Consider the following 115,736-nt stretch of genomic DNA (forward strand, 5'->3'; position numbering starts at 1 on the left):
GAATAACTTTTTAGTTTTCTATAAAATCTTGAATTTTTTTTTTAAATTATAGAACGAAATGTAGGCTTTTAGAGAAAAAAAGAATTGTTAAATTTAGTCTTATAGATATTTAAAGGCAAGGAATTCAGATATCGCTTACTAAAGATCGCTTACTAAAATTTACTCGATAGCCCTAATCAAAAAAACGATTATAAATTTAACTTATAGATCTTTACTCGTTAATATATAATATTTTTATACTATTAAGATAGCTAAAATAATATCGAAATTTATATATTTAGATTAAGAAATTAAGATTATAATTATAATTAATATTTATTAATATTTATATATAGTATTAAATTCAAAAAACGAAACGTCTTTATTTTAAGATTATTAAATATATAATAAGAGTATTATTAATTAACGAATTAAGTTATAATAAATATAGCTTTATAATAAAGTAGTTAATCGCTAGATTAGATTCTTTAATAGAATAAATATTAATAACTCTTTTAATAAAAATAATAAGACTTCTAAAATCGCGCTATTAATTATCTATATATCTATTATTTATAAAGAGATATTTAAATAGCGAGATATCTAAAATAATTATAAGATTTATAAATAGAAAGGCGATTATATCGTAGTCGATTAGCTATAAAATCTATATATTAATCTAAAAGAGTTTAAAATTAAAGAGAAAAATAAATAATCTAATTAATATATATATATATATATATTAAAGTAATTATTTTATAATCTTAATAAATATTTAATATTAGCTATAATAGAGTTTTATAATTAGAAGATTATTAATATAAATTATAATTTTTATACTCTAAACGCGTTAAATATTAATAAGAATAAAAACTCTTAATATAATATAATCTATAATACTCTACGCGAGTAGATTTATTAATATATACTTAGAATCGAAAACTTTAACTCTACTCTTACTATTTTATTAAAATTTTAAAATACTTATTATTAAATTATATATTAGAATATAATAAATATTTAAATATAAGAGATTATAGAGTAAAAAGAGAAGAAGATAGCTAAATCGATAAGATATTTTAATATTAAACTCTTATCTTATAATATTAATATAGTAAATAAGAATATATCTAATAATAAGATTAAAGGTTATTAATTAATATATTTATCTTCTTATATTAATAATAAAAATATAATAAAGAAATAAGATTAATAAGTATATATATTATTTAATATAAGTATTTATTAAATTATATATATTTAGCTAAGATAATTAGACTAGTATATAATATAATAAACTTTAAACTTTATATTTTTAAATAAATTAAATTTATTTAAAGTCTTCTAAATATATAATAAGACTTTATTTTTTTATATTTATAACTTAATTACTTAGCGATTTAATACTTAATAATAACGTCTTATAAGATTTATCGAATATATAGCCCTTACTTATATACTCGATAACTACTTTCGAAACTATATTACATTATCTTAAGCCTCGCTATTATTATTTAAAATCTCGATATAATTTTATAAATTTAGTATTTCACTAAGAAAGCTATTTAATATTAATTTAAGTTTTAATATATACGATTTAAGAGTAATTTAACAATATCTAATTAATTAGAAGTCTTTATTTTAACTTATCTTCTTTATCTAAAAATATAATATTTAATAATTATTTTATAGTAAAATACTTATTTAATTAATATTTAATTACTTCTTTATATATTTTCTTTAAAATTAAAGTCTCGAGATATTACTACGATATTTTATTAATAAGATATCTATTAAATATACTAGAAAGCGTATTATTATTACTATCGCTGCTAAAAATAAATACTCTCGAAGTTATTAAAAGCCTTAAAATTTTATTAAATTTTCTATAGATATATATTTATAGCGATCTTAATATTACTAATAAGAAGAAAAACTTATATCGATCTATATCGCTAAGAAAGTTGATATTTTAGAGAGACGAGTAGTATTACGAGCGTAGTCTTAATATATTATTAATAATATTAAATTTTTTAATAGCGAAAGCACCCGCTATTAGCTCGTAGATTATTATTATTAATTATATTATCTTTATATTAATTAAATATTATATTAAAGTAATTTAACTAATCTTTAGAGTATATTTTAAATTATTTATAAATCTTTTTTTAATATAATATAATAAAGAAATTAAAAAGTTATAATAATCTTAGCGTTAAGACGCTAAGTAATATTAATCTATAACTCTAACTCTAATTCTAGATATTAAATACTATATATTATTTTAGATACTATATTTTTTAATAAGTAATTCTTAAAACTATATAAATTTATAGATAATATCTAATAATTCTATTTTAGAAAAAAAAATAAAGGAATTTAAGTAAATATAGCTCTTATAATAATTATTTCTAATTAATATATTTATTTTATAATCTTTCAAGATCGAGATATTATTAATTTCTTTTTATATCTATAATATTTTATTATAATAATAAAATATCTAGATATAAAGTATATATATAATAAAATATATATTAAAGTTTAATTATAAATTTTCTTTTATAGAAAAAGAGTAATAATTAAATATAAATATCGAATTTTAATTAATTATTAATTTATTTAGATATTATTGCTTCGAAGCTTAAGTAATACTTAATATCTTTAAAAATACTTATTTAATTATAATTTCTTTTTATTATAATTAATTTTTATAATTTAAACGATATTAGAATTATCTTAAAGAGCTTTATTATAATATAAAAAAAATTATTATTAAGTAGATAAGCTAAGACTTTAAATATATTTAATCTTTATAAAGATAAGAACTAGTTCTTAATAATCAATTTATTTCTCTAATAATTAAAATAAGTCTATAATATTATATAATAAATATATTATAATTATAAAAGAAAGAATAGTTATAAATAATTATTTAATATTTAGAAGTTTAATTTATAATAAAAGAGAAGAAAGTTAATAATTAGCTAAAAGAAGATATAATAAAAAAAGACGACTTAATAAAATATAAATAGATAAAAGAATAATCTTAATAATAGCTATATTCGAATATTAGTCGGATTATATTTTATAATAAATATTTAAGTATAATAGATATATTTTTAATAGTAATAGAGCTAATAGAGAAAAGGATTTTTATCTATAGCTATTATATTAATAGCTATATTAATTTAATAATTATATTATTAAGACGTCTAGCGAAAAGAAATCCGAGCTATTTAAAGTCTTTATTATTCTTTTAAATTTATTTAATATCGTCGTAAGATTTATAGCCTCCTTTAAGATTATTTAGCGCTTATAAAATAAATTAAAGATTATTTTATTTTTAATTAAGATCTAGCTTTATTTATTTTTATTTACTTTATTATATTTATATTAATCTTTATATTAATTAGCGTATTAACTTCTAAATATATCTTTTAAACTCTATTTTAATTATTAAATTCGTTTATTAAGAAGATATAGACTTTTTATTATAATACTTAAATCTTATATTTATAAAGTATTTATAAATCCATTACTCGAGATAAATTTATTTAGAAAGCTTTTAAAGACTTAAAGCTCTTTTTATAACTTCGAGATCTTCTTTTTTATTTATCTTTTATTAGATATTTTATATAGCTAATATAAATAAAGCGCCTTAATAATAGTATAAGATTTTTAATATTAATATTAATTATCTATCTTTAAGTATCGCTTATAATAAATATAATTATCTATTAAAATAAGTAGATAGATTCTCGAGTAACTTAATATCTATTACTTATACCCTCTCTTAATTAATTATTAATATATTTTAAATTTCGAATACTTAATTTACTTTATAAAAAAGAGTTTTATTAACTTAGTCTAATATTAACTTAATAAATAAATCTTCTATCTTATAATTTTAGAAAACTATATCTATAATAACTATTTAAAGAATTACTTTTATTAAATATAAGCTAAATCTATATAGTAAGGGCGAGGCCGAAGCCTTTATTAACGAGTACTTTTATTAACGATCTATTTTTAAAACTTAAGAAATAGATAAATCTATTTCTTATATCGATATTAATACTCTTATTATACGCCCTTATTTTCTAATAATAATAGTATTATCTCGATTTAATACTAGATTTTATCTTATTAATTTAAAGCTTAATAATATATATAAACTTATATATTATTTTATAATAGATATATATATATATATTAATAAATAAGCTTCTCTTATATTTAATATAAAAGAGTATTTAAAAGCGAGATTCTTTTAGATCGATAAGTTAATTATCTTCTCTAATTAATATATACTAATATTTATAATAGAGGTAATTAATATCGCAGTAAAATAATAAGTACTTTAAAAGAATTACGAGCTATAAGACTTTATCGACGAACTTCTTATAAGCGAAAAGAGATAATTAAGACTTACTAATAAAATTTAATATATTAATAAATAAATTATCTAGAGTTTGATAATTCTTTTTACGAGTAGACTTAAAGTTAAAACTCTCTCTATATTTATTTTTATATTTAACGATATAATTAATATCTAGAATAATCTAATTATTAAAAACTTCGAAAGAAGTAATATAATATAAACTTTCTTAATTCTAAATATCGTTTATATACTATTATTTAAGAAAGAATTAGAAGATAATATAAAATTTAAAAAGTTAAAGTTTATATCTTCTCGTAAAAGCTAATTAAAAGTTAAGAAAGAGAAAAAATTTATTAAAATTAAGACGAAATCTAAATAAAAAGAATAGAAGACTAAAGAAGAAAATAAGATTAATTCTAACTCTAAAATAAAGTCTCGATATTAATTATTTCGTATATCGCTAAATCTATAACTTAAGTTAGATAAACTTAATAAGTATAAAATTATTATAATCTCGAATGACGATAAAAATAACTTTAAATATATTTTGGAGGAGATTTTTTATAGCGATAGCTTTATTAAAGAAGAAGAAGATTTTATTAAATAAGAAGAAGAAGAAGAAGAGTAAGCGGGATTAAAAGATATTCTTAATAAGAGTATAGATAAGAGTAAGAATAAGAATATATAGAATGTATTATAAGACGATAATTTCGATTTTATAAGTAACTTATTCTATTTCTTAAGGATTCTTATATTAAATCTAATAAATTTAAAGTCTTACTATAAACGATAGTTTTTCTTCTCTTAAGATTGTTATTATTTAAATTAATTAATAAGAAGTATATAAGAAAAAAGAGAGCGTTTTAAAAGAGTAGAGAAATAAATAATAGAAGATTAGCACGAAGAATAGTCGTAAGCGAACGGCCTCTATTATTTATAAATAATTATCTAAAAAGTAGATTAAGCTATTATCTAGAAAGACTTATAAATATAGCTCTACGCTATCGATTTAATTCTAAATTAATTTATTAATATAAACTAATTATATAATTAATATATCGATATATAAAGATAATATTATAATTTTCGAAGTATATATATATAGCCCTTAATAATTTAATTTTCTATCTCGCTTAATTTCCTTTTAAAGAGATCTTCTACTTCGCTTTTACTTATAATTAGAAGCTCTATAATAAGTTAATAATTTCGATATTACTAATATATTATTAAGTGTATATTAGAAGAGACTTATTAAAGTATACTACTTTTATAATAAATAAGACCTCTATTTTCTTAGTAAATTAATAGATAACTCTGAAAAACCTCGAATAACGTATTTTTAAACGAATTAAATTTATCCGAAGTTCAGAAATTACGCTTATACCTCACTTTTTAATATTTAAAAATCGATTACTTAGACTCTTATTATTTAATAACTACTTTATATAGAATCTATCGAGTACGCTCCCCTTATAATTCTATTTATAAAGATCTTTTAAGATAATATCGCGTTATCTATCGATCTCGCTATCGCTATTAATAATCTTAATTAATATCGACTATTTAATATTTTATAAAGAAAATTATTAATAATTATTTATTATTAATTTAAAGTTTAGTAGTTACGATTTAAGAGCGATTTAAGAGATCTCGATTAATTAAATCATATTATTTTAATACTTTCTATCTTATAAAAATTATGAAATATTAAAATTAGAATAATTATTTCTATTATTTTAGAGTAAAATATCTCTTTAATTATTACTTTCTTATTTAATAATAATTCTATTTTAAATTAAAGCCTCTTAACGCTTTAATAATATACTCGAAAAGAGTATTATAGCGAATCTAGAAAGTATAATATTACTATTATTATCGCTAATATAAAAACTTCTTCTTCTCTATATAATAAAAATATATATTATTAAATTACTTTATAATTATATAATTAATCTTATAGCGAACTTTAAAGCGCTCGAAAGAGTAATATTTAAAGTATTTATTATCTTTATAGCGCTTTAATTAATTAAGAGATAAGTATACTAGATAACTATAAAGAAATTATATTATTTATATATTTAATTACTTATAGTACTTACTTACTTATAATACTTACTTACTTATAGTACTTACTTATAATACTTATAATACTTATAATACTTACTTATAGTATTTACTTACTTATAATACTTACTTATAATACTTACTTATAATACTTACTTATAGTACTTACTTATAATACTTACGTTATTATAATAATATCTTAATATCTATAACTCGATATCGAGTTATTACTCTTAGAGGCCTATAGTTTAAATTCAGCTATAGTTAAAAAACTCTTATAAAAAAAATGTAGGCTTTATTCTAAAGAACTATATTAATTATATAATATATCTTAATTAATAAAATTATTTTTCTACGACTATTCTAATATATATATATTATAAAATATAAATATATATGCGATTTAATAGTCGATTTTTTTATAAGTAATATTCTTAATTATTAGACTATATAGACTAATTATTATTTCGAAGACTACTTTACTATATAAACTACGAATAGAAATTTAATCTCTTAATATATCTATTTATATCGACGTATATTCTATAATCTATATATATATATAACTTTATTTATAAGTTATATTTATTATAATAAGTAGATTAATTATTATAGAGTAAGTATAAGTATTAAATAGAGTATTTATATACTAGTAGTTAAACGAGCTTCTTTATTTCTAATTAATCTAATATCTCTAATTTAAGATTACTTAATTTTAAACTTAAGCGATAGATAATAATATATATAAATACCGAGGTCTATAAGTATAAAGCTTTTATAATTATTATAAAGTTATTATTATTAATTAAAAAGTAGACTATAGTTAAAATAAATAATTTTAAAATCTTTAATTAAATATTACTTCGCTAATATTAAATTAATTCATATAATTTCGAATTCTAAACTATATTATAGAATACGCGTTATAATTTACTCTCTTTAGAATCTAAATTAATTGCCTTAGTGTAAAGTAATATTATAAGATAAGCGAATATTAGAAAATGGAAAATGGAAAAATGAAAAATAGATTTTCGGTGGTTGACCCTCTGGTCGAAATAGGTTGCCGTAACTAGCTGAAAGCCAACGGAGTGGGGTGAGGAAATATATGAAAGAAATCGTCAAATCACAGGGGCAGCGGCGAGGTCTTTATGTACGAAAGAACCCCCAATTGAAAGACTCAACCTCGGCCACAAGTAGAGGCCGAAAATCAACTCGATTCTTGGACTAACTCGGCAAGGATATACAGACTTAACGTGATAATGATACAGTCTAAAAGAGATCATTTTACTGGGATAATTCGGTTATAATATAGCCCGGGCACCGATAAGTCGGTTATAAAGAAAGGTTAAAAGAGGCTGATTAGATTATAGACACAGCGGAAAGAGATTTAGTGGATATAGCCTCAGATAGTGCTGAAGCGATGTGGCGACAGCATGGGATGTATACGCGATTTTCGATTCCGATGAACAAGATGTTGTATCCATGGGCGACGGCGAGGTCCATGGGAATGAACATGCGATTGATGGCTGTTTGCCCATGAGATGGACGATACGCCCCTATGGGTAAGTATAATCCCCATGGATAACCATGGGGTTCAGGTATCGATAAATGAAATGCCTTCGCTCCTTCGCTCCTTGTCCCAATCAACACTGGAACTGCCGAAGAACAGCCGGCTCCGACGCTCAAAAGAAAGCTCCGAAGCCCCACCCCCTCAGATAAAGAAAATCGCTTCTGTCTTCATTACAACTCGATTCCTCATCTAGCTCTGCTCCATTGATCACGGATCATCCAACCAATCGATCGAATATCAATTAACGCCAAAGATTCTCACAACATGGGTGTCGAAGAAGTCCTCGAGCGCAAGACTGGCGTAATTGTCGGTGACGACGTCTACAATCTCTGTATGGTCGCTGTGCATTCCCAACAGCCTCGAGACTAGCAAAAAGCTAACACACCACAGTCAAGTATGCCCAGAAGCACGAATTTGCCATCCCAGCTATCAATGTCACCTCGTCCTCAACAGTCGTAGCAGCTCTCGAAGCCGCCCGTGATGAGAAGTCTCCCATCATTCTACAAATGTCTCAAGGTGGCGCGGCCTACTTCTGTGGGAAGGGTGTAGACAACAAGGCCCAGAAGGCTTCGATCATGGGCGCTGTTGCCGGTGCACACTACATTAGGAGCGTTGCTCCGGCTTACGACATCCCTGTCATCCTCCACACAGATCATTGTGCCAAGAAGTTGTTGCCATGGTTAGATGGCATGCTCGAGGTGTGCTTCCACTCGAAGTCGAGGTCTGAAAGGGAACTGACATTGGTGTCCGCAGCATGATGAAAAGCATTTCAAAGCGCATGGCGAACCTCTCTTCAGCTCTCATATGATTGATCTTTCGGAAGAGCCGGTAGACTGGAACATTGAAACAACTGCCAAGTACTTGAAAAGGGCAGCACCCATGAAGCAATTTCTCGAGATGGAGATCGGAATTACTGGTGGTGAAGAAGATGGCGTGAACAATGAAGATGTGGACAACAACTCCCTCTACACTCAACCCGAGGACATCCACAACATATACAAGACACTATCTGCTATCAGTCCCTACTTTTCCATTGCCGCAGGTTTCGGAAATGTTCATGGTGTCTACAAGCCTGGAAATGTGCGCCTGCACCCTGAGTTGTTGAAGAAGCACCAAACCTACGTTAAAGAGAAGGAAACAACCAAGGATGATAAGCCTGTATTCCTAGTGTTCCACGGTGGATCTGGAAGCTCGAAGGAAGAGTACAAGGAGGCCATTAGCTATGGCGTTGTGAAAGTGGTATGTCATGCGATCAAAAACAAGGAGAGAAAGCGCCGGGCTGACGCACTGCAGAACCTCGACACGGATCTCCAGTACGCATACCTGACAGGTATCCGTGACTACGTTCTCAAGCACAAGGATTATCTCCTGCACCAAATCGGAAACCCCGAAGGAGCTGTACGTGCCCTTTCTTGCTTGCCGAGACCCACGCTGACACCACCACACAGGACAAGCCAAACAAAAAGTACTACGATCCCAGAATCTGGGTCCGTGAGGGCGAGAAAACGATGACGAAGAGAGTGGAGGAGGGTTTGAAGGACTTCAACACTGCCGGCCAGGTCTAGGTACATGCCTTCTCCTTGAGGGGAGGATCTCAGGCTGTGTAAATACGCTCCCGTGCAGCTCCAAGATACTCTAAGAAAGCACTTGATTACCAGACGCGTTACTTTTCTTCATGTCATCATCGCGCATTTTCATCTCGTCCCTCGTTGAATCGCGAAATGCAGCTTCTCCGTTGCCGTGGACTGCACATCTCATGGGACTACCCATGTCTCAGATTCCTTTCCAGCCGCTTGTGCGAAGCCAAAGCTGGCCACGGATGAACTCTCATGTGACAGACAGGGTATGGCAGAGCTGGGTGGCTATGGGTGAGAGATCGTGCAGAGAGTCGAAGAGATCGGTAGCCGATGTGCCTATCAGCCGAGGTCACTGCGGAGAAGTGCGTGGCTGACTCGTCGTCTAGATTCGTGGACTCCATCTGGGAAGTCGTCCCTTACTGCTCAGAAGTCTCGTTAGGGTTACGGAAAGAGGGCGAATGAGCGAGAAGTGGGTTTCCTCTTTGACGTTGCTGGTAGTAGCAATGTAGTGCTGCAAGACCTCGGCGGAAGAAGCCGTGAGAGTGCTGACTGAAGGGCCGAAAGAACCGCCATGCTTGACCGAGCGGACACTTGAAATCGATAGCGCCGACACGCACTGTTCACAGACGACCCCGCGGGTGGTAGGCGCGCTCGGGCACTCGGATACCAAGATCCCCGTCATCGTCGCTGCCGAAGTCCAGCTCCAGACTCGCTTGACTGACAGAGGCGGTTTCGTCTAGATCGAGACCGATGTTCTCTTCTGCAACAGCTATGTGATGGAGAATAGTACGTCAGCTTGACGGTATCGTGACTGAAAGCGGCATGCGAGCGGGAGAGGGAGGGAGGGTTTACCATTGGGTCTGTTAAGAGAGGAACGATGTGAGAGCAGTGGCCACATCATGAGTTGATAGAGGGCTTTGAGCAGGTATGAGAAGCCCACGGCTGCGAGGACTCGGGTTGTGGTGAAGAGGTACTGATTGGTATCCGCATTGGAGGGCTGACATAGCGTATTGGTTGCCATGGAGGATATGTGGTGGGGTAGGATTGGTGAGGTAGTCGGAATGCTTCGACGAGATGGCAGGGGTCTGAGGCAAGTGGGGACAAGCAAGGGTTTGAGATGGAAGGATTGATGAGGCAAGTGGAGCACTTTGACAGGTATCTGTGGCAAGCGGGAGCAGAATGAGTGTAGGTTGGAAGGCATGGGAGTCTGGGTGTAAGAGCCAGCGGAACGAATCTTATATACATATAGCCATGAGGGATTGTCTTGAATCTGCTCGCTGATTGAGGATTCAGGGAACATCACTAGCCGCTGCTAAAGCAGCGAGGAGACATGCGTACTTCAAAACACATCATGCCTGCCGAGAGTGGCGGCTGAAAACGTGGGGCTATGATTCAACTTTTCTGCCCGAAGAGGAATTAAAAGAACTTGATGCACTATCCGTCATCATCCTGTCCGTCTTGTCTGTTGAGAAGGAAGTTCAAAGAACGACAGTCGACCAAGAATGTCGGACGCGCGCGTTCGAAGGTGTGCGGTAGTGGTCACACAAACCTTAACTTATCTGCCAGAAAAGGAAGTGAAAGGACTCGACCAGGATCTGAACGTTGCGAGGCATTTACCGTCGAGTAGTTTTTCTGCCAAAAGAGGCACTCAAGGGACTTGACCTCGATGTGAAGGCTGTCAGGCGTGGGGACCTGTCGCCAATCAGTTGTCTTCCAAGAGAAGCAACCAAAGGATCAGACCGCGGTTTGAACATTTTGAGGGTCTGATTGTTATGCACTTTGTCTGCCAAAAGAGGCATTCAAGAGACAGGACCTCAACTCGAAGGCTGTGGGCGTAGGATTTGTGGTCAACCCGCATTCTGTTTTCCGAAAGAAGCACTTAAAGGACCTGACTGCGATTTGAAAAGTTGTGCCCCCCAGCCAGTAATGCAAAGCCCAGTCTTTGCGCGGATCCGGAGGGGTGTGCAATTCGGCCAATCAAGCGCTGCGGATGTACAGTTGAGTACGTTTGACTTCCCAACGTGGCAATAAAGGGACGATCGGGTAGCCGCAGGACCAAGGGGGTGTCAGCATGCAGGGCCTACCGGGACGTCGGGCGGAGCTGACGTGAGATGTCTGAGCCACCCAAATGCCGCACGAAACAATTAGCTACTATTCCCCTAAAGGAAGTCAACGGACTTCGGCTCGCCAGACTGCTTGTTTCCTTACCACTTCATCCCAAGATTTACAACTACACATCATCTGCAACCTTATATAAATTCTCAAATCTATTACGCGAGAACTCTTTTGCTGATTTGAAGAGCCTAGCACGTTCGCATCTCGCGACGAGAGACATCCTTTGACAAACAACGAGTTGAAGTTCTTCAAAGTCTAGCAGTCCGGACAAGGCTGCCATGTCTCAGCAGTTGCTACTCGATATTTCGAGTGCCACAGCGAGATCCAAAGGTCAGGCTCGACGTCGAAACCAGCCTACTGAGTCTGAAGAGGCCCGTAAAGCCCAGCGTAACCTCGCACGTCGTGAGCGGGCGAGATGCAAGAAGACTGCGAGAACAGAGCAGCTTCTTCTGTGAGCCGACGCGAACTTACCGATCTGTACTATCACGCCCGCTAATTTCGCAAGATCCTCAGCGCAACCCTCCCTCTACGCAGATCGACCTCAGTACGGCGGCCCGGTATCGATCAACGACAAAGTGCCCCACAACTTGCCGGAAATACATTTGCAACCGCACCGCCCGGCATTCACAGTTTTGCCAGCTCACGCAAACGAGTTCAACCTGCGAGCTCTAGCACAGTCTAGCCGATACATTGCTGCTCAGTCGAAGGCCCAAGAAGCAAAAGACGTTGTGCGAGACAATTTACAACAAGTTGGGGGCGTCAGCGTTATACAGGCACGTGATGGATCGCAAACTCGGATCACTCCCGAGGAGCAGGACCGGGACGTCGCCGAAATCCTCGTTGAAGTCGCTAGGGAGCAGCATCCGGCATCAACCGTGATGGACACTGAGACTAACTCGGTCAACACTGGCGGTGAGCCGGAGGCGGATGCTAGTATTGAATACTCACGAAAGTGTCCAGTCACAACTTGCGAATTTCACCGTAAAGGTTTTCCGCGGAAAGCGGAAAGGGACAAGCACACAATGACACATTTTGATGGCCCTTTCAAGTGTGGCAGCGAACTATGCGGCAGGTCTTATATTTTCGAGATTTTTGACAACGTCGAGGACCTCAGACATCATGTACGCGGCTCAACTCACCTTTCCTCTTTTCGTGAGCTCGAACGCTTCAAGTGCTATGTGTGTACTCGCGTCTTCGACCGGTCGGGCTATCAGGAACACCTGGATGACTGCATGGTTCATATGGTAGAACTCGAGGCTGCAGGAATGGCTCGACCGTGTCCAGTGTCCGACTGCGATCATCATCTCATGGACTTTCCTTCGAAATACCTCAGAGGTCAGCATTTGATTCGGCACTATTCAGAAACGCTGGTATACCGTTGGAGAGAGCTGAGGTACCCTTGCTGTGACGACCTACAGAGATATTGCTCCTCAGTAGATGAATTCAGAAGCCATGTGGCAAGGGTGCACGAGCCCTTTCTTGGGCGGAGATCATGCCCTATTTGCTGGCATGGTTGTGCCGACAATACAGAGTTCTTTGAGCATTTAGACCGCTGTATCATTCACCAAGTGGAGCTAGAAGCATTTGAAGCCGACTTTTTATGAGATCCCTGTCATTGAAAAAATGCTGTGTGGACAGCTTGTCGGCGCGAAAGTCTTCAGAGATAAGGCTGTGTCTGGAAGTACAGCAGGCTTCAGGATCCTAGGTGGGCTATCGATGAGAGGTGTTGGGTAAAGCCAACGGCATATCTATCTTGGAGATAAGATACCACGAACTTGTAAGCCGCCAGAGAAGAGCCTTCTGAACTCCTTGACCAACATCAGACGGCTTATGGATTTCCGCTTTGGAAGTGGCTTTCATGTACGGCGCGTTTCGCATGTACATTTGCGAATTGAGGAACGCCTTATTCGACAACAGACAAACCAGAGATACTCATGCCAAGTCTGAAGACAGGATAAATACAGCAAATTCATCCTAAATTGCCAGACATTCCTACGCTCTTGCTTTTCCTTCTGAACGACCTACTGTAAGGTTTCTTCGACCATCTAGTACTTGCCTTGTTGCTTTTGCAGTTGCTACTCATCGTCTTCTTCTTCCTATCCTCCTCTTTCGCGTCGATCTTACAGCACCTATGAAGCATCTTGCATGAGGTGGGAAAGATCTAAATGCTTAACAAGCTGATTCCTAATTTCCCCAAAAACTCGCCACTGTCTCGCCTTTCCTTACCAACGTCTCCTTTGGCTATCACCCAGCTGTCTCGGCACCCACCTTGCCGAATGCTGTCTTCCGGCCCCACTGTCGATTCATATCTCGTGATCTGCTCCCTCAATGTCTCGCTACGAAAGATCCTCCAAACATCTTGCTGGACATGTCTAGCGCTTTCTTACTCTTTCCATACACGCCATCATTGTCGTGCTATATTTCTTTATCTCCTTTGTTCTCTCAAACCTATATCACCTAGCCATCCCGTCCCGCACAGCTGTCCATCTTTCACCCTCTACAACAACATCCCAAACCCCGAATGTCAAATCAAGCCAACATGAGCCACCCAACTTTCTACCATCATCATCATCATTGCACCCCAGTGCACCAAACCGTCTTCGTCCTCACCTTTAACGCCTCCCACTGGAACGAGGCCCATATCCCGCCGCTGACCGAAACCGCAGGCACCACCCTCTGCGGCAGCCCCGATTCGCCATTCGGTGTCCTGGGCGTCTACCACTCGAAGAGCTTGGCGGAGCGCGTCGGCGAGGATTGGGCGGGTCGACAACTCGACAACTTCCTGGACGACTGCAATCCTGCCCTCGAGACCGAAGAGGAGAGACAAGAGGCGCGGAGTCACTGGTGCGCAGGTGTGGATCCACGTGATGATGGGGTTTGGCAGTACAGCATCTGTGGTGAGCAGTGTGATGAGTTGGTGGTGGAGGTGAGTGAGCGGAGGGTGGTGGGGCGTGTTGAGGGATGTGAGGATGGAGAGGAGGATGAGGACGACGATGACGATGACGATGAAGAGGGAGGGGAAGAGGAAGAGGAAGGACAGGAAAGTGAGGAAGAGAAAGAAGGAGGAGATGGAGGAGGATGACTGCAATGAGTGCGACGAGCGGACGCCAGGGCGGCCGCGGACAATTCGGGAAATGATATTGAGAAGGGGAAATAGGAAGGTGGCAAGCACTGACGACCTGAGATGAGCTCAGCATATCTTTTCGGCCTTTAGACAGTGCGGCATGGTTCTTAGACAGATTTGCTCAAGGCGATATAGTACAGGTAGCAATCTTTCACCACCAGTGAGTTTTCTAGATGCGTACAGTGATGGGGAGGCAGCTTTGAAGAAGTTGCTGCTTCGCACCTTTGTGTCCGGTCTCCGCCCCTTCACGGCGTGGACTCTACGGGCATCCCCCAGACTGCGAGAGCAGATGTCACCGTAGATCTTGACAATTTGAACGCTGGGTACCGGATGCTGAGACCCCAGTGTAGGCGATTCTTGAAGTTTGTCACTTGAACAGCTCGCGCCATGGCATACTGCTGGCAGAGAATTCCTATCGACTAACAAGATGAACAACTGGAAATGAATGAATTCGTGGGGATAAGCTTAGGAATGTACACGTTCTTCTGAAGGAAAGACGGTATTGTGACGACGATACCTTCTAACCGTGTTTTGATAGGGAAGGTTCAAAGGCGAGGTCAATGGGACCACGTTGACATCATCAATGACAAGCGACCGACCTATCTATTTCCATAGACTTGCAAAACGAGATCTACAGCTGGCGTAGGCCTCGAGGATCGGCAGAGACCCGCGCCTGCACGGTCGAGGTGACCTTGGCATGGGGGCTAGAGCCGGACCTCGTTGTCAGCTCCTCCACGTTGCGTGGAGCGTGTTCCACCCTACGGCTTGAACCTTGTACATCATGTACGTGCTTCGTCTCGCGCGCATCCGGCCGTGCATAATGTACCAGGTTCGAAGGGGAGCTTGAGTCGGTTTCGATCTAACGTCTGACTTGTGGCTAATGTGGCGGAGCAGGGCAAGTTTTCTGCTGCAGTGAGTGGACAAAATCCCCCGAAGAGATGTCGGATGCCTGACGCTAGATGAAATTGTGCTAGAGTACCCTCTGTGAATTGGTCAGAGCTCACTCTCCGTCATACTTTGAATGTATCCTTTCTTCATGCGCACGAGCCGAGGGAGCACTTTCTTCTTCCCGTACTATTGTGAGAGAAGAAGAGCAAGTGAAGACGATCTCCCTGCTAAAAAAGTCTACACGACTCATAGCAATAAGGACACACAAAGTATCCTCCTCTTTGGAAATCCCTTGGGGCACGAGGCATCATCAATCTCTCGCTATTCGATGCTGAAGAGGGCCAGGTGGATTGTGAAGCCATCTCATCATCATCAGTAGCCACGTTGAATTCGGCAAGGTCTGTAGTGACTGCTCCAGGACAAGGAATGGATTCGGCCGTCGAGAGATCGATACTGTGTGAGTCTCTTGTCCGCAACATCTGATCCTGTGTCCTCGGATCCACCGGGACGGCTGAAGAGACATTTAACTGCGTATCCGGAAACGTATGGTCAACAGTGTCTTGGTCTTTCATCACTACGTCCTCGACTATTTGTGACGTTTTCTCCGCTTGTTGCTTCTTGTACTCAAGGTATTGGCGACTTTTGATGGAGACATTTCCGACCCGAAGTGCTGGCCATTGTTCCGCTTGTGGAAACTTGTCTCTATGATGCTGCAAGTCGATGCTTTCCCATTGGGCAACACTTATTCAGGAAGACATAAGATCTCTGTTGTATGATAGCAGCTTATCACGAATGATGACAGACAAGGCGTAAAGGTTATCCACGTCGCTCTCAAGGCCATACAAAAGCTTTTGCAGTTGTGTCTCCCTTGGCATCGCCGATCGGATATCGAGCGATCTAGAACCTTCGTTTTCGGAAGAATCGCTGTCCGGAGGAAGCTCATGAAAGGGAATGCATGTCCCGTTCATTATCGAGGCGGCTGAGATGAGTTAGTGCATTGTCAGGATGGGTATTGACATATTGTTAGAGATTCCACTCACAGTCGCCAAGGGTCTCGCACAGACCGCTCTGAATTTCCATCACAAGGTCTTTTGTAGAGGTAGTGTCCTCCACAAGACGGTAGTCTAAAGACTTGCGCCCGACTTGATTTGCTCCGACGTCGCGCCCATACTTTGTATCGCCCGTAGGGATCTTCCACTTTCGAGACAGGTATCTGGTCACAGTGAACCTGGCGCGCTGTCGGGTACAATGTACAAAGTGTTTCGAACGAGGATATGCAGCTAGCATAATATTGGCGAACTGTATGCGCCATGATGCTAAGGATGTCGAGTGGGTGCACCGTTAGGAATAGGAAGACTGCTGCTGCTCCAGAGATGTTGATAATTCTTTGGGGATTTAGCAGGAGTCAAAGAAGAATTCAGTCTTGATGTGATCGTTTGCTAACGAACGTCCCTAACACTGGACGCAACGCTTAAAAGCTCACAATTGATAAGGACAGTCATTCTTCAGTCGGTGAAGTGTAGAGTACTTGTGCTAAGCCGCTGGCCGGGTAGATAAGACCTTCCGATCGTTCTGCGTCTGAAAGAGGAGAGCGCTAGGAAATGTTGGTAGGCACTGTTAATCTAATCGGAGGCTTTCTTTGTTCCTGTCGATGAGCACACGCACCGTGCCGCGCTGTGATCAGTACATGAAAGCAATGTCAAGATGCCCCGTGTGACTTATAGGCACTGCGCCTACGACACGGATCTCAATGAAACAAGTCAATGCGCTAGAAGGACCACAATTGCGACAGCCTTCCAGAGATTGGGCATGGAGCGGCAGCAGCTGGCCTTACATGGTACTTGAAGATCTCTGGGATGTTCCTCTCCCTGGTTCTGTCTCGACTACACGATAAACTTCCCTTCATCTGTCTACATTTCATACCTTTCAATCCACCCTATTCCGATACCCCTCTCCTTGTCCTCCAACTCCAAATCCTTTTGGAAACTCTGTCTCCGTCTCCATCTCCAGTTTTTCTTGGATCGTCCTCTCCGTCATCGCCGCGTGCTGCTTTCGATATTTATACCACAAAATCAATCCGGGTAATACTAAGGCCAGAACAACGACTGAGACCACAAGGCCAATGGCAGCCTTGTCTCTTGTGCTTAGACCGTTCGAGGCCGGCTTCGAGAGTGGAGATTCTGTGGCTACCAAGGCTGCTGTATTGGATGAAGACAGCAAGGACGTTGGGGACGCTGCTCCCGAGATCGTCGAAACTGCAACATTGACGAATGCAGTGGTATCTGTGTTTGCCATGTGTACGGCTAATGACCCGTTCTCGCCACAGACACCCCAATCAGGCACCTTGAGAAATTGGACGAACGAGGTTGCTGCGGCAGATTGGTATTGGGCAGGGTTGGCATTGGTAGATAGTTGGGCGACCGAGTAGGGCGTTTGTAATGGGGTTGAGGCACCTGAAACTGTGACGCAGAGTCCATTTTGAGCGAAGGCGGACGTCATGGAATAGGCTGTAAACAGCAAGTACTCTTCATGAGAAGAAGACACGTCCGTAAATCCTGGCGCTAGAAAACAATGGTTGCAAGATGCTGGCACAATTAGATTTCGTCATGTACTGCCGGCCTGACCTGGGATCAAAACGTACAAGTCGGCGCCGGAGTTGTAGACTGCCCCATACACAGTTCTGCTATAGAGCAAGCTCCCAGTAATAATAGAAATAAAGACATCGTGAAGGATAATGGAGCTTTTGCAATGGTGAGAATGGTGAAGATTGTTTCAGTTGACTTCAGAACCAGCGATGGAGAGGAAATTAAAAGGTTCTGGGTGAAGAAAAAGGCTTTAATATATGGCATGGCTGCTGTAGGCTGACTGCGCCAGCGGGCCTAGGTACTCTTTGCTAGGCTAGGAAAATCCTTTGTTGATCATCGAAGATAGGGGCTGCACCGGGCATCCAGCAGTAGTCCTCAAGGATATCAGCCGGGTTGAGCGAGCTCGAAGAGACCTGGGGTTTCGGGCGCGAGATTCATCCGCTCACTAACGGCACCAACGGCTAAAGATTCAGTCATTTTTATGCAGGTGACACAATCTTGCCCAGGATGCTTGAATCCTTCGGTTTGAACGCGTCAGTGTCGCAACTGTCACCCTATGAAATTGGAGGGCTGTACATATAATCCAACAGCCACCGAACATTCAACGTTCCGTGGGTAGGAACAACCCTCGTGATATGTCGTCTCAGCCCGTTCACATGGGCATTGCGGGATTATTCATCCCGTTCATCCGAGCCTTGCTTTAGCATCATATTTGTGACTGGCACTTTGGGAATCAACCTGCTGAGGGGCTCTGCGATAATCAGCCTGGTGAGAGGCTCAGGGTAGACCGCTTCTTCCTGGACTGTTCGGGAACGAAGACGATGTATGGCATAAATGGATGTAAGAGACTGGTGAAAGATCGAGCAAATGACTCCGAACATCCACAGTACAACAAAGCTGCGCTAAACGCGAAATTCCCATTACTTGGACATGTCCTCTGTTTGGACACAATGAAATGTCAGATTCTCGTGCACTGAAGCTGCCAGCGGGCAAAGATCTACAATGTGCCGAAGCATCGACGTCACGCTCTTCGAAGGCAGCGCGATTTCTGCATCTTTTTCGTAAGCGACCAATCCATCTCGGGTCCAATTTTTCCCCCACCTTGCAATTTTCACGTGACTGGACTCGAAGAAAACACTGCCTACTCCAGCCCTTCATTTCCCTCAGCTGTGTTTGGAGTTCAATTCCTTCATGACTCAGCAACTTGAAGGTGCTGTGATCCTTTAGAACAATGCTACGTTCCCGGCTGTCGGTCGTTTGGTCGCATCTGCGAAGGAGCGCAGCTTGAACGTGAGTTCCACTGTCTATGAATGATGGCAGACCACCCCCCAATGATTGTGCTTATAGGTCTCCATAAGTGGCGCCACAATGCTGTGGATATACCTTAGCAGCTACGTCTAACACGACCCTACTTGCTGTCCTTAATTTGGGCTAATTTAACGCAAGGGACGCAGAGTTTGGTCCTCTTGACGCTCTCGCCATGCCAAAAATAGAATTCAATGTGGGCGCTAAATAATCCCCCACCAAAAATTTCATATTTTCTATCTTTCCACCACATAACAGCGACCACATTGGGACGAAAACTCGCTGAAGGAGCTTCTACAAGAAGAATGGGATGCTATTAGTTAAAAGTTCATTAATAAGTAAATAGATTCTATGCCCCCAAGACTACGGGATGTGCAGGCCCTGAGGGGACGATTAACAGCATAGTAGTTGAGCTTAGGCATGGCAATTGGGCTTACCATTAAGCGATTTTTATATAGCTTCATTTTCTAGAAGCTTCTGATAGCTATTCAAACTATTCTCCCTAAATTGTAATACAAAATCATGTGTAATGGTCCCGAGATTTGGTGGTTGATTTTCCCCCACATTGAATTCCATTTTTGGCTTGGCGAGTGACGCTCGAGACGCTGCCGCCAAGCGACGTCACCGAGGATCGCCAGCATGGATCTTTTCGTTCCAAACTGCCTCTTGGAATTGCAGATGCACGTGTTTGGGTTCATTGGCCATTCCACAATCAGCCTCCCATTCGATCCGCCATCAACTCCACACTGAGCTCTTCGCCAATCTCTAAGAGGAAGCTGCCAACATCAGATACGCAATGCATCCATACCTGCGCAAGTATGAGCTGGGCATGATGCCATGGGCCCGCACAATGTCCTTGGCTCAAAACCCCTCAGTAGGACGTGCACCATCTGTCTCCTGTCATAATTCTTTATATACATCAAAATGCGCACTTCTACCATCTTCTCCGCTCTCGCAGCAGCCCCGTATGCCCTGGCAGTTGCACCAGACGTGTCCACGGCTCTGCAGCAAATCCTGAACCAAGCCCATCAAGGACCTCTATATACCTACCCGACGAGCTTGACCCAAGGTATCGTACCAAAACTTATCCACAGCCACAATGACTACTGGAGAGATGTGCCCTTCTACAGTGCCATCTCAGTCGGCGCAGTGTCAGTCGAAGCAGACGTCTGGCTTTACAATGGGACTTTGCATATTGGGCATGAAGAAGGTGCATTGACCAATGCGCGGACATTTGAGTCGCTATACATCAACCCGATCCTAGATACGTTGCAACGCCAGAATCCGACAAACAGCTCCTTCCTAACAGCTCCAACCCACAATGGAGTGTTTGATACCAATGGCGCTCAGACTCTATACCTCTTTGTCGATGTCAAGACTCCTGGGAACACAACTTGGCCATACGTTGTCAAGGCTCTCGAGCCACTGTACGGCACCCATCTCTCTCCTTTCTCCGATTCCGGAAGGCCTTCCTTGCTGATAGAATCCAGACAATCCGGCGGCTGGCTCTCCACCGTCAACTCCTCCAACCAATTCACCCTCGGCGCCGTAACCGTGATTGGCACCGGCAACACCCCCCTCAACCAAGTCCAGCCCGTCACACCCCGCTACTATTTCTACGACGCCCCGATCCCCACCCTCAACAGCACCTTCTCCAACATAACTTCCCTCGTCTCTCCCATCGCATCTACAGACTTCGAGGCCAATTTCGGGCCTGTGCCCGGCACATCGCTCAATGACACACAGCTGGCGCTGTTGAGAGCCCAGGTCGCGACGGCACATGCAAAAGGGATAATGTTGAGATATTGGGATCAGCCGGGCTGGCCAATTAGTACACGGAATGGGATTTGGAGGCAACTGAAGAGCGAAGGGGTGGATCTCATCAACGTCGATGATTTGGAGGGTGGAGCTGGGTTCAGTGATGAGAGTAACTACTGGTGAAGAGAAGAGAAACATTTATGTTCAAGAGAAATTTGATTAAGTGGTACTGTATCTTGTAAGAAAACGTCACAGAGGTCTACATAACCATACACAATCAATGGCTGGTTGCACCACTGATAGTGCGATCCTCATCTACCAAAGCACAGTTTCACGACAAGGCGTATCTCAAAATCTGTTTTCGCTTCCTATCTTCGATTACAATCAAAAATCTCCTGACCAATCCTTGTATGGTCTTGCTATTGTCTATCGATGTGAAAACTGACAGGTTTATTGAGATGTATGGTTCGAATATCGGCGAAACGCTATATAATTAGTAACAAGACGATCCGCCTGACATGTGGCAATAACCGCTGATGCCTTGTGACCTTAGGCGTGAGCTCGTCTGCGTTTATCGAAGAGGATGGTGTCTGGACAGGTTGAGGTTTCTGACGACGACGATGAGTTCTCAATAGAGCCTGTTCAGAATACTGGACCTCGGGTAGTAAAGAGAGGAGGAGTAACACTCTTGATTGGGGAGCGTAATCTACTGATCTGTATGCTTCTTTGGTACGAAGGAATACTAGGGATCTGGCTTTATCTATATTGGAGGAGAGAGATATTGTATCTAGAGGTTGAAGTCTGATGAGTATGATCCGGTCTGGCTACCAGAAAGGGATATGGATCACCTCCTCAGCTGCTTAGCAACAGTCGAAGAATTCATATTGGAAATGGTGTGCATTCAATGGTCTCATATCATGTGGAATAGTTATTCATTGTCATGTTCTATGAAGAAGTATGTAGGAAGGATGGAGGTGCTACCTATCTATGGTGTGAAGCCACGCTAAGGCTATTTGCCACCATAAGGCGTAGTCACAACACCTACTCGTATTTGGAACTTAGTAGTGCTGGCCTCCTATTGGCTGATTCCAACAGTTCACAGCAGCCTCCTGGCTGAACTGCTCCACGACGTTGCTGTAGCTGACAGAAAAGGTCCTAGCAAAGGAGGCGATATTCACAATGATTGTATAGGTAATTCGTGATCAGTACACCATGGAAATCCCTCAAGCCCCGCCTTCGGCTCCAGATGAAGAATTTATACTTGGGGTGTGTGAAGATGTCCATCCTTCTTGCTACGATTTACTCTATGTACAAGAAAATCTAATAGGGCTTCGACGCCCAATCGAAATAGTCCGTATATTAATTAAATAACACTAAAATGAGGCGTAATATAGAGTATGGGTATCTTGGTAAAAACAACAGGCTTTTTTAATTTGGGCTGTATTATACACATTTCTGTATATGGAATATGGCTATCTCTTTCCTGAAGATATTATCTTAATTTAATATAAAAGGCTTTTTCTGTTACGTGTAAGAGGTATACACTTGCTGTAGCAGAACCAATCTATTATTATTCCTAATAATAATACTAATCATGCTCAAGCACTTGCTCTCTATCATATATGGCAAGAGCCACATCGTAAACGCTCAACCTTGCTAACTATAAGCATAGCGAAGCATCTACCTCTGGTGGGGATGCGGACTACTTCTCGTACTTCACCCAGGTCATATAAGCCAAAGCCATACACGAGTCTAGCTTATCGGCTGGTACACTGGTCGTCGGGAACCGCTCTCTGAAAGCGAGAACTTCCCTTAACCACACAATATCCTCTCCTACCACTTCGATCTCGGTATCCGGGCAGTGATATGTGATTTTCTGTGTCCCATTCCGGTGCCTGACGACTTTGGCGTAGACTGCCCCGCTACTAAAGACTGTCCCAACACGCACGCGCCCCTCTTCAGACTGTCTCATCTTGTGGTCGTCTTGACCGTCTGCATTAGGCGTTCCCCCACTTGCACTTGAGCTTGGGCCACCCATGACTGGAGTGGAGGTGGGGGTCTGAAATGACAGCTGTGGCCTTTGGCTACTACTTTTTAAATCTGTTAGCTTCTCTCTTATGTCCCCCATCTCCGCAATGTCTCTGCCAACTCACCTGCCTTCCGCGTTTCCTAGACCCGTGCTTCTTCCCACATGTCCGAAGTTCATGCCTCTGGTGGTATCCGCGACCGGAACATACTGGTGGATAGAATCAAGTCTCCCAGATTCTGGCTCCGGTTGGCTATCCAGAAGACCTTCAAGGTCTCGGTCATCGCACTTCCTTTCGCCTAGGATGGTGAAGGGGGGTGAGCGTGATATATATTTGTATTGTGCAAGAGAACGCGATCGTGATCAAAAAGAGAGACGATGTGAAGAAAATGGAACAAGGGGTCAAAGGAGGTCATCAGGCTTTACAGGAACTCATCGCTCTTGTCAACGAGACGATGGTATCTTTCCAAAGGGATTTTCCAGCGTTGGCACAGAGAACCCTAACTCATAGAAAAGATGGCAGTGTCACGAAGGAACTCCGTGCATGGCAAGAGCGAGAACCTGACAAATTTGACAAGCTATACGATGATGGAGATGAGAGACCCGAGTCCAAGAAGGATCGTCTCGAGGAAAAGGAACAGGTTCTCCAGGAGAACATAAAGGAATTGGTGGATGCGATAAAGCATTCCTCTATCTTCGGAGACGGCTCAACGATCAACGAGACCGATTGACTCTCTACTCCATTCCCCCCTGACGCTTCGGAATCTCATACTCCGCCACAATCTTCGATATAGTAAGGAAGGTGATTGTTCGCAGATGATTTGTGTAGTGAGGACGGTAATCGTTGGGAGGAGGAGAAGAAGATTGAAGTCTGTGCACGGGAAGCCTTCATTCGCATCGCCAAACGAATTTGCTACTCATGGCAAGTCTGTGACGTGTTCCATGCACAATGTAACTGGAGACATAATAAAGAAAAGAAACATGGCGACTCTTGGGAGCATTCCAAGTAAACCTACAGGAGGGATGAGAAGATAGGAGAATGTATGAAAAGATGGTCTTGTCCACGGGCTATATCTGTTGCCTTCACTGAAACAGGTCCAGCAATGTCGGCGGCAGTGGTTGTATTACTTGTGCTGTCTTCTTCTTGGTTTGAGGTAGATCATGAGCCTCAGTTCCAGCATACTCTTTCTTCTCCCTTGCGCCATGTTTGATTTGTTCCTTCTAGATCTTTGCGCACTTTGGGCAGCCATGGCCCTTCCACTACGATTTGCAACATCAAGCGTCGCTTTTTGGCTTGTCCTTGTCGTCCTTCTTTTCACGCTTCGCTTTCTCTTTGTCTATGCTGAAGCATCTTGGATATCCAACTGCCTGCTCAATTTGGGCACGTTTGAGACAGCCAATAGTGCTTTCGACAGGTTTTTTTGGGTTCAGTCCCATCATTGAGGTCATGGTTGCCATGTAACAGATGTTTTCGTTCACCGCACAACCGTTGGAGCTCGAAGTGTTTCGAGCGACTGAGGACATATTTACTTTGCTCGATGTAGAGCACGAACACGGGCGCAACGAAGGCGAAGAGCATCGTTTATGTCGCGGACGTTGCCTTACGTAGATCTCGCTGCCGGTCTCATGGTCGTCGTTAATGCAAACGGGGGATTTAACGGACTCGCTTACTGATCGAAGCCAGATTGGGAGCTGGATCATCTCGAGAGAACCCGAGAACCCCAAATGGATCGAAGTTACCGAGCTGATCAATTCCAAGTGCCTTCATTCGTAGGTAGGGCTGTGTTGCCTTCGGAGGTGCCATCTCAAGAGTCAATTTGATGTCGAAGGGTCATATTGACGGTGAAGTAGGTGTGCAGAGAAGATAGACACTGTGTAATAGAGCGTCAGAGGCTGAGTCCGATGTGTTCGTATGATCGCGAGACTTAAGGATGTGGAGTTTGAGATCACGAAAATTAGGGTAAAGAGATTGAGGTTTGGGAAAGAGACAAAATCCTGGAAAACGCGAAAAGAACTATGGAAAAACATTCCAACAATGACTATTGATACGTTGTCCAAATCCTCCTTCCGGGGTTGGGGATCCCAATGAGTAACGCGAATGAAGGATCATCATTGGCTGTCGCCGACTTTTCCAATCCAGGCTCGCCCCATTGATAGTCAAAGAAGGACACCCTTTTTTTCTAAAATAAGATAGACTTCGAATGGGAATTTCTTAGTCTCCAACGTCTCATCTCCGCGCGCCATACACCATCCGTATTGGCGGTGTTGCTTGGCTATTTGCTCGGTGGCTCTGACCCATGACCTACACGCGGCTTGTATCATCATTCAAAAAGATGACAGAAACGTCGTGGCTAAGGCAAGGTAGTCGTTTGCAGAGAACAACTGAAAGAGGGTGTGAAGGAAGGTCTGAAGTGGACAAGGACTTCAGAGTTCTTCAAAACTAGCGCCATATAGCTCCCACACCTTTCATCCTCCGGTTGGCCGTCGGAATGGTACCAGTGAAGATAATGACGTTCTGGATATTTAGATCTTAATATCACGTGCTTGTGAACGTTACCTCGAATTTGAAGACGGGCTCTAATCTCTCTATTTTGACCAGCAGGCATTTCAGAGCACCAATAGCGTTCTGTCTACTTGAAGTCCAATGTGGATCCTTTTGACTTCAGATTTGCAGGAATGAGGACGGATCATGCGCTCGCATCCTCGCAGGTACATGATAAGGGTGAGCGTGTATATCGGCGTAAAGCTGTGAGATGCATAGGAACAATCATTGATGCTCCACCAAAGTAGAAAGAAGGTCTCAGAGGCCGTGGAAAGCCGTGTATGACAGCGTTTGTTGGGTCGTAGATCCATTCAGGATATCGAATTGCAGCTTAGACGAGAATTTCATTAGGCAACTTTGAGGATTCACCCATCGTCTGGACGGCTGGCTAGAGTTATTTCACGGGGTGATCGTGGTCTGCGGCATGCTCTGTGGCCTTGGGAGGTACCATATTGGCAATCAAATTGATGCTGAAGGGTCTTTCGAATGGAAAGGTAGGAGTTCAAGAAATACGGACACCGTGTAGAAAAGTGTCAGGTATGAGTCTGGTGGAATCGTGCGATGGTGAGGTTCGACGAATGGGTTCCGAAGACGCTGGTCTCTGTTCCATCCCCGCGCAATCTCATAACCGCTTTCTGTAAATAAGTTGTGAGTAATACTCTATCAACAAACTCCGAGTCGACACCTCGTGACGAGCCTTGATTGAGGGGAAGGATAGGAGGTATTTACTTGCATGTGTATTTTCCGAGAGGCAGAATTACCCTTCCACCACTTCTGGACATCACGATCTGTTTGTTGGATCCACCGATTGTTGTGGTCTTGTGTGAATCCACCGAAAGCGGCAAGGTCCGAGGCATATCCAATCTTCAGCAGACATGATAAGCAGGACTCCACAGATGCACACGCCGTTATGATAGTGATTGTTAACCCAAGACCATTTTCTCGAGCTGCTTCTCAGATTGGATACGTGACATATTGAGAGGCAAGATCCGGGCCTCTCTTCTTTGGTCCCAGTTTATGCACTTCGCAGATCTTCTTGACGTAATTGACTACTTCAGTATTACGATTATCGTTCAAGGTCTCCTCGAGCTCTACCATGAGCGAAGCAAGTTTCGCTAAGTCATACAACTTGCTATACTCGACGCACGCAGCCTGTGCGGGTTCGCTAAAGATGATACGGCACTGCTGGACGATCTTCTCTAACTCGGCCGACGTTTCGTCAGGAGCGGGTACGTAATAGGAGGGAGCGCTCTGTATTGAGCGGAGAGTTTGCTGGACGCGAACGAGATTATTTTTGGATGATGTTATCTTGAAATAGGTGAGAACCTCAATTTGTGGCTGGGATAGCGTGAGTTTTTGGACGAGTAAAGTATCTAGAATACCGTGGAAGTGGGAGCTGATATAGGCTCGTTTGGATGGGGTCATTGGTACGAGCGCAGTAATCGGCTTACGCTTCTTGGGCGTGACCTGAACACGTGTACGTTAGCCGGGATCTATATAGAGCAGGAGACAACAAATAGAGATACCGGGATTGTTTCGTTATCAGACACGCGTTTCTCAGACACGCGTTTCTCTGATTTATGGTCGCTGGCAACCATGCGTTCTGACTCGGAGCCGAGTTTCCATGTCTCGCGGCCGGTGTCAGATTGAGCGACTTTGAAATCCGCTGTCGTTTGGCTAGCCGTCTCGCTTGACAGGTTGAAGCTCTCATCGCTTTCGCCATCACCATGGGGCTTCTAACTGGGAGCCCCGTCTTTCCCACTAGATTCAGGATTTTGAGCAGAGGGGGACGTGTTGGTGTCATTGTTGACAGCTGGCTCCGACTCTTCAGTGGCCTTCTTAGCCTCTGCCTTTGCTTTCTTCAGGTTTTCGATGATTTTTCGAATGAACGACAGGATGCGATAAGCCCGGTGCTCGATATCTGGGTCGGATAATCCCTCCTCATCGACGCAGTCATAGATGGCTCGCAGAGCCTAAATCGTGTTAGTTTGAGCCAGGTCAACGACAGGTGCAAACTCACACGATCGAGACCTGTAGCCAAGATTCACATGGAGGGAAGGCAAGCTCTGTTACTTTACCAAGGAAGTTTTCGTCCTATACTGCGTTAGTGGATGCTGGCAAACGTTCTGTACGTACTCACCTTGGGTTGTCCTCCGCTCCTTCTCACTTTGGCGCCGGTAGACATCTTCCGAGTCAGTCCCATGCGCTCCCCCACATCACCGTGTAGTTGATAGGCGTTCCAGATCACGAAATCTCTCTTGCCGTCCTTGTCTTTTCGGACGGCAGGTGCTCCATGTGGCATAAAATTCCCAGCTAACCACCCTTCTGAGTTAAGATCTAGTTTCCAGAACTCAGATCGGTTCTCAAATCTCAATGCCTAGATCAAATATTAAGATTACAGGTATGAGAAGTAAGTATGTTCTCCGGGAAAGCAGTTTCACGAAGAAGAACGGTGTTTCTTTGTATGGTTCTGATTGATTGATTGTTCCGTGCTCGAAAGCTATGAAGAAACGAAGAAAGTAGTTACACGCCAAGTCACGCTAGGCTAAGCTACGCCAAGTCACGGAAACGTAACAAGTTCCCCCCTTCTTGTAAAAAGCCATCCCGTCCTCGGGCTTTTCCTCAAGCTAGGTCGGACCTGAGATAGATATCGGACTGGGGAAAGGGAAGGTATGAAGGTCTAGGAAAGGCGACTGAGGTAGACACTGGACTGAAAAGAGGGGAAAGGGAAGGCATGAAGGTCCAGAGCGACTTTCGGACAGACTTCGAGTGCTTTCCTTAGTCGTAGCATCCTTCCACTCCTCGCTCGGGCTTTTCCTCAAGCTAAGCCGGACCTGAGGCAGACACCCCAGAAATCCGGTAGGACTGTGAAAGTTTCACAGTGATCAAGGAATTGCTCCTTGGTGACGTCGCCGGCAGGGTCGATAGCAATGTGTTCAGGGAATGCGAATTCGATAGTGTCGTCATCCATTCCTGCGTCTTCCAGCGTCCAGATATTCTTGATCTTGTCCATAGATAACACCGCCCCATCGTCAGTCCCTGCGCGCGAGTCTTGCGGATCGTAGTAGTCGACTCCCTGCGCAGCATTGCCTTGTGCCTTAGATGTCCCCTCGCTTTGCTCGGTCTTTCGCGCTGTTGTCTGCTTCCGCCAATACCAACGAAGCACCGTGTAGACGCGATACCAATCTTCTAAATGGAAGTTGTGCACCTTGTTCACTGGGTCGACCTGATCTCACACGCATTCATGGACGAAATCCGGGTTCTATTCCAGAATGACTTTCATGGTAACCAACCGTGAGTAGAAATCGCGGAGAGGACTATCAAAGGTGGCGGGTAAGGGGAGAGAAGGGTGCTCGGTCTTATCCTTAGATTTAGGACCCTTGAGCGTGAGCTTAGGCATCTTTGATGGTGGTGGCTTCCCGGTCTGATCGCCTGCTGGCTTTCGTGTAGGGGTCTCAACACTGCCGGAAGACGGGGGAAACGAGGAAGATGCAGGCGAGGACGTTCCTGATGCTGGAAGGTCAAAGGAGGGATCTTCATCTTGAAAGAGATCTGGCACTGAATACTTCCCAAAACCGGAAGTCGGGGAAGGCGCAGGCGCCAATACTGGCAAATCTGGCGATTTCCGCCGCTGGTGTGACTGTCGCGTGACGCTCTCATCAAGGCCGGAACCCGCGGGAGACGCAGGCGTAGACGGAGGCGAAGGCGAAGACCCTAGTAGATCCGGAGAGTACCGCGGCGGCCGGTCGGAGCGCGCCTTTTGCACAGGCGCAGACGGAAGTGTTGTTGACTTTGGAGAAGTCCGCTTAGGGGCCCGACCGGCTGGTCCCCCCAAGGCTGCTCCGGGCTGCCCAGAGGGTGTCGATGGCCGAGTCTCGGTCGTTGGCTGCTGGGGTTCTTTTGGTGTCAACTGCGACTGCTTAGCTGTTGGTGACTGCGGTTGGTCGACCGGTGCGATCGCCGTCTGCAGCGCCGTCGCCGCCGAACTCAAAACCTTCTTCTCTTGCACTGGTGTCTTCTTCTTGGCTGGTATAGCAGCTGCCTGCTCTTTGGCTGGTGGAGCTACATATTGATTAGTAAATTATCTTTTCTGCATCGAGCACAAAAACATCTCGCGCGTTTTTCGTTATTGCGTACTGTCGTTTATGAGACTTCTGGCCTAGGGTTTCCTTTACTCTATTCTTCCTCCCGCGGCTTGGGAGGGCAAGTTTTGGGTACTTTGTCGGAGTGATAGGGGCTGCGGTTCCCTTTTCCTTACCTTTACTACCTTTCGCTACTTTGAGGTAGTTCCTGGTGTACTGAGGCCGATGGAGAATGACAGTGGATATCGTCTATGAACAAAGTCGCGTCAACCAAAATTTTCACTCGGATTTGGCAACTGAGTGTGAACTCGCCTGGATTTGACCTTCTACCGCACGGGTTTCGCTCGGACGCGTGGAGCAATGAAGCAGGGTATCGAATGGAATACTTAATGAGTGTTAATCTGCCCGTAGCTGAGATGCAGCGTTCTTGAATATTTCTCCTTTGAGAGTAGTCTGTTTCGACCGCGGAAAAGACGTAGACGATTCTCTTCCAGGTAGTAAGTATTCTTAGAGAAGTACGAGAAGTTCTATGCTTCAATTAGCTGTAAGAGAGCTATCGAAGTCGGTAAGTCGTCTTATCTCACTGCGAATCTTGATAGAAGCTTACCTTCACCCCATCGCGTATCACCCACAAAATCCGCATCCTTAGTCTTCATCACTGATTGGATATCCATCTACCGCAAAGATATCCAGATCAGCAAGTCACACCGTTGCGACCTGCGCTTCACCGAAACAGCGCTGACTTTGACGCTCGTAATGGGGGTTTGAACGGGCGAAACGAGGCTGACCACGAGCTTGCAGCCTGTTGGGTTCTGTTGGAGCAAGAACGAAGAAGCTTCGGAACAGAGGAGAAATGCTTCGAAAGTATTCGAAAATTCGAATTAGTGATTTTTCAAAATTCTCGAATAATTTGAATGAATGTTGTAGCTATTTTTTTTTTGACCCTCCAGGCCAAACCCTCAACCTCCCACCCATGGGTTTGACCCGCAATCTAAGCGACAGCGCCGTCCTAGTATTCGAAAATTCGAATTAGTGATTTTTCATATAAAAGTTCGAAAAAAACGAACCTTCGGAATGTCAGATTCAAAAATTTGCTGACAAAACATGTCTCGAGGTCCGATATGTTCCATCTAAGATTCGTTACTTCGAATTATTCGAATTCTTAAAAGGTTCGAAAAATACGTACCACGGCATAATCGAGATTACCGCCAAAGGCGGCGAGGACGAGTTCGCCTTCGAAAAATTCGAATTAGCAATAAGTTCGAAAAAGTCGTAGTTTCAAAAAACATACCAACTACCTTATTCGTACGGCCCAGACCACCAGGGAACTAAATTTCGAAAATTCGAATTAGCAAATATTAATGATTTTGATATTTCGATTTTTTTGAGATATAGAACCTCGAAAAATACGAACCTCTGCAAGCCTTATCGTTCACGAGAGTGCACGTTGTATATCCTCAGGGAAATGTCTTGGCGGCCTTCCCTCTGCGCTGATGGGAGTACTGTAAAATGAAGATCTCAAGAAGACACTATCAGAATTCCGAAAGTGAACAGGAATATGTATCTCAAGACTTAGCAACATGGTTTGCAGCACCATCAGTAGGACAAAGGGCTTGGGAACTGAAAGGAAGAGCCAGAGGGCTACTTTCATAATCTCAGATGGGTGAGAGCTCGTGTATGTAATGGCGGTAGAGTGATACATAGAGTTGTCACTTCGTTGGGGGTAGTTCATCTCCTTCATATCCCATGTTTTAGTCGGCTCCCCCCCATTCACGGCCTTGATCCAGTCACGCACTGCAAATTGTTGGCCTGTCTTACCAGTCCTCATGGAACCGTAGAGCTGCAGGGAGCGCGTTTTGAGGAATGCAGCGATGAGCATCCAGTGGCTTGCTCACGTGTGTGGAAAAGAATCAGGCCGATTTCGGGCAGAGTAGAAGCATCAAGACTAGCTTACTTTGCACTGGCTTTGAGATTCGTTGCAGTGAGCCGATCCATCACAAAGACGTTGATAACCACGATCTCTTTTTACCGTTCAGCGTGCGATCCCGCCTGTTCCTGGCAGTAGCGGTGATCTCTAGAAAGGTGTCTATAACGCTACCGTTGAGTGAGCCCTTCGGGCTACTCGGTGTCGCAGTTGCCAGAGCGTCAGTAAATACAATAGTGGCGATGTCTGCCCTGGTGATCTGGACTTGTTCGTAGTTGGCTACACTCTCCAAAAAGCTGGTCTTAAAGAAGAATTGGGTTCAGCTTTTGCAGCCATGGGCTCGGCAGAGGGTCGATACGAGATGTTGAACACCTCTTAAACACTCCGGACTTCCGGATGCTTTCCAACCTCTGTACGACTGTATGTTGAAGGAAACGAGGGGAGTGTCGAAGAAGAAGAAGGTGGGGTACAAGCTCGGAAGAGACTTCGATGCTATCGTATAATTGACGGTGCATTTGGATCTGAAGGTTGTGGCGTCTGGTGTGTAGAAACTTTTTCAGGCTGGACTAGGATTGCGAGACGTATTTCTTTTGAAAAGTAATATGGGTAAGAGATTCAAGTAGAGATAATGTACTACCGCGGAGCTGCCTCCTGACTGTATCGAGCCTTGATGTAAGCTTCGTGTTCTGCTAAAGCAATGGCTGTTTGGAACGCATTGCGAACCTCAAAAGTGCGATATTGCGTTGTTTGAACTGCGAAAACTGGGGTTTGTAAAAGTCCAGGTTCTGATCTCGCACAAGTTTATCGTATACCTTGCCAATGACTTCCCAAAGCCAAGTACGCATTGCTCTAGCATTGGCTTAATCGGATCTTGGGAGTTACAATCAGGGGTAAGCATCACTGCACGCGCCACAAAACAGCCTGTCCAACAACTAATACAGATAAAACAGATGAAACCATCCTGTCCAAGCCTTCTGCAAGCCTCAAAACAGGCTGCAAGGCAGTTTTGTAGGTGATAATGTTTTGCTGATGATGTTTTGCTGATGAGATTTTGCAAATGATACTGTAACTATGCTTGCAAGATGGGTGGCTGTGCAAATGAAATAAGTGAGGACGACAATGGAATCCCAAGAGACTGGGATGTCCTGGGGAGCCTTCCACCAAACAAACGACAGAGACTCGAGAACTCGGCACAATCCGGGCCAGCTCAACATCTTAACCAAACACCAGCCACAATCCTAAACCCCCTTGGAGTAACGAAGGTCATGTTGGGTGAGTGATCCGGGACTTGCGGCGTTGATGCTGGCGGATCAGGGGTTGGTGAGTGACTCGGCGTTGATGCTGGCGGATGTGAGGAACTCGGCGTTGATGGGGTTGGTGAGTAGTATGGTACTTGCGGCGCTGGTGCTGCCGGATCAGGGGTTGGTGAAGAATGTAGTTGGAAGTCACTTTGCTCCTGACTCCAGTCGATGTCCGGTAGTTCCCCTGGACCGTGATGGACGTGCCAGAGTGCTCCGTCCGCGTTTTCCCAAACAATAACAAATATCGGGTGAACCGTCCAAAATTGTTGAGTCTTCGTCGTCGTCAACAGAGTCAGTCAAACAATCGGAGTTGCCCGAGCTGTCTTGCTTGACCGGGCTCACAAATTCATCCTCAATATCCGGTAGAGCTATGCGGTAGCAGATGTCTCACCTTGGATTGGCTCTCGTCGATGGCATATCTTGCGCTACTTTGAGGACACTGACGAGTTCTCTAAGCATTGGAGCTATGAGCTTCTCAGGGTTCGCTAAATCGCCTCCACGGCAATGTCTTGCTCTCTTTCACCATGCTTTGTCGGTGATTATTCGTTTTCAGCAGTATCCACATCATTGGGAATTCAAAACATGCTTCTGCCACCCGGTGTGAATACCTGAAAACTTAGGCACAGCGCTCAGTTCTACGTTGGTATGGGTAGAATTTTCGGATTCCCACTCTTGGGATAAGTCTAAGAGACTCACAGGCCTATGTTTCAACCCTAGATCCAGATGTCGATGAGAGCTTTAGGTCACTTCGCCTGACATGAGCAATGACAGTCACATGGGACTTGGGATTCTTACCTTGAGCATACTGGATGTGTCTACCTCCTCCTTTGACTACCATCTTGTATGTGATGCCAAAAATAGCCTCGCGTTCGGCTTTTTCTGGCCGACAGAGATAGATCCATCAATCTCGACCTTTACCTCATGCTGGGGAGGTTTTCAGTGTAAAGAGTTTGTTGGTCTCAAGGAGTGGACTTGAGGGCGACGACTTTGATAGAAACTTACAATTCGAGGTGAGTTGCAGATCTGAGACAGAATGAATGGGGAAGGAGAGCAGTGACAACAGTATTGGTTTTCTGACAAACTTCTGATCGGTCGTTAAATATCTTCCAGCCTAGATCTCGTCGCAGTCTGGCTTGAATTTCTCTGGCCCCTGTTCCTTCATGATTTGAATCCAAGCAGGCTGGAATACGACACAAGAGAAAATGGACAGTGACATTAGTTTCTTGGAGAAGACCGTGGAAGAAGAGACGGTTGAACGATTGAGACTGAGATGGTCACGTCTTGTTCCCAAGGCACAAAAGCCACAGGTGGTTGGCAATCAAGCAGCTTCCATGATCTGGTCTCTTACCTTCCATCTTCGAATCCTGATGTGGGTGTAAAGATTATCAGTGAGTTAGTGCGAGAACATACCGGGATCTCCCATGACTCATCGACCTCTAAGAATGCTTCAGGAGCGCCCTCAGTCGCACAGCGTAGGTCCGTAGGGCGTAAGGATGATAGTACATCTTCTTTATCTTGTATCTAGCTCCCTTTGCGTTCTTCACCTTCTGTGCCTCGTCCATTGTTCGTCGAAGAAAGTATTGCTAGACGGCGTATCAGTCGGGCTCACAGACTCAAAGTACACCAGACCGATCCTACTCACCGCTGCAACAAAAGATTAATCAAGGTTCTCAAGATTATGCTGATGCAAGTGTGCGCAGATCCGATGATGAGCTCATCTTGAGACATTGCAGGAATCCTGTGCTTTTACAATGGAATTGGTCTCCCTTGAGTAATGTTATATTGATGGTAGAGAAGGCTATAAGCATCGGTGTGAATTGGAAAATAGATCTGCCTACCTTGAAGAAACATTGACTGCCGCCCTGAATGATCTGCCCGTCTATGATTCTGCTCTTTCTTTCACCAGAACTTGGTTCGCCGCTGTAGAGACCTCACTGTTCCACGTTTTTTTGGTGGCTAACAAGTGTTGCCACGAACGTGATTGGGAAGCCTAGGACGATTTGGACAGGATTGGCTGGTGGCACGATCATACTGGAGATCGTGGTAGCCAAGTATGTCATGATGGATTTCACATCTTCTTTGTCCACATTTCCAGGTGCTTCGGACCTAAGATATCTCGTTGAAAGGCCCACAGAGGCAGAAAGGTGCCAACTCATACTGACAAGTAACGGGAGGGAAGTTGATCAGAACCCTGACCTGTGGGTCCAATTGGCCCAGAACATCATTGTCAGATTCGTCAGAGAGACAATTAACCTGCTCGTAGATTTCGTTTATCAGTCGAGGAATATCCACTATATCGAAGCTCAGCCTTTGAGGCACAAGACATCAGGGAGACGGGCTTACCTTTGGATACATTCTCTGAACTCTTCTGGAAGAGACCAGATGCTGGTGTGTGAGCAGCAAAGTTGAACAGTGTCAGTGAAGCAAAAGGAGTTTAGTGAAGCAAAGGAACCTTACCTTGATTATGGCGAGTCTCTCATAGAACAGGTGCGAATCAAAAGAGAGATGATCATTTCCAGAATAACGGGCCACCCTGCGATATTGACGGGTAGTGCGAATCACACATTTAGTCCAGTACATGTTTAATGGCTTGAATAACGTCAGCTTCCAACTCGACTTCTCTATTGACAAGTCCCAGGTTGCGCAACAGGCTGTGCGCATTGATCTGGCGGTCTCCGAAGGGCCTTGAGCCAGTGCTGTTTGAGTGATGAAAACGCTTGAAATGGTAGGCCGTTCGCTTCAGTCCCAAAGTGAGGCACGAGCTCCTCGCCCGCGATACTTGCAAACCTTCCAAGCTAGGACTGGAAGTTCCGTGACAATGCTACCGACTCCGTGATAGGGAAATATTGCAATGAAGGGCAGAGATACCCTCGCCACGGCCTAAATGAGCAATGACTCCGGCTTCGTGCTCATGAAGAAGTCCTCGTATAACCAACATAGAGCCCTGGAACAATCATTCGTACCTTCTTCAATATCTCTAATGTACGCCAGATGTATCCAATGTTAGCATCAAGGATAAGATAGCAGGGTTTCGGTTCAAGATGAAATATATATGTAACTAGATTGCGTTCTCATGCAGGGTCCGTCGAGTCAGCATTGTCAAGTCATACGTGAACAGGAAAGAAGTAGAAGAGACACATATTCAAGCACGAAAATAATGATTCATGCCACAGGTACAAAATAAAGGTATCTTTGAAGGTATACTATGCCTCTGGATGTTTTGATGGTCGGAACCCGTTCTGAAGGTGGAGAGAAAGTATGTAGGAGAGACGTTTTTGCGGCAGCTGAGAAGTATAAATACCCACAGATGCCAGTCATTCACCGATAGCCGGCTTCACCTGCGTGACGAATGTTCTAGTTCAAAGTCTACCAGTGAAGCCCATCCCGCAAAAGCCTGTGAATACACCTTTACCTCAGAAATCCAGCTCACCATTTAGCAAGACTCAGACGCTGGTGAAAATAGATCCATGATCTGACTTTTCCACCAGCCATCGATTTAATGAACGTTCTTTCGGAGCCTGTCGTCGTTTCATTTCATCAGTGCTTGCAACGCCTGCCTGACACATTGCGTAATAGGATCGTCGTCTTTGTAATCAATCATAAGGTCGTTCAATGTCTCGACACCAGCAAGTTCCTTCACCTTGTTTTTGGCCTTCTTTCCTGTATCTGATTCCTGGCAGACAGCGTTCATCACGCAAACACAAGCTCGATGAACGATTCCTCTATCACCGCTTTCATCATCTGCCAGAGCAAGTATGATCTCCATGGCCCTATTTCTCGCCAGGATCGCTTTCACGGCTCCCTCGAACTCTGTAACTACAGCCAATGCCCCAGCTGCAGCACATCTAGTAGCTACATCTTCGACGTCAGCCATCGCAAGCAATATGTGCATACGTCTAGCGGCAGCTGGGGACTCATCCGCGAACAACTCAACGCCCAGGGGACAATTGGCAAGATTGCATACGAGTTGAGTCGCTGCACGCTGGACCAGGGTATTGTTACTAAGCAAAAGGTCTTCAATCGTAGGGTAAGCTTGGCGTATGATACTTTCGGCTGCGCCACTTGAAGGAACAGTTGCTAGGTTTGCGAGAGCTATGAGTGCTTCGAAAGTTGGCAAGAGGTCTCGGGGACCTTGAGTCATTGGACCAGAGTCTTCACGAAGAAGTGAGAGGATTGGTCGGATGACAGAAGTCAATGGCATGGAGCCTGATGAAGGGAAAACGAGAGATGGATCGATCGATATCAAAATGCGAGCTAAAGCATGAGCTGCAGTACGGCGGACTTCCATGTCCGAGTCGGAGGATCCAATGATGAGGGTGTAACCCTGTAGCAGTAGCCTTACTCCGCCTTGTTGAGCAATAATGCCTCGGAGAGATGATGTCCGTGAAAGCGACAGTAGAATCCTGATAACGATATTCATTGAGTTGGGAGACAGATTCTTGCGCATGCCAACAAGGACCGAGATAGCTCCAGCGTTTACGATAGCTTTGCAACGCTCTGTGACAGCAGCATCTTCGTCAAGAGGATCTGCTTGAGGAGCGTTCTTGGATGCATTAGCATATGCTTTGAGCTGAGCCATCCGTCTCTGCTCCTCCGAAAGGTTTGGTAGGTAGCGAGTAAGATTGTCGATGAGCGCCAGGCCGCCGAAGCTTGTTGGAGATCCGGGCGGACTATGCCTCAAGTTTCTCAGGAGCTTTTTGAGGAACTCATCGTCTCTTGCGAGCTCCTCTTTGATCTTAGGCTGGACAGATGCGTACGCCAGACCCTCAATAGAGCTCTGGTTGGAATCTAATGGATCTTCAACCATCATGCTCTTAAGTCTAGGTACAAGATCATCCGCGACACTCTTCTCTTCGGCTGCCATTTGAACCTTTGAACTGGTTCCTTGGCTAGACGGGCCTTGGATCTTGGCCAAGATCACTGCTGCAAGACCGGGTCTCTCATCTTTGCCCGTAGCTAGGATATGCTGCAGCCATGTTGTACAGTGCTTCTTGATGGCTTCACGGCATGCACTATCAATGCAAGCCGCACTCAACATGTCCAAAGCAGCAAGTTCCACCTTTTCTGATTTCGCCTTTTTCTTCAACAACGGTACCAGCGCCTGGACGAAACCCTCTGTGAGGAACAACGTCGAGGCCGGTGATGATGCAACAGGGAATACACCTGCAGCAGCGGAGAAAGCCTGGACTAGATCTTCGTTTCTCTGCCGTGTAAGTCGAGAACTGACGAATTGTGTTAGAGTCTTTTGGCCGTTGTCTCCGGAAGCTTCCAGGTATTTCGCAGTCACTAGGGTTGCTTGACTGCGTACTTCGACCGTATTGCGATTGTCCAACGAAGACAGAACCACATCAAATGTTTCTTCGTCGATGAGTGTACGGAGACGTTCCGTGTCTGCTGCCAGGAGCCTAGCAATGCCTTTCAGGGCTCTGAAGTTCTCTTCGTCTCCAACCTGGATCAGCTTTGCAAGGTACAATTGGAAGACATCTTTTTCGCATTCCTCCCGTATTGACTCGGTTGACCAAGCTGCCGGATCCAACACCACATCGGTCATGCCATTGGAAGATCCGTCACCCAACCTGAATATCTTCTCGAATGCAACCATAGTCGTGTCGTCATGTAGCTTCTTTGCCAGCGCGATTTTTGCAGCTGGAGCTTCCCTCAGAAGGCCTGCTACAATCCCATCTTGTACTTCCCCATCTTTGTAAATCTCAGGCCTCACAACGAGTTCCAAACATGCCTTGGCTACATCTCCAGGCACTTCTGCCGATCTGTTGAGATAAGAGAGAGCTTCCTTGCCCGCACCTTCGTCATGCTCCAAAATAAATTCGCTGCAAAGCTTCTGTAGGCGGTGTTGTAAGTCATCTGACCGTATCTTATCGAAGGCGGCCTTGACATGAGGATTGCTCGGGGCAAGTGAGGCTGCTTCCTGCAGAGCTCGAGAGCCATCCTGTGGTAGCCGAGTCAGCGAAGGTAGCACGCACTATAGGGCCACCGTCGAACCTCATCTCTTCCAGAGGCTACAAGCTCCAGCGCTTGAGAAGCCAGCGCAGCAGCTCTTGCTTCCCTTTCCTCGTCAGCCATGTTGGCTGAGGATGGACTCGATAGAATAGAGAACGGATGGTCTTGGCATCTCGGCGAAAGCCCAAATTGGCCGCCGACATTGCGACTTTGATGCCAGCGCCTCCAAGCCTCAACATTATATCTAGCAAGCTTTCTTCCCCTCATTGTCTATACTCAACTCCAGCATGATACAGTCCACAGTCAGGTCTAGACTGTGAATATCGTCCCACGTCAATATCGTCACCATGAACGCAGTCGATGGTTCAGATCACTACAACAAGACCTCCGACGGCAAGTGGCACACCCACCACAGTCTCTTGCTACAACACACACACAGAGATGCTGATTCACTTCTTCAGAGCCCCCTCCATCCCTGCTGACCATTATCCTCGACACGAACGCCCACGCCTGGGCCCTCCTCGCCCCCACCCTGCCACTCTCCGCCGCCATCGCCAACCTCCTGGTCTTCATCAACGCCCACCTCGCCTTCAACAACAGCAACAAAGTAGCAATCATAGCCTCGCACACACAGCGCGCCGAGTTTCTATATCCAATACCATCAGAAGATGACTCCAGACAAGCGAACGGATCTACCCACAATGGCGCACAGAACGGCTTGGACGGCGACATGAACATGACAGACGGCAATGAAGCCAACTATGCAGCTACAGCGGACGACGCAAACCACTACCGCCCCTTCCGGCACATTCAAACAACCCTCCTTTCCGCCATGTCCAAGCTCTACAAAACCACCTCCCCCGAATCCCTCACCCCCACGACCTCCATAGCCGGCGCCCTCACCCTGGCCCTAACCTACATAAACAAACAATCCATCGCCTTCTCCACAACCACATCCTCAAAAACCAACGCCGATCCGCTCCTCGCGCCCTCTGATCCAAATTCAATCCAGCCGGCAACGTTGAACCCGCGAATCCTCATCCTCTCCGTCTCCGGCGACCTCGCGCACCAATACATCCCGATCATGAACACTATCTTCGCTTGTAAGTTTCACATCGTTCTTAGAGCCACCGCTCTCCAATACGAAATCTACTTGCTCGAATGCTAAAACCCACAATCCACCAGGCCAACGCCTCACCATCCCCATCGACATCTGCAAAATAGCCGGCGACTCCGTATTCCTCCAACAAGCCTCCGACGCCACCCACGGCACCTACATCGCCCTCACGCACCCGCGCGGGCTGCTTCAGTATCTCATGCTCGGCTTCCTGCCTGATCAGAGCAGCCGAAAATATCTGGTACCACCAACGGCCGTAGGAGTGGATTTCCGCGCGGCGTGTTTCTGCCATAGGAAGGTGGTGGATGTGGGGTTTGTTTGTAGCATTTGTTTGAGCAGTAAGTCTGCTCTCTGCTGGGTTGTTGGAGAGTAAAATGATGTAAAGGCTAATGATCACGCAGTTTTTTGTTCACCGCCAGAAGGAGCTGTGTGTCTGACTTGTGGGACGTATTTGCAGCTAGGGGAGTATGGAGGCAAACCGGCTGTTGTGGCGAAGAGGAAGAAGAAGCGGAAGAAGGGGGCGGATGAGTAAACGTGAGAAGCTGTGCGAGATGGAAGTCGTGACCTAGGAATATTGATGAAATGATACAAATCACAGCAATTCCAATTTCCCTATGCCTTCAGGGTGCACTCAAGTTGGTGTATGAATTGGTACTAATCTCAGCCCAGGGATATCGTGCAACCTTCTAATAAACACGCTTGAGCACCTCGCTAAAGTTAAGCTCTATTGACTGAGTTTCTCGAGTACAGCGGCTACGCTTGAATCACCTTCTGTAGCCTGTTGCAATCTAGCACTCTGGTGAAAAAACGGCACCCTTAAGAGCCTCGACTCCGGATCCTATTGTAACATTGCCGCATGGGTCATTGATCAAGCTGGGTTTTGTATCTTTTGTGTTCTCCCGACTCGCTCTTTCGAGGCACGTTTCGTTTTCCGGCGCTTAGCCGTGGGGTCCAGTTCAGTATCAGGTTCTAGAAAATCTTCTAGCTTTGCGTCTGCAGGCCATGTGCCACGGGATCCGGAAGTCCATCGGTGATGCTTAATGAGGCGAGCACCATGAACTACTTGGCTATCGCCTTTGCCACGAGACATCACAGATCTGGGGTCTTTGTCGTTCGTGCCCATCGATGCTACAGCCTAGATTCTGTCAGCTTGCTTGGACATCTCCTGGATCTTGAGCGCGCTCACAAACGAGTCAGTGTTGTGGGCGAAGTACAAGTACGCCCCATCCACTGTCTTTTTGACACCCAAGATGCCAATGGCACCAGCGGAATGGCTTTGCTTCACACTAGGATGTCCTGAGATTGGGCGACGTTAGCTGACAAAAATACTCGTTGAGATCGGCAGATTGTAAATACCCATGAAGTCCCTCTCGACGAAAGCTCGCATAGCATTGTCATCATCTGTCGACTCGGAGCCACCTTTCCTACCCCTCTTTGAGGAAGAATAAAGCCGACTGGCACACGTCCCCGCAGCCATTGTGGTAGCCATGTGCTCACCCGTACCACTGGTGACGGTTGCAACGCTCGTTTTATCTTTGTCTTCCGGTTCGACCGGTATCACAGCAGTACCAATGCCGACTAACGCTGCGGGGCCAACACGACCCTTATGCTTCATGCCAATTCCTCCAGATGAGGATCCGGCAGCTATGTGTCCATGACAGTCTATAGCAATGGCGCCGACAGTATCAGTGATATCGTCTGGCCTTGAGGTCATGCTCGCCGTTCTCTCCATCATCTCGTCATGGTCCTCAGACTTAGTATTATCGTAGAACCGTGGTGAGTGGCTCCTCGTAGGGGGAGGCGGCGTCGGCGTTACAGGAAGCCTGCGGCTACCATCATCGGTCGATTCATCGACTTCTGCGGCCATACTGGACGAGGTACGGGGTTTGGGGGAACGTTTGCCTTGAGACTGTAGCCAGTAAGGATTTTCATCAATAAAACTGTCACCACTGTCATTATCGTCAACGTGAGTCTTGATCGAGAATTGTCCATCATTGCCTGGCTCGTTAGAACTCCAAACGTGACGTTTCTTTGCTGGTTGAGCCATCGAATCTAATGTGTAGCTGGCTTCGGAGTAAGGTGGAACAGTCGCACCTAATCGCGGCGAGTAAGGCTGGCTCTCGTTCCAGCAGGGAGCCAAATCCATGTTGTGGCTGTCATGCTCGTGTCCGACCTTGCGGCTCTCATCCTTTGATATTGGTGCATCGGACTCAAAGTCGCTCTCGCTCTCTCCGGTCCTCCGCGATTTTCTTAAATCTATCTTCCATCTTGCATAGCGTTCTGCAGCAGCTGCAGACACAAGGTAATCAGCATTGACTACCGGCATGCCCAGGTCATAGGCAAAGTCTGTAGCTCCTTGACCGACCAGCAGATTTGGAGGAACCCGGCGAAGAGATAGTGGCTTTGTTGAATGTTCCAGGATGAGTCGTGCAAGATGGATGGGATTTCGGATGCCTTACAGGGTCAGTCCTGACTGTATGCATATGAGTGCGACGAACAGATGGAAGTCCACGTACATCCTGCAGCGCCAACCGCGCCACTTCGACCATAGTGATCAACGATGGTGGCATCACATTCGACAGTGCCATCCATTGATAGATTGCTACCGAAACCTGCGTTCGTGATCTCCTTGTCTTCAAGGACTCTGATAGCCATTTCGACAGCTTCCACGGCGCTTGCACCGTTGTTCAAGAAGGTCATGGCGGACTTAGCGGAACTGGATGAGTATCAGAGGGGTTTATCTTTTAATCGACGATGGGAGGCTTGTATTTTAGAAGCCCCGCCAATAGCCTTTCGGTATTGGGAAAGTAAACACTCACTCCTCACAAGCGGCCAAGTGAACCTTTTCATTTTGAAAGCTGTGATAGCCTGCACCAGCATGAACGAATATAGCACAGACATCTCCAGAGCGCCGGCGGCGTTGCGGCATGTCCGCAATTGCAAGGTCGATAGGCCCGTCGACTTGAGCGTCAGTCAAACTCTCTGAGCTGGATATGCTTCCAGCGCTAGATAGGCGAATTGGTGAATTCATTTTCGTCAAATGAAAGCGCTTATGGATCCACAGGAGAAGTGGAGGAGCCAGTTCTTTGGCTCAATAAAGAAAGAACCTGCGATGGCGTGACAGTTGGCATTCGGTAGACCTCTCTGATCGCTACTCTTTCACAGTGATCAGTGCGTTTGTCAAAAAGCGACCTTGATCGGAGTAGTGGGCGTTCCGGTGAGGTGAGATGAGGTTCTGGATTTTGCTTAGGCAACAGTCTTATAGGTTGATGACCGCGAAGAAAGCATCAACCCGAGGCACGGAAGAACAGGGAAGCTGACGTTTGGGGTATTAGAGAACGAAGTGGAATGTTTGTGGGCTTTATAGGTGGTTTTTGAGAGTAAGGAGCTCTGGTCGAGACGCGACCTGATTTAAATGAATGTAGGCGACGAGCGGCCCGCGCTCAGTCTATGATTACAGCAGCGTTGATTTCCAACGGTGAGGAGACGCACACAGAGCGTTGAAGTTCTGTTGATAGAGATGTGATGCTAGGGATGTGGTGACGCCAAAGCAGGGACGAGGATATTCTTGAGCACACTGACAGTGACGCTGCTACCTTTCTTGGTGCCAACTCCAGTAATTCCTCCCATTTTTAATTTAGTGACTATCCAAGTGTTACTGCAACCTTTGCACATGGTCTACATGATGGACGTTGCTTCCTGTTGACGAGCTGACCGAGCTCACCTCAATTCTCATAGGGCTGAAAGCGCGCTGTCCATTCTTCTGTTCCAACAAAGCTCTTCCCCTGTCAGTTTCTCCAACGCATGGCCTGAAGTCTACATGTTGATGCTTGGGCAATGTACACATCCTCACTGATTGCAGGTGTGTCCATGTCAGGAACATCATAGGATCCCTTTTCATCTTGTAACCGTTGGCCGTTCTCTACCAGTCATGAACCTTGTGCTAAATGCTAATTAAATCTTAGTGCATTTCATGCTCTTCTAATCTCCCATTTCATATCCTTGATACTGACTTCCTCGCCAGCCTTCTCGTCATAGTCGAACCATTCACCCTCCTGCAAATCGATCCCCGAGAACTTGGTTGGCGACTCCAGCCCTTTGGCCTGCCATTCTCCCTGCTACATGGTCAACAAAACAACATGGACTATGGAAACATCTTAACATACATCTGGTTTAAATTCTGTGAATTCTAGGCCTCGACAGTCAAACTCGATAATGTTTTGCTTCTTGGGTGGAGAAAAATATGTGTATACGTGAGGCGGATTTTTGATCGTCGCTGTTGACTCTCTCTGGACTTAAGTCAGCAAATGGAAGATATGCTTGATTTGAGATGGTCACCAACTTTGCATGATTTGCATCGCCATACGAAGTTGGCTTCTCCCTTGCTTCCAGAGACTTCGCTTTGTTCCTGAACGTTTTCAGCCTTCCCAATCGAAAGTTGAGACACGATAGATACACACGTAACGACTCACACTCACCCAGTTTGGATGTGTCTCTCTACATGAAGTGCACTGCACTTTGAAGGTGTAAAAATAAGGCTCGTCGGGCGTATCTAGAGGAAGAAGGTCCGTGACACTGTGATTATCAGCACAACAAGAGTTGAATCTCAGATATATCCTACCCCGTAAGATCTGCTGTCAAGGCCAGCGCCAACATCGTAAAGATATTTTAATTCGATATCCAATGCTGTTGCTATTCGGAAGCTAACCCTGTCATTCACCGCAGAGCGCTTGCCGAGAGATTATCACGTGACTCAGCCTTAATTCTTGGCCGAGGGGCTACCAGAGTCTTGTAAGCAATTACGAATTGTCGATGCTTCCAATAGTTCCGCACGCTGACCGGTATCACCCAAGTGGTTGAAGTCTCATGCAGGACCAGCGTGCGTGACAGCGGCACGGTCCGTTGTATGCACCCAGTCTGACATGTTGCTCGGATGCTCGATTCAGCTCGGTCGCTCTCGAGTGGCCTACAAAAGCTCAAGCTAGCCCCCCATGGCTCACTGTTAGGAAGACGTGCTCATCTTCAGAGACTCACTCTTCGCTCAAGCCTCCTATTACCTGACCCGCACAATCCACCTCTCCACCTCCACATCACCCCTGCCTGAGGCGGCCAGCCTTTCCTTCAACAACCCCTCCAAAACCCATGCGACATTCCGTGTTGGCTCAACCTTTACAACAGGCCGCCACTGGCACAATGATCTTGCGGAACACTTCAAAGGGCTTTCGGGGGGCATAGTCGTCACGGTCAATAACAACAGCTTTGTCGTGACAGGTGCATCTCCTGCCGTCACAATTCCTTGCAAGGCGCGGCACGAATTGATGCGGTGGGATTGTCCCGGGCGGAAGGATTACTAAAGTTAGTGAAGGGACAGTTAAAGGAGTTTGAGAAGCTGAGGGTACAGGAAGTTGAGGTAGAAGAATGGACAACGCCTGCAGATGGCGAGAAGGAGGTCTTCTTCCGAAATATGCTGAGCGCGGTTTCACAACCTCGAACGGGCATTGTGGGAGAGATTCTGAGACTCATCCATATGTTGATTATATGTCAAGGCTTGGATACCAGGATGGTGATCTTAGACATGGGGGCTGAGGGTGGTAATGGGTGGAGAGGGTTGGTTGAGGAAACAACATTGTGGGTAGTTTTTGGAATAGCGAGTCTGGTTGGTGGTGTATTCGGTCTAAAGCCTGTGAGCGAAGCGTACACACCAGGTCGATTGATTTCAGAATGGGAGAAGGATCGAAAGTAGTGGGGAGTTGTCAAGTTCAGTTGAGGCTCGATGCTAAGGAAAGGGAACAGTATAGGGAATAAATCTAATACTATTGTCAATTAAGTCAAAGAAAACGGCCTTGGCTTGGCCGAGTGCAGAGTGCAAACCGCTGATTTTCAATCGACAGTCCATTCTTTTGCGCTATTACCCACATATGTGCGTGCCAAAGTCAGAGAAAGGGAGCTCTCAGGACAAACATTTGGCACTCGATTGGCCGAAGTTATGCCGTGGAGCGCTAATTGACTTCATCATCCCGCTCGAACAAGTACAATTATACATCGGAGCAGCGTCGTCTGGCTGGACCGCTATGCAGACCGTGTGGTCAAGAGTTGCGCAAGCACAATGTGTTTGTAATTGTCCCTCCTGTCTATTGACCACCAGTGGCATTGCTCGACGGGCAACAACGGCTACAGCCCGACGAACAATCCGTGTCGGCGATGTCTTCACATTCTCTGTTTCCTCGCTAGCAGCCGGGCTTGCCTTCGCAGATTCCCGCAAAAAAGATGACAGGAGAAAGCAATGGGACAGAGTGATTGGAGAAGCAAGAGCAACGGTAGAAGCTACGGAGATCCAGCAACAGAGCCGGCTTGCAGCTTTGTCAGATGACGCCAGAGTGGAAGCATTGGACAAAACCGGGGCAGCTGAATATCGTTCTACGACAGAAAGAGCACTCAAGGAAGTGGAGGCTTGGGATGTCCAGGAAAGCGAAGATCGGGATCGGCGGGTTCCCACACTCGACGATAGATTTGATACTTGGCTTGATGTCTTCGACTGGGCTCGGGAACAGCAAAAACTACGAGAAGCCTCTGGATTTCAGGATTGGAAAGGCCCACCGCTGAGTCTGCTTCAGACTCTGTCCAGGGTTCAGCTCGATGAGCTCTTGTCAAATGAGCGGCTTCTTCGACGTTTCTATGGAGGGCCGGATTGCAGTAGCTTGGTGGATGAACAGCCCAGGTATCCTTTTTCGATGAAGAAGATAAGAACGTTGGAATGGTCAGTTGCCAAGATGGTCTTAAAGCTGCTCATGTACTGTTCCAAGAACTCTTTGGAACCTCGGGAAGGTTCAGGTCGTCCTACCAACTCTTTGCTGCGCGAATTAGCCAAAGACGAAGAGATCTTACAAAGCAAGCTTGATCACGCAAGTGAACGTCTACGCACTCTACACGCCGAGCGCAGGAGTCGCCCTTATTACGAAGAATTCGAATCCCCACAACTTCCCAACTACGATGACACAACAATCGAAGAATATGAACAAACAACGGACATGAACACATCTTTGCAAAATTTACTGGAGCTCATGAAGCAGGAAACAGATTTGGGTAGTCTAATGTCAAAAATATGCTACAATCTATTAACAGCTCGGACACCACCAAATACCCAAACCTACAACATGCTCCTCGTTCGCTTCTGTGTACTTGAAAGGGAAGACCTAGTCCAGGCGGTACTGGCCTCCATGCGCGCATCTCATATACGGCCAAATGAAATCACCCATGCTACTCTTCTGCGACACTTCACCGCAACAGGGAACGGAGTTGGATTTTTGGAGTACTGGAGGCGTATGGAAGGATACCGTGGGGGACTAGCTTTGGCAAACCCCGAGCTGAACATTCATCCGGGTGTGAAGGAACGATACCTGGTTTTTGGACGACAACACCACAAAGCTGCTGAAAAGGGACGCATGAACGGTCAAGTATACGAGTCGCTGATCGTAGGCGCACTACAATTTCTTGGTCGCCAGACCGCAATGCACTACTACCGCAACATGATCAGCGAAGGCTGGAGCCCCGGTCTCGCGATCTCGCTGGCTATTCTCCAGGATTGCTGCCATAGGTCGGACTGGACAGTGGGGACAGTGGTTTTGGAACAACTGGAAGAGACCGCGGAGATGATCAGTACTGTCACATACGAGTGGATGCTGCGTCTTTGCCAGTGCTGTGGACAGCAGCAGTATTTCGACCAGATACTGCGCAATGGAGTACATTGCGGCGCTTTACCGGCATCCATGTTGGACCTTCCTGATCATGCCAAAGCTGAAGATGTTGCCTTCCTCATCGAGCGTGCTAAAGATATTCAACCACGCAAAGCGATCGGTACGTTGGAGAAGGCAAGAATAAGCCACCATCTAGGCGACAAGAGTCCTTTCCTTTTAGAGAACGTCCTCCATGCTTGCGAGGACGAAGATACGCTGCGTCGCACGATCAACCGAACACATAACAGGTGGGAGGCGAGGCTTGCCCTTCAAAAGAGGCTGGATGTTATTTCCTCAGAAGTTGACCACACCGTCCTCCAAGCCAACCACGTGCTGTATGCTTTGAAGCACTTATCTTCTGTAAAGTTCTGGCTATCCGAGGGAGTCAAGCGTCTGGAAAAGGAATTCGAGCAGAATGCCAGTAGTGTTGTGTATGCCTCCTATAGTGACGTGGTGAGGGATACGAAGATTCAGAGAACCCAGGCAAGAAGAACTGAAGGCGGAGATGGCGAGAGTGGCAACTTGGTGGACTTGGTGATCACAGCTGGCTTTCCCGAAAATGAAGCTGAGTGTGTGTCTCATCTACCGCCAGGAGATCAACGACGCGACCTGGCCCAATGGAGTCAGCCTAGCTCACCGCAAATGACGAATTCACCAAATGGTTCATTCTGGAAAGAGCCTGAGGAGAAAATGGCTGCTACGGCATAGCACTCGCTTTGTTACAGTAGCCATTAATCCCCAAGTAGCCAACAACCGACACCACGCAGGATACACTTCCCGTCACAGGTTCTAGGAAGGCTTCCCTGGGTACAGGAGTTGACAAGGAGGGACAGAATCACGGATCTTGCGTAGTGCGATACGAATGACGTCATCGAATGTGTGGACGTCGCGGCCGGTGGAGGGTGGATGATGTGTATGTGGTGCACACTATACATACAGAAGCATTTGTTTACGATGTGTAAATATGGTGGACACTGTACATACGGAATTATTCATTTCTAACTCTATAGCTCTATACAGACTCATCGTCTCACATAGGCTATCCTTCCAACATCGAATCTGTTGGGAACCACCTCTGCTATCTCTCGAATCAGACAAACGCTACTGTAATATCCTTATGTCTGATGGCCTTTCAACAATGTGTCATTGCACAAGGTTCGAAAAAGGCATATTAATGATCAATGGATATGCATCTAATGTATGCATCTAACGTACCAGACAAGACAGTCTGATCTCCAACCCAACCGCAAGTCGCCCAAGTCTTTCCATGCACGCAACAATCACCAAATGAAAACCCCCCCATCAGCACTGATCCCATCCCCATCCTCAATCGCCGACAACCGTCAAATCAATCGGCTTCGCCGGCCAAAAAGTCGTCACGAAGCTCGGATTATGATGACTGAAATCATCAAACCTCATCCGGAACTTGTCCGTGCAGACCGGCTCGCACACATCCCGCACGACCTGCTGGATCTCGGACCAAGTATGCACGCCGTGGCGGTCGTAGTTCCGCACGTGGTCGTGGAACTTCAAGGACCGCTGGCCGTCGTGCCACGGCTTGACGCACAGTTCCTCGTTGCGGTCGCACCACCAGTCATGCATCGGCAGGGATTGGTGATCATCCGGGTCGCCGCCGGCCATGCTCCAGCAGTGTTCGGCTCGGCCCTTGGCGCTCGTGATGCGCTCGCCGATGTTCATGTGCGATGGGGCGGGACCGCATTCCCAGTCGAAGTTGTAGATGTTGTCGAGTCTTTGGGAATAGTATTCGAAGTTCATGTAGGCGGCGACTTGGGCTTGCGGGTTGGTGTTGTAGTCTTCGGCGGAGCAGATGCAGGAGATTTGGCGGAGGGAGTCGAGGTTTGTGGACCACCAGACCGGGTCCCATATTTGGAGGTATTTGGCCCAGTCGCCGTCTTTGATGGGGCCGGGGTAGGAAGTGTTCCAGGGTTGGTAAAGTTGGGAGTGTTCGGCGTCGGCGAGGATGGGAGTGGTTTCTTTGATGGTGTCGTTGAGGATTCTGGTGGGGATGCCGTTGAGGATACCAACGGAGCCGGGCGTGGGTGCTGGGACTTTGTGGTCGTAGATGACGGAGAGGGTTGGGCTGGTGGTGGGCCCTGGGTACACAAAAACTTCGACGAGAGACTCGTTGGCAACAGGGTTTGCAGACATCATGGTAACCATGGTGGTGGGCGTGGGAGAAGTGATTGCGGCGGTCTCCATGAGTGACGCCATGACTTGAGGGGCTGCAAGGCCTAAGACTAGGAGGAGATGAGTCCAAGTGTCCTGCATATTGTATTGTTGTGAGGTTGAAGAAGGAAGAAGAGAAGGTCAGATCTGGAGAGTTTATGCGATCTGAAAATTGGAATATCTGGGAAATTCGAATATCCACAGATAATAATTCATCCATGCGGTTCAATTGGAACCTAATAGGCTTAGCTTCTAGGTGAGGTGGCCTTTTATAGCGGGTTTGAGGGAATATGAGGAATTTCACGCCGAGAAATAGATGGCCAAGCCTTTGGGTAAGGGTTCATTGCCAACAGAGCCTGACAGACAGCAGTGGGCGGATACCAAGTCTGTTCTGTAAAGGAGGCGAATATAGTAGATAATCACGTGGTATCCTGCCTTCCGCTGAGCTCTTGAATTGGAAAGTAATCCTAGCTTGCCTAGAAGCGATGAATACTCACATGCAAGCACGTAACGAAAGGCATCCTACAGGGAGGCATTTCACTCAATGAACCAGTGATAAAATAACCAGCCATCATCACATTGGGTTGTGAGCGGTAGTCCGAGCAAGGATAGCAACACCTTCGACATGACCGGTCTGTGGGAAGAAGTCGAATCCCTGAAGACTCTCAATCTCGTACCTGCAGTCTCCCACACCTTCGACCAGAGCTCCAACATCCCTGGCTTGTGTATGTACATTACAGCTGACATAGACGATTCTGCGAGGGCCAAATTTGAGCAGCTGTTGTATGAAAGGGTCGTCACAGCCTTTCCTCGGCGGGTCAATTATCACAACGGTCTTTTCAGGTGGGTATGTCACTTGCTCAAAGAGCTTTGATGCATCTGCGGTCATGAATGATGCGTTAGACACTTTGTTGGCGGCGGCATTTTCTCTGGCGGAGACAATTGAGGCTCCAGCAATGTCGATACCCATCGATGAGGAAAACAGTGATGAAAGAGTAACGGTGAAGAGCCCAGAGCCGCAGTAAGCATCGATCAAGTACTTGATGGGTTTCTCATTCTCTTCCGATGATCCTGGAATTATGCGCTGCCGGATGTAGTCGGTAAATTTCGAGAGAATTGAATTATTATTTTGAAAGAAAGCACCAGCTGTATTGCGGAATTCGAAGTCGTCAATGTACTCTGTCGAGATAGCTCTTTGGTCTGTTATGCAGGTCTTCTTTTCTGTACGTGTTGAAGGTTCATGATAGCTACCGTTTACGTTGGCTTCGTTTGCAGTCTTTGACGGAGGTTCCGTCTCCAATGAAGCACCCATGTTGTCAGCCTGGCCAAGATCTAAGTCTGATTCTTCTTGCTCTGGTTGTGGTTTTGGCTTCCTCCAGGTGCTCTCTCGGAGTAGAATGGTTGCTCCCTTCGTGTAATTCGCGATCTCTTCACTAATTCGCTTCCGCTCAGTCCTCATGCCTTCTCTGACTGCATCCGTGCCAATTGGACAGTCCTCTATATCAATTGTCTTGCGGGTACCCTTCAGCTGGAAGCCTATTGGTGGGACTTCCCCAAACCTTTTTCGCTCTGATGGATCGCTCCGCTTGGCTTTCCTCGTCATGCTCCCTGGCGGTCCATCGAAATGCGGCGTCAACTTCGTGCGATAACCATACTGCAGAGGCGATCCGATTGTCTCGTCAACAGCAGGGATGACATTTGGCGTCAAGCCGGAGAAGCTGCGGTATGCCTTCTCAACAACTGTTTTCTTGTGCTGTAATTGCAGATTGTATGGCAGCATCTGAATCTGACAGCCCGCACATGTGGCAAAATACGGGCATTTAGCAAGACTATCATCGCGCTGAGGCGCAGGTGTAATGACTTTGACGAAATCTGTCAGTGTATAATGCGCCTGAGGAAATTGATTGATGACTTTCGCTTGTACGAGATCCCCAGGCACTGTAAATGGTACGACGTAGATATGATCAGACGTGGATGAAAGACCCAGGCCGTCACCAGTAGAAGATAATTCAGAAATCTTCACCTCGACGTCCGTGAAACGCTCTGGCGGAGAGTATGAAAGGGTTTCTGTGGGTTTCCCGTCACCAGTGCTCTCGTCTGTTTGCTCAGCTTGCTCCAGTGCTCTATGTTGTGACAGCAGAGATTTTATGTCCGCTAAGAGCACCACTTCATTTGATCCGTCATTGACGGGCTTCGATGCAAGTTTCTGGCGCTTCGCAGCTTTGCCTTGGTGATACTGCTTCTTTGTCATCGCAACGATCCCACTAACCCTCGGGGACCTGTTTTCAATCTTGAGATATGTACATACTACTGCTAGAAAAGTCTTCGACTGCCACATAGCATTTTCAATCGACGCGCTCGGAAAGATGAGAATGTAATGTTAAAATTCATCTTTCGGCAAACTTTCCTAAGCGCTAAAGCGCGCGTATTTTCCTTTTAGGGAAGAGTAAAGTAAGGTGCTTTAGTCTTGCTTGATCTGTATCCAGCGGCATCAACGACTTTGAGAAGGATTGGAGACGGGATCGGTGGCGAAAGTCCTAATTTTTCAAAGCAGACATGAGTGGCCCTGCACCCCTGCGCTGCCTCTTCTCCAAGTCTGCCGCGCCCTATCGATGTCTACGACGGAATCTCCACTCATCAAAGCAACTCCACCAACGCCCCGATTTTCCAAAGATACCCACCAAAGCCCCAAGGGGCGCTCCACGTAAGGATGTTGCCAGAACGGTAACTACCGCCGATGACTTCAAAGCCTACTCAGAGGAGGACAAAAGAAAGCTTACTACGCACTTCAAATACACCCCAGCCCAGCTCGCCGCAATTGAAGCCGGAGAAGCTGCCATAGACCCAAAAGACTTGGCTGAGCAGGCTATGATGCGAGATGACCCGTTTGCCTTCGAATACTATGATGATTTCGCTACCATCCACCCTGTCGTTGACAAGCCTATCCGAGCACCCGAGGAGAACTACGACCCGAAGCTACGGTACAAGAATGAAGACGAGATAGCCGAAGACTTTGTGAAATTTATCGAAGAGATGCCTGAGGATGCTACGAGGTTGGACTACATGAAGTTCATGGATAACATGCGGTTGACAGTGGGCAAAGAGGAGGCAGAGCGGAAGCCGGTCAGCTCGCTGGCACCAGAGATACCCAAGGGACTTGAATCATTGAAACAGCCCGGAATTGGCAAGCCAGGCGAAGTTGAGATTGATCCTGCGATGAAGAGATTGATGCGGCAAACGGGTTTCTCTCTAGATGACATCAAGAGATTCAGGGTAAAGAACTTGGTCGTACACAGGGTGGTCAATCAGACGAAGATGGGAAAGATACAGAGCATGTATTTCCTGACTGTTGCAGGAAACGGGAGGGGATTGTTGGGAATCGGGGAGGGCAAATCTGCAGAGGCGGAGGACGCAAGGAGGCAGGCGCATTATGCTGCGATACGGAATGTGCAGCCTATACCTCGGTATGAGGATCGGACGATCTATGGAGATGTGAAGGTGAAGATGGGGGCTGTGGAGTTAGAGTTGATGACGAGACCGCCAGGTATGTACCATCATGAACGGTGTATAGGGTCGCGCTGAGTTTATTCACAGGGTTCGGAATTCGATGTCAGGACAAAATCTTCGAAATGTGCCGGTGCGCAGGAATATCGGATCTAGCAGCACGTGTCACGCGGTCACGGAATCCTATGAACACCATCAAAGCGACGTTTCAGGCGCTACTGAGCCAAAAGATACCGGACGAGGTGGCAAGAGGGTTGGGAAAGAAATTAGTAGATGTACGCAAGGTGTATTATGGTGGGAATTTATAGCATTGTATCGTAAGAGCTTGTACATAATGCATCGTGGCAAGGCGTCAAGGATGTTCGAGAGCTTCTGTCATTCTCATGACGTCCAACACACTGCTTCTCATCTAGCCGTAGATCTTGGGAGCTCCTTCAGTCGACATGGTCACTCATTCAATGGGTATCCCTCCACGCAGTCCTCCTTTTATAACGCCCACCAACCAACCCTAAACGCCCTGTCATCCCTCGTTGTCTCTCTATCCCTGCCCCTCTCCCTCCTCCCCGCCATAGATCTGCTGCTGCAACACAATACTGTACACACTCGCCTTCAGCAACGTGCACACCAGACTCGTCTTCCTCTCCAGCATTCGTAGGCCATCCAAAACCTCTGCAGTCGGCCGCTCGGCGAGAGAGGAGAGGACATTGGAGAGCTAGAAAGTCGCCTAAGTCAGCAATCAGGCTCGAGATGCTATGACTGTGCGAAGGCAGCAGAGCGGGATGTACTTTGTTTAGATTGTCAAGGAGGAGCGCATATTCGTCTAGGACTTCTTGCTCAAGGGGACTACACGCGGTGGGTTGATCAGAGGAGTTTAGAGTATCTGCCATTGGATTTGGGCATCCATTGATTTAGTCAAGTCTTCGGGTCTTGGGTCAGAGAATCAGTGGATGAAGAAGCTGGTTACTAAAGTAAAGTACCTTACGCGTCTGTGAGGCAGGCGCGGTCTAGCGCGCCTGTCTGAATTGGTCTTCGGATGGACCGATTTATTCTACTTTAGGCGTCTTGCACCCAGGGCGACCCACATGTGTTCCCGCCCAATGAACATACACAAGAGTACGGCAAGGTCTTTACTCCCAAGTGCCTTACGGTATCGATGGTTCCCAACCACTCATGCGGCTTGGTCGCTGTGACCAATGACAGGTTAATGAACTTGCCAAGAAGTGAAGAAATTTTAGGAACACATTCAAAGGATTTGCAGGAACCCTCTTACGCCCACGATGTAGAGGGGATACAATTCCTATGTCGTCTCCACTCATTCGTTTTCACAGTAGCTTCGTCAATATCAGAGCCCAGAGATGCTTCATAGGTCTTCTTGTCAGCTTTCATATCTAATAAGCCTGCCCTCACTAGATCTATCGCTCTCGAATCAAAGCAAGCATAATGTTTTTATCCGCCCAATCCGTTGCCGCTTGTTTGGGCATCTCTGATTGTACACTGCCGCCCCTCGATCAATCAGTAGCTTAGCAATTTCATCCTGTCTCCAATGCTTCGCGGCCTCCAGGGCTGTACTAAGACGTGCGCTTCGAGTGTCGATGTTCGCGCCTCGGTCAAGCAGAAGTTGGAATGCCTTGTAATGGCCCCATCGAGACGCTGTTTGCAAGGCAGTCCCGTAATTGTCAACCTGAAGAATCCGACCGGCCATATTCTCCAGCAGAATTTTGACGGATTTCTTGATTCCCATCGGCAAGCCTCCTGCAAAGCTGTGCCGAAGTCTCCAGCTGGAGCATCCACTGCGGCGTCTCGCTTTACTAAAATTTCTACAACGACCGCGTGGTTGTGCGAAGAGGCCAATTGTAGCGCCGTACTAGAGTCTTTAGCTCTAGCATCGATGTCCGCACCGTGATCGAGGATGAATGCTACTGTCTTATCTTGGCCCCACCAGGCAGCCTCCTGAAGAGCGGTGTGAAACTTGGAACCCTGAAAGTTGATGTCGGACTGTGATGGGTGCTGGTAGCAAAATTGCGAGCACCGGGAAAACTTACGGAACGCCACTGGGAGTAGAGGAGGTTAAAAGGGTCAAAGAGACGTATGGATATGATCTGATGAAATTCCATATACCGGACGAGGTCATCAATCACTTAATGATATTAGCCCATGCGGAGATGCTGAAGTCCTGAAATAGCATCATTTACTGGCGAATTATAATCTGGAGTATCCCATTGTAGGCGCAGACTTGGACCGACGGATTGTAGGAGATCTTCCTCCGGCGTGGCAGAGCTTAACCACAGACCAATTCCATCCTATTCCCATGTCTACAACTCAGAGCGCGGGCCTCGGCATTCATGGAGTCGTGGAGCAGATCAACTCCTTCATCGTTGGAACCGCGGATTTGGACTCAAGCGTCAATATGATATGGAATCAGAAGACGGACTTTCAGGCATACGTGTTTGCGAGACCATATTGTTGCTATTTCTAGCCTGCAGTGTCACTCAAATCCGGCACGCACGGTGACTATGGTGGACGCTACATCCATTGGGGTGTCTACGAGCACCCTATGACGGCAACATCCAATGGGATCGCGGCATTCAATCCTGGCACAACCATACCGGTGACCTCGACTTTCCTCAGGTTTGTCCTTTACGGCGCCTCTGCCATCCGAATGGGAGCACTTCAACAGCTTCGAGTCATCCCCGTCGCTACTCACGATTCGATTGGGATGGGTGAAGACGGGCCAACACATCAGCCCATAGAAGTTGCTGCATTGTTCAGAGTCATGCCCAATATGATGTGTATAAGGCTGACCGACAGCAACGAGCCAGCCGGAGCTTGGAAAGTGCCCATCGAAGCCAAGCAGACCCCAACCATCATCAGTCTGTCGGCACAAGATTTGCCCCAGTATCCCGACATGACAGGGCAAGAAGAAGTCGCCAATGGGGCATAGGTGTTGATAGAGGACGAGGGGGCGGATCTCACCCTGATAGGCGTAGGCGTCTTTCTCTTGCTGTCACTACGAAAGCTCTCCTGGCAGAGGTAGGGATCAGGGCTAGACTTGTCAGCTTTCCTTGCCACAGACTCTTTGAGCAGCAACCACAACAGTATTGACGGAATGTTCTACGGAGACACAGCGGAATACCTGCCGTTGCCATTGAAGCCTACGCGACGACCGGATAAGGGAGGTATGCGGTCACGAGCGTCACCATGGCTTCTTTTGGAAAGTCCCTACCACCCGGTGATGTTTACTCATTTTTTTGGCCTTGAAAAACGTCAGATCACGGGCAAGATTGAAGCATTCATAGGAAGATGGCGAAGTGTAGAAATACTTCGAGGAGATTGTGAGACTCTCCAAGACCAACTTCCCAGTGGCCTTTAGGATCAGTGTGCATGAAACTGGAGCACATTCTACCCCAGCCATATAAAGCATAGAGTGAGTGCCAAATAGAATCGATAAAAAGATTTTAATTAGCTGACAGACCTGCTAAACGGTTCTCGCCAAATAACTACTAGAAGACGAGGAGCATCTAGTAAGATAGCTGGATGATGAGTGTTCTCGAGGTTTACCCCCCCACCTTGATGGGTATATTCTCGAGGCCGACCAACCGCCAGTCAAATTGTAAAAAACTCTAGTCAACGCGGAAAAATAGAAAAAGAAAAAGAAAAAGTGAAAGTGAAAGAAAAAGTGAGCAAGCCTTCCTTTCCCTTTAATCGCTCCAGCGCCTCTTGAAGAGTTCCTCTTTTTGTGCCGAAGGCATTGATATAAATAAAGCATTCTGAGGAAAATTGACGCATATCGACCAGCTGAACGACAAGAGGGTAGGCGCGCGTTCGAACTTCACGTGCATACAGCCGCTGAGGCGAAAAAATTCAACCGACAACGGTCGACGCGCATCACAGTTTGTTTGTCAAAATTCTTTCAGAGGTACTCACACTAGTTACATTCACCAAGTGCTGTGTCAAAAATCGAAGAGCACACAACATCCGTCGAAAGAAGCGCGGGACCGCCAACGTAGCAATCATGAGACACCCTTTCTTCTTATACTCCACAATCGCAGCATCCCTCTGTACCGCCAGCCCAACCATCCAGCAAAGGCAAAGTGTGTCCCAACTCCCTTCCTCGCCCCAATTATCTGACCCGACTCAGCCTCCGGCGACGTCGTAATGAGCGGCCTCTACTCCATCCAAGGCTGCGGCACCAATGCATCGCGAATAGCAACAATTCTCTCATCGCTTTCACCATTCCTCCAACCTGCCATCACCGACAGCGAAAAAACCTTTACAAGCGGCGCCTACAATACCTTCTTCAAAGACGTGCACAACACCCCCTTCGTCCGCAAGATACTCCAAAATATCGCCTTCGGCACCCCCGTCCTCCCCGGCCTCGCCCAGTCCGGCTTTGGCAGAGTGACAAGCCCAGTCATCGCGTGCATACCTGATCCCCCTATCGTAAATCCTGACCCAAAGCTTGTGGGATTGACGCCCTGGGTGCAAGCCTTCGCCAAGCAGGACTGCCACGACAGAGGCGACCGAGTCTATGGCATCTTCGTTGGCGGCACGAACATAGTAGCCCTGTGTCCCGGCTGGTTCATCTTCAACCGACCAGACGAGCCAAAGGAAAAGAGACCGTGCATCGCCGTGGACCGAGCGACGAATCGATTTAGAGGGTTGGGAAATCCTCTCGCGCAAAATTCAAGGGCGTGGCTATTGCACGAGCTCGCGCACGTCTACCTTGTAGCGGCGACGAACAAGAGGGTGCCGTATATTGAAGTGTACAGTATCAACGACTGTTTCCGTTTGAACGCGGGGTCGCAGAAATATATGCCGAATAACTACGTATATTATGCTGGCAGTATGTCCGCCCGTCCCTTCATACTTTTCCATCACGCGTTCCACGCAAAGAGTTCTTCTGCTTTCAAGTCCACGAGTAAACGGAGTCATGGTGTCTAGATTGCTGGGCTAATCCTGCGACTCAAAGGCGTCTTTTACACATGCACCAATTTCCCTACCGTGTCCTTCCGCGACCGGGAGCTTTCGACCTCGTCATCAAATGCGACGGACGATGTGGTGTGGGTGAATAGTTCTTTAACCGTAACGGACTTACCTTGATGGATATGAAGGACGAGTAAGAGAGTGGCGAAAGGGAACGTTGCTCTTGTTGCAAGCTTGTGCCGATTCAGCTTCTTGGTAAGGAAATCGAGTTGAGGAAGGCGACGCCAACGGCTCTCACTGGATGATCTCGGCTTCAATTCTCACACGTCAACGAAGATGGCAAAGTCAAAGTTCATACGTCTAGAGCCCGAATATCTTATACTAAGATCTTAGAAATCGAAGATATTTTAATTTAATATTAACTTTCTTAATTCTCGCTTAATTTTTATAAACTTTTAAGTTAAATTTAGAAAATATAATTAAATTAGATTTTTTTTTCTAGAATAAAATAATCTCGAATATAAAGTTTAGAAATTTAAAAGAAATTAAGTTAAAGAATTAATTTTATACGTAAGATAATTTAGCTTAATATTAAACTAATTAAATTTAAACTAAATTTTAATTTTTTTAAATCGAGATTTAGAAATAAATATTAATTTAAGATTTCTTTTTCTAAAATAAAAAAATCTCGATTATAAATATAAAAAGATTAAAAGAAATAAATTTTAATAATAAATTTTATATATAAGATAATATAATTTAATATTAAATTAATAAATATTAGATTAAATTAAAAAATTCTTAAAAATATCTATAATAATTTAACTTTATAAATTTAACTAATATTTAAACTATAGAATATCTTAATATCTTATTAATTTTTTTCTTATGATTTCCTCCGCGTTGACGTTCTGGGCTGGCGATCCATCGACGGGATTTTCCGCGATCTGGAATCTGGCCAAAGCGACTATGATCGCGAGGAGAGACGAGAAATCCAGGGTGACAAGTCAGAAGCGCGCGACACAGCTTTTAAGCTATTGTATCTAATACTTCTGAGGGATTTCAAGGATGAGATGCAGGATAGCGCTACAGTCTTTAACGCAGTGCTATACCTTGTCTCATGCGGCGACTTTCAAATGGAGGACGAGGAGCGTAGTTCGGGCTGCGTACGAGGAGCGATTCGTAATCTCAACAAAGCAGACAGCAGGGTTGGACAAGTGGAGAAGGACACTGCTGAGCTAACAGTAGAAGACGCAGGCGATGTGACCACCGAGGAGGAAAAGTCAGATTGTTACTATACCTCTGATCATTCGGATTACATTGCGAAGCGATCTTGGATGATAGGTCTTCGAAAGTGATACTAATAGTTGCAACATTGTTTAACAACCCATCCAAACCCTGATTCCACAACTCTCCAGATCAGCCACTTCTTGAGCTTCCCAATCAGTGAGATCCGGCATCAGGCGCTGGTGCCGCTGAAATTGAATCAGTCACTCTATACAATATTGGGCGCGAAATGAGTTTGCGGGGATCCGTTGGTAAGGCGTCATACATCTGCTCTGAATTTCACATCAAGACTCACTAGGTGGCAGCCTCCCTTGACAAGTCCATTCTCGTTCCTTCCACACAATAACCCTTCATATTTCCCAGTTACCTTTGTTTCACGATATACCACCAATAATTTCGATAGACGACCTCGTTCGGCTTGTCCCCACAGACTGTAAGCGAAGGAGACATCCCCTTCCACTTATTTACTTCAGCGTTCTTCACAAATTCAGCCCCCAGATTCTTCCAAACTCCCATTTCTCCCTGAATCTCAAAGTATCTGGCCGCAGTAAGGAGTGTTGGATGTGGAGCATGTGCAAGATACTTGATGGTTGGATACCAGTCCTCTTCTTCGTCTACCGAAAACCCTGAGCGGAAGGCTGCTGCTAGATCTGGCGTCTTGTAGAATTCGGTATCGACGTATGCGTGATATGGACCTCTCCAGGTGGTAATGGAAATTGTCCGTCCCATCTTGGTACACGTGGTGCAGCACTGAAGTGTGTGTGGATTCTGGGTTTCTGTGTCGTGTTTAAGGTCCTCGAGCACATTCAGACCCACGAAAGATAACTGAAGGGCAGTCAGCGATGGTAGAAAGTGCAATAGCTCCTCGAATGCAGGAACAGAGTTAAATTCAGCTCCAGCTGCGCCTATAATGTGAATGTTGATCGAACCCCGAGTGCTGATATTGGGTATCACCGCCTCCAAGGCAGCGATTAAGGTAAGTTGAATTGTTGTCGTGTTAGTACCGCATCTCATATATTCGACGAGTTTTCGTTCTTCGGGGTCGTTTGCGAGGTACTTCAGATCTCGGTTCATTTTGGACCTGAAGCCACCCATGTCTGAGAGCCTCGTGTAGTAGTCATACCAGTCCTTTGCGGAAGAGAGTAAAAAATGTTGTTTTCTGGGAAATTTGGTGGGAGAAAAGGTCGAGCTCTTTCCCGTTCGCCGGCGGAGATCTACAATAATCTTGTCGTCGGCCGCAATATCTTGCAAGGTGGAGCACTCCGCTGATGGATGTGTTTGCTGGCAGGAGGGGCAGAATGAGGTGAGAAGGCAGTATTGGCAGGCGTTCAACTTCGCCCCATCTTCAAGTTGAGACTCTCTTCTGTAGCAGTGATAGCAATATGGTTCGTAGCTAACTGTAAGTGTCAGCTTAAGAATTTCTCCGACATGAATATAACATGGTAATAGTGCCCAGGCTTGTTGGCGATCGGTTTTCATCGGTGACGGGAGAATGGACATACCCAACGAATATTCTAAGTTCACTAGGATTCCGATTACCAGATCCTAAGTCTAGCTCCTGTAAAGTGTCTCAGAATCTGCTCGCTCGTCTTGCCAAATAATGTACCTGCTCGTCATAGTAGTCATTCCACTGCCTGCCAGCTGAGGGTACATATCCCTTCTGCTTGTTTAAAGCAACAAGTTTCTTGCAGATTTTCTTGTGATTCCTGTTCCAGTCTTGCTTTTGGCACTTCGCTGAGCAGTATGAGACCCGTTTGCAAGCGCTGCATCGATTGAGATTGGAGGATACGTCCCAGCAGGAAAAGCATAGAGCTTGTTTCAATGCCAAAGTTGGGGCTTGATGCGGATCTGAGTCCGAATCGGGGTTAGGATCTTCGGATGCCATTTCTGAGTTGAGATGGAATATTTGGAGATGTGAGTTTGGCAGAAGTCCAATTGTCTCACCTGACACATCAGAGATATCGCCGATGGCCGACGACGTGACTAGATCCTGAGGCAGAAAGTGTTCATATTTGAACAATAGCAAGCTAGCCAGCTGCTTATGTAATCGGAGTGAGGTCGCTAGGCAAACCAAACCAGACACGTGGCTGCTCATGGAAATTTCTAGAAGAACGCCACACTTTGAAAATTTTCGGTATACCTTAAGGTATATAAGTTATTCGGTAATACAATCTACCTAGACTATAACGATATATCATTTCATAGAGATAGTATCGTTACAACCAAATTATCATTAAGCCTAGATTTGCACTAATTACTACTAAAATACGTCTAAATCGATATCTACTTTTACGCAGAAGCCTTATAAGCCCTAATCTCTCTCTTATATCGATTCAGACGTATAATTAGTATATTATCGCCGTCGTTTTATTATTTCTTATATAATTATAGATATTTCAATAGCTTTAAAGCCTCTAAATTCTTCTCTAAGAACTAGGCCTAAAGCGCCTCTATCTTATATTTATTATTTAATCTAATTACATTATATAGATATATATCTCGTCGTTTAGCGTTAATAACTACTCGGCGTTATTTTCGAGTAGAATTAGATAATAGAGGGGAGATAGATACTCTAAGATTATTAAAATTCTATTTTAATAACGGCGATGATGGCGAGGATATATTATTTAGAGCTATTAAATATAACGATATTATTAAATTTACTAAGTAAATACTAACGATATTGTAGTAGACAAGTTATCGTTATTCTATATCAAAAATAATCATTATATGGCTGTGCAATCGTTATAACTAGAATATCGTTATATAGCGAATCGTTATAGCTTAGATAGACTGTATAACTAGAGTAATTATCAATACGTTATTACGTAGCGTATTAAGTCCTCGTTAAGATTCTTGGCATTCTGTGTGCTTACCCCTTTGTTCGGATAAACTCGGCATACAGTACAGTTTTCCTTACGCTCTATGTCTTGAAAGTCTGGAGCCATATTCTTTCTTAATAGAACCTTTATACTATAGCCCCGAAATTCGGTGAAAGGCCGATAGTCGTGATGGAGTAGGGGGGAATTAGTCTTAGTAATTCAGACTCCATCTGCAAATCTAAAAAATTAATTTTCGTATAATTTTCGTCGGATCCGTACGATCAGCACGATTTAGCCTATTTAGCAGACTTTATCTATATTTAAATTCTTTTCGCTAGTTCTACTAGTTTAATAACTTTAAAAAATTTTAATAACTTTAAAATTTTTACGTAATATACTTTAATATACTCTAAGTACTATTCTATATATATATAATATTAATATATATTATTATTAATATATATATTATTATACGCTATATTAGAGTATTACTTACGCGACTAATTTTATTAAATTATTTAATTTCGTAGTTAAATTTAAATTAGCGTTAATACTTATTACTATAAAATCTTATTATCGTAACGTTAATTATTAGAACTTTTCTTTTTTTATATATATTACTATTAAACTAATAAAACTAATAAAAAAGATTAAGATAGTTATTAAATCGACGGAATTTAGATAAATTCTAATCAGATTTACTAATTCGACGGATTTTATAATTTCCGCGATACACGCGCGATTAGCAATTTCAAATTTTACAGAAACTTTTCAGATTTGCAGATGTCACGGCTAGCCGGGGTACCTATGGCCAGCCCTACACTCGTACCTCGCTTCGGGAGCCAATCATATCGCAAGCTTATTACGGTATACCTCTCTCTTAGAGTCTAAGTAGAAAACTTCTAAATCGCTATATAGATCGTTAATTTATATAGGCCTATCGTAATAATCACTCCGTTATCGGGAAATCGCGATTTTCTTCATTTTTCTAACTATTATTATATAGTCTTTTAATATTAATTAAGAGAATAATAAGTCTTTCGAGGTCGCTAAATAAGTATATAAACTTTTTATTATAATTAAATAGCTCGTTATTATCATATAAGCTTATTCGAATATATATTCTCCGCTAACGATTATAGCATCTACTTTTAGCTAATTATTCTTCGATAATTAAATTTTAGACGATAGCGTATTATATTTAATATTATTAAAAGATTATATAACGAGTCGAGTATAATAATTAAATTATAAGTTTAATTATATTACTATTTAATAAAAATCGAGTATTAAAGCTATCTCCTTTATATATATATTTATTAACTCGAAGATATATTACTTAGAAGTTAAAGAGAGTATAAAATATATATCTTAAATAATTTTAATACGCTTAACGCGTTTAAAATGAATTAAAGCGAATAAAGAGATTATAAAAAACGCTTAGATATATAATTTTCTCTTTAACGACGATAGCGAAATATTTTTAAATTATATATATTAACCTCTTTATAGCTTATAGAAATATTCTTTCTTCTAATAAATATAAAGTTTTAAAATATTTAGCGGACTAGTTTTAAAGTAAAGAAAAAAAGTTATATATTTAATTTCCGGGTAATAGAAAGAAGAATACTAAGTAATATTCGATTAGCTCGTTTATAACGATAACGTAGACCTTCCTACATTCAAAGACGTCTTTTTCTACATTTTATATATCTATAAGAGACTTCGACGTTATACGAGATATTCTTATTTATCGATATCGCCGCTATTAATATCTAACTTTATATTAAAAGAATAAATTATCTCCGCTTCGCTCTTCGCTCTACTCTTCGCTCTACTCTCCACTTTACTCTCCACTCTACTCTTCGCAATTTTGATTAAAAAATGAAAGGAGACTACGACGTCTAATCGAAGTAATAAACTAACTAGCGAGGCTACGACATTTTTTTCAATACGCTATATCGTCGATTCGACGAGTACTATAGCGGTTACCCCGAGGATTATATACTATAAGAGAATTTCTATATAGTACTACGCGTCTATTAAGATGTATAGCGTTTTTAAATATTAATATCGCTGCTATAATAGCTGAATTAGCTAAGTTTTTTAGTAAAATAAAATTGAAAGTCTACTTTTTAACTATTATACTATAACTTCTAATTTAACGAAAGCCTATTTAACTATTTATTCGACTTTTTTCAAAAATTTCAAAAAAGGCTATATCACGTAGTTGCGTATTTTTGTTAAGGATCGTATGTACGCAGGGTGTGAATATTACATATCGGGCGATATACCAAAAAATTAAGTCTTAGCAGGGTTTCCTACTTAGACCCACCTCAAGGCCGGTGGGGCTAAGCTGAGACTAGGGGAAATAGCTAAAGCCGCTTTCGACGCCATGGACGGGACGGTCGACGGCATAACCAAGACCACGATGTATTCTCGTTGCAAACCGAATCCTTGCGGAGAAACGGCTAAAGAATAATGGCACACTAACCATAACTTCACATACTTGCGAGGAAGAGACTTGGGACCCTTAAACAGTGAATTCGTCTCGGCACGGTGGGTTTCTCTCTACTACACAGGGCTAAATGTCAGAATACTTTAAATTTATCTACGCGTAGGCTAACGCTCACATAAGGGATGCCATATTGACAAAACGGTTTTTACCTTTTTTTTTTTTTGTTTTTTTGGCCCCACCAAATCTACCCCACTACAACTGAATATTCGACTCACTAGAGGGTCGCCATCTCGGTATCGAGATTTTGGGGGGCCGTTTAGAGGGTTCGTCTCAGGGCCCGGGTACCTCATACTAAGATCTTTGGGCCCGATGATCACTAGACCTCCGCGGGCTCAGAGATCGAAAATATCTTAGTTTGATACTAATTTCTTTAATCTTAAATCGAATCTTCTTTAGTATTATCTTAAATTATTTTATACTTAGAATTAATTCTTATACTTAATCTCTTTTAGTTTCTTAAACTCTATATTATAAATTTTTTAATTTAACTTAAAAAATCTTTAAAATAAGATATAATTCTATTACTAGTTTTAAAAATTCCGAAATTCGATTTAAGATTAAGAAAGTAAGTATTAAATTAAAATATTTTTAATCTCTGGGCCCGTGGGAGCCTAAGGATTAAAGGACCCAAGGGCCTTAGTATGAGGTATCCGGGCCCTGGGACGAACCCCCTAAACGGCCCCTCTAAATTCAGATGTGGTGGGGTAGATTTGGTAGGGCAAAAAAACCCCCCCCCCCTTTTGTCAATATGGCACACCGTACTCGAGAGATTTTTCTCATTTTGGGTCTACATCGCAGATCTTAGCAATCACGAAGCCATGTTGGTGATGGAAACAGTTGCTTAGTTTTATCTTCTTAGGCAATCATAGCACGAAATCGACCGTGAAATACTCGCAAGAGGCCTCCAAGGCTGTCGAGAATCTGAAGCGGAAGGCCTCCCCTAGACTGCGACGGGTTAGTTCGTATTTAACCCGTATGCACAAGAGACATCGTCTGGAGAGGCTGGGATTGAGGGTCTCTTCTAAGCCTCTTTCTTCAATTGGCCAATCGCACAAGTTCCGGGCCCACCCTTCATACAGAGGCCAGAAACTTGTGAGCCGCATCGGCGCGCACCTGTCCTGTTCAACTTATCTTCGGACAGTCCCCCTCCGACAGTCCCCCGTCCACACTAATGTGGCTACCGGCTATACCCGCAGCCACCCGGCTTGGCATAGGCCTTGGCATAGTGGATATCTGACTGGTGGGTGCATTGTCGATATTTCTTTCATTCCACGGTATAAATATCCAAATAGGACGTTACACCTTAACGAGTGAGGGAGGCCTCATAGTGTAGATTTCCAGCGATGACTTTTACCACAATTCCAGGAAGGCTGTGAGTTCTAACGCTATAACCAGTCACTGCAGCAAATCCTTACGTACAAGACCAGTCCTTAAGACCTCGCCACTGATAGGGGCACGCTTATGGGCAGCTGGGAAGGTGGCGAAAACACGCCTCTTCTTATCTGCAACCGTCGCAGTATACTCGATAATATTCATAATATGCGGATAAGCGAAATAGAAGTTGGGTTTGAATAGGATGCGGGGGTATGGGAGAAAGGTGGGCATTCACCTACTTACAAGGCCTGCCGACATCGATCTTCTCACCGATGCTAGCGGTCTAATTATGGTGATTTTTTAGGAAGATAATAATACATTAACACTCTCACATGTATTAGCGAATTTTGGTGTATACGACTAATGTTACGGCTTAGCAATGGTTATATGCGATGCGGGCCCTTATTCTACTACTATTGCACTGCCTCCGACCCATTTATAACGTACCCTAAGCACCACGTCGTCGCTCTAAAGAATCACTTCAAAAAAAAAAAAGGGGGGGGAATTTTTTAAAAATAAAATTTTTCTAAAAAAAAAAAAAAAAGGCCAAAAAACCCCCCCCCAAAAAAAAAGGGGGGCAAAAAAAAAAAAAAAAAAACAACCCCGCGGGGAGGTTTTTTATGAAGGGGGGGGGGGGGGGGGGAAGCAAAAAAAAAAAAAATTTTTTCCTGTTTAATGAGCGGTTGTATTCATCTGATCAAGACTGATACTCCCACTCGTGGGGGGCTTTCCCGTTGCGAGGTTCCAGCAAAGTTGGAGACCCTCTCAAATCTGACCTAAAAGCCCTCCCCTAGGCACGGACTGCCTCATGGATCTAAAGTCCGCTCATGCGAAAGCAACGATTGGCTCAGCATGCGGAGTATAATCCGAACCGGGAGTGTGGGCTAAGAAGGAGGGCCTCTCATTCAGCGAGAATGATTGCAGGCCTCCTTGGTCGACTTAAGTTGAGTAATTGCCTTACAAGTATGCGTGCGTCTCGAGCAAGTCCGCTTTTCCATAGATATGGATTAATACCAGCACTTCGAGTCGTACTCTGTTACCCGGACATTGTTTGCCACATTTTGCCTCTTCCACTGCATTCAATATGGCCTAAATTGCTCTCACTCCCTGTCTGACCCCCATCATTGATGAGTTGGGACCCCCAGGCCCAAGACCTCCCAGCTCACGCAAGCCAACCTTACATCTCATAACAACGGCAAGACCACAGGGGGTGACACTCTGGAGAAGCAGGCAATGAAACGATCTCACTAAGAGCATGACCAATACCGTCACTTTCTCGTCACAGGAGATACAAACGACCGAGAGGAGCAGAATGCAAAATACTCCAGCGTAAACGGAGGCACTTCGGGTAGAAGGACGATCACCTGACGATGTCTGAAGACTGCTTACATGTTTTGTAGATCAACAGCCCAACTTGTGACCTTTGCCAGGAACGGATAGGCAAATCCTTTGGATACAGCTGTGAATTACGCTCTGTCCAATGCTCGACGCCTTGAGACAGCCTGGCTGGAGCCTCGTGAGCTGGGAGCTTATCTCAAGTGTTTTGAAAGCAGCTTTATCAACTGTACCTCGTGGAGATTCATGTGATTTTGGGTAGCAGACCCAAAGCCCTGTTGAAGTCGACGAAGCTAGTACGGTCGTTGAGGAGGCGAACCTGTTCAATGCCATACTATTCCCACCCAAGTGATCTTCCATTCACATGAGCGATATAGGCCACTGTCGATACGGGTGGACCATCCTCTCTGCTCCAGTTCTGTCGGACTTGATGCTCAGGATTCAAAGTGCGAATTGAAAGTCAACACTGAAATCCTTGTTCCCCGAATTGACAACTTTGCATGTTTAGGCACGGTGTCCGCCAACCATAGCTGCGGAGCGGTTGTGCTCACATCATGAAGACGACCCCCCAACTCCACCCACCAAGACCTTCAAATTCCTCGCAAAACCCCCCCCTCCAATCTCTTCACCCAGCGTATCTGACTCATCTTCTATCATGCCGCTCCGATCCTTTCGTCCCGTCCGACTCTAACGACAACATGCTGCGCGTACGGTGGCATCGTGCCGTTCATCTGGCGCTCGTGATCAATGGCTAGACCTTCTGGCACTGCTGCGCAGCCGCAGCCGGATGGCGGACACGTTGGTATCGAGGAGCTCCGAAGGGTATGTGGACGTCGTGGAAGTGCGGCCGGTTGGAAGAGTTTTGACGCGCGAAATCGGCGGACGAGAGGTGAGAGGGGAGGCATGTCACCATTCCGTATCTTCCTGCAAAGAAGCTCTGCCGACCCAAGCCTTTTGAGGAACAGAACCCGCGTCTTTCTTCAACGACCGCCTTAGTCCTCGCCTCGCCCAATACCACACCCACCCACCTACCCATCAAAACCGCTCAATCAACACCTCTTCGGACTCTTTCCTCCTCTCTGAGGCAAAAACAATGATCCCTCACAGAATTGAATTCGATAGCGCGACATGTACACCATCTTAACACGAAATAGGAAAACGAATGTCATAAGGTATGCCCGAGTGGAGAATCGAACAAGGACCGTCTCTGGTGCAGTAGAGGATGCAGAGGGGGGAATCTTCGGACGCTTACTCATGTGTAATTCATTATCTCTTGGATCGCCCAGGGAGGTGCTGCTGCCAGGAGTGAGATGCCGGGCTTGCAGATGCGGAGCGTTGTTCGTGAGAGACCTCTTTTTTAGCTCTGCAATTGCGTGTGATTTTCCTGCCAAACACAGACCCCAATACCCGTTCATCACTTGATAGAGAGGGCAGTCTCATACATATGATTGCTACGCTAAACGGGCAAACTCCCTTTCCACAGTCCCTGTATACTCCCGCATGGACCTAGCGCATTCATCATCTTCTTCTCCCTCCTCCCCCATCATCGTCATCATGATGCAACGTAACACTATTGAACTCCTCAAACGGATCCGCTATCTCCCCTGCCGGCGTCGCAATACCGCTATCCAGCGGTACGCCCTTCAGCGCACTTCCCGGTACGCCCAGCATGCCATCCTTGCTAACGCCTCCGCCTAGGCCTGTCCCAGTACCCATGTCCATACTGCTATTCGACTCTTTGACATTTCGGAAGTTTACAGTGTCAATAGCACGGCCTTGGTGAGGAATCATGGGTGGTTTCATGTGACGGAGAAGAGCCCATTGAGTTGAGCGAAAAAATGGGTGGGTTTTCACGTCGGACGCGCCGGCGCGGGAACCGATGCGGCGGAGCTCATCTTTAATGAGGAGTTTGCGGATGAGAGACTTGCAGAGGCTAGAAGCATAGGGTCAGCACCTGACCTTGGATTTTGAGCCAAAGAGGAGAATATGGGGACATACTGCGATATTTGCGGAGCACCGGAATGTTCTGGGAATGGCACGTCATCGCGGAGAATGTTGGCGAATGTTTGATTCCGGCTTTTGCCCTTGAATGGTGTGGTGCCGAAGAGCATTTCATACACCAATATCCCAAGCGTCCACCAGTCCACTGCACTTGTGTGACCGCAACCTTTAATGACCTCTGGTGCAATGTATTCTTCTGTACCGACGAAAGAGTTGGTTCGGAAATTTGCTATGCAGGATTTGGTGTCGATTGTGGGTAGGGAGGTCGGAGTGGCACCGTTGCGGCCGATGATCATTTTTGGGGCGCCGTCAGGGCCAGACTGTTTCGAAAGGTCAAAGTCTGACAACATGATGTGGCCAGACTGATGTAACAGGATGTCTATCGTTGTCAGCTTGCAGCTCCTGTGAGGGAATCTACGCGACTGACTTTCGGGCTTTAGGTCTCGATATATGAAGCCCATCAAATGTAGATATTCGAGTGCTGCCGTGACTTCGCCTGCGTAGAAACGAGCATCGTCCTCCGGAATGCATTTCCCTGGCCGTGTTTGCAGTGCTACATCCATTAGCTTTGGTTTCTAAAAATCACATCTCCAACTGACCTCTAAAAAACTCCCCTCCACTGCAATACTCCATGCAAAGATAAAGATGATCCTCTGACTGAAACGAGTGGTACAAGGTGACAATGAACGGATGATTGCTGGTAGCCAAGATTTCTTGCTCTGCCAGTGCACGCTTGATCTTGTTCCTCTTGATCATCTCTTTCTTGCTTAGGACTGCCTCAATGTCAGTAGAGCGTTGAGCCTCCAGAATACGAACTCTTGCATACCCTTCATGGCATATAATCGACTTGACCGTTTCTCGCGGACAAGGTATACCTTCCCTACGTCTCCCTTGCCGATTAACTTGATTTTGTCAAAGCTTGCAGGTCCAACCTCCACTTCTCTAACTTTTATCGAGTTTGAGCTGTATGTTCTGCGAAACGCTATCGATTGCCGTAATTGTCCCGGAGAAGGTAGCTTGCCATCCGCATTTGGTACAGGTAACAGATGACCTTTGTTGTGGTCCGCCATGCTTAGTGACGAATCTTCTCCATTCTGCGCCAGCGGTTCCTTCCCTAACCCCGCTGTTGATGGTCTCTCATTGTGTTTTGAGCTCTGAAACAGCCCTTGAGCATTGGGAGCAGATGCCACTCGTCGTAATTGTCGAGCCAGCTCTTCCTTCCCTGCTGCTGTGGCCTGATCATTCGCACCGCTCACAGCTTCCACCTTTGTATGAACAGGTGTATCTGGTGGCGAAGGAGGCACGCTGCTGTCATTGTGATGTCTCAATGTGGGGGGTCCTTGGTGAGCAAAATAGGGGTTCGCCAGCGCCGTGGGCGACATGCCGTTCTCCAAAGGATCTCCTTCACTGGCTACTGTCTGTGACCTATTGCGAGTTATACCACCGAGAAAGCGTGACTGTCTAAAGGACTTTGTCTCGGACTTGGGGGTCGGAAGGCCGTCAGTGCCGATAACAGTGTTGTTTCCCGAACTGGTGATGCGAAAAAAATTCTTAATTCTCTGAGGAAAATCTTTTGAGCCATTCGTCTGCCGTGAGGAGCTCGACATGCCAGAAAAGTTCCGTTTCTCATTGTGCATCGCGGAGGAACTCGAGGATGAAGAGCTGAAGAGCTGAGTCATTGTGGCCGGCGGATCCACTCAATGTCGAAGCTGTACAAGGGTTGGTTGTGTCTCGAGTGCCGTAGATGTATTAGGTGGTTTTGTTGAAGAAATTTCTCTGGATCTGGTTGTGGAGGAATGTAGATCAATGTGTTGGTGGACCCATGATTGGTATGGACTTGGCTGGATGGCCGAGTGGGTAAGGATCGTAAAATGTAGAACTAGCTAGACGTCGTTATGAGGTCAGACTGAAGTTGATGTAGAAGAAAGGTACACAGGTAGTGGTTCCCCTGGAATGTCTGAAAATAGAGGTACGAGGGTACCTTTGTCGTTGCTCACTAATTCAATGACAGGGGCACGAGGGGTTCGGCCGAGCTTGCAGTGGGGTCCGGTGGCGGGATTCGAGAGCAACCTTCACTGGGCTCAAAGGAATCAACTAGTAATTACTCATATGGACAGACATTTAGAGGCACTTCCCTGATGATAATCATGTTAGAACCGAAGCTGGAAGTCCGTTGAGCCCATACGTTTCTATGCGACCAAATGGGGGTTGCGGGGTACTTTCTCCGCCGGAGAATGAACACCTATGGGACTAGGCTTACAACATATGGGAAGCTGCGCTCAACGACCATCGAACTGGGACCGCACAGGCAATGGAAGATGCGATTAATTTGGTCGTGAAAGAATGGCGAACCCCACTTTGCTTAATGTTATACACGCTAAGCATAGCTATCGCACAATATCACGTACTGCCAGGCCCTCCGATCAGGTTGAACCTTCTCACGATGCTTGGCCCAATCTCATCATATTCTGCTTTGGTATGACAGTAACTCCTGAACTCAGGGGTCTGCCCCAGCAAGCTTCCTCCAAACCATGGGCCATGCCGTTGCCTCTTATGCGTCACAACCTGCACTTCCAGACCACCGCTCTTCTTTCCGCCACTTCGGACTTCGGATGCTCGAATTCTCGCGTCCACCATATGCTTGATATCCCGTTGTAATCGTCTGCCGAAATCTTTGTACAGAGTGGAGCCACCTGAGAGCACGATGTTCTTGTAGAGACCTCTCCTGACATCGATTGGCGACGATTGAATGACCCCATCGACAACCGTAGGTAGCGGTGTGAGAAAGTCGGAGGAATAGATTTCGGGGTTGAAGAAGATCTCAGGGGCCAGAAAACGCTCATACCCGACGTCCACGGTAATGCTTCGTCCATTTGGCGAGGTGACCGTGTGTTTTAGGAATCGATCTGGCTCCCGGTCGAATCTTGAAAATTCCTTGACTATATCTGGACATACGTAACAGTATTCCTCTTTGACCCTCTCCGCGGTCTTCAAGCTGCTGTCTGCTTCCCCACGGTCTCGGAGCAGGGATTGTACAAAGTATGTGATGTCTCGGCCTGCGATAGGTATGCTCTTGATGGAGCTGCCGATAACATATCCTTCTGCTACCGGTATGACATGCGTTACTCCATCTCCTGAGTCAATAACAGTGCCGGTCAACGAACGATCTGAGACCTTGGAAGATGTCCACGAGGCTGCCAGCGCAAGGACAGCTTGCACGGCAATGTAGAGACCGGCGCAATTGAAAGACTCAAACATGATCTCTGCGGTATTCTCTCGATTTTCGGGTGGGTTCAATGGCTATACGTTGTTAGTGGTAGCATGTTGTTATAGGCAGAAGGGACGAACAGGTTCCGTGAGTAAGAAGTAGTGGTCTTCCGGTTCGACGCGAAGGTATTTGAAGATTGAGTTGGACCAGAAGCGCTCCATGTAATCCTACATATGTCAGCTGGTGCATCCCGGCGCCAAAGTTGGGGAGACCAACCCAGTTTTCAACTTGTCCATGCCTTACAGGATAATGTATGCCATAGCCTACTGGAGTCAGTTCAGGGCCGAGCGCCATCCAGTATATTTCTCATACCAGGCCCACTCGCTGCAGCCAATGCCTCGTCTCCAATGAAGAAATCCAGATCCTCAGTACCCCTCTTCGAAGACAAGGCACCACCAGAACCTGTTCCCCCAGTGAGGAACGAGGGCTTGTTTGCAACGGCGGGTCTTCCAGACCCAGAGCCACCAGCTCCTCCAGGACCGCCTTTTGTTGCTATTGCTGTTGGAAAAACGAAGGAAGGAGAATCATTGCCCGCAAAGCCTAGTATACATCAGAACCAGCGCAAATTGTGCTAGTCTTGTAACTGAAGATACATACCCAGCTTTGAGAAACCTGTACCACTGCTCCAATATTAGCATATTGGACTCTGCAAAGTTGTAGGCATGCCTGACGCTTACTTGTCGATGACAACGGCCGGCGTTTGCGATGCCATGATCGCTCAGATCGTTGCCTGAAGCTTTTCAAAACCAAATCTCTGACCTCAGTCGTCTGGGCAGAGAACAACAAGATGCTGCCTCATGTCCATCGCTGTTTGCTGTATGCGATAGTCGGAAAGCATAAAGTAGGTGGGAAGCCTAAAGTATGCTCTCGCCTAAAGTAACCGCGCGTCATTTCGGGATCGGCCAATCCATCCTCCGGGGTTTCTAGCACAAGCCAGCACCAAATCTTGCAGCACACCAGGTCAAACAATTGTCTGTCTCTACGGAATGGCAGTAAGTTTCCTATCAATCTTCTCGGCTTGGACGCCTTCTTCCTAGAATATGCGCTTTGGGTCCGATCGCTGACTGGACACAGTCAGTCCCAGTCAACCCGCGGCCCATGCTGCAGTCACTGTAGGTCTACTTCGCACTGACCTCCCTCAGGATCTCTGTGGCCTGGATGTCGATTTGTGTTTAGGTCCCAATCTATGTCTTGACATAAGGCCCTTGCGCGCATGTGGAGACTACCGGCTAACGGTCCCGCTCATCTACAGAGTCAACGAGCCAGTCATAATCCGTCTCAAATGGGGCCAGACCGAATATCACGGTCGCCTAATAAGCGTCGACTCGTACATGAACATCCAGCTGTCGAATACAGAAGAGTTCATTGATGGCAAAAGCACAGGTACTTTGGGGCAGGTCCTGATACGGTAAGCTAGGAAGCTTGATGGGGGCCAAGGCGCGTTGAGGAGATGAAGTACAAGTGCTGATTCGTTGAGTATCTAGGTGCAACAACGTTCTTTGGATATCAGGTGGGAAGGGTGCGAAGCAGGAGGACGTGTCGATGGAGGGATAGAGGATCATGGGAAGTCTGATGATTAAGATGGATTGAGGAAAGAAAAGGCTGTGTTGTTGCGGAAGATTCACAACGATCAGTATTTGTCCAGAGGGCGAGCGAAGATTGAGGTTAGAAAAGTTTAATCGTCACAGCCGCTTAGAACGTGGGCTCTGGACGCCTTGCAATGATACCCACGGATTTGCTGCTGCGAGAGCCTCGTCTCGCTCGTATTACTGCTCTCTGGCCCTCCAAGTGCCACTTCTCCATGAGCACCAACGATATTTTGACGCATTTGTGTTATACTTCTTTATATAATTTGCGGGACTTGTTCGGTGGCCTCCGCATGTCAACTCGTTGTTGCTCTGGGTTGTTGATCCAATCAATGATGTCACAATGTAAGCTGCTCATGACTGCGATTCTTGCCTGCTTCGTATTTTGCGTCCTGGCTTGACGAGAAAGTACGGTGTCGATGATAGCCAACTCGTGCTCACTCAGAGATCTATAGATTGTTGTCGGCACTAATCTCAAGAGATCAGTACTTCCCTAGAGCGTGCGGAACGCCCCGACCCCGATGGTCAGCCCCTTCCTGGCTTTATATCCCCGAACAGCTCCCTGGGTGCAAATTGGATGGTGAACGTGAAGTGATCTGACTGCGACGCACGTCCGAGACAGACTGGACAGACCGCATGGCCTGAAGAGCCAGCGTCCTAATTTGAGTCCATAATGCCTATGATTAGACTTGCTAAAAGCGCTCGCGCTTTCCATGTGGTTGCCACGCTCGAAGGAAGACAGACTCCGTGGCGTTTTGATGACGGATACCGTCACTACTAGAGATCATCCAAGCGCCAAACAAGGAAAACAGACTGGGAACTTCTTGGACGATTATATGACACGTCCAAGGGTCCCCTTGCGGAGCACGAATAATCAACGCGCACGTTGACACTGCAAGGGCGAACAAAGCACGAGGCACGTTGGGCAATGATTGGCAGCGAGGCACTATTGGGAGCAGGGGCTTCGTACCACAGCATAGCCTTTCTGCATGAGCGATAAAATTGACATGCGATCCAGACAGTCTGAGCACTTTGATTCTGGAGACGGCTCCGTGCTCTGCAGCAGAGGTCAGATGTATACTCTCCGGGTGCCAGGCTCCATGTTCCTAACTTCTTTCCGGGCTCCCGCCGCATCCTCTGGCTTGCCCTTGAAACCTCCTGAGCGAGTAGATTGTCAATGTCCTCCAACCAGTGCAACCTGTAGAACGGCACCTCGAGAAACGTGGCTACCAGAAAGGTGTAGATTAGAGCGTTTGAAAGAATTCAGGAACACGTCGCAACAAAAAGCGGTCAACAAAGGGAATCAAGATCCTTGCGGATCTTCCCCGCCCGCCTGGTGCGCCGAGCCCTACGGCATCATATCTTTTCCATATCTTTCAAATGTCAACCCTTCCCTCTCCCTCCACTGATGAAGGCTTCCCAAGCCGTCTGCCAATGTTCAACTCATGTCAAAACCTTCTCCTGCTTCAGAAAACTCCTCACCTCCTAAATTGGTGAGGTCTTTTGGGGCAGCCTGTGACAGCAATCATGTTCCGAGCACAACATCCAAGGCGAAGCCAGAGGCGATAACGGGCTCCGCGCTCGCTCAGCATGATGAGGCAGACGCAATCCCACCAATAGCAGACAGTTTCAATCACGAGAATGGCCATCCTCATACTCTGAGCAGCAATGGCGTGCTCGATGATTATGAGGGAAGCGACCCAAACACCCCGCGCCTTCCTCCCACCAACTTAGGCAATACCGATCTTGAGAATATTCCACAGGAAGCCGCGGTATCATTAGATCTCCCAGATCAACCGTATCCAGGCTCAGTCTCATCTCGACTAGATTTCAAAAGATATCCATATCCTTCCTCCGGAGCAGCAACTAGCCTCTTCTCAAGCTCTCTTTCAGAACCCGGCACACAGATTCCTGATAAGCCGACAGGGTATAATCAAGCATTGCCGGCATCTTCATACAGTCAAGACAGGTCGCACATCAGATCTTGGCTGGAACAGTCTCAGCAAGCTTACAACCATCCTCCTGCCAACAAGATTACACCGCTGCCATACATACCGCGCACCAAGTCTAACGGAATCGCAAACAGCACACGCATGTCAGGAACATGGGGTCAGGAGGGGGTACAGACTCCGGTTGGGCCAAGTCGCGAGCGTCATTCGGCTATGGGAGCAAGAGAGGAGGCCTTTTCTGAGGAGAAAAGGAATCGCAGTTCTAGCCGTAGCAGTCAGAGCCGCGTTGAAAAGAGAATTGAGGCAACCATGGCAGATGCGGAGCCGTCTTCGCACGCCAGAAGCCGGAAATCAAGCCACGTGCTTGGTCTTTTCAAAGAGAACAAATCTTCCCATGACATCAAAAAGGGCCAGGAGAGACAGAGAACAAATTCAGATAACGATATCGATCCCTTTCCTGGTGGGACCGGCACGCGAGCAGATGAGGCCTTCAGATCGGGGCATGAGGGTCGACAAGTCCTCAGCGAGAGCCATGACAGAGACGAAGCTTCAGGGTCTCTTGAGGAGCCCCTTCTAGTACGCTCCTCGCAGGAACAGAGACATACCCAGCAAAATAAACAGCCTCAATTGCATCAGCAATTGTCGCGAACATCTTCGACCGCAAACCCCAGCGCCAACGGCCTAAGAAAGTCTCAAAGTGACACAGACCTCGCTATAGACGATTTCAGACCCGCAATATTAAAAGGGCAGGAAAAGGCTGAGGTTGTAACTGAACACAACATTCCTGCGCGACTCCTTGAGGAAATCAGAGATTATCACAATCTCACTACGCCGTTCCACGACAAGTTTAGGCTTACTCAACCCAAGTCTACAGGCATCAGCCTCATGTCGAAAGACAAACAGAATACTAGACAGTACCGAGAGGCCCAAAGTCCTAGAGAAGAGGGTTCTGACATGGCAGATCTACCAAAATTAACGGGGGAGCCAGAGAACGAAGAAGACGAGTCTGAGCACATCTCATCAGCTCTCTACTATCCCCATCAGGCGCCTTCCCCAGACGCCTTGGAGGATATCAGTATTGATGATGCGAGAAAACGCAAAGATGCTCAATTAGAAACAGAGTCAAATCTGCCAGATCCAGCATTGCCGATCACATGTGAGGATGAAAAAGCTGAAGATGTTGACATAGCACTACAAGTCCACAACAAGAACCGCTACTTGCATGGGGACTTACAGAAAGCTCGCCCATCCTCTGCAGAGCCGGATACCGATGGATATTCAGAGACCGGATTCTCATCAGCTTCAGATTCTGAGTACGAATCCTTAGACGAGACCAAGGGCTCAACTCTAAACGAAGACTCCAGTCTGACAGACGATGCCGAGGCAACACCAAGAGCGTCGCCGAAAACCAGGCAATCTTATCTGCTGGCCCGGTCGCGAAAGGCCCATCGTGGCCCTAAAGCCCCTTTAGGTGCGGTCGAACTGAAACCTTACAATCATCAAGTAGGCGGACATACAACGGTGTTTCGATTCTCGAAACGTGCAGTCTGCAAACAGCTCACGAATAGAGAAAATGAGTTCTACGAAGTCATTGAACGTCAACACCCTGATCTCTTGAAATTTCTACCTAGGTATGCTCATTACAATTCTCAACAGATGCGTGCAAGCTCCAAAATCCCGAATATTTAGGCATGCGCAGCCTTCTCCTTCGCAAGTTCGAGTTGGTGTCATTTGCTAATTGAGTTGATTAGGTACATCGGAGTTCTGAATGTAACTTATCGCAAAGCGCCCAAGACTAAAAGGGCGAATGTGGAAGGCGAAGTGGCTTCAGCAGAGGGTGCCGCGAAGCCATCGCCCGGACTTGAGCGTGATGAGCCTGAGATTGGTCTGGCTTCTCTAGGCGAGAATCGCAGTCAGCCTCACCCAGAATCTAACCTTCAGAGTTCCGAGGAGCCGCCTCGAATGGTGAGTCGCTCACAGCAAAATGGACCTGTCCCTCAGGTCATCTTTGCGAATAATCGACACATCATCCCCGAAAATTTGTATCCACTCCCGTCACGTACCAGTGGGTTAAGTAGTGGAGTATCTATCAGTGATCACAATTCGCACGTTGACCAGAATGCTCCAGGTGGACAGGGCGGTGGTTCCGGGTTGGGAGACCAAGTCAATGGACAAGAAGCCCGACCATCGCTTCACAAGCACAATGCTAGTTGGGGCGCTACTACAGTGAATACGAAGTTGCAGGAACAGATTCTTCGCGAGGTCTTCGGCCCGCCAATTCGTCGCCGACCTCGAAGCGGACGTCAAGGGTTGCAGAGAGTAATTGAAGAAAGTGACCATAGGCGTCCGCCTACGAAAGGAACATCGATCCTCAGTCCAATACATGACAAGAGTCAAGGTGAACTAGATACCAAGGACGCTAACACAGGTTTAAAGTCTGAGGCGACGCTGGAGGCAGGTGCCGAGAGTTCATCCCTGTCTCAGCAATGTCATGACGACTTGGTCCGTCAAAGTCAGCCAGCTAATGCCAAAACGGAAGACCTTCAGACAGGCTTAGCAGTCAATGGGGAATCAAACGGCATGCCAATATCTGAGTCTCGAATAATCCAACGACGCCGTTCAGATGTGAATTTGCGCCGCAAGGGCAACATGGACAGCAATGACCGAGGTGAGCTGGAGTACTATGAAGATGGGTACGGGGGTGACGAAGAGGATGCTATGTTTGCCATGGATATGGATGTTCCATCCGCGGCTGGAGCTCTAGCGAAGAGAGAACGTCCAATTCCTACTGACTCTCAAACGCCGGGCAAGTCCGATGATGGTCAAGGCCAGAACACATCGAATGCTGCCAAATATTCTTCCCTCGCCCACGATTCCTTCGGGATGGAAAGGCTTTCTTTGACGCCCTCTAACCCCAAGCAAGCTCAGCTTCAGCCAGATGAGAGGGTCCAGCACTTTTTATTGCTCGAAGACTTGACATCTGGCATGGATAAACCTTGTGTGCTGGACCTGAAGATGGGCACTCGCCAATACGGGATCGATGCTGACGAAAAGAAGAAAAAGTCCCAACGGCGCAAGTGTAAAGCGACTACTTCACAGCAGCTCGGCGTCCGTCTGTGTGGTATGCAGGTATGGAACGTGAAGGAGCAGTCTTATCTCTTCGAGGACAAGTACTATGGACGAGACCTGAAAGCTGGTCATGAATTTCAGGCCGCTCTTACTCGCTTCTTGTATGATGGGCTCTCCTATACAAGCGTCTCCACACATGTTGCAATTCTATTGGAGAAGATATCCAAGCTTGAGGACATCATACGGGACCTTCCAGGCTATCGCTTCTACGCCAGCAGTCTACTCATGCTTTATGATGGCAGTGTCAAAGGGAGTCCCGAATCAGCAAAGACAGGACGAACTGCTTCGGGGGACACTCACCGAAAGGCAAAGTCGAGCATCAACATCAAGATCGTCGACTTCGCCAACTGCGTTACTGCCGAAGATGAGCTGCCCGAGAGTGTGCCATGTCCACCTCACGATCCTGATGGGATCGACAAGGGCTACTTGCGAGGGTTGCGTTCGCTGAGGATGTACTTGAAGCGCATTTGGAAAGATGCTAAGTATCAAGAGGACGCGGAAATGGGCAGAGCAGAGAGCTTAGTTACCATGCCATCAACCTGGAAGGCTGATGACCCTGCGGAAGATCAAGGTTACGTGAGCATGTGAGATGCGTTGTCTCAGAAGCTTTGACAGGTCTACGTTGATGCATTTGATCGGAGCGAGTTTCGTGGGCGGCAGACTATACCCATATTGCGTTGCTACAGTATGCATTCCTTTCGCCTTCACTGTACTTAGCTTTACCATCATGCATAAAACGATTATCACTTCACCTTGTGACTGAGTCTTGATGTATCCAAATCCACACTAGTACTAGCGTGCATCACCTGCGGCCAAATTGTCGGCCCTAAGGTACGGAGTACATATAATCACGACAGGTGAGGCGATCAGGCAGAGATGCATCGGACAGGCTGGGAAACGAGAAAAGAAAACTTCTCCACCTCCATAACTCTCCCTCCCGCTCACAGTCACAATGAGCAGAATCAATGATGCCCTCCCGCAGCTCCAGTCGCCCCTCCAATCCGCACATCGACAAGCTCGACTTCGACTCCCACCGACGCCCACCAACCTCCCATGACTCCCTCCAATCCTCCCGCCCCGCAGGCCTTCTTCTCCGCGACGACGAATCCTTCTTTAGCAATATCGTCGACGGCGTCATCGAGCGCGACCGCAAAAAAATGAGACGCCACGTGCTCAAATACGCAAGCTTTGCCAGCGCAATCCTCAGCTGTTTATGCGCGGGGAGCATCACCGCGTATTCATTGTACGGACCGTTGTTCCTGAAGCATTTGAGATATAGCCAATTCCAGGTCAACGCAGTGAGCACGACCGCGGAGTTGGCGATGTATCTGCCCGTGCCACTGTTTGGGTATCTCTGCGACCGGTATAATCCAAGACCGCTGTCCCTTGTCGCGGGACTGTTCTTTGGGGTTGGATACCTGCTCGCGGCATTGACATATCGTGCTGGGCCGCCGCGAAGTGAGGGAGGATGGCCGTTTACGATTATGGTCCTCGCCTTTGTGGGAGTGGGAATGGGTACGAGCTGCATGTATCTGAGCGCGGTGACGACTTGCGCGAAGAATTTTGGCAGGGGAAAACATAAGGGGTTGGCGCTGGCGATGCCGATTGCAGCGTTTGGGCTGAGCGGGATGTGGCAGAGTCAGGTTGGGAGTCATTTCTTCGCTCAGAAAGAGGACGAGAGGAATGGGGATGTGGACGTATTCCGATACTTTCTGTTCCTGGCAGGGCTACTGTTTGCCGTGGGCATGGTAGGGGCGGTGGGCTTAAGGGTTGTGGGGGAGGAAGAGATGATCGATGATGCTGTGGACGAAATGGAAAGGGATGGGTTGTTGGAAGACAGCACGTATCTCCAGCGTTCGCTACTCCACGATGGCGAGAACGGCAGTGGCTACGGCACCCTTTCGCCACATCACCATGACGCAGAAGCGTCCTCTCCGGCCACAAAAGCTCACAACTCAGAAACCGCTCTCAAAAAGACCATGGTCTTGAATACCGAAACCCGCATCTTCCTCACGGATCCCACAATGTGGCTCCTCGCCGCCGGCTTCTTCCTCACCACGGGCCCTGGTGAAGCCTTCATCAACAACCTCGGCACTATAATCCACACTCTATACCCGCCCTCGGCCTCCATACCCCCATCCAACTCGCCCGCAACACACGTATCCATCGTCGCCCTCACATCAACCCTCGCGAGGCTGCTCACGGGCACATTAAGCGACCTCCTCGCCCCCACCTCCTCCCACTCCGACGCCCAAGCAAAAAAGACCTTCACAATCTCGCGAATGTCGTTTCTCCTCACCAGCACCCTCCTCTTCTCCCTCGGCCAACTCATCCTCGCTACCACGGCCATCCAATCGCACCCACCACTCTTCCCCCTCGTCTCCGCCCTCGTCGGCCTCGGCTACGGCGCCATCTTCTCCCTTTCCCCAATCATCGTCTCCGTCGTATGGGGCGTGCAAAACTTCGGCACGAACTGGGGGATCGTGGCCGTGGTGCCGGCGGCCGGGGCCGCGATCTGGGGCGCTGTTTATTCCGGGGTGTACCAAGCCGGCGTGGAGAGGTCGCAGATCATGGGCGAGGAGGAGCAGATGTGCTATGGGGCTCGGTGCTATCGGAGTACGTTTTGGGCGATGGCGGTTGCGAGCTGGGTGGCCGTGGGGTTGTGGGCGTGGGCGTGGAGGAGGTGGCGCGCGAGGGATATTGCTGTCTGAAGCGTCGCGAGTGGGGTTGTCTGGGTTCGGATTCGTGCATAGGATGGACCGGACTGAGGTTGAGTACCGCGTGTTTGCACTGAGGGCGGGCATAGCGGCATAGTATGGAATTAATCTTAATGTCAGTGTATGGTGGACAGCACTTGGAGATGGATCGGACAGTGAAAGTGTTGGTAGTCGTTCGCTCGCACTGGGGTATCTATTACAGCACTCGCTCGCTAGATGACGTTGAATATATACAATCCCTTCCAACACCAGTACCTAGCTTTTATGGCCCGAGGCACTCTCTGCACCTCTGACAGTCTAACACATGACCACTGCCTCGAACATCATGAACTCCCCTTCAAGATACTCCTATTCCCAGCCTCCCGCTTCCTGCTCGAATTGCCTTCCCTCCTCGCCTCAACTTCTACGTCCCAGTTTCCCAGAAAGCTTTCTGCTTCCTCAACTGCGGCATTTAGATCCCAGGTATTACCCTGCCTCTGTCCATCACCACCAGCATCATCAAAGCCAAAGGGGTCGAGCGGAAGACTGATATCGTAGTGTGGGAGGTCTTGTCGCTGTTGGCCATCCTGCTGATATAAGCTAGTTCCCGTTAACGTTCCATTTGGCAAAATGGAGAAAGACGTCAGAGATGATGGGGGCTTGGAGTTGCTGGTGGGATGGGAGAGCGGGATCGGCGGGGGCGACTTCTCAGGAGATGGCGAGGGCGTCGAAGATGGTGATGTAGACATGCCAGGGGAGTGGGTGCGAAATTCGGCCGTAGTCGGAGATTCGGGAGAAAGGATTGGCGCTTGGGTAGGAGATCTTGCCTTCCTTTTCTTTGTGGGAGAAAGAATGATGCTGGTACGCTGTTGGACAGCTGGAGAACGCTTCTTGATGGTAGTGACAGCGAAAGGTGACATAGCGTCTACCATCGCTTGGGTACTCATTGGCTCTGCGTCATCGCTGTCGGAAAGCTTTATAAGCTGAGCATTAGCAGCTTCGGTCTCGCGTCGGCCATGAGCCATTGGCGTGATTTCTGCTTTCCTGGACATGGACCCTACGGAGGTTGACTCTTCTCTCTTGGGGCGGCGAGGGGTGAGCGCTGAGACAACATCAGCTTGGAAAGAACGTTGAGCCTTCAATGCTGCAGCCTGTGTAGACAGATCGAGATACGAATCGCCTTCCTCAAAGCTCGGGACTTTCGGTGATTGTTTGTCGGTCTCTAAGAGATCTGTAGAGGGTCCTGAGGGCGCTTGTGCAAGGGGTGGATGTGCAATTGGATCTGTCTGAGCTTCTGGGAAGATGATCGAATTTCGAGACCGGTTGCCATTAGTGAGAGACCGAGCTGAAGACTTGGTAGACGTTCTGAGTAGTATAGGAGGATCATTCGACAGAGGCTTGTCTTGATATTCTATCTCAATCTTACCACATTCGGCTGTAGACGAGCTTGAGTTAGGCTTTGAAGACGTCCGCGCTGAAGCAACTTTAGCTCTACCCGAGGGGGTGAATGTGAGCCTCCTCAATGTTTGTCTATTCTTCTTCACGCTTTTGGTCTCTGGGCCTTCAATGGCAGGACTAGACGATTTAGACGATGCAAATGATTTAGAGGCTGCTTTCTTTTGAGCGGCCTCGAGTGCTTCGGCAAATGCGCTACTTCCCGATGAGGAGGATGAATCAGATCTCGATCTGGTTTGAGGCTGTTCAGGCGCATCGACGAAAAGAGCTCTTTGTGGTGATGTAGAGGTTGACGTCCCCTTGCTGGCATAGCGGTATTGGAACTCGGGCTGATATGTAGATGGCGGCACTGCGTGCGGCGAAGGCTTCGGCTTTGGAGCCTTTGCAGCTCTTAAGGCAGCACTGCTAGCGGCATCATTGCCTAAAACAGCTTCTGACACATATGGTGTCAATCGGCTCGGGCTCTTTTTCTGGTTGCTCTCGAGTGCCCGCGCCACTGCTTCTTCAGACAATTTCTTTGCTTGGAGCTGCCCATCTTCTATTTCTGCTCGTCTAACAGCTCGTTGGGAGAGTCGTTTGACCTCATCGTAGCCACATCTAGTGAGGGTATCTGTTTTGGAGAGGCTTCTTTCCCTGACATTGAAGGGCATGTCACTGGCTATGTCTATTGCGCTTGGAAGTAGGTCGGCCGTTGCAAGCTCGACGGTTTCCACGTGGGTTTCCTCACTCGCCGCTGATGTCGTACTCCTGTTTGTATGCCCAACGTTAAGCCCGTGTTCCTTGCTCCGTGAAAGGCGCTTTCGGTAATTGGACCCGGGAGGCAAGGTTGTCGCTCTAACCAAATTATTGGGGTGCGGAGAAGACGTTGCATGGGACTTGCTCCGGAGTTTGGCTGCTGGAGTTGGCGTAGAAGACCTTGTGTGCTCCCTTAAGCATGCTTGCGGATAGGCCTTGTCCGTCTTGAGCCAGTGATACTGATCCCTATCGGGTGCAGCGACTCCTTGGTCAACTTTTCTCTGGCTCCCATGATAGCCAGGCGGTTCGTCGAGCTCTCCATGCCGTCTCCGTTTGGCCGTAGGCTCCTCTTGCCCTGACGCCTCTGTGACTAACCGTGCTCCGATATCTGAACCGCAGTCGAGCAATCCGTAGCCAGAGACCGCAACAGATCTCCTTTTTTCGGTGCTTGGGTCCGCCTCCATATGTGAATGCCTTGGGAAGGCCTCCGTTCCCGCCTCGGGAAAGCGCCTAATGTCATCGATCCCGTATTTCCTTTTCTTGCTTCTCCACGGATTGACCCATCCCTTCTCGAAAGGCCCTCTCAAGCCCGCACTTATTATAAATAGCGGTCTCCCATTTAGGTATTGTTGCCCCTGGATCTCCACTCGCAATCTCTTCCTTTCACGCTCATCTGGTGTTGCTTCTTCATCTGATCCAGGGTAGAGAATGTCTTCGGGTGGGGTATATAAGGGTTCGCAAACGAGTGGTGATGTAGGTCGTTTCATGAAGGTTTGGACCATAGCTGCGTCAACAAGGGGTGTATCAAGGGGGCACGTGAGGCGAGAGCAGGGAATGAGCTCTGCATTCGCCGTCAGTATCGAGGGCTTAGATTCATGTTTTGAAAGTCACCATCTGTTGTGTATTATGAGCCATGGTCAGCCTTCACAATGAGTCAAAGGGTCGAAGAGTCGAAAGCTCACTTTGCCATGAATAGGCAGCGGGGGCGCTTGTCTGTTGCTGTCGTGACGGTATCGCGTAAAGCTTCTTGGCGCTAATGCAACCACTCTCGCCACTCTAGTACAATATCAGCCCTACGGCCAATATTCCCTCAATCATACTCTCTCCGTGACCATAAGAATGCTCCATTTCCTTTGCACTTGATTTACTCTGAGAACCGCCGAAGCCCATGTATTGAGTAGTGCTGGACTTGATTATCTGCAAACATTTTTGTCTTCTCTACTTATTTTTTTAAAGAATTGGGCTCTTAGGCTTGGTGCTAGAAGTTGTGGCAGTCTGGCCCAAGTGTACAAATCTTCAACGGCAACAGAAATTTTAACGTGGAGCTTCTTGCGCTATTTAACGTCTTTCCTGAAGGTTGTTTACCAGACGATATATTGTCACAAGTTGATACTCAAGTTCATGTGAAAACGAGAGTTTCAACTCCTCAAACTGCCATTTTTGTTTGACACCTTGCCAGGCTCAGCCTTTAGAACAAGACTGTGCTCCAAACATGGACATTGGATACAATGCGGCGCGAATCCTTTATCTTCCCTTCGAGTTGTGGGGCTCAGTTTGTCAATGGCTTAAAAAGGACGATATTAGGAGCACACGCCTAGCGTGCAGACTCTTCAATGAGGTAGCGTCCCCGTTCCTATTGCAACGGGTATGGATATCTTCAAGTTCCGAGGACCAGAAGACTCTGACAGCTATTTCGCTGCATCAAGTATTCAGCAAGTACGTCAAGGAGATATACTACGATAGCACTATATACGACCCAGATCTACTCACCATTTTCAACGATGATAGGTCTTATGGAAAATATATACGCAGATTCCTAAAAAATAGATCGAGGACCATCTGGCCGAAGAACGCATTACGATATGCTATTTCTCAGTATAAGGTGAGATGCAAAGAACAGATTGAGCTCCAAGCCTACGAGGGAGCGCACCTAACGCGGTCATCAGACGCTCCGCCTAATTTTGGGTCTCTACTTACAGCCGCGAAAGGAAGCGAGGAAGTACCACATCGCCTAGATGTCGATACATTTGACAGGTATCTACCTGCGGACCTTCTATGCCTTCTCCGCGCTCTCCAACGCATGCCAAGTGTGAGAAATTTTGGCATCTCTGACCGTCGATGGTCAGAGTCCAAGTACTGGTGGCACGACTGCCGAGAGTACGCTAAATTCTGCGATCTCAACGATAAATCCAACATTATTCACTCGGGGACAGTTCGATGTCGGCAGACAGTGCAAATTCATCCACAACACTGGCCTCATAATGCCGGTTGGCATGCCGTTGATTGGGAGCACTCCAGGTTTTGGTATCGTGGCTTCTACGTACTCACACAAGCAGCATCAATGTTGAACCTGAAGCAGCTTCGATCATTCGTCACTGATAGTGCAAAGCAGGGTATTTCATACACAGTGCTAGATATGGCCAGCACAGAGCTTATGCATACTTGCAACGCCTTTCGACATCTCGCAACTATCAGCTTGCAGATCGACACGCAAAATGGTAATTCCCAGTGGAATTGGATCAAGTTTTTGGGCGGTGGCAACGTTGCTCTAATGCTCACTGCTGCCCAGGGCCTTAAGCATCTGGACCTAGGGTTCGATATGCCTTACACCGAAATTCGTAAGCTTGCGAAGCTGCTTGGACACCTTGCTTGGCCGTGTCTCCAACATGTCGGCCTGAGCAACATGATCTTGGAGGAAGATGAGCTCGTGGCTTTCCTTAAGAGGCATATCAGCACACTTGAATCGATCTCCCTGGACTACATGATTCTTTTCAAACACCACCCTCAAGATCGCATATTTGGAGATTGGACCCCAAAGTCATGGAAAGGTGCATTCCGAAGCATGAGCGTACTGGCTCTGAACAATCTTTGTATTTCCATACCTCTCAGCGACGGCGAACCATGTTCAATGCGAGGTTACTGGCATGGTGATGACCCCGCGAAAGTTAACCGCTTCCTGGCCTCTGGTGGATACACAGGGTTTGCTGAAAATGAACTTCAGTATGATCAGGAGCAGCAGCGACAATGGCTCCAGGCACAGTGGGAGTATGAAAATTTGGATCGAGAATAGGCGCATTCTCGTTTGCGACATTAGAGAAGAACCTCGTACTGTTGGCACCAACACCACGTCATGTCAAGTATGTCTAATTGAGTCGTAACGACCTGCTACCATGATGGAAGGCCATCTACCAAACCTAGGTCGCCACTCCATTCTTTCCATTCACAACGTTCTTGGTCAACTCGCTACCCTTCTCCGGATGAGCCTCGAATGAAGTCTCTGTCGGACGTTCAGCCTGTGGAGTAATTCTTGCCAGATGACGCCGCTGGCCGTTCGCCCAATCGAGCGTTGCAGAGTGAGCCGTCACGCGGTTCTACAACCCATTGCATCAGCGACCGTCTGCAACAAATGGCAACCTGTTATGCTTACATCCCAGACAACTACAGTCCTGGGTGCCCATTTGACTCGGGCCTGGAAATCCTGGCCCAGGGCGATATGGTCGTATAGGAACTTCAGCAGGAAATCACTCTCTTCCTGCTTATACCCAACGATGTGGCGAGTGACTGTTGCGATGGTGTCAGCCGATCTCAGACAGACGAAGACGCATGACTTACATTGCGGGTTCACATAAATTGCTTTCTCGCCAGTAGCCTGCAAGTAGAGTCAATATTCACACAGGGGAAATCCGGAGTCGAAACACTTACGGGATGTGTACGGATCACTGGATGTATTGAAGTCACCGGCTCCCTCCGCACAATGCTACCTCGGCTCTTGCTATTCTGAGCTTGCTCGTGTCCTAGGGTCGAAGCATCAGCCCCCCACTCGGAATCTAGTGAGCTCATGCCACAAGCATACCAGAATGCAATGCCCTCAACCCATGCAACCTCTTTTGGAACTCTGGACTCAGACGATTGTACGCCTCAGCCTGATTCGAGAACAAAGTATCTCCGCCTGCCGTAGGCGTGTCGAGAACATAGAGGAACGAAGTGCCAGGTGGCTGGTTCTCATACGTCACGTCAGAATGCCAGGTGACGGTATTGGTCCTACTTTTGAGAAGCCCCATTGCAGTATTGTCGTCCGCACCGCGATGGACCAGGTGCACTTCTGGGTAGCCTTTAGGAGCGCCACTAGTGGGATGGATGTGCAGGCGCCCGAAGTAGGAGCCGAAATCTAGTGCTTCACGGATGGGAAGGTCGGCTAAGTCTTGGTCGCGGAATACTAGAAGAGGAGCATCAGAGCCTGAGGATTTAGGCTGTGAATGGAAGAATTACCGACAACCTTCCTCTGCGCTGTGAAGAGGGCCAACTGGTCTTTGCCTTGTTTGGTCAGAGCGCTCAACTGGATTCCACGGACTTCAGAGCCGGTAGATGGTGTCAGCTCGGTGACTGAGGTGGCCTCGTGAAACATTTCCGGAGACATGGGATCGGCGTCCTTGCCATGCTCGTAATGCGTGAATGGCTCAAGAGGCGGATATCTATGGCACATGGTTGGTAAACGATACCAATATCAATCATGAAGCCTAGCAGGGATATACATGGTATCCGCGTCCCATACCGGTAGGTATTTTGGATGGGTCGCAGGAGGTTGTTTCTCAGTGCCTTGCTCTTCTGCAGTTTTGTTGAAGACTTGCGGTCCACCAATGAAGGCCTCTTTTGGTCCAACAGAAGCCTTCGCAAAATCCGAGGCAGGTGCCGTTTGGGGTGGGTCCACGATTCCAGGAGCCATTGTGAAAATTGCGCCGAACTGTGCTTGCTTCTTTGTCTCAAATTTCGTAATGGTGGCTTTGTTTCCCTAGTAAAGAGGATGGACCTAGAACAGTCGTTGAAGAGTGGGCTTATATCAATCGCTTGAAGAGGTCGCATGGATTGCCCGATATCTTGAACAAGAAGGTGAATATGCGTCGATCAGTGCATCATTGGATGATAAGATATTGCGAATACTTGCGTGCTTTGCCGGGATTCCTTGGTGCGAATGTTGACAGGTGCAGCGGACATGACGTTCGTTGTAGGACCTGCCAATCTTATCGCGCAAGCCGGAATGGCGTGCTTCCTGCCCCATCCAATCAGCCAAACTGAATATCGTCTTGCATGTAACCTGCATGTAAAATACCGCAGGTATTGTGCAATTGTTCTATCGCAATGCATCATTCAACCGCTTATAGTGGGTGTCTGCAGGTCTCAGATGTGGCAATGGCTTCGTATATATGTAGTCATGCCTTGAAAAGGCGCAATGCTACTGAGCCAGAAGACTCCGCCTGAGCGCATCCTTCTGCATCATGAGTATAACCAACGCGGACATCAAAGCTTCTGGAGAGATTGCTGTTGGCCCTCTTTTATCCAGAGCGCGCGGCAACTCCTCGACTAGTAGCAGTCTGGAGAAGGACGCATTTAAGGGACATCAAACACTCGACCATTCTCCGGGTACAGGCCATGGCATTGACCCGTCGAAGCATAATGCAACGTTTGAAACATTCGGTAATGAAACGTTCTACACGCCGATTGAGGACTATGAAGGGAAACATCGCTACGACCCAACTTTCGAATGGGAGCCCAAGGAGGAGAAAAAGCTGGTGCGCAAGGTGTGTGCACACTCCAACACCGTCAGTAACAGAATCGCCCAACGCTGATCTATCCAGCTGGATCTCCGCATCTGCTCCTGGGTTTGCCTGATGTTCTTTGCACTTCAACTCGATCGTGGCAATATATCCCAAGCCCTTTCCGATGACATGCTCAACGATCTCAAGATGAACACAGACGATTACAACACGGGCCAAACAATCTTCTACATTTGCTTTCTCTGCGCCGAACTGCCATCCCAATTGATTTCCAAAAAGCTCGGACCTGACCGCTGGATCCCGGTCCAGATGGTCTCTTGGTCGATCGTTGCAAGCATGCAAGCCTTCCTCAGCGGACGCTCCTCGTTCTTCGCTTGTCGAGCATTGCTGGGTTTGTTGGAAGGCGGTTTCATCCCCGACAACATCCTCTACCTGAGCTACTTCTACACAAGCCTCGAACTGCCCATCCGCCTCAGCTTCTTCTGGGTCTCCTACCAGTTCACCAGCATCGTCTCCGCCTTCCTCGCCTTCGGCATCCTCCACCTGCGCGGCCACCACGGCCTCGCGGGCTGGCGCTGGCTCTTCGCCCTAGGTACGTACATTTCGGAGCCGATCTTTCCCAGTTGGTATTGAATTTGAGTCGCAAGACATGTTTCGGGAGCAAAATGACCTTTCTACTCCCGAGATCTGGCTCGCAACTCCATTGCCTACCTCGTATAAGCAATGCTGACTCCGAATAATGCGCAGAGGGTCTCCTCACCGGCTGCATTGGTTTTATTTCCTTCTTATACCTGCCCCCATCGCCGACCCAGACCAAGAGCTGGTTCCGGGGGAAAGAAGGCTGGTTCGACGAGCGCGAGGAACTCATCATGGTCAACCGCATCATTCGCGACGATCCCAGCAAAGGCGACATGCACAACCGTCAGGCGCTGTCGCCGAAGGCACTTTGGTACAGTTTAACCGACTACGACATGTGGCCCATCTACCTCCTCGGCCTCTCCTGGCTGATACCGAATTACCCCATGACGCAGTACCTGACCCTTCAGCTCAAGGCCGCCGGCTTCGGCACCTTCGAAACCAACCTGCTCACCATACCCGCTTACGTGCTCTTCATCGTGCAGCTGCTCTGGTGGACCTGGGTGTCCGAGAAGACGGACCAGCGCTTCCTGACCGGTCTCGTCAGCCAAATCTGGGCGCTGCCGGTCCTGATCGCTTTGGAGACCATCTCCGGCCACACGGGGCCGTGGGTGAAATGGGCGCTGAGCACGCTGCTTGTCGGCTCGCCCTATGTGCACGCCATCATCGTCGCGATCACGAGTCGGAATGCGGGATCCGTGAGGACGAGGACCGTGGCGTCGGCGCTGTATAACATGTGTGTGCAGGCTAGCAGTGTGATTGGCTCGAATGTGAGTGCATCGTTCATCGCGCTTTATGTCGTAACGAGCGAGCTTGTTCGTTGTGGCTGATGGAATGACATGTCTTCTAGATCTATCGCAACAACGACAAGCCTCTTTACCGCACAGGGAATAAAGTCTTGATTGCAATCTGTGTCTACAACATGGCTCTTTTCATCGGCGCAAAGGTCTTCTATGTGGCCAAGAACCGGTATGTCACTCGTTCATTCTTTCTGCGTTGATGCACTAATGGTTTGCAAGCTCGCGCCGACAAAAGTGGGATGCGATGACGGCTTGGGAAAAGCAAAGGTATCTTGAAACGACGACCGATAGGGGGAATAAACGGTACGTGATCTTTGCACTTCTTGTGCTGGTATTGTGGGACTGATGGATGCGGCGCTTCTAGGCTTGATTTCCGATTTGCCCATTGAGGAATACTTCCTGAATTTGCTCTTCGTCTCAATGAAGCAAATCGACTTTCTGCAGGGTATATTTTCGCTCTGATTTCTTGCTAAAATCACCTTTTCCCCAATCTCGATCTTCCTTTCGGTACATGTTGAGCATTTGAGAATCTATTCCTGTTTCGAAAGCATATCGGGTATAAATTTATGACTCCCTGAAAACAGTCTGCCACCCAAGCTGTCGATATAAATCCACTTAGCCCAGCTGTACTCTCAGATCCTTCATTCATGCTGCCGCATAGTCAGTCCTATCAAACTCGCACAAAGGAATTGGAAGACTTATATAAAAAAAAGACGCCGCCATCCCCACCCGAAAGTAGAGACAGCAGCACCTGCCTCCTCGGCCCTCCATCACTACTTCCCTCACCCAGAGACCCCGTCACCGCCACCCGCCTCCCCATTCCCACCCCGCATCCACCGCTTCAACCCAACCACTCCTCCACCCAGCATCCTCCCAGCACCAACGCGCAAACCATCATCGTTGCCCCTCACGGCCCCAGCACCCGCCGCTCATCTCCGACACTTTGAACCCCCGAAACGTTCCACACGCCGCCTCTCCGCCGAGAAACACAACCAAGCTTCGCAAAAGGCAGACGGCCAGGGACAGACAAGCCTAAGCTTTGATCCTCACGCGAGAGAGGTCCCGTCCTGGTGTCTGTGATCCCTGAGCTCGACGAGATCGGACCCCAAGGCGGAAAGGGAGACATACTTCATGTCCCAGAGAGCCGCCATGCCGAGTCTGAACGGTGATGGGGGTTGGTGTCCGCGAGTGACTCGAGGCGATGGGTCAATGGTGACTGCTGAAATCTCTGGAGTTTGCTAGAATGAGAGAGAGGCTGAGCGTCCACGGTTTCTGCAAGAGAGTTCTTGTGAAGGCGTTGGCTTAGACTGAAGGCCTCCCATCACCAATTGTTCTTAAATGCAGTCAGCAATCTCGACTCAGAATGACACACCTCATTCAAAAAGCCGTCATCCCACCCCTCAGCCTCCTCACCGACCCCATCCTTCCTACTGCACAACTAACCACCTTCACATCCACGCCCATCTCTCTCCCGAATCTCTCTTTGTGTAATTGCAGTACCCTCAGAGACTAGTCTTTGATTTCCGCCTCCGCCTGTGACAGCAGAGGGGCATTGTATGAAGCGAACAAAGTACATCTCCAAAAACCGCTTCCATCTCCTATTGGAGGTATTCGGCCTGCACGTAGTGCAGACGACTTGATGTCGGCGCTCATCGATCGATACCCTTACGCAGATCGTAGGGGGAGATGATTGACGCGACTGGTCGGGACACGCTGTTTTGAGGCAGCGACTAGGCCGGTGGCTGGTGCCGTGGCGTAGGTCTTGTGAGCAAGGAGTGGGGAGGGGAAGTGGAGAGTGAGTTCCCTTGCGGGGTGTAGGGAATGTGTGCGAGAGGCCTTCGTATGATTGACAATTTATCGGAGCGTGACGTCGTGCCATGAGCTCTGCAGTGCTGGCACCGGGGATGGCAGAAGCGCTGAGAGCGGCTGCAAGACACATGACATTTCTTTTTGTAAGCGTAGACTTCGCTGCGCAAGCCGTCCATGTTCTAGGCCGAGGCCGTGGGAACATATGAAGGAGAGCACATCCGGCGAGTGAGTCTTTGCTGTGGGTGAGCCGAGGCTCGAAATGTATGTGTAACGCAACCTTTGTGTAAGGCAATTACCACCGTAGAAGTAAAGACGTGCTCGACATCTTTCAACATGACCACGAAGATCTCAAAGACAACCACAACATCGTGGTGCCCGACTCATCCCACCCACTGTCTTCCGCCCTTCCTCGGCCCTAACTTCAACAAAACATCCCGTAAATTACCAGAGCATGATGTCCAGCAAAAGATACTAAAAGCGCGTCCCCATCCAGAGATCTTCCCAATTACGGCGCTTCGTATCCCCCTTTACTGCCCTCGCGGGCTCTGGACGTCCAAGCCCGCTTTCACTTCTCTCCGCCCCGGTCCACTCCACCCTCAGGCAAAGTATCAAAGAAGCATCGAAAAGCTAGTCACGAACCCGACAGCTATATTCGCGAAACTTGCAATATTTATTTGCTCAACCGACGAAAACTTAGGGTTAAGTTCCGAAACCCATCCTCCCCGCACTACCCTTTACCCTCCCCCGAGGGAGAAGGCAGCACACTCGTGCAATCCGACCGCGATAAAAGCTCATGTGAGACCGTGCTGTGAGGCTCGAGGATTTGGGGGCGGCGGAAGGACGCGTGCAGGTGCGTGCGAGGGGCGTGGAGACATTCCGACGAGCGGAAGATGAGTCTCGGGGAACTGTTGGGAGGGTGCGCTGCGTGTTGTGTTTGTGCTCCTAAGGAGCGAGAGATTGGGAGGTGGAGATGTTTGGAGGGAGTGGCGCGTTGGTGGGAGGAGGTGGGGTGGGTATAGGTGGGGTTGATGGTGAGGGTTGGTCTGGAGGGTGGTAGGATGATTGATGAGGATGTGATCGAAGTTGAAGAGAAAGATGCCGTCTGCTTGTGAAGAGAGTTGCTGTGAGGAAGTGGAGGCAGGAGGTTGGTCTTAGCGCGATTGTGAGTTTAGCGCGTTTTGCCGATTCGCGCCTGCACGTGATCAACTTTCTGACGACCACAGAAAATACCTTTTAGGGTGATCTTTCTCGCGTATATAGTGGTCGACTTTGCTGCCCTTAGATCCTATTATCCAGCATCTGAGTCCCAGATATGTTCTGAAGCTGACTGTCAAGGCGGCTCAATAGGACGACTCCCCAAGATCATGCAAGATCCATCATAAGATAGCATCGTATCACACCGGCTTGCCGGGCATCAACAAACATATTTGACAGCGAAGAGCCTGTGCTAGGGTTTGGAAGGCTTGGAACCCTGCTAAGAGAAGTGATTGATATACATCTATGTACTCGCTAGCCCCACAGGAGGCAGTTCTCAAAGCGTTGCTTCGGTCCAGCTGCCTTGCCTCAAGAGCATGAAACTTTGTTGGTACCTGGTCGCTGGACAACGTACGGCAACCATGCATGAGATCTTCTCCGACCAGTTGCAGTCAAGGGCAACCGGCGGCCTTAACGGTCCTACGGTAACTCCGAAGGATTTCCAATCCTGATCTATTTGTATGATAGACAGAGCCTCCCTCGCATTATATTGAATCTTTCCGTCAAATCATCTCAATAGACCTCTCCGGCTTTCATCCTGATCCCACACGTAAAGACCAATCACCAGTCTAAGGATGGCTGAAGAAAAACCCGAAGACAGTCGAGTCGCCAATTTCCTCTCACGGAACGCAACATTCGCCGAAACCTACAAACCTGCTCCCCTTTTCGCCAAGCTCCTTGCCAACCCCCCAGTCCACCCTCGCATCACCATCATCTCATGCTTCGATGGGCGTGTCGATCCACGTAAATTCTTTGGCTTGCAGCCTGGAGACGCCGTTCTCATCAGCAACGCCGGTGGCCGCGTGAATGCGGATGCTTTGCGAAGCATCATCATTCTGGATGACCTTCTAGTCGTGGGGACTGTGATTGTGGTGCATCATACTGATTGTGGCTTGGTCCATACTAGTGATGAGTCAATTAGAGCGAGGTTGAAGGGGAGGGCGCCGGAGAAGGCACAAGAGATTGAAGGCATGGAATTCGAGTTATTCAAAGACGTGCATGAGAGTGTGAGGCATGATATGGGCATTGTTAAAGCCTCTCCGTTTCTAGATGTTCAAGTCTTTGGGTACATCTACGACGTCACGCATGGTACCGTTGAGGAGGTTAAGATTTGATTTCAGCGAGTCTTCACCCTCTAGATGATCTGGCGATGGTACATATAACGTTTGCTTTCACTCGCTTTAGTGCTTGGCAAACAAGGTGACTGGCGACGGAAGTTTATACCCCTCTAAGGAATGGGTAGAAGTACATGGCTCCCATCATTGCACGCGCAGGCATCGGTACAGACTCTCGCTTTCTGCGCATTCCCATACGTCTAACCCTATGTGCGATCGACGCCATTGGCTCACTAAAAAAGTGTATGTCACGATGCACCCGAGGACAACTGAAACAGAGAGTGGCGCAGCTGGTGATGGGTTTAGATGGTCTCTTTTCACCGGATTGTCCTGCCCTGCTACAAGGATGGCGGCAGGAGTCAAAGAGGGTATCGTGGTGGATGTTTATTAGCCAAGGTGCGAAAAGAGAGCGGCAACCAGAGTATTACCCATCCCACAGATACCGACGACAGCAGCATCATTGAGCAAAAGTACCTTTGTTTTACGTTCTTCTTGAACCTATTATAGACGACCGATCAATGACGGGAATGACAGTTTTCCGGGGTTAACGCACAGATCCATCGTGAGGAATACTTAGACGATGACAAATGTAAGTCTAACGCGTTTTTGGACTCGCCCTCATCGAGCTCGCAGCCTCGCTCCCAATTCGAGCGATAAGCAGCACTAGCAGCGTTAGTTGCATTAGAGGAAACGCTACCGATTCCCACGCTAGGTATCTATCGATAACACATCAGCAATCAAGACCCCAACATCTGCCGAGGTAACAGCGCCTTGTGCAACCCAAGATACTTCGTCTGAGAAATGAATCAATGGGAGGGAACTATCATCAGGGCGTCATCATCCAAGATTCAGACTTTCTTGGGCCTCTCGAATAGCGTCCATGATCGAGACGTTTGGCAGCAGTTCTTAGTAAGTATCTAGCTGACCGATGGCTAGTTTCTATTATTAATATTTCTTCAAAGCGTCTTTCTAAAGACTTTCATGATCAACTGGGGATTGATACGATATGCGCTTGGGGCTCGATGGAACCTAATGTCAAGGTTGCTCTTCGACGTCAGCTGAAAGAGCTATGTTTTCAAAAAGGGCTTTTCACCGGAAGGGATGTGGAGCCCGCCCTCGAATGGCGATTGTATCAGCTTCAAAGGAATAGGCGAGCGGAAGCGCGGAAGGTAAAACCGAGTTAGTCGTCCTCCATGCAGGTCTCTAAGATTTATGCTGAGCTAGTCACAGCAACCGAGTCTGTCAGCGAGTCTTCGCCCACCGCAAACACACAGGACTCCACTACCAAAGTGAGTTATTATGATCCCGTAAGGGATACATAGCTATCAGCGCTTCTATCAAGGATCGTTGTCCAATGAAATCGTTGCATCAGCGAGGGAGACGGAAAAGGAGCTCAGCAGATCGGGGTTTCGGCGCTGCACCTGTTTGTATGGTAGCCTGCACACTTTGTCTCATCTTCAATGAATCTGCAGGTGACTGTGAGATGCGAACCACCGATGAGTTGCAACCATTCGCAGAATGCGTGTGCAATTCCACACATGTACGAGAACGTAGCAAAAATCATGCATAAAAGGAATTTCAACCCCTCTAATCTCAACAGGAAGAAGCGCTCTTCCTCTTCATTTACGCATGTTAATGTGGGTGTCGATCAGAACAAATCGGCTTTTCAGATCGAGTGCTTTGAAACACATTCCTTGCAGGTAATATACAATTTCTTAGGGAAAGTTCGGAAAAAATGTCAACTTCTTCAGGCAACGCGCCTAAAATGTTCCCTCCTTCAACAACTCCGTTGAAAATATTCGTCATGCATGCATGACTTTTGCTACATTCTCTAACCTTAGTATTTCTACAGTTCAGGCGCGGTGCTAGAAGAAAGTGGCGATTTCCACCAATTTTACTTGAAAATTGTCCTTTTACCTGCAAGAGAGAAGCCATAGGAATAACACAATTTAGGTGCGGTGCCAGAAAAACCAGACCGTGTTTACGAAATCTTCCTTGAGAATTCTTCATCCTACCTGCAAGGGAATTGTTTGTCCCTTTTGTCTACTATCCTTTCATAGGAAGAGCCGGTTTGTTCTGATCGATACCCAAATATTCGCGTAAATGAGAAGAAAGAGAGCTTTCTGCTCTCAGAATTTGGGGGCTTCGAAAATCCCTATGTGTATGCTGCGTAGCCTCAACACTTGACAGCCACCACTCAAACATGTCGTTCATCTGGGTATCCATGGCGCTCATGTTTGTCAACAGCCTCATGTTCCTGTTTGCTGACTGCAATATTGAAGCTGACCCCTTATCTCAACCTGTTGTCTCAGCCGACTACGAAGCTTACAGATCCTGTTGTCCTGCTTCAAGATTCTTCCTGGAATGCCGAAAATCCAGTGGTCGTCAATTCCACCTCGCATTTCGAAATTCTGGGCAGACTCTAACAAGCCCTAGTCAGTGTCCATTATCTACTATCGTCAGGAGTCCTCAAACACAGCCTATCTTTTTACACTTCACATCCTACCAACACCTTTTCTTTTCGCCGAATTGCTCTTGTAGTAAGCTCCACTGTACTGTTCTTCACCACACTCTCCACTAACCGAAGTGCGAAGGCAACCTCCATCCATCGGCGCCGTCTTCTGCTCAGTGATCATGAGCAACGGCGGCGGCCAACGCAGCACCCTCTGCAATGAATTTACAGCCTCCTTCGCCCCTGTCGTCCTTCCCACTCTTGCCGGTACCAGTACCGCTCTTGCATCCTTCAAAATTGCCGATCTGCCTTATCCCCCCCCCAGTCTTTGGGCCGTACCAGGACAACTCTATCAACACAGGCTCGCAAACCCGCAGAGTCCATAAACAGCCCGAGTGCGCAAGGTACTGACCCAACTCTGCCAGGTGCGAGCGTGAGATGATCCTCCGGCTGCGATGGTGATAGCTTCTGGCCTGGAAAGCCGGGCAAGGGCCATCCTCCCGATCTTGGAAGAAAGGAACCGGCAAATGCACATAGGAAAGCTACGGCCGGCTAAGGACTTCCGGACCCTAAGCGACATAAGAGGAGAATGGAGCAAAAGTCATGCACAGAGGGAATTTCAGATTCTATAAATCCTAACGGGAGAAACCCCTCTTTCTCTTCGTTTGCGCACATTCTTTACCGACCAGAACAGATCGGCGCTTCTCGTCAAAGAACATTGTAAGAGGGTACAGTAAGAGTTAGACGTAGAGACAACTTCTCCAAATCTCAAAAGATGCGCCGTCAGGAAATTACGACACTTGTGAAACAAATCTAACCTAACTGTCGGTTCGAATAAAGGTAACCTGTGCCTCGACTACACTTTAATCAAGTCTTTTTCCTTATAAACGTCAGTTTAGTCTGGTTGATAACCATAACAGTGTGTTAGAATAGAAGGATCTAAGCTCTTAGAGCTATTTTTCTTCATTTTTTATTTTATGTTTGTGACAGAGTTCCTAATCATAGAACTTCCGCAACGAACAAAGGACACTTCCCTTGTAGGTCGAACGACAGTTTCATTGACAAAGTCCCTTTTTCCTGGCACCGCGCCTGAACTGCATGACTTCGTACAGAATCTTCGCCTCTGATGGATGACTCTGGCTGCGTTCTCTTCCAATTTGCTCTTCCTATCTTCTTGTTAGGTACTAGTACCCCACATGTAATGGACGTGAAGATAGTGGAATAAAGGACATCATGTGCACTACATGGCAATCCAACCTGATATGGGACATATATGATGAGAAAGAGTGCACCCGACAGGGGCGAATTATTATTCATACCCCAAAGGTATGGATCCTTCGGTAATTTGCCATTGCTTGGGGTATGATTTGATAAGTTATCAAAGTGGCCTTGGATTACGAAGGAGATAATCCGCGATCTGGCCTGTCTAATTATGGAAGTGAGGGAGTTTCTCTAATCGAGAATTCTATCGAGAGTTCTATCAACCTAAAAATATCAGACGAAAGCCGAGCCAATTGAACACTCGGCTGGAGCTGGATGACATGCTCGAAGCACTGAGAGAGACATCACGAGAGATAGATCAACCGATCATGATTGTAACAGATGGTTTGGACGAATGCAATATGAATGAGCGGAAAGACTTCATAAAGGTCCTCACTGGCCTTAAGAAGACATCCTGGAAATCCTTGGTAACAAGCAGATTTGATCAAGATGTTTTGTCCCAGGCTTGTGATGGTTGCTTCCAATTCTCCATCAAAGATGAAAATGTCGAGGATGATATCCGGAATTTTGTTGACAGTGCCCTCAGAGGGAATGAGCCAGTCGACAACATGTTGAGCGATCGAGCGTTTAGATTGGAAGTCATCGAAACTCTGACCTCTCGTGCTCATGGCATGTAAGTCAACGTTCCTTGGTAAGAGACGGCTTCCTAGTTTCCGGCCTCGCATTCTCAGCTTATGCAAAACAGGTTCTACTGGGTCTCCCTTCTAAATCACGTATCGCAGAGTCAGCACCTATAACGGCTCTAGCAATGAGTCACGCAATTGGTGTGTCACACGTCCTAGACTCCAACAGATATCATTCGAAGCTCAGCGAGGATGAAATACCTAACCCGGCATCAATCATCGGATGCTGCATGGGTCTAAATGCGATGGATCCAGTTATCAGAGTTGTGACGCTGGCTCATTTTGATATAGCAAAATACATGCAAACACATCGGGGGGTTCTGTTCTCATGGAAAGGAAAACTGATGCTTGCAAACATCACCCTGGCTTATCTTTCTCTGGAAGCTTTCTCTACTGGCCTTTGTCGTCAAGCGGATGCATTTACCAGACGTCTTGAGGCGTATCCTTTTTTAGACTACGCTTCTCGCCATTGGGGTCACCACGCTCGCGAGGCTATGTTACTTCAAGACGCCGATGCCAAAGAGGGCAAACAGACACTCGTTGGGAATCTCAATGGGTTGCTGAACGATCGAATGAACCTTGAATCTTCACTCCAAGTTTGCAATCTTAATTCGAGCCCTTGGAGAGCCTGGGAAGTATTACTTCAAAGCAGGGAGAAAGATTTTGCGCTGCACGCAGATAGATTAGGAGTGTATCCAAGCTACCAGTAGCAGCACATCATGGATTCTCTGCGATCGCTCGGGAACTCATGAAAAGTCAACCGGAGCTGGTGTTCAGTCAGGACGATTTTAGGACATCAGCAGTGCATGAAGCTGCACGCGCTGGGTGGGATGGTCTCGTTGACGTGTTGCTTCAGGCCGGGGCTCCACCTTCTCCAAAAGACAAAGACGAGAAGGCACCGGTACACTCTGCTCCTCAATACCAACATCATCTCATTGCACTCAAATGAGAAAAGTGTAAATGGATCCCTTCCAGAGCGGTCGGGGTCTTGCGAGCCTCCAAGCGGGACTGAAAGAGTATTCGTGCGTGGAGACAAGGGTGATCCCTTAGCACTTCAAGAAGCGTTTTGTGACGCTGCAGAGGCTGGAAAACTGGATGTCATCCGAGAATTCCCCGAAAGTGATGCCAATTTAGCAACTTCAAGGAAGCACGGGAAATCGGCAATGGTTTCTGCTATCCACAGGGGGACACGAAAAGATTCTTTAGAAGGCTGTTGGACGCCAAGGCGTGCTCTTCTTATCCAGACCAGCCAGACTCGTCACCGAGCGACCAAATCCCTCTGCGCCAGGCTATTAGGTGTTCGAACAACAACATGGTAGCCATATTGCTGGATTCTGGTGCTAATGTTGAAACTCGCGACGATCTCAGTCGTACAGCGCTTTTTGAGACACTCGACTGCCATGATCTTAATGGAGCAAATTTCTTGCTACGACAGTGAATAAGCATCTCTGCATGTGACTATCTGGGAACTACTGTTCCGCACGAAGCCGCCCGCAGGGGCGCTGTTCAGCACGCTTCGCTCTTCATTGATTAAGGCATAGAGCTGACCGGATTCAACGAAGAAGGCTTAACACCTTTACATCTTGCTGCTCGACACGGTCATTGCAGAATAGTGAATGATCTGCTCGAGAAGGGCCACGAAATCAATGTCGTCGATTGAAAACCCGGATGGACCCCCTTGATGTATGCCGCGTCGACTAGATCCACACAACTATGTCAGATACTCCTTTCTTGCGGCGCTGACATAGCCAAGATCTCTTCTGATCACAAGACAAGCTTGATGGTAGCAGCGGATCCGGGCATCGTCAACTCGCGCACTTGCTTCTGACATCGGGTGCAGAGGTAAACGTCCTAGACAGAGAGTCAAAACCGCCGCTGTTGGTCACGCTCGGCTGGTGCGACTACTGCTAGAGCATGGTGCAGATGTGAATGCCTTGGACAAGGAATCAAAATCAGCTCTGATGCTAGCAGTAGACGCTGACGATGCCGCGGGTGTACAATTACTCCTTGAGCATGGAGCAGGTCCCCAGACCTTGAAGCGGGAACCAAAGACCTCGAGGGGAAGGCAACGACGACTAACAGAAGGCTAATCTGGCAGCTGTTTCAGGACTATGGTGTAGAAGCGGACGCAATCATGAAGAATTAGGTGGGTGCATACATTGTTCCTTGCTGGGCTAGTACAATCAGAGTCCGGAATGCGAGAACTTCCGGACACCACTATCTCGACGGAGGTTCCAAGTCTCAGACTTAGATATGCTATTGGGGTTGATGCTTAAAGCAGTTGTGAGGCTTTGAGACAAAGTTGTGCTCGAGTCACGGGCTCAGATCGGCGCAAGAGGCATAGAAGGTGGGAGTGGTTCAACACTTGGCGAACGTCGTGGCCGTGGGTGGAGGATCCAACGTGCATTAATTTGACGCAAGGATGGGACTTAGGCCAAGATCGCTTTACGATCCTCTGGTCAAAGGCTGAGCGATGCAATTGCATCAGGCCCAGTTCTCTCGGTCGATACGTTTCAGACTGCTGCAGGCTTGTCAGCCCCATTATGCGAAATGGCCTATCAAAACTGAATTTAACCCCCCTGTGACTGCATCCCTTGGGATATTCCTTGCCGTTTGCGCGCGGTTCGTGATGCGACCGATGAACGGTAAAGCTATGACTCCTCCATCGAGTGATTGTATATGCGGTGACATGATGCAACTTTCCAATATAGACTGTGGCACCGGAATAAAACACGGAAGCCAGCCTGATTCAGCCAAAGTGGTCTCTCTCATCTCTCTCATATTCTTCTCTCCGAATCAGTCGGAGAGGGGGAAAATTTACGCTGCATTATTGTTCATGGTCCCCTATCCACCTCGACACAGTCAAGCTGATATCTTTTTGGATCGGCTCTCTCGCCGAATGATGATTTACCATCCACATTGTTGGGGGTATCAACCAGGAAAATTGGCTCTTCTTGTCAGGGAGTAATTAATGAACAAAGTATATGGAACGTGTGATTATCGAACAGAATTGACACCTTTTTCTGGCAACGTGCCTATAAAATTTGCAGCATCTTGCGGGACACGGGACTTGACAAGAATCCTCTCGGAATTCTCGTCCTAGAGCCCCCCTCTCCCACCGCACTCGTCCTTCTATTCATAACTTTTGCTACATTCTCCTAGAAGCACAGTGAGTTCAGAAGTTGCAAAACTACCAGCGAAGCTTGGCATGTTCAACAGCTATAATGGTCCTAAATATCAAAGCGATCTTTGCCCAAGGGTATAATTTGCTTTCCACCAACCTGACAGCTGTTATGATTCCAAAACGCCTCTCATCTATCCACTACCTCATATTCATACTCGTAGCAATGTACCCTGCAGCCTGACTTGATCAGTCAGGTCTTGCATTCACTTCCGTACAATCCTCAACAACGGCGCAATTCTCGCCCTCTTGCTCAGGCCAACTCGGTACGCCACTTTCCCGCTGCTGATCGGGCTGTGCTTGTCAGGTCCCTTTGGTGCAGGCGTTGCAGCTTTACGAGGAGTTTCCGGTGGAGAGTTGGCATTCGTTGGCGACGTTTCCGGCAATGGCTTCGTAGCAAGCTCTGAGGCGATGATGTTGCCATGAGTCTCGTTGAGAATATTGCCTGGCAGATCTTCAGAGTCGTCTCTAGCCACAGGAGTACCGTCATTATTGCGGTCCTCTTCTTCGATGATCGGTTTCGATGTCCCTTTAGTCTGCGTCCTTTTTCGGGACTTCTTGGCCGTTGCTGAAACGACAGGCTCCTCTGCTTCAACGTCTTCTTGATCATCATCGGCTTCTGCCTCGTCCACGATGCCTTCTTCCGAGAGATTCGTCACGACTTTCTTGGGTCTGCCTCGTTTCTTTTGGCCTGTTGCTTTAGCCGCTGGCTTCGCCTCCGGTTGGGCTTCGGCTCTGATCCCCTCTGCATCATCTTTCCTGTCCACGTCTGCCTCATCTCCTCCGGTGGAGATCTTTGACGTTCTCTTCTCTGGAATCTCAAACCTGGGATCAGGTGTCACTTTGACTTCTTCGTCCTCATCTTCTGCCTTAGGTAGCAGTTCCTGAAAAGCAGTAGTCTTATGTCGTTTAGTCTTATGCTTGACTTTTCCAGTCGCTTCTGGCTTCTTCGAAAAATCGGTTGGGACGACGAGTTCCACATCTCCATTTCCAGACCTTCGCTTACTGGGCCGTGGCTTGTACTGCTCTTTCGGAACGCCTATTGCATTGTCGTCGGAGCCAAGCTCGTCGACAGTGCCTTCTTCGTTGGTCCTCTTCCTTTTGGATCCTTTCGCTGATTTAGTCGGGCTTTTGATGGGTTGCTCAGGTATGGAAAGTGAAAGCTCATCGTGACCTTCGCCAGTGTCCGGAGGCGCTGACAATAGCACAACAGGATTGACCATTGTCGACATGTCAGATTCGGGCTGTGGCCGAAGATGCGCATCATCAAAGTGCAAGCTCGACTCTTGCGAGACATTTTTTGTATGACTTGTTCTTTTAACAGTAATCATCTTGCTAGGTGAAATCTCAGAAGCACTTGAGCTTGGTGCTGGCTCCTCACTAGGTTGTAGATCGGTAGCTTTCATCTCTTCGTTTGAGCGCAATGGATGAAGGTTGCCGCTCTGCACAAAGCCTGGGGAACGTCCATCATCAACGGCACCGCGCAAAGATCTTGTAGGACTTGGCATTTGGTCGTCAGAGTGAGTCTCAAAGCACGTTGCCCCTGCAGGAGGGAGTGGATTGCTCATAGTGGGGTTTTGAGGCGTTGGGTTAGAGATCGTAGGCATCGTGCTTGTCTCCAACCACTGCGTTTGCTCGAACGAGGTTATCTTAGACGGCGGAGGGGGCATTGAGCTTTGCAGAGAGACATGAACATCGCCTGTCATTGAGCTCTGGTACGGCTTTGGCTCAGTGCTCTGGTACGGCTTGGGCTCAGTACCAAGCATTTCTGTTTCTCCGCCAGACGAAGTGATCGGCCTTCTCGTAACCTTTTCATCTTGAGCAGATTGACTGCCCACGGTCTCGGCGATCTTTGAATTCCCATGCCTGTCGCGCCTTCCAGCGTTGTGCCCCAAATCGATCCGTGGCGTTAGATCGAGCTCTCCATCGCTGCCGCCATGGAACTCAAAGATATCTTGACTACTTCTCCCGTACGTCTTCAACGGTCTTTTAGCTTTCGGCTTCTCCACGCTCGTCTTCGATCTTTTAGTCTTCAGCCGCGACGTCGTAGGTGAGGTAGGGGTCTGCTGTGAAGAAACATCATGTGCCCTAGTCGCAGGAAGTGTGCTTTTGGGAGTAGGCTCGATGAGGCTTTTATGTGCAGCGCGCGATTCACGATTAAATAGCTCTTTGGACGGGTCAGCTTCCGCAGTCGATTGCAACATGTAGGCTAGAGAAGAGCACAGACCGGTAGAGCTTGTACTTGGGTCAGCAGATTGGTCCTGTATCTTGTGCGAAGGAGAGCCGTCGAGGCTGACGAGTGTGCTCAACGTAATGTCTGAGAGCCCGGTTGCTGATGGGTGTGGCGGGGTGGCTTCCGCGTTCTCCTCGTCGTCCGAGTCCTCGATCACATTGCGCTTCGTCATGTCGTAGTATACTTAGAGATTGAGGCGAAGCTGCCAATGCTTTCCTTGATGCATTATACGCGGTGACATCCAGCGAGCATGTGAGGACGCTGAGGGCAGAAGCGAAGCGGGAGCTAGCCGCGAAGACACGTCGGAGCCAAAATACGCGTAATCACGTGTCGTTCCTTTATTGATTCAGAATACCTTACAACCAGAGATTGGGAGCCAAATTCTAGTGTTCGCAAAATATTTGTGCATTCGTTCTATTCTGCAGTTGGCGCCGTCATGACACCTCTACCGAAGAATTCGCTGATCGTCCCAAATTTATCTCGACTTCGCTGTAATGCGTCTTGAAACATATCGTGCCTATCCGCCGAGTCCTCCTGCGCTTTTCTGAAAGAACGGATATTATTATTTGCCGCAGCACATTTTGGACACTCCGCCTCCACCCCATCTGTCTCGTTGAGGCAACTTTGGTGGAACGAGTGCTTGCATAGAAAGTGCACCGTTGGTAGATCCAGGCTCCTACCACACGCGGCGCATCGTGTGGCCTGGAAGACAGCAGGCTTATTGCCCAGATCGTCCATCTCTTTTCGCTTAGACTCGGTCTCGGTACGGTAGCTTTCGATGAGACGACGATTCTAGATTCTGTTAGCAGCCTATGCTGTAGTCAATGGTGCATGACGTACATTTGAAATCTCTTTTCTCTCCCTCTCGATGGTGTCACTGAGATATTTCTTGACCATACCCATTGTTGCAACAGCATTCGTGCTCAATGTTTGTATTACTTGTAATGGTGCCATCAGGCCATCTTGGTCAATTTTCTTCAAGACAAGGTCCAATTCATGGCCCGCTTCTTCCAGAATCTTAGGATCAGATGTGAAGTACGCAAGGGCAGCTGGGTATAGCTGGGGCTCTTCAGGGCCGTATTTCCTCAAGGCTTTGATCGCCCCAGCAGTATCGTTGGCAGAGGTATAAGACCGAAAAATGTCGAACCGAAGACCTTGCTGCTCTCTGACTAGGGTCGTACCGTCACGGAAATTTGAGAGATGTGAGAGCAATAGAACATTCGAAGCGTCTATAGGAATCTAAAGATCTATTAGCTCGGACTGCAGAACATTTAGGGTCTCACCCACGTCTTTGCCGTCAATCAATTTTTTGGCTTTCGCCTCCCATGTTTCCTTCTCCTCGCCTTTCTTGGTATTAGCAGTCTCCAGATACATCTCAAATAGTGCAGTATACAGGTCGGTCATGTCGCTCTTGTCGAGGTTCTCTTGCTTCAAGCATGCCTCGAGGAAAGTGATGAAATTTTCGGGATGATCAACGAATGATGAAAACGCTGTTCGCGGCTTTGGTATGTCATACTCCGGTGGAGCTTGACCAGCTTCCGCATCTGCTGCGTCGGCGCCCGCCAACTGCTGGTTGCCGGCTGTCCCAGGGGATGGATTAACGCTTGCTTGGCGGTATGGTAAAGGAATAAAGGAGGTCAGGTTCGCGACGTTGTAGGCTCCACCAGCTTGGGGCTCCTGCACCGTGGGTATTGGCACGTCCTCCCTCGGTCGATATTGGCCCGTGTAGTAATCGATGAAGATCTGAGTAGCATCTTCCTCGCAATGCTCAAGCAAGATTCTGGCATACTTCATCATATTTGGGTAGGCCATCTCAGGTGCAAGCCGCCAGATATAGTCTAGAGCATCCTCGTATTTCTTGGAGTCCTCGATCAGTATGTCGATGACTAGCTCATGTTCGCTGTTCTTCTTGGCGAGGAAGACGGCTTGGTCGTAATAACTTCCTTGTCGGCACATACTAATCGCTGTCTCTAGGTCGAAATTCGTCCCGGACTTGATGAATGTCTCAAGCTTTTCGGTGTCCTTCAGTTTAGCATAGCAATTGAGGAGAAGTGTAGTATGATCGACAGTGGCTTTGTCATGATCATGTAGTTCCTCAAGATACTCAATGAGATTATTGATCCGCTGGGAATCGAGGAACTGCGGCACTCAATTAACGGGATTCAACTGCAGGCACACATATGCGTACTTTGCGTATCACTTGTGAAGGCTCGGTGTTGTCAATTGCTTTCAAATACTGTTGCATAGCAGTGTCGTAGTCACCCTTCTTATGCAGGTAATCACCGTACTTGCGGAGAATCACGTTGCGTTGAGCAGTGTCGACGCCAGCTTTCTGGGCGAAGTTGATAGCAAGGACATAGAGATCACGCTGGTAGAGAATCTCAAGCTTCTGCTGCAGAGTCTTCTCGTGATACCGAAAGAGCTGCCAAATCAGCGTTTACATTCCCAGATTCTTTGACAATCGCTTACTTTGCCATCCAGGGTCAACAAAAACAGATCATCCCACTCAATGAAGAGGGCTTTGACTTGGGATATGAGAGTCTCCGTATGAGCTATGTATTTCAAATCCGTGTCCAGCAGTGCAAAAGTAGATGTATTGTACAAATCATCTCTTTGGCTGCCGACAAATCTACGAAGTGTACTCATTTTGGTGGGAGGGGATGCTTTTGGAGGAGTAACGAGGGCAACATAGTCGCCGAATATGCTGACGAGTTGTTTAGGTCCTTCGTAGGCGAACGACGGACCACGCCCATTGACCCCATAGTAATGTATTGCGTCGTCTCGTACTACCACGATGTCCCCATTGGCATCATCAAATGTCATACAGCCAACGCCGCATCCTGTGTCCTCCAAAACTTTTGCTGGTTGTCCTTGCCCCTTTCCCGTTATCGTCAGGGTGAGTATTCGCCCAGTAGTTGCGAGGTAGAGTGTAGTATTGGGACCTTCTCGAAACTCGACTCCTGTTATCGGCTCCTCGGACTCAAAGACAGTTCTTTGCTTGGCGCCTCGGTCATGTATTAAATCGCCTCTTATGACAGTAACCGCGCCATTTGCGAACCCTACTGCAAGCTGAGACAGGTTCTCGAGTGTTGCGAAGGCCGAGATCTGTCCCTGTCAGTCCCATTGCTGCAATAACCTCGGTTTCCTCAATGCATCGCTCACAGGAAATTGCTTCCTGCCATTATGTATGTCCAAACTTGACAAGCACTTCGGTGCACCCGTCCTCTTCTCTGTCTTGTCTAGAGCCCAGACTTTGAGTACTGGCTCATTTGATAGATCTTCGGAGATAGTGACAAGTAGCGCCGTGCCTTCCACCTGTTTTATCTGTGTGATAGGACCATTGTCGTGTGCTTTGAACGTCCGTACGATCTTGAAGGCCTGGGAGAGAATGCGGACATGGCCATCGTTGCTGCCGACGAAGATATTGTCGGACCCGGAACAGATGCAGTGAAGATCATTGCTCTTGCCACGTCAGCATCGAAGCAGACTGTGCACGTCGGATATTGACTGACATCGAAGATTGAGGAGCTTTCTCCGTCGTCCGGCGGTTTGACTTCCGAGACGTCGAAGAAATTGAAAATTTTCCACTATCAAGCCGGTATTAGTATTCCGGGGACTCAGCACTCAGGGCACATGTTCTTACCGACGTTAGAGCCATGGGAGAGGCTCATAAGATCATTGGGACTGAGCATGAAGCTTTAGCAAGGCGGCAGCTATGAAGCCAGGCGCCAAGGCCATAAGGCTGACACTTACTTGGGATTCTAGCGTCTGGGCTACGTGCTCCTCCCACATTAGTAAAATGCCCACCACCAACATCGTCGCTTTTCAAGTCAGTGTTTCTAGCTCTCTGATACTGGCGGTAAATGGATACTATATAGTTTTATTTGTCCGTTACTATCCGCATTCTTTTGCTCATTTTTTCTTCTTTCTCCCCAAAACTACACTTTGTTGAAACAGTGCGCTTGCGAGGATGCCTAAAGAGCGGTCGGCAACGACTTCAGCGGGATAGCGGGACAGCTTAATGACCCGATGGACCATCCCCGAGTCAGATGGAACCTTCGTGCCCTCCCGAAGACACAAAGTCACGAAGTAGAGGTGATACTGAAGAACACCTCGTTCTCAGATATATGCAATTTTTACTTGTATGTGGACCAGAAGCATTTAACTGCAAGGTTTACGGACATGGACCTATCAGCCCCATAATATCCAAACGATAGACACGATGCTGAGGTAGACATTCAAGCCGCCACTGTATTTCGAGTACACGGAGACTACGAATTTCCAATGGACCCCCACGGTAACGCATCGCCACGACAGAAAACCCAACATCTACGAAAATCATGCGATTTCCGTTGATGACAGGTCAACCATAGAGGTATTGTCAGTAAAAATCTGTGGGTAACGCTCCATACCATGCCGTGGTTTTAGAGTCCTTTTATCTCGGCCAATGCTCACGAGATGGCCATTGACTGGGGGACCAGAGTATCTCGTCCTCAGTCAATCCTCTGGATCCAGGTGAAGAATATTTTCGATGACTACCATGGGCTCCGATGGGACGAACGGCCCTCCGTCTAACTCGCTACGCATATTGGTCGCCTTTGAAATACCTGCTTCCAAATATAACAAAGGGCCATACTGGGAGCACGAGTACCTAATCCTCAAGTGTGTGCCAGCAGAAGCTTCCCGTATATACGAGCTTGAGGATTTCGAAAGAGGTATACTGATGTGATCGTCACGTACTCCGAATTGCTAATAGTATGGTCAATAATGAACAGGTTCTCCGCGCCTTCCTCTTCTGTGGTTCAGCTCCCCATGCCGCAGGTCCCCATGCTAGAACTTCCTGTGTATCCATTTTCGAGGCCTTCAAAGGAGCCGGCTGAACATAATGATCCCAGCGAGCTGAAGAAGCGACTCTTACCACGAGATCTCGCTTCTATGTCTCAAGTGGCCTCCTTTGGACCGAACTAGCTTCCCAAATGTAATTGCGGCTCGCAGAGGCGACTGGACTCAATCCCAAAGGAATTGGCCCCTTATTCTCAAGGATGTGCTGCTTTCAGCGAAGCCCGGAGTGTCGTCATTGTAGACCAGAGATATAAAATCAGGGTCTGCAGCAGAAGTCGGACACTTCTGTAAGAATAGGCTGGTAGAACAACAACGTGAGTAGAGGCATGATATGAAATTACAGTCCCATGCAATTGGTTATTGCTATGACTACAAATATTTGGGTAGATATTCCCCAAGCTCCTTGTGCCCAAGTTTCCCTTTGTTCGGCGGCGACTAGAAGTCTGTGGCACAATCATCGCCTCCTTCCCTTGAACAAGCGGCTGAAGAATGGCTGACGTTTTCCTTCGATCCGTTCGCTACTTCCAACATCCTGAACTGGGCTCAAAGCTTGAGCTCCTGTAGCCTGAGCTTCTGCAGCCTGAGCTTCTGCAGCCTGAGCTTCTGCAGCCTGAGCTTCTGCAGCCTGATGAGCTCGAAGTGCGCCAAAAGTCTTATCCTCAATCGCCTTATCTTTCTGACACCTGACTTCCCGTTCTAAACACCGCTTAGGCTCCACCGTCGAGCCTCATTAACAAGCAGAGCTCACCTTTCTCCACCAATCCATCAGGCGTGAAAACGGTAATAGCCTCCTTCGGCACCCGATGCAGAATCAAATACGTCTTCAACCACTCCGCCCTCGCACCGCCCGGCCACTCAAGATTGAATCCCGTAACGATATCGCGGACAGGATAAATCCGTGCCCCTGGCATCATTTTCTCCACATCGATCTCGAGCACGAGGATCTTTTCGCCGACGCGCTGCTTCAAAGCCTCGATGTCCACATGTTGGCGGAGAACGACGGGTACGTAAGGGGTAGGGTTTGGGCGATCGAGGTTGTTGCAGAAATAGTCGAAGATGCTCTGAACCAAGTCTTTCTCGTTGTCGGGGGTTGTGGAAGTGTCTTCGGCTGCGAGGCCCGTGATGGGGGACCAGCGGGTGGCAGAGTCGTGGAAGCGGTCGAGGACGTGGTATAGTTTGAACGAGACGCCTGGGGTCGGGTAGTAGCAAAGGCGTTGCATTTTTCACTTGCCGATCGAGGTGTACGAAGTGGTGCTGAAGAAGCGAGTCCCACAGTCCTAGATCAGGTGCGCCGAGAGGTTTTCTTGACGTCTAAGTGTTGGAATGTGGTGTGAAAGCTGTTGTATCGAGAAGAAGAAGAAGAATGGCTGTGAAGCCGACTAAATAGTAGGTGGCCAGCCCTACAAGAATGCGGCAGATGTCTTCTCTCCTGCTGCCTTGCCTGCCCAAGTTTCAGTTGGGCGACGTGCCGGCCGTGCTGACGGGCTCTGATTCGCTGTCGCTTCCGAACGCCGGTGTCAGGAGCGGATTCGATCAGGCAGTATGTTTCAGGGCAGGCGGATCCGCACCGGATTGCTGAAGGCAAATTTCGGGCTGCCGGCTGACCCCTCCTGTTCGCCGCCTCGTTTCTAGTTTTCAACGCGCTTCCGAGTGGTCGAAGCGAGGTGGGACAGACACCGGGTTCATACTCTACCATTACTCACGGTTGGGCTCCTTATCACATCGCCTTTTCTGTCCAACGAAAGGAAGACTTACGATCTAAACGGCTGACTCGCCAGGGAAGGGAAGTAATGTAGCTTCTGGACCAGCGGTGGAGGATTTTGGATCTAAGTCATCACGTGGACTTTGCATTTCAGCTGACGGCGCCTGACGCGCCAAAGGTCCAGGAGCGGCAACCATCGTCTCTTCTGCCATTGTCAACTCTGGGAGACGATCTGGTATGAGAATGCACAGAATATGGGTATTACCAAGTCTATGTACATGAAGATTAAGGAAGTCGAGAGTGAAACACCCATCATCGACCACCAAGCTGGCCCTTCGGTATTGGTCTTATCCATGACACGAGCAGATTCCCAGCAATGGTGATGATACCTACTATCCAGAACACCCTTCCATAATTTGTATCGCTGTAGCGATATATCAGCAAGAACACAATGCCGCCAAGATCACCGGCTGCACCAGTCACACCGGTGACGAGACCTACGATACTGTCAGTCTTGATAAACAAGATTGATCTTAGAATATCCCGAGGGGACTCACCGTTCGACGTAGGATGTACATGCGGGACCAGAGAAAAACATCCTCCATTACCAGCTTCCTCGAAGAAAGCCAATCCAGTGATGAGTCCGACGAACGTGGCTTTCGAATGAGGGTTCAAGAAGCCAATGATGAGCAAAAATACTCCTGTCATAACCCCAAGGCTGTGGATAAGGATTTTCTTTCCCCATAGTGAGCGGGTGTAGCGGTAAATGGTATCGCTGATAATACCGCCCGCGGGCCGGAAGACGAAGTTCAAGAGCCCGAACATGGCAGCCCAGTCTCCAGAGCCAGTCTGGCCAAGTTTGGGGAAGTTCTGGGCGTAGTAAGCACCAAGGATGGTGTTGACGCAGAGCTCGGTTCCGAAAGAACAGAAGTAGGCTACCGAAAGAGCCAAGGTTGGAAGCGACAAGATCGCCTTCGTTGACCCCTGGACCGTGGGCTTTTCAACCAATTCCCAGCTTGCTGCGGCGAGAAGGTCGTCTTCCTGCGCCTGCGTTTCCGAGAAGTGGCCTTGGCCGCGGGCGGAGTTGAGTTTGATGGTGTCGTTCGACAGGCCTGGCGAGGCATGAGAATCCATGCTTGGCGGAATACCTTTGCGGTCTCTGCCAACGCCACTGAAGAAGGTATCACGCATGTCAAGATGGCGCCGTACCTCTTGAGTTCGAGCTGACCATGCGCCTGTGGGGGTGTCGGGACATGTCAGGATCATGGCTAATGCGGTAAACGTGATGAGAATGAATGGAACCACGAATGCGACACGCCAGGCGACATGGTCTGTTAGGTGCTGATGCTGGACGAGAGAATTAAAAATGGCGGGCATGACGAAGTAGGTCACTCCACCTCCTGCGTTTCCGAATCCAGCTGCTAAAGAATTCGCAGTGCCGACTACGTTCTTGTCGAAGAAGCCTGTCGTCCATACTTGGCACGGAATAAAGCTGCCACCAAGAATCCCGACGAAGAACCTAACTGTGATGAGGCCTTGACGCGTTGAGACCGTGCCTGCAAGGGCGGTAGGAATTGCGCCGACAAGTAAAATGCCAGCAAATGTCCATCTTGCCCCATATCTATCACACAATGGACCAGCAGTAAGGCGGACGAGCATTGTCGCGGCCAAAGAGATAACGTTGGAATTCGCGATGTCTTTTTGGGAGAGCTTCAGGTCTTTTTTGATGGTTTCCGTCATCAAAGGCGGAAAAGCATACCAACTCCAGAAGGCTACGAAGAAGCCCCACCATGAGAGCAGGAAGACCCGGCCATAGATGTTGAGAGGATTCAAAGCGGGTATGGATTTCGCTTTGTGGTTAACCGGATTGATATCTGGCGCTTTCCATAGCGAGGCTATAAAGGAATGCATTGCAGAAGCAGTGGTCTTGCAGAATTATAGCTTGCAGAATCATAGGGAGCCAGAAAGCCTGCTCCACCTCGTCGTGCTCGAATCAATGAGCTATGTGAGAAAGGAAGCATGCACAACTGAAGCGAATCAATGAGCTATGAGAGAAAGGAAGCATGCACAACTGAAGCTGGTGGATGTTGACCAGCAGTCGCTCCGTTACCCACCCTGTCAAATGCAAGGTACAAGGGAGGACATGGAGCATGGAATTTTAGCTACCGTCTAGTCTCACACCCAAGTCCCGATCAAGGGTGCAAGGGGTCTTTGACTTTGTTGGATGGCATCATACTTCCCACCCAAAAGAGTCCAATACGAACTTTGTACACTGGGTCGCAAGAGTGGTCAGTCGGTACGCTTGAAATAGTCGATCCCTATTCTTCCGGTTTGTGGCTGAACGAAGTCTCAATTGGTGGGCGTGCGGTAAAAGGCGTGGATAATCACTTTGAGGTCGGCAGGGGGCTTTTGCTAATCATCCCCGGAAAGTCTTGGCAAAGCTGTAGGCGGAGAGTATTTCGACCCGTGTTAATAAGGCATAGGGTATCAGTGGCTATAGTGTGAGAAAAGATCGTACTCTACATAGATCCTGGGAGTATTTCTAAATCTCAAGAGACTTTTCACTTGTAAGATCTCTAGATCAAAAGATCTTCTCAGATTTGATTATTATTGACTAAGCTATATCTTACATCTTGGCGTAATATCAGCCTCTTCTATCATACCCCCTATAACCTACCCCTATTATACCCCACCTTATTACTCCTCATAAGCCCCCCGAGAATAATACCCCGCGAGGATTTTAGCTAAATCGCTTGAATCTGAAGTTAGAAATAAAAAAGTGTAGATAAAATGTACAGTAGCTAGATCCCGAAAACGAGGCTTGATACTCGTATTTACGAAAATGATTACAGAAGACTCTCGAGAGGAATCTCAAGCCACGATATATTAGATTGAAAAATATTTGATATGAGAAGATTCTTTAAAAGGACTTTAGGATAGATACGTTAAATCTTATAACAAATCCTTGTGTCTAAATGCTACTCATAGTATTGTTGTTATATAACTAGCCTACATGGACCATTACGAAAAACCCCTGACCGACCTTAATGAATACTTATAACACCTGTAAAGTCATCGAATCGTCGAATGCAGCTAGCGATGGATTCCGCAACGAGAGCGCCACTGGATCTCTTGCTGCGGACCGGAGATTTCTCCTCGTATCATAAAGTATGGGACATGCTAGCAAACTTTCATGGAAAACGCACTAGCGGACACTTTGTGGGGAAGCGGCAGACGATACCTTGCCGCCCCAATCATCTCTCCTTCCATCACATTTCCAACCAGTCTAGTGAGTCTACAACGACACTCGGACCGCCAGGCCTATTGTTTGATATCAGCGAGAGCGTGCTCAAGACTTCAAACAGGCTTGAACACGAACTCGAACAGGAGAATTTTCGGATGCTCCGATGGTCTCAGGAGGGTTCGAATGTGGCTGGTGAATGTGGTAAAGTATG

General features: G+C 47.1%; 38 protein-coding genes across 38 annotated transcripts; 18 read left to right on the forward strand and 20 right to left on the reverse strand.

Annotated features, from left to right (window-relative positions):
• Positions 1–8,261: 8,261 nt before the first annotated feature.
• Positions 8,262–9,562, forward strand: HO133_007017 (uncharacterized protein; the record flags this gene model as incomplete). The annotated part of the gene is made up of 5 exons (XM_037297912.1): positions 8,262–8,328; positions 8,388–8,695; positions 8,751–9,236; positions 9,291–9,395; positions 9,446–9,562. The coding sequence occupies 5 exons, from the start codon at positions 8,262–8,264 to the stop codon at positions 9,560–9,562; spliced, it is 1,083 nt and encodes a 360-aa protein (XP_037156547.1).
• A 632-nt stretch (positions 9,563–10,194) lies between these two features.
• On the reverse strand, positions 10,195–10,595 carry HO133_007018 (uncharacterized protein; the record flags this gene model as incomplete). Its single annotated transcript, XM_037297913.1, has 2 exons — positions 10,195–10,343; positions 10,427–10,595. The coding sequence occupies 2 exons, from the start codon at positions 10,593–10,595 to the stop codon at positions 10,195–10,197; spliced, it is 318 nt and encodes a 105-aa protein (XP_037156548.1).
• A 1,372-nt stretch (positions 10,596–11,967) lies between these two features.
• On the forward strand, positions 11,968–14,771 carry HO133_007019 (uncharacterized protein; the record flags this gene model as incomplete). Its single annotated transcript, XM_037297914.1, has 3 exons — positions 11,968–12,140; positions 12,195–13,024; positions 14,356–14,771. The coding sequence occupies 3 exons, from the start codon at positions 11,968–11,970 to the stop codon at positions 14,769–14,771; spliced, it is 1,419 nt and encodes a 472-aa protein (XP_037156549.1).
• A 3,052-nt stretch (positions 14,772–17,823) lies between these two features.
• On the forward strand, positions 17,824–18,129 carry HO133_007020 (uncharacterized protein; the record flags this gene model as incomplete). Its single annotated transcript, XM_037297915.1, has 2 exons — positions 17,824–17,979; positions 18,028–18,129. The coding sequence occupies 2 exons, from the start codon at positions 17,824–17,826 to the stop codon at positions 18,127–18,129; spliced, it is 258 nt and encodes an 85-aa protein (XP_037156550.1).
• A 2,386-nt stretch (positions 18,130–20,515) lies between these two features.
• HO133_007021 (uncharacterized protein) lies at positions 20,516–21,532 on the forward strand (the record flags this gene model as incomplete). Its single annotated transcript, XM_037297916.1, has 2 exons — positions 20,516–21,018; positions 21,082–21,532. 2 exons carry the CDS (start codon positions 20,516–20,518, stop codon positions 21,530–21,532), a joined length of 954 nt encoding a protein of 317 aa, XP_037156551.1.
• A 1,519-nt stretch (positions 21,533–23,051) lies between these two features.
• Positions 23,052–23,387, reverse strand: HO133_007022 (uncharacterized protein; the record flags this gene model as incomplete). Its single annotated transcript, XM_037297917.1, has 1 exon — positions 23,052–23,387. One exon carries the CDS (start codon positions 23,385–23,387, stop codon positions 23,052–23,054), a length of 336 nt encoding a protein of 111 aa, XP_037156552.1.
• A 153-nt stretch (positions 23,388–23,540) lies between these two features.
• HO133_007023 (uncharacterized protein) lies at positions 23,541–24,106 on the forward strand (the record flags this gene model as incomplete). The annotated part of the gene is made up of 2 exons (XM_037297918.1): positions 23,541–23,654; positions 23,726–24,106. The coding sequence occupies 2 exons, from the start codon at positions 23,541–23,543 to the stop codon at positions 24,104–24,106; spliced, it is 495 nt and encodes a 164-aa protein (XP_037156553.1).
• Positions 24,107–24,650: 544 nt separating this feature from the next.
• On the reverse strand, positions 24,651–25,179 carry HO133_007024 (uncharacterized protein; the record flags this gene model as incomplete). The annotated part of the gene is made up of 2 exons (XM_037297919.1): positions 24,651–24,889; positions 25,047–25,179. 2 exons carry the CDS (start codon positions 25,177–25,179, stop codon positions 24,651–24,653), a joined length of 372 nt encoding a protein of 123 aa, XP_037156554.1.
• A 1,692-nt stretch (positions 25,180–26,871) lies between these two features.
• Positions 26,872–29,159, reverse strand: HO133_007025 (uncharacterized protein; the record flags this gene model as incomplete). Its single annotated transcript, XM_037297920.1, is given in 7 exon segments — positions 26,872–27,384; positions 27,444–27,583; positions 27,659–27,890; positions 27,940–28,011; positions 28,058–28,286; positions 28,752–29,106; positions 29,126–29,159. 7 exon segments carry the CDS (start codon positions 29,157–29,159, stop codon positions 26,872–26,874), a joined length of 1,575 nt encoding a protein of 524 aa, XP_037156555.1.
• A 20-nt stretch (positions 29,160–29,179) lies between these two features.
• HO133_007026 (uncharacterized protein) lies at positions 29,180–30,655 on the reverse strand (the record flags this gene model as incomplete). The annotated part of the gene is made up of 2 exons (XM_037297921.1): positions 29,180–29,979; positions 30,607–30,655. 2 exons carry the CDS (start codon positions 30,653–30,655, stop codon positions 29,180–29,182), a joined length of 849 nt encoding a protein of 282 aa, XP_037156556.1.
• A 4,005-nt stretch (positions 30,656–34,660) lies between these two features.
• On the reverse strand, positions 34,661–35,804 carry HO133_007027 (uncharacterized protein; the record flags this gene model as incomplete). The annotated part of the gene is made up of 2 exons (XM_037297922.1): positions 34,661–34,807; positions 35,682–35,804. The coding sequence occupies 2 exons, from the start codon at positions 35,802–35,804 to the stop codon at positions 34,661–34,663; spliced, it is 270 nt and encodes an 89-aa protein (XP_037156557.1).
• A 949-nt stretch (positions 35,805–36,753) lies between these two features.
• Positions 36,754–39,305, reverse strand: HO133_007028 (uncharacterized protein; the record flags this gene model as incomplete). Its single annotated transcript, XM_037297923.1, has 2 exons — positions 36,754–39,171; positions 39,225–39,305. 2 exons carry the CDS (start codon positions 39,303–39,305, stop codon positions 36,754–36,756), a joined length of 2,499 nt encoding a protein of 832 aa, XP_037156558.1.
• Positions 39,306–39,529: 224 nt separating this feature from the next.
• HO133_007029 (uncharacterized protein) lies at positions 39,530–40,831 on the forward strand (the record flags this gene model as incomplete). The annotated part of the gene is made up of 4 exons (XM_037297924.1): positions 39,530–39,575; positions 39,644–40,285; positions 40,368–40,637; positions 40,701–40,831. 4 exons carry the CDS (start codon positions 39,530–39,532, stop codon positions 40,829–40,831), a joined length of 1,089 nt encoding a protein of 362 aa, XP_037156559.1.
• A 336-nt stretch (positions 40,832–41,167) lies between these two features.
• Positions 41,168–42,999, reverse strand: HO133_007030 (uncharacterized protein; the record flags this gene model as incomplete). Its single annotated transcript, XM_037297925.1, has 4 exons — positions 41,168–41,434; positions 41,486–41,595; positions 41,656–42,753; positions 42,816–42,999. 4 exons carry the CDS (start codon positions 42,997–42,999, stop codon positions 41,168–41,170), a joined length of 1,659 nt encoding a protein of 552 aa, XP_037156560.1.
• A 1,271-nt stretch (positions 43,000–44,270) lies between these two features.
• Positions 44,271–44,955, reverse strand: HO133_007031 (uncharacterized protein; the record flags this gene model as incomplete). The annotated part of the gene is made up of 5 exons (XM_037297926.1): positions 44,271–44,414; positions 44,466–44,588; positions 44,642–44,707; positions 44,760–44,874; positions 44,921–44,955. The coding sequence occupies 5 exons, from the start codon at positions 44,953–44,955 to the stop codon at positions 44,271–44,273; spliced, it is 483 nt and encodes a 160-aa protein (XP_037156561.1).
• A 1,262-nt stretch (positions 44,956–46,217) lies between these two features.
• HO133_007032 (uncharacterized protein) lies at positions 46,218–48,740 on the forward strand (the record flags this gene model as incomplete). Its single annotated transcript, XM_037297927.1, has 1 exon — positions 46,218–48,740. One exon carries the CDS (start codon positions 46,218–46,220, stop codon positions 48,738–48,740), a length of 2,523 nt encoding a protein of 840 aa, XP_037156562.1.
• A 618-nt stretch (positions 48,741–49,358) lies between these two features.
• HO133_007033 (uncharacterized protein) lies at positions 49,359–50,321 on the reverse strand (the record flags this gene model as incomplete). The annotated part of the gene is made up of 1 exon (XM_037297928.1): positions 49,359–50,321. The coding sequence occupies one exon, from the start codon at positions 50,319–50,321 to the stop codon at positions 49,359–49,361; it is 963 nt and encodes a 320-aa protein (XP_037156563.1).
• Positions 50,322–50,793: 472 nt separating this feature from the next.
• On the reverse strand, positions 50,794–52,470 carry HO133_007034 (uncharacterized protein; the record flags this gene model as incomplete). The annotated part of the gene is made up of 1 exon (XM_037297929.1): positions 50,794–52,470. The coding sequence occupies one exon, from the start codon at positions 52,468–52,470 to the stop codon at positions 50,794–50,796; it is 1,677 nt and encodes a 558-aa protein (XP_037156564.1).
• A 305-nt stretch (positions 52,471–52,775) lies between these two features.
• On the forward strand, positions 52,776–54,031 carry HO133_007035 (uncharacterized protein; the record flags this gene model as incomplete). The annotated part of the gene is made up of 2 exons (XM_037297930.1): positions 52,776–53,763; positions 53,814–54,031. The coding sequence occupies 2 exons, from the start codon at positions 52,776–52,778 to the stop codon at positions 54,029–54,031; spliced, it is 1,206 nt and encodes a 401-aa protein (XP_037156565.1).
• A 2,000-nt stretch (positions 54,032–56,031) lies between these two features.
• HO133_007036 (uncharacterized protein) lies at positions 56,032–56,664 on the forward strand (the record flags this gene model as incomplete). The annotated part of the gene is made up of 2 exons (XM_037297931.1): positions 56,032–56,166; positions 56,200–56,664. 2 exons carry the CDS (start codon positions 56,032–56,034, stop codon positions 56,662–56,664), a joined length of 600 nt encoding a protein of 199 aa, XP_037156566.1.
• A 1,214-nt stretch (positions 56,665–57,878) lies between these two features.
• On the forward strand, positions 57,879–60,004 carry HO133_007037 (uncharacterized protein; the record flags this gene model as incomplete). The annotated part of the gene is made up of 3 exons (XM_037297932.1): positions 57,879–58,566; positions 58,693–58,783; positions 59,611–60,004. The coding sequence occupies 3 exons, from the start codon at positions 57,879–57,881 to the stop codon at positions 60,002–60,004; spliced, it is 1,173 nt and encodes a 390-aa protein (XP_037156567.1).
• A 292-nt stretch (positions 60,005–60,296) lies between these two features.
• HO133_007038 (uncharacterized protein) lies at positions 60,297–61,818 on the reverse strand (the record flags this gene model as incomplete). The annotated part of the gene is made up of 3 exons (XM_037297933.1): positions 60,297–61,326; positions 61,373–61,491; positions 61,540–61,818. 3 exons carry the CDS (start codon positions 61,816–61,818, stop codon positions 60,297–60,299), a joined length of 1,428 nt encoding a protein of 475 aa, XP_037156568.1.
• Positions 61,819–69,500: 7,682 nt separating this feature from the next.
• HO133_007039 (uncharacterized protein) lies at positions 69,501–71,662 on the reverse strand (the record flags this gene model as incomplete). The annotated part of the gene is made up of 5 exons (XM_037297934.1): positions 69,501–69,915; positions 69,981–70,362; positions 70,411–70,536; positions 70,583–70,756; positions 70,810–71,662. 5 exons carry the CDS (start codon positions 71,660–71,662, stop codon positions 69,501–69,503), a joined length of 1,950 nt encoding a protein of 649 aa, XP_037156569.1.
• Positions 71,663–72,383: 721 nt separating this feature from the next.
• HO133_007040 (uncharacterized protein) lies at positions 72,384–73,963 on the reverse strand (the record flags this gene model as incomplete). Its single annotated transcript, XM_037297935.1, has 6 exons — positions 72,384–73,283; positions 73,332–73,418; positions 73,468–73,514; positions 73,564–73,791; positions 73,849–73,871; positions 73,929–73,963. 6 exons carry the CDS (start codon positions 73,961–73,963, stop codon positions 72,384–72,386), a joined length of 1,320 nt encoding a protein of 439 aa, XP_037156570.1.
• Positions 73,964–74,237: 274 nt separating this feature from the next.
• HO133_007041 (uncharacterized protein) lies at positions 74,238–74,805 on the forward strand (the record flags this gene model as incomplete). Its single annotated transcript, XM_037297936.1, has 4 exons — positions 74,238–74,243; positions 74,326–74,363; positions 74,504–74,659; positions 74,736–74,805. 4 exons carry the CDS (start codon positions 74,238–74,240, stop codon positions 74,803–74,805), a joined length of 270 nt encoding a protein of 89 aa, XP_037156571.1.
• Positions 74,806–76,282: 1,477 nt separating this feature from the next.
• On the forward strand, positions 76,283–80,503 carry HO133_007042 (uncharacterized protein; the record flags this gene model as incomplete). The annotated part of the gene is made up of 2 exons (XM_037297937.1): positions 76,283–78,417; positions 78,538–80,503. The coding sequence occupies 2 exons, from the start codon at positions 76,283–76,285 to the stop codon at positions 80,501–80,503; spliced, it is 4,101 nt and encodes a 1,366-aa protein (XP_037156572.1).
• A 380-nt stretch (positions 80,504–80,883) lies between these two features.
• HO133_007043 (uncharacterized protein) lies at positions 80,884–82,626 on the forward strand (the record flags this gene model as incomplete). The annotated part of the gene is made up of 1 exon (XM_037297938.1): positions 80,884–82,626. One exon carries the CDS (start codon positions 80,884–80,886, stop codon positions 82,624–82,626), a length of 1,743 nt encoding a protein of 580 aa, XP_037156573.1.
• Positions 82,627–82,955: 329 nt separating this feature from the next.
• Positions 82,956–85,583, reverse strand: HO133_007044 (uncharacterized protein; the record flags this gene model as incomplete). The annotated part of the gene is made up of 1 exon (XM_037297939.1): positions 82,956–85,583. One exon carries the CDS (start codon positions 85,581–85,583, stop codon positions 82,956–82,958), a length of 2,628 nt encoding a protein of 875 aa, XP_037156574.1.
• Positions 85,584–86,293: 710 nt separating this feature from the next.
• On the forward strand, positions 86,294–87,871 carry HO133_007045 (uncharacterized protein; the record flags this gene model as incomplete). Its single annotated transcript, XM_037297940.1, has 2 exons — positions 86,294–86,835; positions 87,100–87,871. The coding sequence occupies 2 exons, from the start codon at positions 86,294–86,296 to the stop codon at positions 87,869–87,871; spliced, it is 1,314 nt and encodes a 437-aa protein (XP_037156575.1).
• A 124-nt stretch (positions 87,872–87,995) lies between these two features.
• HO133_007046 (uncharacterized protein) lies at positions 87,996–89,524 on the reverse strand (the record flags this gene model as incomplete). The annotated part of the gene is made up of 7 exons (XM_037297941.1): positions 87,996–88,172; positions 88,229–88,362; positions 88,414–88,450; positions 88,504–88,595; positions 88,655–89,017; positions 89,071–89,273; positions 89,334–89,524. The coding sequence occupies 7 exons, from the start codon at positions 89,522–89,524 to the stop codon at positions 87,996–87,998; spliced, it is 1,197 nt and encodes a 398-aa protein (XP_037156576.1).
• Positions 89,525–90,074: 550 nt separating this feature from the next.
• On the forward strand, positions 90,075–92,178 carry HO133_007047 (uncharacterized protein; the record flags this gene model as incomplete). The annotated part of the gene is made up of 6 exons (XM_037297942.1): positions 90,075–90,377; positions 90,435–90,945; positions 91,101–91,759; positions 91,840–91,958; positions 92,009–92,092; positions 92,154–92,178. 6 exons carry the CDS (start codon positions 90,075–90,077, stop codon positions 92,176–92,178), a joined length of 1,701 nt encoding a protein of 566 aa, XP_037156577.1.
• Positions 92,179–95,427: 3,249 nt separating this feature from the next.
• Positions 95,428–97,289, forward strand: HO133_007048 (uncharacterized protein; the record flags this gene model as incomplete). The annotated part of the gene is made up of 3 exons (XM_037297943.1): positions 95,428–95,955; positions 96,930–97,146; positions 97,198–97,289. 3 exons carry the CDS (start codon positions 95,428–95,430, stop codon positions 97,287–97,289), a joined length of 837 nt encoding a protein of 278 aa, XP_037156578.1.
• Positions 97,290–99,960: 2,671 nt separating this feature from the next.
• Positions 99,961–101,272, forward strand: HO133_007049 (uncharacterized protein; the record flags this gene model as incomplete). Its single annotated transcript, XM_037297944.1, has 3 exons — positions 99,961–100,313; positions 100,337–100,919; positions 101,006–101,272. 3 exons carry the CDS (start codon positions 99,961–99,963, stop codon positions 101,270–101,272), a joined length of 1,203 nt encoding a protein of 400 aa, XP_037156579.1.
• Positions 101,273–103,710: 2,438 nt separating this feature from the next.
• On the reverse strand, positions 103,711–105,909 carry HO133_007050 (uncharacterized protein; the record flags this gene model as incomplete). Its single annotated transcript, XM_037297945.1, has 1 exon — positions 103,711–105,909. One exon carries the CDS (start codon positions 105,907–105,909, stop codon positions 103,711–103,713), a length of 2,199 nt encoding a protein of 732 aa, XP_037156580.1.
• Positions 105,910–106,151: 242 nt separating this feature from the next.
• HO133_007051 (uncharacterized protein) lies at positions 106,152–109,395 on the reverse strand (the record flags this gene model as incomplete). Its single annotated transcript, XM_037297946.1, has 8 exons — positions 106,152–106,529; positions 106,578–106,976; positions 107,025–107,876; positions 107,926–108,159; positions 108,207–108,842; positions 108,900–109,199; positions 109,250–109,324; positions 109,381–109,395. 8 exons carry the CDS (start codon positions 109,393–109,395, stop codon positions 106,152–106,154), a joined length of 2,889 nt encoding a protein of 962 aa, XP_037156581.1.
• Positions 109,396–110,277: 882 nt separating this feature from the next.
• On the forward strand, positions 110,278–110,705 carry HO133_007052 (uncharacterized protein; the record flags this gene model as incomplete). The annotated part of the gene is made up of 2 exons (XM_037297947.1): positions 110,278–110,452; positions 110,494–110,705. 2 exons carry the CDS (start codon positions 110,278–110,280, stop codon positions 110,703–110,705), a joined length of 387 nt encoding a protein of 128 aa, XP_037156582.1.
• A 328-nt stretch (positions 110,706–111,033) lies between these two features.
• HO133_007053 (uncharacterized protein) lies at positions 111,034–111,799 on the reverse strand (the record flags this gene model as incomplete). The annotated part of the gene is made up of 2 exons (XM_037297948.1): positions 111,034–111,305; positions 111,328–111,799. The coding sequence occupies 2 exons, from the start codon at positions 111,797–111,799 to the stop codon at positions 111,034–111,036; spliced, it is 744 nt and encodes a 247-aa protein (XP_037156583.1).
• Positions 111,800–112,593: 794 nt separating this feature from the next.
• Positions 112,594–114,192, reverse strand: HO133_007054 (uncharacterized protein; the record flags this gene model as incomplete). The annotated part of the gene is made up of 2 exons (XM_037297949.1): positions 112,594–112,778; positions 112,839–114,192. The coding sequence occupies 2 exons, from the start codon at positions 114,190–114,192 to the stop codon at positions 112,594–112,596; spliced, it is 1,539 nt and encodes a 512-aa protein (XP_037156584.1).
• Between the last annotated feature and the right edge of the window lie 1,544 nt (positions 114,193–115,736).

Source organism: Letharia lupina (assembly GCF_014066315.1).
Source record: "Letharia lupina isolate WasteWater1 chromosome Unknown contig_3, whole genome shotgun sequence".
Lineage (NCBI taxonomy): Eukaryota > Fungi > Ascomycota > Lecanoromycetes > Lecanorales > Parmeliaceae > Letharia > Letharia lupina.